The 144,179-nt window shown below is 42.4% G+C and overlaps 1 protein-coding gene across 1 annotated transcript; it reads right to left on the reverse strand.

Moving 5' to 3' along the window:
- Positions 1-494: 494 nt before the first annotated feature.
- On the reverse strand, positions 495-66,242 carry LOC126095641 (CD82 antigen). The gene is made up of 5 exons (XM_049910403.1): positions 66,219-66,242; positions 65,424-65,681; positions 52,643-52,825; positions 24,055-24,267; positions 495-4,147 (listed from the first exon to the last, which is right to left on the reverse strand). Exons 1-5 carry the CDS (start codon positions 66,240-66,242, stop codon positions 3,986-3,988), a joined length of 840 nt encoding a protein of 279 aa, XP_049766360.1. The 3' UTR covers positions 495-3,985.
- Between the last annotated feature and the right edge of the window lie 77,937 nt (positions 66,243-144,179).

Consider the following 144,179-nt stretch of genomic DNA (forward strand, 5'->3'; position numbering starts at 1 on the left):
AGGAGTGCACTAGGGTGGTGTGATAGGATCACTCTTGTTCTCTACATACATAAACAATTACATAAATAATTTGATGGATAGGGTAAGCAGCAATCTGTGACTGTTTGTGGTACGCTGTATGTATAGGAAAGTGCCATCATTGAGTGACTTTAGGAAGATACAGAATGACTTAGAAATCATTTTTTTTGTGTGTGTGAGATGAATGGCAGCTTGTTCTAAACGTAGAAAAATGTAAGCTAATACACATGATTAGGGGAATCAATCTTGTAATGTTCAAATGCAGTATTAGAGGCATGCTGCTTGACACAGTCCCATTATGTATAGAGGAATTGCATGACCCGTTCTCGAATTCTGCTTCAGTATTTTGAATCCCCACCAGGCCAGATTAAAGGTAGACAGCAAAGCAGTTCAGAGGCATGCTGCTAGATTTGTTACTGGTAGGTTCAACCAACATGCGAATATTACAGAAATGCTCCATGTACTCGAATGGGAATTGCTGGAGGTAAGACGACAGTCTTTTCATGAAACATTATTGAGAAAAATTAAAGAACTGATATTTGCAACTGATTACAGAACTATTCTAGTGCCACCAATGTACATCTCTGTAAGGACTGTAAAAACAAGATAAGAGAAATTATAGCTCATATGGAAACATATAGACAGTTGTTTTTCCCTCTCTCCATTTGTGAGATGGATGTGAAAGGCAATGACTAGCAGTGGAACAAGATACCCTCTGCTGTTCATCCTGTGGTGGCTTGGAATGTACACTGATCAGCCAGAACACTATGACAACCTACCTAATAGCTGGTATGTCCATTTTTGGAACTTGCTCAATCAGGTTCAGATCTGGTGATTTGGGGGCTCAGTGTATCAATTGGAACTCACCACTGTGTTCCTCAGACCACTCCATCACACTCCTGGTGCGTTATGTTGTTGAAAAATGCCACTGCCATAGGGAAAAATGATCGTTATGAAGGGGTGTATGTTGTCTGCAGCCAGTGTATAATACTCCTTGGGGATGGTAGTGCCTTGTTCGAGGTCCACTGGACCCATGGATGCCCAGTGAATGATTCCCAGAGCATAATGGAGCTACCAACAGCTTATCTCTGTCCTGCAGTACATGTGTCAAGGAACTATTGCCCTGGAAGATGAAAGATTCGTGCCCTCCCATCAGCATGGCGAAGAACGTATCAGGATTCATCAAATCAAGCAACACTCTGCCACTGTGCCAACATCCAGTACTGGCTGTTAAGTGCCCATTTAAGTCATAGTTGCCAATGTTGTGGTGTTAACATTGACACTAGCATGGGTCACAGGCTGCGGAGGCCCATCATTAGGAGTGTTCAGTGCTCTATGTGTTCACACATACTTGTACTCTGCCTAGCATTAAAGTCTGGTGTTAGTTCCATCACAATTTGCCACCTGTTCTGTTTTACTAGTTTTCCAGCCTATGATATCTGACATCTTTAATGAGGGGTGGCCACCCAGCCCCATGGTATCTGGACGTGCTTTCACCTCGGTTTCACCATGTATTGAAGACACTCACCACAGAACTCCTCGAACACCTGACAAGTCGTGCTGTTTCTGAAATCCTGGTACCGAGCTGTGGGCTGTCACAATCTGTCCCTGGTCAAACTTAAATAGATCACACACCTTCCCCATTCTACACATGGACAGCACACTCACTGATGCTACATGCACTGTGTTTGTGTCTGACTAGCAGTTATTCCTCACTAGGTGATGCTACTGTCACCTGAATGGGTAAAATAAATGTAAATATCATGTGACTAGGGCCTCCCGTTGGGTAGACCGTTCGCCGGGTGCAAGTCTTTCGATCTGATGCCACTTGGGTGACTTGGATGTCGATGGGGATGAAATGATGATGATTAGGACAGCACAACACCCAGTTCCTGAGTGGAGAGCTGAATGGGTATATGTCGATAATAGGTCTGTGGTTATAATGTTCTAGCTGATCAGTGTATGCAGATGCAGCTGTAGATGTACCCACTGAACCACATACTTTCAGGGCATGATATTAATATAGTCACCTCACAAAAGCAGGTACTGAACTCTAATGCTGAACATTAATTGGCAGGCTGATCTCATCTTTGTAATTTTTTTAATTTACGTTTTGGCATAGTTAAAAGGGAACAACCACATCTTAACACGTACACATGAAAATTAAAATTTTTGACACTGTCAAAAATACTAGATGTTGGACTATACATTATATTGCACAGATTGTGAGAACTTCTGCCTCAATGTTTCTGATATTAATAGCAAACTTCAGGTAGTTCAGCCAAATAAGAATCACAATAAATCAAGTAAATAACTCATAATACTGAAACACAAACATGAAAACTATTTATGATGTGATTATTTTATCAGTTTCTTATATATTACGTGGTCTTCCTTTTGATATGAAACATCTTTCTGCTTGTAGATAAAATGACAACAATAAAAACTGTTTTCAGTTTCAGTTCAAATGAAACTCAGATACATGTAAATCACTGTTAATGACATGTTACATGCATTTATGAATATTTTTTTAATAAAAGTATTCATGTGAAAATACCTTACAAGTAAAGGAGACCAATCACCAGAATGCAAAAACATTGAATTGTCAACATGCTTACACAAAAGAAGAAAGAAAAAAAAATTGCAAGCTTTTTGAATGAATCCTTTCTTTCTTAGGCTAAACTACAAACACAAATACAAATACACCTGCCCCGCCCCTACATGGTGCTGGCTGGACATACAATGTTTTTCAGTGAGGGGTCTCCTTTATTCCCACAATATTTACATTCTACCAGATCTTTCCCACTATAATTATTCATGTTTAAAATTACATACTTTGAAAGATACTGAATATATACAATAGTGTGTGTTTCCAAGTTAATGGTATACCACCATCTCAGAAATTAAAATTTGTCTCACTCCACTAAAAAATTATAAGAAACAGTAACTATTTTATATAAACATTTCAATGTATTACTCAAACTATCATCTCATTAATGATTGACTACTATAATCCAGGTTTAGCAATACCATTTAGAAAATAATGTTTTATGGAGACTGTGTTAACTTTGAAAAAATATGTTATATCCATTAAATAGATAACTTTTGCCGTAATTTCCATCTACTACATAAATAGATATTCGACATGAAATGCATTCTACATTAAAATTTATTTATTATAATAAAACAAAAGAAAATGTTACCAAAACCAAAACAATGGCTATGGATATTTGTATTTCACAGGATTGCAAATAATAAATTTGAAGACATCAGACAAAAATAAAGCACCAGAATCTGCAGTAGTGGGTAATCAGATTTGTTTTTAATTAAAATATGCCACTACCTTACAATATTTACATAACATTACATTGACTCTTACATCAGAGGAACATAAACCACAGAGATGACACAGGGCTAACAGCTACAGCAGTCTATATTAAATGGTGTTTTAATTAAATTATACAAGTATCTACAATATTTACATAACATTATATTGCTTTGAAAGTCTTCATTCATCATGTGCTCTTGTTAAACACAAGAACTGCAATATTGGTGTGGCATTTATTTCAAAAACATGTGTTTTGAACTAGTTATTCTACTTTCACTGTGTACCACAAGTAGCTTTTAACCAGTGTATATTATTTTATTGGTATAAGTTAATTCTGGAAATGAGTTACCAAATCATACTGCCAGTTTCTGTTACATCAGTTACATTTAGCCTACTTTGTGGATTCAAGAATCTCAGACTAGCAGTATATGAGGAAATGTCACTCTCATAAATGCACCACCTTCTTCTGTCAGTACCTGCAACACTGGGAGGGTTCTGCTTTGCAGTTACGCGAGCTATTATTTCAGCACTGGGAGCATAGCAGAACGTCCCACATCTTCCTCTACTCCAGTGACGATCCTCCCAAGGATATGCTGTTTCTGCATTTGTAAAGTCACATCCTGGGAGGTCTAGCCGCCTTCACGCAGGTCGATCCAGATGAGATGGATCGCGCGGCAGTTTCACACATACAAGCAGAGTGCTCAGGACCACAGACAACTCTACCAGTACTAGTGTCAAACTCCCAGCTAGAAACATAGCACTGTGCTGCTTTAGCCAAGCCTCTAGCCTCTTTGAACACCCCTGCAACAAACAATGCAACTTAGTATTGTTACTAAGGGACATATGATTGACGGAATTAAAAGTCTTCCATTGAAAGGGTTATTGAAAGGATGAAATAATTTGAAAATTTATAGACAAATAACACAACAAAATACAGGGCATATCAAAAAGAAGCATCCAATTTGGTATGTCTATATTTCAAAAATTAATAAGCATATACAATGAATTTTGTTTTTTGCAGAATGGAGAACTTAAAAAATATTTTTTTTCTTGTCTTTTCATAGGTGTTCAATATGTCCCCCTCGAGACACATGGCATATGTCAATGCAGTATTCAAATTGTTCCCACACTGCAGCTTCCACAGCTGCCATTATGTGATGTCTCAGTTCATTCATTGTTGTTGGTAATGGAGGCACATAAACAGAGACTTTTATAAACCCCTGCAAGAAATAGTCACATACAGCCAGATCCGGTGACCTTGGGTAATGTAAGGCCGAATCATTTGGTCCAGTGCAACTGATCCATCATTCAGTAATCCTTTGATTTAAAAATCCCCGCACTTCCAGATGCCAGTGTGGTGGTGCCCTGCCCTGTTGGTAAATAAAGTCATCTGTCTGGGGGAATAGAAAGTTCTCAAACATTTTGAGATATGTGTTTCCTGTAATAGTGTTCTTGGCAAAGAAAAATGGACAATACACCTTTTCCTATGAAACTGCACAAAACACATTACATTTTGGAGAGTCCCTCTCATGGTGTACAAGTTCATGTGGTTGTTCCATGCCCCATATTCTCACATTATGATGGTTCACTGTTCCATTTAAATGGAATATTGCCTCATCATTAAATACTAAGCATCGAAGACAACTGGATCTTCCATCTTGCTAAGAACAAAATTACAGAACTCCACATGTGTTCGTTTGTCATCTTCATGAAGAGCTTGCAGTAGCTGGATTTTGTATGGTTTCATGTGTAAACGTCAATGCAACACACATCAGACAGGCATTGGGGGCATGTTGAGCTGTTGAGCTGCACAGTGAATGGATTTCTATGGACTGCTTGTGAAACTATGGCTGATGCGTTCTACGTCTGTATCAGACGCTCGGGGACAGCCCGGCAATTTGCCTTTACACAGACAACCTCTTTCTCAGAATTGTTCATGCTATCATCTAATGCTCCGTGCTGTAGTAGGAGTACAAAAGTCATGATGAACAGTTATTACTGACCCGCACTGTGCAAAACATAGAACAAAAATTGCTTTCTGTTGTCCCAACACCATTTTTACTAGAACTGAACTGGGCGCACACTGCTGCTACCTAGTGCGAGTCATGTAAAACTAGAGAGTTTGCTCTTTCCAACAGTATGTTGTTCAAGCATATATCTCAAAGAACATAACAGTTATGATTTTTTAAATTTTAAGATTGTTTTTGATGCATCCTGTATATTTCAAGGGAGAAAAGTATGATTCTGTCCTCATGAAAATGAGTTAACATGACAGTTATGTGAAAATCCATGCACTTTTAAAAATTTTAGACATTCATACAGAAATTACTTTCTTCTCTTTTATAAACTAGCAACAATTATTTCTTTGTTATCTTACATTAGAGGCTTACTAAAATGCTTCAGGACTGCAGTGAATATTCAGCATGTTGAGGATATAGCTTCAGTTGATGCTAGGTGATAGGAGACTAATCATATTCATTTGCCACTTGTAAAATGACTAGCATTTGTAATCAGTATAGAAAACAAGTTTGAAACATAACTGTCCTGAGTAATTGGGTGCAATATGTTAACCACATTTCCAGCTGCTTAAAGGAAACCTCATTGAAGGCTTTTGCAATGCCAACTTACCACAGCCTTTCATTTGTTATTCAAATGCATGGTGTCTGTTCCTTCAAAAGAATAGACACATGCAGATCCTGCAGCTGTGAAACACTATATGTATACTGAACAGAGATGACTGCTATCAGCTGCAGTGGGACACTAAGTGACAGGGATTTGGATTGGATTGTTTTGGGGGAGAAGACCAGACAGCGAGGTCATCGGTCTCATCGAATTAGGAAAGGACGGGGAAGGAAGCCGGCAGTGCCCTTTCAAAGGAACCATCCCGGCATTTGCCTGGAGCGATTTAGGGAAATCATGGAAAACCTAAATCAGGACGGCCGGACGTGGGATTGAACTGTCATCCTCCCGAATGCGAGTCCATTGTGCTAACCACTAAGTTACAGGGACTGTGGATATGTGGCGCTCAGTGGGAGTGTGGATCAGCCATGAGGTGTACTGAGATAGTCCGTACAGTTGCAATAATACTGTGTCCTGGATGGTGCAGTGGTTACCACACCTGCCTAGTAAACAGAAGATCCCGGGTTTGAATACTGGTCCAGTACACATTTTCGCTCATCGCTGCTAATTCCACTTAATGTCCTGCTGCAGCTGATACCAGTCATCCCCCTTCAATATACGTATAGTTTTTCATTTGCATCTCACACTTCATTAAATGATTCTAGTTTGCTTGGTTAACATTAGACTGAAACCTTTAGGAAATAAAGCTCGGGAAGACATTTGCCAATAAGTTGTCTTGAGGGAGTCTTTACTCTGATGTAAAATTTTAAAGAAACCTACACATATTAGGCAAGAAACTATAGGCTGCAGGAACTTAAGAACTTGACAAGTACTGGCTATGAATTACCTAAATTTTAATAGTGGAGACACTGTTAGTGCTTTACGGAGTAATGTTTCTAGTAAAACAAAAATCATTAATATTAGTCAAAGTAGCTGTGTGTGTGTGTGTGTGTGTGTGTGTGTGTGTGTGTGTGTGTGTGGAGGGGGGAGGGGGAAGGGGGGCACAGCTGCACATTACAGGCATTTTAAGCACGAAAAATGTGAAACAATTATGTAGTAAGAGTGGTACTAGTAGGTGCATATACAAAATAATATGCATTGATACTAGTAGACAATTCCATACTTTATTAGCAAAGTAGACAATACACTGTGACACTCAAGTCAGAGACACAGAGCAAACTGAAATCAGAGTCCAGGACATTACTATTGCCTGTTGCTAAGGGCAGCAGTATCAGTGTTTACAGTTAGAGATGATAAACAGTCCCTATGTCACCACAAATTGAAGGAATGATATTATATTGGTGGACCTGCCATTAACACTGTATGTTATTTAAGTGTAGCATGCAGGTTATACTAATGTACTCCTTGAATTATTTTGGACAGCAGTAGGTTTGTCGGGTGGGGGCTCTACGGATTTCAAACAGTTTAAAAGTGCCCCTACATGGTGCTGGCTGGACATACAATGCTTTCCAGTGAGCGGTCTCCTTTATTCCCACAATATTTACATTCTATCAGATCTTTCCCACTATAATTATTCATGTTTAAAATTACATACTTTGAAAGATACTGAATATATACAATAGTGTGTGTTTCCAAGTTAATGGTATACCACCATCTCAGAAATTAAAGTTTGTCTCACTCCACTAAAAAATTATAAGAAACAGTTTAAAAGTGCAATAATTGTTAAATATTTTTTTAGAATAACTTTTTATCAAATCATCTACGAAAACTCTGGTATTGGGCCACGCAGAAGTTGAATGCCCACCAGAACAAATGGATCTCAATGGCTGATAGATGGCAGTGCTGCACTTGCCTAGTGAGCATTCCACCACCTCGTCATGTGAATAGACTGGCCAATAGTGTCACTTGCAGCTGGAATAAATACTGCTGCACCTCGGCCCCTTGGTCAATTGTGTACTTCAGCTGGTAAGGTTCATTAGTCTCCACTGTACTACTGTCCACTGGTCAACGACTTCACTTTGGCACTGGTTCTCCTCTTTGGTCTCAATTGAGATTGTGGCTCTACTTGACCTGTCGGCAGCACTGTGTCGAAGGTTTCATGCTCTTCATTGTTGCATAAGTTGCTATTGACTTGCTCTTGTTGTGACGGGTCCACTGTTCAGTCAGCCCGGTTGCTCGACTTGGGTGTGAGTTTTGAGTCCCATCTGTAGGTTGTCTTCCTACCTTGCATCACCACAGTTTCTCTATGTTTTCTGATGTGTGCACCAGTATCCAGCCGCTTATGGACCCAACGATTGGCAATGAGGAAAAAGGAAGTTGTTCTGTAGCAAGGAAGCTAAATTGGTTAGCCTGCTCAAGCAACAGTAGCTGCTGATGCACCAGCAGCAGATACAGATGGACTTGTTACAAAAGTTGCTTCAGCTCTTGGTGGACACACTTTGTGTGCAAGAGGCCACTGCGCCCCGGGGACTAGTGCCCCCTGCACTCGACACCACATTCTGTCCTCTGTCGCTTCCTCCTTTCACTGACACTACAGAGGACTGGGGCACATATTTTAATCAACTGAAGCAGCATTTCATGGCATTTCAAGTCATGGATGATTCATTGCAGTAATTGTTCTTTCTGTCTTGGGTGTCACCAGACAAGTTTTATCTCCTCCAAGAATTGGTGTGTGTGTCTGACCCCGTTGCCCTCCTCTACCAGGAGATATGCACTCTGTTGACTAATTATTATTCCCAGCGGTACCATGTGCATGCCTCCAGGCTAGAATTTCATCAATACCATAAACAATTGGGACAGTCATATCACTCACAGGTCACAGATTTACAAGGACTCAGCCGAAAATGTGATTTTATTTGTCCCAATCAAGGCTGTAAGGCTTCCTATGCTGACGACCCCTTGATTTGTGATGTGATAATTCAGTGCAGCTGACCCAGAGGTTCACAAGGAGGCATTGAAACTGGATAACCTCTCATTGGAAGACATCTTACACATCACTCATTCATTTGAAGTTGCACAGGTGGCTAACGAATATTTCATGGTAGGGCTTCATGTGGCTGTATTTCACATGCTACCACATGCCCCACCTCATCATCATAAACAAAGGATGACATCAGGTTGAGCAATGTCATGGTTATCCAATGTCTCTGTGACTTCTGAGCCTCCAGTTGCCGCTCAATGACAGCTATGGGGGCCGCACCCTTTGTGCTCGCAGTGTTTTTCCTCTCACTCCCGAGCACATTGTCCAGATTGCTGGTGTTACTGTACATGCTGTGGCAAGGAGTGGCACTTCTGCTCAGTATGTTGCAATCACATGACCTGGCCCCACCCAGCACCATGACCACACCAGGACAAGGTACAGGTGCTGCACACAGTGGTGCCCCAGGGCAACCTCTTCACACAAAAATTGTTTCTCATGCTTTGTATGTCTCGCCAGGACATCCTGTTTCATGTAGACCATCACTTTGATCAATCAGGTGACTTATGTCTGATGGGGTTCACCTGACTTGTCTCCACCCTTGTGCAATTTGTTGGCCTATGGAGACAATGTGATTCCTCTTTGTGGGCGGTTTTTGATTGCAGCAGTGTAAAAATATATTAACCAGCTTTTGACATTCTTTGTCATTGACCATCTGTCAGCTAACAACATTTTTTATATTAATGCCTTCATGGCATTTGGATATTCTATCTCAGATTAAGTCAAGGTGTTTTTCAGGAAAGGGACTTTCCATCTCCGTTCAACAAGAATTGGGTTGTGCTTCATACTTACAGGCACACATAACCCTTTGGTCGGGTGCCACACCTCCTTTTTACCATGCCACACTAATTCTGGTGGCTGCTGTGAAGCAGAAATTCAATTGTCTCCAGGCAGCTGGGGTTGTCGAACCTGTCAAATTTAGTTGCATGAGTCAAACGTTCGGTCATCATCTGGAAGCTGAATGGGTCTCTTTGCTTGTGTGGGGATTACCACAGTTAATAAAATATTCCAGGCTATTATGAGAAACCTAATCTATTCCCAGCAAGAAGATCTTCTCACCCCTTTGATGCGTACCTCCAGCTGCCTTTATCTGAAGCGTCTCAGAACACTGTGCCGGGCCCCTACCCAGCGACAGGTCCTTCACTATGTAATCCATGGCTTGCCCCATTATCTCTCTCATCAATTGACAACAGTGTTCCATCCTTGGACACAGTTTTCTCACTGCCTCTCAGTTGTTGATGGTATCATCCTTTTAGATATTAATATGTATGCACTTCAAGTGGTTATTCTGGTGCAACTGAATCTTCAGGTGTCGAGTTTGCTCCAACGGAGTCATTGGGGCATGTCCTGCACGAAGATGCTGGCAGGCCATGATGTGTACTGGCCTGGGAACAATGGCGATATTGGAAAAGTGGTCTGTAGTTGTGCAGCATACACCTAGTACTAGGCAGTGCCCCCTCACTCTTTTGCCCCCTGGCCTGATCCTCACCTCTCTTGGAACCGTATCTATCTCAATTTCGCAGGCCTATTCTTGGGTTCTTTGTGGTTGTTCATTTTGGATGCTTATTCAAAGTACCCCTAAGTCATATGCATGGCATCCACCACACCCAGGGCACGCTTACAGTCTTAGACCAAATTTAGGCCATCGAAGGGTTGCCTAGCACATAGGTATTTGACAATGGCCCACAATTCATGGCCTCTGCCTTCGAGGACTTCTTTGCCAACAATAGCATAAAACACATCTGTAGCCCCCCAGTCCAGCCTTCCTCCAATGGTGAAGCTGAATGTCTGGTCTGGACTTTTAAGCAGTTGATGAAGATGGCTATTGAATCATCCTCCTCTACGGCGGCACTTACTTTGGTTTAGAGCACTTATCACACCATACTGATTAACAATCATAGCCTGCAGAGCACCACCATGGTCACCATCATCGGCCCTTGCTTCATCTGCTGACACCGTTGATGCTGGAACCTCGCTCATGTCCGTCTGGGTATTAACCCCTTGGCACTGTGGTGTAGGCATGCTCCTGCGGGAGTACAGAGGCTTGGACACCAGCAATGGTAATGTCCATCCGTGGGTGACAAGTTACATTGGTCCAAAGACAGAAGGGGCTTGAGCACCATTCTCACATCCAGATTTGAACTCAGACACAAGCATCCCCTCCACAGTCCCTCTTCCACCGCTTTCTGGCACCAATGTGCCACAATGGCCAGAACCCCGAGTGGCTGCAAATGTCCCGTTTTCACCCAGGCTCTCCCTGTGGACCAGTGATTTTACATGGCATGCCCATCTCCAGCAATGTTCCAACAGACACTGGCAACCACATTTGGCAACCACATTTCCTCCTCACAGCCTACAGTTGATGATACTGCACCTTTGCCCATACCTTTGTTTCACTTTTCATGGCACCATCTGGGGCACTTCCGCCCATATGCACCAGTTTTGGGGCGGGAGGGATCTGGTATCAGGTTGTGTAGAAGTTGAATTCCCACTGGAACAAATGGATTTTGATGGCTGATACAGGGCAGCGTCCCTGCAGTGCACCATCTGAATACACTGGCTAATAGTGTCCCTCATAGCTGGCCGGCATAAATACCACCTCATCTCCACCTGTCAGTCAGTTGTGGACTTTGGCTGATAGCATTCATTCGGTTTCTACCATACTACTGCCTACTCATCAACAACTTCGCTTTGGTATTGGTTCTCCTCTTTGGTCTCGATTTGGATTTTGGCACTACTTGACCTGTTGAAAGAATTGTGTTGAAAGTTCGTTACACTGCGTTGTTGCATAGGTTGCTATTGACATGCTCTTGTTGTGTCAGGTCAGCCATTCAATCATCCAGGTTGCTGAAATAATGCTATAGAAGCTCCATTTTTTACATGAACAGAAAAGAAAATGTTAAAAAATGAGCTGGAAATAGTTGCCTTTAAACATTATTTGTTTAAAGGGTGAGTATTTCTTTGTTTAAATTTAATTAAGTATTTTAATTTAAAATATTATTTTGTAGCATCAGTTATCAAGTTTACTGACATTAATTTTGTAAATCTACAATAAATCTTCTTACATAGTAAATTATAATGTGGAAGTGAGACTATGATTTACATACTACAGTCAGATCACTTACTGTTGCTCTATGTCACCATGGGTAATATTGTGATTCTCAGGTACATGGTTTCACGGTAGTGTTACAAGAATTTCATCTCTGTTTCCAAGCCAACACTGAATGCCACACACTTTTAAATATATGTCAACAATGAAAGATGCAGATTAAGTGATTCAAACATGTCATATTTCTGCTCACGGCCTTCTGTTCGCAGCTCATTATCTTAATGTAATGCCTACTAACTGCCGAGGACCTAGCAGGTCATAGAAAAATCCAACACATCAACTACAAAACTCTGGCAAATGGGTATTCACACATCCAATGACAGGTCATAGGTAGTGAGGTAGCATGAGATAGTAAGCTGCTTGCCATCAAAAACCTATCATAAACAAATCATAGTACAAATGAGGCCATATAGTGTATACTAATACAACGTCCTTAAATTCTCTATATGTGGGAGTTTAACCATTAGGTACCATAATAATTATCACCCCCATAAGGCCATATGCCCCCCATGAACTATGGACCTTGCCGTTGGTGGGGGAGGCTTGCGTGCCTCAGCGATATAGATAGCGGCACCGTAGGTGCAACCACAACGGAAGGGTATCTGTTGAGAGACCAGACAAACGCGTGGTTCCTGAACAGGGGCAGTAGACTTTTCAGTAGTTGCAGGGGCAACAGTCTGGATCATTGACTGATCTGGCCTTGTAACACTAACTAAAATGGCCTTCCTGTGCTGGTACTGCAAATGGCTGAAAGCAAGGGGAAACTACAGCCGAAATTTTTCCCGAGGACATGCAGCTTTACTGTATGGTTAAATGATGATGGCGTCCTCTTGGGTAAAGTATTCAAGAGGTAAAATGGTCCCCATTCAGATCTCCGGGCGGGGACTACTAAGGAGGACATTGTTATCAGGAGAAAGAAAACTGGCGTTCTATGGATCGGAGCGTGGAATGTCAGATCCTTTAATTGGGCAGGTAGGTTAGAAAATTTAAAAAGGGAAATGGATAGGTTAAAGTTAGATATAGTGGGAATTAGTGAAGTTCAGTGGCAGGAGGAACAATACTTCTGGTCAGGTGAATACAGGGTTATAAATACAAAATCAAAGAGGGGTAATGCAGGAGTAGGCTTAATAATGAATTTAAAAAATTTGAAATTCGGGTAAGCTACTACAAACAGCATAGTGAACGCATTATTGTGGCCAAGATAGATACGAAGCCCACACCTACCACAGTAGTACAAGTTTATATGCCAACTAGCTCCGCAGATGACGAAGAGATTGATGAAATGTATGATGAGATAAAAGAAATTATTCAGATAGTGAAGGGAGATGAAAATTTAATAGTCATGGGTGACTGGAACTCAACAGTAGGAAAATGAAGAGAAGGAAACATAGTAGGTGAATATGGAATGGGAGTAAGAAATGAAAGAGGAAGCCGCCTGGTAGAATTTTGCACAGAGCATAACTTAATCACAGCTAACACTTGGTTCAAGGATCATGAAAGAAGGTTGTATACATGGAAGAAGCCTGGAGATACTGACAGGTTTCAGATAGATTATATAATGGTCAGACAGAGATTTAGCAATCAGGTTTTTAATTGTAAGACATTTCCAGGGGCAGGTGTAGACTCTGACCACAATCTATTGGTTATGAACTGTAGATTAAAATGGAAAGAACTGCAAAAAGGTGGGAATTTGAGAAGATTGGATCTGGATAGACTGAAAGAACCAGAGGTTGTAGAGAGTTTCAGGGAGAGCATGAGGAAACAATTGACAAGAATGGGGGAAAGAAATACAGTAGAAGACAAATGAGTAGCTTTGAGAGATGAAATTGTGAAGGCAGCAGAGGATCAAGTAGGTAAAAAGATGAGGGCTAATAGAAGTCCTTGGGTAACGGAAGAGATACTGAATTTAATTGATGAAAGGAGAAAATATAAAAATGCAGTAAATGAAGCAGCAAAAAGAAATACAAACATCTCAAAAATGAGATCGACAGGAAGTGCAAAATGGATAAGCAGGAATAACTAGAGGACAAATGTAAGGATGTAGAGGTGCATATCACTAGGGGTAAGATATATAGTGCCTACAGGAAAATTAAAGAGACCTTTGGAGAAAAGAGAACCACTTGTATGCATATCAAGAGCTCAGATGGAAACCCAGTTCTAAACAAAGAAGGGAAAGCAGAAAGGTGGGAGGAGTATATAGAGGATCTACACGAGGGCTATGTTCTTAAGGACAATATTAGGAAATGGAAGAGAATGTAGATGAAGATGAAATGGGAGATATGATATTGCCTGAAGAGTTTGACAGAACACTGAAAGACCTAAGTCGAAACAAGGCCCCATGAGTAAACAACATTCCATTAGAACTACTGACGGCCTTGGGAGAGCCAGGTCTAACAAAACTCTACCATCTAGTGAGCAAGATGTATGAGACAGGCGACCTCGGGGAAGATCTGTTTGGATTCCGTAGAAGTGTTCGAACACGTGAGGCAATACTGACCCTACGACTTATCTTAGAAAATAGATTAAGGAAAGGCAAACCTACGTTTCTAGCATTTGTAGACTTAGAGAAAGCTTTTGACAATGTTGACTGGAATACTCTCTTCCAAATTCTGAGGGTGGCAGGGGTAAAATACAGGGAACCAAAGGCTATTTACAATTTGTACAGAAACCAGATGGCAGTTACCAGAGTCAAGGGGCATGAAAGGGAAGCAGCGGTTGGGAAGGGAGTGAGACAGGGTTGTAGCCTATCCCCGATGTTATTCAATCTTTATATTGAGCAAGCAGTAAACGAAACAAAAGAAAAATTCGAAGTAGGAATTAAAATCCATGGAGTAGAAATAAAAACTTTGAGGTTCGCTGATGACATTGTGTTTCTGTCAGAGACAGCAAATGACCTAGAAGAGCAGCTGAACAGAATGGACAGTGCCTTGAAAGGAGGATATAAGATGAACATCAACAAAAGCAAAATGAGGATAATGGAATGTAGTCGAATTACGTCAGGTGATGCTGAGGGAATTAGATCAGGAAATGAGACACTTAAAGTAGTAAATGAGTTTGGCTATTGGGGGAGCAAAATAACTAATGAGGGTCAAAGTAGAGAGGATATAAAATGTAGATTGGCAATGGCAAGGAAAGCGTTTCTGAGGAAGAGAAATTTGTTAACATCGAGTATAGATTTAAGTGTCAGGAAGTCGTTTCTGAAAGTATTTGTATGGCACGTAGCCATGTATGAAAGTGAAACATTGACGATGAATAGTTTAGACAAGAAGAGAATAGAAGCTTTTGAAATGTGGTGCTACAGAAGAATGCTGAAGATTAGATGGGTAGATCACATAACTAATGATGAGGTTTTGAATAGAATTGGAGATAAGAGAAATTTGTGCCACAGCTTGACTAGAAGAAGGGATCAGTTGGTAGGGTGAGGCATCAAGGGATCACCAATTTAGTATTGGAGGGCAGTTTGGAGGGTAAAAATTGGAGAGGGAGACCAAGAGATGAATACACCAAACAGATTCAGAAGGGTGTAGGTTGCAGTAGGTACTGGAAGATGAAGAAGCTTGCACAGGATAGAGTAGCATGGAGAGTTGCATCAAACTAGTCTCTGGACCAAAGACCACAACAACAGCAAGACCATAATAACAACATGCTTGCATTATGATACATGTGAGGACAAGGCTGATTAGAAGAATGATACCACAACCGTTTTGTGTGTATTATTTAAGGCTTTGGTTAAATATTTAATTTAGTAGATGACCATCTTCAGCCATTGTATAATCTATTGTTAGACCCTCTTAAAATATCTGTAGATTCTTTTGGAAGTTTTACTTCAGTTTGTAAAGCACACTGCCTCATCTGAAACCTAATGAAAATCTATTAAAATTCTATGAAGCCACAATAATAAATTACATGTGCACTGAAGATGGGCTTGTAACCCTTTGTCAATCAAGCCATAATGCAAATAAACAATAAAAACAAGGTGTCTTGTCTATGTACACACAAATAATGCAATTCATCAACTTTGTACAGGCTGCAGGACACTACAAATACAAAACCAAATCAATCATCATGAATGTGATTGCATAGTGTGATATGGAAGAAAAATACATGGAACTGCAAGACATACAGCTTATTTGAAGGATGATTCTTCCAGCCATACAGATTTCTAGTTGATTCCTTTAGTGGTTAGGGTTACATACCAGACAAAGGCAGCATAGTGTGAGTGCTGGAGTTGAAATGCAATGATAAAAGTGCAGACTCTTTGGTTTTGTGTGTTTCAGATGTGTTTAGAAATATCCAGTCTTAAAAAGAAAAACGTTGCCAATTTTGGCTCACAACACAAATACTAATTCTGGAAAGAACAGGAAATGTAAAAACATTGTTATAAGTTGGACCAAACAGTGGAAATAACATAATAGATGTAGGGTTCCTTCTCACAATCTGTAAATCATAATGGTGTCCAAACTCACTTAGACTGCTTACTCACTGATGTACAGCTACTAGTTGGTAACATTTTCCAACATTTCAGTATTTACACTCCACATGTTGAAAAACTGAAATCATTCTGTAAGTTCAATTTTAGGTCCTAATAAAATGACTTTATCAGCTACTGAAGGAGTCATTTATGTTTCTCCTTCCTGCCCCTTGACAAGCGCCCCCTCACCGTAAACATTTTTTTAAAGTCTGCTCTCCTTCATCTCCCTTCAGACTAGTTAACTATTTTCTCACGAGTAAGTATTCTGTGCGTTGAAAAAGAAAGTGCAACTATAACTGAAGTTCCAAACAAAATAAATAACTTGCACAATCCAGAAGATCCTGAAGGTTTTTGACATCTGCTGTAAATCAATGAACCGTTATTGGAATCTCTTAAGTCAATGAAGTGGATCATCCTAGATAAAACCGCCATCCCATCTGGACTGATGATCAAGAAGACAAAAAGGAAACTGCATCTGTCAGTTAGAAACATGCCTTATGTTAATGCTACAGCTCATTTCAAAACCTGCAACAGAATACTGGATTTTGTAATACAGGCAACAGAGTAAAAGATAGGCACATTAGGTAACAAAATAAAGACATTATGGACTGTAGTGAATGAGGAGACAGTGAGAACCAGAGATGAAAACTAGCAGGTAGTATTAAGACTAAATGATACATTGATAACATATGAGCATAGTGTTGCAAAGCTTTGCAACAACTATTTCATAACTGTTTTTAAGGGGTTCTCACCCCCCCTCCCGAGTACATGTCTAAAATATGATGACAAACATACAGAAAAAACTGACAGTGTAAAATTCTTAGAATTACAACTCAATAACAAATTCAGCTGGAAGTAGCACACCACAGCACAGAACTGCCAAAACATTCAAAGAAATTATTATTTGTACTACAGATGCAATCAGACATAGGTGATATAAGAATAAAAACACCAGCACAGTTTGTTCATTTTTGTTCCATAATGTCATACACAGTCATGTTTCTGGGGTAACTCATCAAGCCAAGGTGAAGTTTTATGAGTACAAAAGCCTACGATATGAATTATTTAGTTATAGTTATTAATATATTAGAGGATTAAGTAACTCACTGCTCAAAATTTTCAATGAAAAATAGGAGTTGCATGTTAAATCATAATCCTTTAAGTATAAACAGATTTAAGTTTTGTGTTAATTTGGAAGGAGGTCTTTATTTATCATCAGTTTTGAGAAAATGGCTCATATCTGGCATTATCACTTTTGCCTATGAGAAAACTATACAGCAAGAGTGATCCACTCATAATATCCATAGCATCTCATAAACAGTTCAAGGCACAGGAAAAGATTTTTAGCAAACAACAGCACACAAAGAGGGGAGTATTTTGCCATACGGTTAATATGTAAAACTCTCCTGTCTACCATGATTTACCTGTAACATGAGAATGGGAATAGGTTTGAAGCCAGAAAAGCGAATAAAACACAAGTTTATTCTTATAGGGACAATGAAGACAATAGCTAAAATAGTACCTAAGCGATATTAAAACTTTTGTGTATAAAATGTTCGTGTAATATTATATTATTTGACTTGATTTGTCCTATATTAATAGTAAACTACTTGCACAACATGTAATCTGCAGGACCAAATAAAAAATCAAAGTTTTTTTCATAAGCTTTTGACATGTCTTTTCCCCAGGTGCTTCTTTAACAAAACATTGTGTCAGGGTGCTTTCACAACAGCAAATGCATTAACATGTTAGTTAGGCAAAACTTTGTAAACTCCATGTCCATTTTGGTAAAAGAAGTTCATTTCTAAAATGACAGCAAGAGAAGTGAAAGTGTTACTCAAAACTTGCCACTGATAATGGGTCTCTGAAGAATAATAAAACAGTAACATGTCAGGCAAAAATAAATTATTCTTTCTGTTGCAATTTTGTTGGAATCCCTCAGCAAGGAAATGGAATCCTAAATCAGTGTATTATTAAAAAGCAACAGAGGTTGAGACAGGTCAATAACTTGTTAGTATAAAAATAAACTAGTAATTTCTTCACATATGCTGTTGCAAACCCACACCAATTCTCACCTCACCAGCTATTGATAACAAAAATTACATTAAACTATAGTATTACATTAAAGAAAATTCAGTAATTACTAGTATATCATAGCAGATAAGATGGTTTCACATGTCTAGCAAATTTCAAAATGCTCTCATCTCTGCTGGCTATTAAACTTGTTTTGATATATTTTGCCATTTATGAAATACCATAGGTGTTAAAAATAGTTCACTCTCATTGTATTGTCTAGGGGTGCATGCAGAAGTTTTGTTTTCTTGAGTCTGGAGATAGGTGCAATGAACTGTTTCAGTGTCTTATCTAAATTGCATATGTAGCAAATGCATGACCTAACATGCACCAAACATAAAACATAATGACTCCAATTTTTTATTGCAAACAATTCAAATTTTGTGCAGTGGGTTACTTAACTTTGGAATATCACAATAACTAAGAAATTATAAAAATACAGGCAGTTCATCATAAAGGAGACAAAAGAGGTCATAAGATGTAATCTTTTTTTTTTTTGTTTTCTTTTATTTACCAAATATTTTCCTCAAAATCATATGAGAAATAATGGAGAGCAGCCAGCTTATGCATGACACTCTACTCGTACTGCCACTGCTGCACCTTGAAGGTAGTGTTTGAGTCCCTTTCTTCAATCAGTCATTCATTAATTTATATTTATATTTATATTATGTTATCTATATTTATTTCTCCATTATCCGGTATCAGGCTGGGTTGCTTCTCCATTTTCCTGTTTTTCCGCAATTCTTCTTCTACACCTGTTTTTTCCAGTCCAGTCAATCTATTTTGCTCTGGGTCAACCTCTTGCCCTCAGATTTGCTTTCTCTCATTTGTTTTTGTATTCTTCTACCTTCCATTTTCTTTATATGTCCAAACTGTTTTAACCTACTCCTCTCAATTCCATCACTGAACTTTGAACTTTTCTACTCTAATTTCATTCTCAGAAACTTCATTTCTCACTTTGTCTCCTCATTTTTCCTAAAATACTTCCTGGGAATTTCATTTCATTGTCTTGACTTCTACTCTCATCTCTTCTTCTCATTGTCAAAGCCTCCAATACAAATGTCAATATAGGCATAAAGTACATCTTGTACAGCAGTTCCTTACACTTCATTGGCACCTCCCTTCCACAGACTAAAATCTTTTCACAATGATAAAATGTGTTATTGTACCCTCTCTCAGTTTTCTACCTCCATCCTTGCATTTAGGATTACCTCACTTTTCAGATATTGAAAGTTGTCAGTCATTTCAATTTGCTGTCCACTGACATTAATTAGTCCTTTCCCTTCTCTGTCACTTCTGGTTACCATCATCGTCTTACTTTTCTTCACACTGCATCCCACACTGTATTTCTCAATTTTTTCGTTTAGTTGTTTGTCTAGTTTTTCTGGTACATCCTTACTGTTGGTTCTCCACAACATATCATCAGCAAATAGCAATAATTTTATTTCCTTTCCTCTATGATCTTCTTTTGTCTTTTTCACAGCTTCATCCTTCAGTACTGTAAATAATGGTGCTGACATCATATTTCCTAGCCTCAACTCCATAACATTCCTAAACCAATGAGTTATTCCAACTTGGGTCTGGACACAACTGAAGCTTTTTTCATGCACTGCTTGAGCAATTTCAGTTGTTTGTTCACCATCTCCTTTTCTCTCCAAGGTTTCTCAGACCTTTTCTCTGGGGACACCATTATATGCAATAATTAAGTCCAGAAATATCATCACCAGATCTTTTCTATACTTCCAATGCTTTTCTATGACCTGTTTTGTACTAAAGATTTGCTCCACTGTTGATCTACCATGCCAAAAGCCACACTACTCCTCTACTAACTGATCCACTTTTTCCCTCAATCTTCTGTTCAGTATCCTCTCCATTATTTTTGCTACTTTTGATATGATTGTGATCCCTCAATAGCTATTTACTTTTCTGTCTTTCTCCTTGGACACTGAAATTGTTCTCCCCTTTCCCCATTCTTCAGGAACACATTTCTGAGTCCATAAGCATCTTAACCATCTATATAATCACTGTAATCCAGTAGGTCCAGCTGCCTTCACCTCTCCACACTTATTTTGTCTATCCTAGCTGTCTTTCCTGTTTTCATTCTTTTAACTGCAAGTTCCACTCCTAACATAGTAATATGTTTCTCTTCTTCCAGATCCAAGTCTCCCCAATTTACTAGTATTTCCATTTTCATTGGTTTTTTTCACAGACTTAGTAGTTTGTCAAAGTACTTTTTCCTTATTATCTATCCACTTCACCATTTCACCAGCATTGTGTAAGTGCTTTCCTTCCCCTTACTTCTCCTAATTCCATATGGCATCCTCTTATTCCTCCACCCCCACTTAGCATCATTTCCCAGTAGTCGTGTGAATTCATTTCAACTCTTTCTCTTTTCTTCCAATAGCACTTTCTTCTACTTATGTCTGCTTTCCTGGTATTTCCTTTTACTTTCTTTATCTTTGTCTCTGTTCCACTCTTACTATGCTTACTTCTTTTCTTTTGCTGCTTCCTACACTTGCTCATTTCACCATGGCGTCTGCTTATCTTTTGCGCTTCCAACCATTCTGCCAGAGGTGTTGCCTGCAGAACTTACAAATGCTTCATTGAAGCACATTCCTCTTCCACATTTCCACCTCCAATACTAAAGATTTTAGTTTTATATAACTCCATGAACTTTTCTTGGACTTGTCTATCTTTAGTTTACACACTTTAATTTTTTTCTCCCTTTCTGCTTTTATTCTCTTCATTTTATCCATCCTTACCTTTGCCGCCCCTACTCAATGATTTCCATCATCTGGGAGTGAAGTTACTTTTATTAGTTGCAGATGATATTGCTTTTCCACCAGAAATTAGTCAATGAACATCTTCATCCTTCTCTCTCCCCAACCATATCTTGTTATTCTCAGCTGTTTATCTTCCCGAACCATGAGTTGCCCACAATTAAAATATTTCTTTCACAAAAATCAGCCAGCTTCTCTCCTTCCTCATTCTCCTTCCTATCCATGCAGACCAATTATCTTTTCCTTCCTTAGTCTTTCATTTCTCACCTATCCATTTAAGTCACCCACCACTATTGCTTCCACATCCATAATTTCATTCTTTAGTTTCTGTAGGAATTCTTTGATGTTCTCCTCTTTACTTTCTGTTTATGATGCATATACTTGGGTGAAGCCCTTCACTCCTTTATTTATTATCGGCTGAACATTCATGTACTGTCACTTGTATATTCCACTTCTTCCTCAAATTCTTGTAGGGCTGGCTTTATTATTATAACCACCCCATTTTTGGCCTTTCACCCATCACTTCAGTAAAGTGTATACCCTTTTCTTATTTTTCTCCTTCCTTTTCCCTTCCACCTGATATCACTTAGGCTTGACATTCCTACATTCCACTCCTCCATGAAGTCAACCAACTGTCTTTCTGGTCGGGGTCATCACATTAAAGATACCCATCCTTGATGCATTGGTGACTAACAGCCCACTTCTCACAGTTCCCCCCAGCAGTCCAAAAATGGTTTGTAACCTAAATGGAACACCATAACATTTTCTGAGACAGGATTTGAAATGCCATCTAATAATTCCTAAAATGCTACACGCACCAGAGTAACCGAGAGTGCTAATATGCTGCTTCCTGGACTAGGGTAAGTGTGCCAGCCCGATCGAATCCGCCCTGCAGATTAATGATAAGGGCCAGCACGCTGCACAGCCTGGATGTGATTATTAGGCAGTTTTCCACATCCCACTAGGTGAATACCAGGTTGGTCACCACGTTGTGCCTCAGTTACACAACTCACAGACATTTGAAAATGTTCACACTGTTTCATGGCTTACACTAAACGCAGACAACTGGGGTTCATTAATTCCATCCCATGGGGTTCAGGGTGGCGGCAGGAAGGGCATCCAGCCACCCTCTGCAACTAACACTGCAAAATCTGTTGTAACACAGCTGACCCCACATTGAAGTGGAAGAAAGTCCGACAGGAAAGAAAGGGAATTCCTAAAATGCTACATTTTTGCTTATTTAGGCCAAATATAACCTAGTAAAATGGTGTTAAAGAATGCAATGAATAAATGAATGAATGAATGAGTATGTCATGAAAGGGATAGATTGCTTCTCATCATATTGAAGAGACACTGAGTCACACACAGGCACAACAAAAGGACCATTATTCATTTAAGCTTTCAGCAAAATTTCCCTTTTTCAAAGTAGAAAATATACACAAATTCACACATGCACAACACACACATACACATGACCACTGTCTCTGGCTGCTGAGAGCAAACTGCATACACCAACTGCATCTGATGGTAGAAGCAATCTGTAGGTGGTAGGGGTAAGGAGAATGTGGTATGGGGATTAGGTGGGATAGCAAGGTAGGGTTGGGGGAATGTGTAGTGTAGCTTTCAGGAGCATGCAGGGACATGGTAGGGACAGACTAGGGCTGATAGGTGCAGACACATGATTAGAGGTGAAGGGGAGTGGAGGAAGGATGCAGAGAAGGAGAGAAGTAGACGAGGGGAAGAAAAGACTGGTTTGAGGCCAGGGAGTTACAGAAATGTAGGATAAACTGCAGGGAGAGTTCCTACCCACTCCCACTCCAGCACTACATAGCCTTCTGTTCCACCAATGCACCCACTGGCCTTTCCTCCCTCCTCTACTTCTATCTTTTCATCATTTCCACTTCCCTTCTCATCCCCCCCCCCCCCCCCACCAAACCTCCCGACTTCACCTATTGGACCCACCCTGTCCCCACCATATCCCTATGTGCTCCCACAAGCAACACTGCACTTTCCCCCACTCCTAGCCTGCTATCCCTCCCCCTTCTCACCCTAGTCCCCATCTGAAGATTGTTTCTCCCATCAGGTGCAGTTGTTGTATAAGTCCGGCCCCAACACCCAGAAACAGTAGTCATGTGTGTGTGAGTTTCATTTGTGTGATCGTGTGTATGTTTTCTACTTTAGAAGAGGGCCTTTTGGCCAAATGTTCAAATAATGTATATCTTCTTGTTGTGCCTGTCTGCAACTCAGCATCTGTGGTGGGTAGCAATATATCCTCTTCATAACATTGTCGTTATTCCACTCAGTATCACACAGTATTCGTTTTTACACCATTCTGATCTTTTAAATATTATCACACACACACATACACACATACACACACACACACACACACACACACACACACACACACACACACACACACCATTTTGAACTTTTAAATATTATCACACACACACACACACACACACACACAGACACACCATTTTGATCTTTTAAATATTATCACACACACACACACACACACACACACACACACACACAACGCGCGCGCATTCACACGCACACACCTGTACAGCTACTACATTGTGCAGCTGCCAAAATAATCTATTTTGTTTTAGTAAGAAGAAAATATACTGACACAGACAGCATAAAACATATGTATGCTCCTAAATCTGAGTGGTATTGAGTGCACTTAAAAATTGATAATATTTGTCTCACCTCAGTATGTCGTGCTTTATTGTTGATGGTCTCATCTACTGACTGGCAGAGCGAGTTGTTCTGTGGTATAGGATCAAGAAATGCCCCAGGATCATCTTTGTTTTTCAGAATACAACAAGACAGGGGAACTATAAGCTCGTTCTGACCAATATCTCTCAGTTTCCACCATGACATTTCATAATCCGATGGTTGTGTCATTCCACAGCATTTGAGCTAAAGAGGTAACAATCACAAATTCGTTTGAATGTAAGGAAAAAAATGCAAATAGTCCTTAATAGTATAACAATGTAGCTGTATCACAGGAAAAATCATTTCCAACAAAACAGAAACAAAATAATTAGCATGGAGAATACTTTTACATTATCTCTGATACATGGTTACTACAGAATTAAATCACATATTATTATTATTATTACTAATATTTTACACCATTAACATATGTCTGTAAGCTACATAGTCATGATGAGATGCCATATGGCTGAATAACTGCACACGTCCGCCGCTCGTGGTCTCGCGGTAGCGTTCTCGCTTCCCGAGCACGGGGTCCCGGGTTCGATTCCCGGCGGGGTCAGGGATTTTCACCTGCCTCGAGATGACTGGGTGTTTGTGTTGTCCTTATCATTTCATCATCATCCAGGAAAGTGGCGAAATTGGACTGAGCAAAGGTTGGGAAATTGTACGGGCGCTGATAACCACGCAGTTGAGCGCCCCACAAACCAAACATCATCATCTCATCAATAACTGCATGTAAAAAAACAACCAATGGCTATCCTGAATTAAAAACACAATTTATCTAAGTTGAAAAAAAGACAGAAGACTGTAGCATTTGTAAGTTGTTGGTGTGTTGCTACAGTGAAATTCTAACATGAGACTTATACAAGTAACCAATAACAAAATGCTGAAACAATTTATCCCACTGATAATTGGGGGAAGATTGCATTAGATTTCAATGCTACATGAATGTTAACCAATTATGTCCTACAGTTCATTGAACTAGGTTTCCATTTTAAATGTGTCAAAATTACAGTTCAAGAAACTATGCTACATATGAGGCTCTGGATGAAATGGAAAGTCAATGCAAATATCCCAACAAAGACACAAAAACTGAAAAAGTTTCTCTTTTGCAAATAGACTAACTGATTGCTGTGTTGTTTATTACACCAAAAGCTCTTGCTTTCTGTCATATTGGCTGAGATATGTTAGTTTGTCAAACGGAAAGACCAGGGAACAAATACAGTTACCAGCAACAGAACAAGGGAAACCACTGATGACAGCAATAGAGACCTGCCAATTTCATGTACTTATTCTCTGGAAATGCTCATTCATATAAAGGGCTTTCTATGAATCCAGTGATCAAAAATAATTACAGACTATAAACTCCTGCACAGGTCAACATCCTTCCCCTACAGAAATTCAGATATGTCAGTAAAGTAATTGTAAATCTCACACTCTAACATATAGCCAGGAGTGATTGTAAGAGTCTAATCAAGATTGAAATAATTCCCACACATTAACAAGAATGGTAATTGAGGCATGGTGGTTCAGTTTGCTGGTCTAACTACCTCTGGCATCAGTATCGATAGTCGATAGTCACCTACCTTGTGACTTATCTTTGGTTTTCCTGGTTGAGGTGGAGGCTTGGCGTGGCGGCAGTTTGTTGTGAACGGCACATGATGGAAGGAGGAGGACTGAAGCAGTAGTGCCTGGTGGTAGGTTTTGGTTTGGCTGATTTGGGTTTGAAACGCATGTACCCAGCTGGATCGTCGAGTGACTTGTCAAATGTTGGGCAGCCACTAAAGAAGGTGATGAAGGTCATGCTCTGGAGCTCTGATAATGGGGGCCTCCTTCTGTTATTTGAAGAAGAGTTAAAAGGATAATTCATGGTGGGGAGATGGCACCATACCATACTGCCTATGGACATTCTGGCCTTGTGCTTTTATTGTTTAAAGGAAAATTGGCATAATATTATTGTGTCGTGTTCAATGAATAATATGTATTTGTTTGTTCTGCTGTGTGCCTTGACTTGACAATGGCCAATGGCTGTTAGTGCATCTTCTTTGAAGCCACCTGATTCTGTTAATTGGTAAACTGCTTGTGTGCACTCAATTGGTGTGCGATGTTATGAATTGAAGTGGTAATGCCGATGAGTGACGCTGTACCCAGTGGCAATGTCATGGTACCGTATCAGGTGCTGTGTATGAATTGAAATCTGATTGGAATTTAGTAAAGAGTATTCACTCTAACCTATGATGATGTATTTTAGTCATAATTGAATTACGTAGGGCTAGTACTGAGTGTAATTTTCTGCCTTGCTTAAGGGTTTCACTGCAACTGCTCTGTTTGTACCTGCACCTTTTGTCAGTTACAAGTACTCGTTTATCATCTTACCTAGACAGAGGCATATGTATTTAGTGTATACGACCAAATTCATTCTAATTATCCCTGTCAATCTTAGTGAGTTTCCCCTGATGTGATTAAAAGCCTTGTGAAGCCATATCTGTGTGTGTGTGTGTGTGTGTGTGTGTGTGTGTGTGTGTGTGTGTGTGTGTGTGTGGATACGAGTTGTATTTATCTCGCTAATGCGAGTCTCATCATTTGTGACTGTATATTCTGTTATAGTTTGAGGATACTGCCTCAAATGTGATTTATGTTCACAGTTGACTGCAAAACATGGGTGTCTACCTGGATTAGAGATTAGATTAGATTAGTACTTGTTCCATAGATCATGAATATGACACTTCATAATGATATGGAACATGTCAGGTTAATAAAAGGTGTCTATACAAGATATTACATTAAACAATTTTTTTTTTTGGGGGGGGGGGGGGGGCAGGGGGTCAGGGAACAGTTGGGAAATTACCCACTTACTACATCCAAAAATTCATCTAATGAGTAGAAGGAGTTGCTATTAAGAAATTCTTTTAATTTCCTTTTAAATAAGTGACCAAAGACTTTTGTGGCAGCATAATATACCCCCTTCTGAGCCAAAGTTAGATTTAACCTTGAGTAATGAAGATCATCCTTTCTCCTAGAGTTGTAGCCATGTACACTGCTATTACTTTTGAATTCGTTCGGTTAATAACAAATTTCATAAGTGAATGTATATATATTGTGAGGCTACAGTGAAGATTTCTGGCTCTTTAAATAAGTGTCTGCAGGATGATCTTGGATGAGCTCCAGCAATTATTCTGATTACACGCTTTTGTGCAATGAACACTCTTTTACTCGATGATGAGTTACCCCAGAATATGATGCCATACAAAAGCAGAGAATGAAGATAGGCATGGTGAGCTAATTTACTCAGAAGTATATCGCCAAAATTTGCAATGACCATAATAGCATAAGTAGCTGAACTCAAATGTTTCAGCAGATCCTCAGTGTGTTTTTTCCAGTTCAACCCCTCATCAATGCATACACCTAGAAATTTTGAATATTCTACCTTAGCTACAGATTTCTGATCGAAGTCTGTATTTATTAATGGGGTCATTCCATTTACTGTGTGGAACTGTATATACTGTGTTTTGTCAAAGTTTAATGAGAGCTCATTTACAGAGAACCACTTAATGATTTTCTGAAAAACATCGTTTACAATTTCACCAGTTAATTCTTGTTTGTCGGGTGTGATAGCTATACTTGTATCATCAGCAAAAAGTACCAGCTTTGTATCTTCATGAATATAGAATGGCAAGCCATTAATATATATTAAGAACAGCAGAGGACCCAAGACCGAACCTTGCGGCACCCCATTCTTGATTGTTCACCAGTTTGAGAAATCAGCAGTTTTTTGCATATTATGTGAACTGTTTATTTCAACTTTCTGCACTCTTCCAGCTAGGTGTGATTTAAACCATTTGAGCACTGTCCCATTCATACCACAGTACTTGAGCTTATCTAGAAGTATTCTATGATTTACACAATCAAAAGCCTTTGATAGATAACAAAAAATCCCAACGGGTGACTTCCGGTTATTCAGAGCATTTAATATTTCATTAGTGAAAGTATATATAGCATTTTCTGTTGAGAAACCCTTCTGGAAACCAAACTGACATTTTGTTAAAACTTTATTTTTACAAAGGTGTGAAGCTACTCTACAATACATTACTTTTTCAAGAATTTTGAATAAGACAGTAAGAGGAGAGACTGAGCGGTAATTGTTGACATCAGACGTATCCCCTTTTTTATGGAGTGGTTTATCAATGGTATACTTCAGTCTATCTGGGAAAATACTGTGCTTCAGAGAGCTATCACATATGTGGCTAAGAATCCCACTTATTTCTTGGGAACAAGCTTTTATTATCCTGCTGGAAATGCCATCAATTCCAAGTGAGCTTTTATTCTTGAGAGAGTTTATTATCTTCTTAATTTCAGAAGGAGAGGTGGGTGGAATTTCAATTGTATCAAATGGTGTGGGTAAGGCCTCTTCCATTAACTGCCTTGCTTCTTCTAATGAACATTTAGATCCTATTTTCTCTACAACATTTAAAAAATGATTATTCAAAATAATTGCTTGTTGTTTATCAAGTTTCCATTCGCTTTGATGGTGATGCCATCATCCTATACTCTTGGTTGTCCTGTCTCCCTTGTAATAATATTCCAAATAGTTCTGATTTTGTTATCAGAGGTATTAATCTCAGACATGATGCACATGCTTCTGAACTTTTTAATGACCTTTCTTAATGTAGCACAGTAGTTTTTATAATATTTGGCTGTTTCTGGGTCATTACTCTTTCTTGTTGTGAGATACAGTTCCCTTTTGTGGTTACAAGATATTTTTATTCCTTTAGTAAGCCAAGGTTTTTTGCATGGTTTCCTATAATTAGATTTAACTACTTTCTTGGGGAAACAGTTTTCAAATTCTCTTACAAGTGTATCATGAAATAAGTTATATTTTAAATTAGCATCAGGTTCCTTGTACACCTCATCCCAGTCTAACTGCTGAAGATTTTCTCTGAAATTTCTAATTGTTGAGTCATTAATTGAACGCACAACTTTGGAGGGTAGCTTTGAATTACTGAATGGAGCTATGTCACATATTGTAACTAGCTGAGCATCATGATCAGAAAGACCATTCTCAACAGGACAAGAATTTATGTTTTTAAACCTATCTTGGTCTATAAAAGTGTTATCTATCAATGTGCTGCTGTCCTTTAGGAAAATTAATGACAGATGTCAAATTGAAAGAACCGAGCAATACTTCCATGCCATTCTTTCTATTACACTCTTTCAGTGAATCAACATTGAAGTCCCCACAAATAATAATTTGCTTTCCCCTATCTGACAGATAGCACAACAAGGCATCCAAGTTTTCCAGGAATAAATTAAAGTTTTCTGAAGGGGACCTATATACTGTTACAATTATAAAAGAGCCCTCCTTCAGTTTAAGTTGACAGGCACATACTTCTATATGTTGCTCTAGACAAAACTTTTTTGTATCTAAGCTTTCTACACAGTGATAACTTTTGACATATATGGCAACTCCTCCTCCCACCTTATTCTCTCTACTCATATGTGCAGCTAGTTTATAACCACTGATATTTACCTTTTTCATATCAGACACAATGTGATGCCCCGACAGGCATAGTATGTTGTTGTTGTGGTCTTCAGTCCTGAGACTGGTTTGATGCAGCTCTCCATGCTACTCTATCCTGTGCAAGCTCCTTCATCTCCCAGTACCTACTGCAACCTACATCCTTCTGAATCTGTTTAGTGTATTCATCTCTTGGTCTCCCCCTCCGATTTTTACCCTCCACGCTGCCCTCCAATACTAAATTGGTGATCCCTTGATGCCTCAGAACATGTCCTACCAACCAATCCCTTCTTCTCGTCAAGTTGTGCCACAAACTTCTCTTCTCCCCAATCCTATTCAATACTTCCTCATTAGTTATGTGATCTACCCACCTAATCTTCAGCATTCTTCTGTAGCACCACATTTCAAAAGCTTCTGTCCTCTTCTTGTCCAAACTATTTACCGTCCATGTTTCACTTCCATACATGGCTACACTCCATACAAATACTTTCAGAAATGACTTCCTGACACTTAATTCTATACTCAATGTTAACAAATTTCTCTTCTTCAGAAATGCTTTCCTTGCCATTGCCAGTCTACATTTTATATCCTCTCTACTTCGACCATCATCAGTTATTTTGCTCCCCAAATAGCAAAACTCCTTTACTACTTTGAGTGTCTCATTTCCTAATCTAATACCCTCAACATCACCCGACTTAATTCGACTACATTCCATTATCCTCGTTTTGCTTTTGTTGATGTTCATCTTATATCCTCCCTTCAAGACACCATCCATTCCGTTCAACTGCTCTTCCAAGTCCTTTGCTGTCTCTGACAGAATTACAATGTCATCGGCGAACCTCAAAGTTTTTATTTCTTCTCCATGGATTTTAATACCTACTCCGAATTTTTCTTTTGTTTCCTTTACTGCTTGCTCAATATACAGATTGAATAACATCAGGGACAGGCTACAACCCTGTCTCACTCCCTTCCCAACCGCTGCTTCCCTTTCATGTCCCTCGACTCTTATAACTGCAATCTGGTTTCTGTACAAATTGTAAATAGCCTTTCGCTCCCTGTATTTTACCCCTGCCATCTTCAGAATTTGAAAGAGAATATTCCAGTCAACATTGTCAAAAGCTTTCTCTAAGTCTACAAATGCTAGAAACGTAGGTTTGCCTTTCCTTAATCTTTCTTCTAAGATAAGTCGTAAGGTCAGTTTTGCCTCACGTGTTCCAGTGTTTCTACGGAATCCAAACTGATCTTCCCCGAGGTCGGCTTCTATCAGTTTTTCCATTCGTCTGTAAAGAATTCGTGTTAGTATTTTGCAGCTGTGGCTTATTAAACTGATTGTTCGGTAATTTTCACATCTGTCAACACCTGCTTTCTTTGGGATTGGAATTATTATATTCTTCTTGAAGTCTGAGGGTATTTCACCTGTTTCATACATCTTGCTCACAAGATGGTAGAGTTTTGTCAGGACTGGCTCTCCCAAGGCCGTCAGTAGTTCCAATGGAATGTTGTCTACTCCGGGGGCCTTGTTTCGACTCAGGTCTTTCAGTGCTCTGTCAAACTCTTCACGCAGTATCGTATCTCCCATATCATCTTCATCTACATCCTCTTCCATTTCCATAATATTGTCCTCAAGTACATCGCCCTTGTATAGACCCTCTATATACTCCTTCCACCTTTCTGCTTTCCCTTCTTTGCTTAGAACTGGGTTTCCATCTGAGCTCTTGATGTTCATACAAGTGGTTCTCTTATCTCCAAAGGTCTCTTTAATTTTCCTGTAGGCAGTATCTATCTTACCCCTAGTGAGATAAGCCTCTACATCCTTACATTTGTCTTCTAGCCAACCCTGCTTAGCCATTTTGCACTTCCTGTCAATCTCATTTTTGAGACGTTTGTATTCCTTTTTGCCTGCTTCATTTACTGCATTTTTATATTTTCTCCTTTCATCAATTAAATTCAATATTTCTTCTGTTACCCAAGGATTTCTTCTAGCCCTCGTCTTTTTACCTACTTCATCCTCTGCTGCCTTCACTACTTCATCCCTCAAAGCTACCCATTCCTCTTCTACTATATTTCTTTCCCCCATTCCTGTCAATTGTTCCACTATGCTCTTCCTGAAACTCTGTACAACCACTGGTTCTTTCAGTTTATCCAGGTCCCATCTCCTTAAATTCCCACTTTTTTGCAGTTTCTTCAGTTTTAATCTACAGGTCATAACCAATAGATTGTGGTCAGAGTCCACATCTGCCCCTGGAAATGTCTTACAATTTAAAACCTGGTTCCTAAATCTCTGTCTTACCATTATATAATCTATCTGATACCTTTTAGTATCTCCAGGGTTCTTCCATGTATACAACCTTCTATCATGATTCTTAAACCAAGTGTTAGCTATGATTAAGTTGTGCTCTGTGCAAAATTCTACCAGGCGGCTTCCTCTTTCATTTCTTAGCCCCAATCCATATTCACCTACTACGTTTCCTTCTCTCCCTTTTCCTACACTCAAATTCCAGTCACCCATGACTATTAAATTTTCGTCTCCCTTCACTATCTGAATAATTTCTTTTATTTCATCATACATTTCTTCAATTTCTTCATCATCTGCAGAGCTAGTTGGCATATAAACTTGTACTACTGTAGTAGGTGTGGGCTTCGTATCTATCTTGGCCACAATAATGCGTTCACTATGCTGTCTGTAGTAGCTTACCCGCATTCCTATTTTCCTATTCATTATTAAACCTACTCCTGAATTACCGCTATTTGACTTTGTGTTTATAACCCTGTAGTCACCTGACCAGAAGTCTTGTTCCTCCTGCCACCAAACTTCACTAATTCCCACTATATCTAACTTTAACCTATCCATTTCCCTTTTTAAATTTTCTAACCTACCTGCCCGATTAAGGGATCTGACATTCCACACTGCGATCCATAGAACGCCAGTTTTCTTTCTTCTGATAACGACATCCTCTTGAGTAGTCCCCGCCCGGAGATCCGAATGGAGGACTTTTATACCTCCGGAATATTTTACCCAAGAGGACACCATCATCATTTAACCATACAATAAAGCTGCATGCCCTCGGGAAAAATTACGGCCGTAGTTTCCCCTAGGCATAGTATATCTATTACATTATCTGACTCAATGTCATCTAAACAAACCAGGAGCTCATCTACTTTATTCTTCAATTCTGGAATATTTTGGTAAAAAATGGTAACATTATTTTTTACTTTACTTTTGTGAGAATCTACTTTTTTCTTTAATCCACCAATATTTTCATTAAATATGGTAACATTATTATTTACTTTCCTGTTGTGAGAATTTTGTGAGTTTTGGACCTCTTTAGCACCTGCCTGCCTGAACTTCTCGTTGGACACTGATATTAGTCTAAAAAAGAGGTACATCCATGAATACTAGTGTCCCCCCTTATGGATTTCGCTCACAACCTTGCCAGTTTACCCTTCCCTTTGCTATTGAGATGTAGGCTGCAGTAGCCACCAGAAAGATCGTGGGAGGCGCACATCAGCACGGCGCGTCACGGACGGTAGTTGCCGCAAATAGAGTCCTGTCCACCAGAGGGCACGCGAGAATTCGGCCGCGACCTCTGCCAGTGGAACAACAACAACTCAGGCAGCATGGGCCATGCCCAGTCAGTTCACATCGGGCATGCCTATGAGACAGTTCCCGGTCTACTCTGAAGTGCGACGGAAAACGTGAACCGTGTTACTACCTTATAAAATCCCTCCTATCAATAGTTCAACAGGGACCAATCCAACGTCTGACAGAGTGGCTGCCCTACACAACTGATCCAACTCCATATTTACCCTCCTGACAGAGCGGTTCAACTGGGGCTGATCATGCTGCACGAAAGCAGGCTCCAGCCCAACATTGGTATGGGTCGTTGCCGAGGCTATTTTCACCAGGTCATACTCAACGCTGTAGCCCTGATCCCTATCAATACTGTTTCCCACTCCACCTACTATCATCACAGGATCCTGCTTTGTGAATTCCTTGCACAAGGAACCTATATCCTCTACCACCTGGCTAAGACTTGCACTTGGCTTAAAAAAGTTTGGGACCTGGTACCTGTCACCTAATTTTTCCTGCAAAATCTGGCCCACACCTCTTCCATGGCTGCTACCTAGCAACAGAACTTTCCTCTTACGTTCTACTTTTTTGAAACAGCTGGTTTCCTAGTGAGATTCTGTTGTATCTTAACTACATCTACTTCTACTGGAGCCTCTTTCTTACTTAACTGTGGTAGCAAGGCAAATCTATTGGTTGTGCCAATTGGGAAACTGTCAGACACTGTCCTCTTTCTGTGGCCCCCGTTCCCAGCTACCACTTCCCACCGCTGTTTGCCCTCCTCCCCCCCTAACCTCTTCAGTTCCTCTCTCGCTCTGTCCAAATCAGGCTGAAGGGCTCTAATTTTCTCCTCCTGTTCAGCTATGATCCTATCTCTTGAGCAAACCCTGCAAGAGATTGGAAGAGTCTCGTTTGATTCCCCAATTCCCACACCGCTACAATTTCCCCAAAGAAACCACCTGTCACAACAGCTGCACAAAACCCCTGAACTAACTTTCCTACTGCAGCTCACACACTTAGTATCCATGGTAGTTTGGAAATTAGTTATGAGATTTACTAAGTGATAGCGATAATATATTAAATATAGATGCAAAAGGACACTAAATATGTTTTGGAAACTAATATGTAAGTAAACTATTACCAAATGCACAAAAATTTGTGGTATAATGCTAAATATGCATGATGAAAAATTAGACCTAAGCAGCTGAATGTAACCAAAACGAACTTTTGGCGATAAGCGGAAGAATACGTAAATAAAAGAAAAATCTTTAATGGCAAGCTTGAAGAGCACACTAATGAATGTATTTAATTAGTTAATCTATACCAAATGCACTTAAAATTGCGGTATAACGCTAAGTATGCACACTCGGAAAGTAAGGCAAAGCCGTGAAATATAAACAAAATGAACTTTTCGCGATTACTGGAACAATATGCAAGTAAAAGAAAAACCTGTAATGGTGAGCTTGAAAGGCACCCTAATGAACGTATTTAATCAGTTAAACTACAGAAAATGCACTTCTAATTGCATAATAATGCTAAATATACACACTCGAAAAATTAGGCCTAAGCAGCAGTAAGTAAACGGCTGGTTGCAGCCATGGCTTCTGGGCTGCCCAAAGCCCGTGGTCTAAATTATTGGCACAGGAGCACTTTGCCGCGTCATTTGCTATACCTAGCACAAGGTGAGTAGTTGCCTTGTTCCTTGGAGCTATACCTGGACTGAGTGACTGCTGCCACGGTTGTAGGCTGTGTAGTTTGGTTGGATTAACTCATGAACTTATGTAATTTTAGATTCAAATTTTATTCTTTCTGTTATAAACTCATATGCTTTGTGTTTATTGAATACTGTTTTCTTTTGCTTATATTGGTAAATTTCAGTAGTATGTCACTTCATATGTTGCTACGATTCTGATGGTTTTCATGTTGTTATTAATCTGGAATTTAATTGATCAGTATGTTTTTCTAAAATAAATGTTAATTTGGTGCAAACCACATGTTGATGTTTGATCCTTTCGTACACTGAACCTGTTGCCTGGGTTTCAATTGGTAGCACAACGATCTGCTAGCTTAGAGGAGGGGGTGGGGAGATTTTTGTATTTTCACTCCTAGCTCGATTGTTGTTTTCACCTTATGTAGTTCAACTTAGGAAGTTGTCAGAATATGGTATTGTACCAGTGCACTGATTTTTATTTGTTTTAAGGGGGTTCACCTCCACCATGAGCTCCAGAGCTTGTCCAGGGATTTCCCACCTTAAATGCGAACACCTTCTCTCTGAACTGCATATTTGTGGGCTTCCCGTAGATGGAAGCATACCCAAGTTAGCGACCCAGCTGTGTGTAGCGGTTGGTTGCCCCCTTTCACCCACCGCAGACACCTTTGGCAAGTTAGGTGACTTTCTCTCCAATATTTCCACTGCGTTGGAGGAATTGTGCCGTAATATTTGATTTCTTGAGGCGAGTCTGCCCACCTCAAAACAAATGTGTCAGCTGCAGGCACATTTCGCACACCTGGGGAACTGTCTAACCGATCTTGGATTTATAGATCTTAAAGATTCCAATAGACAGCTTCAGCAGGAGTTAGCTGATAGACTCAGTGAGTTGCAATTCAGGGTAGTGTCCTTGAGCTTAGAGGGTGGCGGTTCAGGTCTTGAGCAGGAACTTTCACTGAATGGTCAGTCGGTCACTGATAGAGATTCTGAAGCTTGGGGAAGCAGTAGTTTCTTGTGTCATTTTGGTAAACAACCAAAACCCATCATGAGTCTTCTTAGTGGGATTTTGGAATTGGCAGTCAACAGCTTACTTTATGTCCAGCAAGTCCTTTTGTTGTTGGTACATTTTCAGGTTCATGCTGATGCATTGCAGCAACAGGGAACCTTACAGCAATTAAGGATGCAGATTCTAAATAGTAAATTATCTGCATATACATGCATCGAGCTGGAGCGTGAGTTTTTTTGGAAGGTGCAAGGGACTCCAGAAGCATTAAGCCAGTACTTTTAACATATGTGTACGGCAGTGTCACCTCTCGACATATGTATGACTGAGGTGGAGAGTGTTTCTAATATGTTAGACAGGATGTGACCTCAGGACAGCTCTTGCTTGAAATTTTCCCACAGGGCTAGTACTTTTGATCAGTTTTGAGAGCTGATTAATTCTATAGAGCCCTTCATTTTTAGATGAACAACGCGAGAGGGAGGGTGGAATGCAGATGTTGCCCTTGAATACTGAACCCCCAGTGCATGAGTGGTAAATCGGGTTTCTGATTACAGACAGTGTTATTGTTGTAGAGTGCCAGATCATTTAGTGTACGAGTATCCTGTTAAGAGAAATATCCTAAATCTACCAGATGGTGCTATAAGAGGTTGGTTCACAGGCACCCAGGTTCCTGGCCTTGGTATTGTAAGGCTGTTAGTATGCCGAGTATCTGACTCTCCCGCATGTATGTGACTGACTCAGTCAAGAACCTCTGTGTGCCCTCCTTAATTTGGGCAGTTTGGTGTCATTGTCAGACTAGCATTGGTATTTGGAATTCCACCATTTATGTAAATTCTCCTCCCCGTGTCCTGACACTCAGAGATGTTGTGTAGCTGATGGGCAGGAGTTACCTCTAGTGGGCAAGGTGCGGGGCAGCTTGTCTGTTGGGAATTTTTCTTGGCCGGTTGATCTGGTTTTGGTAAAGGATCTTAAATTACCTTTTTTTCTCTTTGTTCTTGCCATCACCCTTTGTGGGTTAATGAAGTTAGTAGCGAGGGCATTGGGTTTGAGTTGAGTCAACTACTGCTTGATCAGGCAAGGCAGGCAGTTGAGCTGTTAGGACAATATTCTGATGTGTTGTCCGATAAATCTAGCTGAATACACAATCTATTTAGTCAACAATGTACTGGTCCATCAGTCTCCACACAGACTGTTGCCGCCAAAGATGAAGGTCCTGAGGGAAAAGGTTGAAGGCATTTTACAGGGTGGGGTGATCAGGCCGTCTACTTCTCCCAACACTTCTCCCCTATTTCTCTTTCCCAAGGATAAGGGGCAGGATTTTTGAACCATAATTGACTATTACATTCTCAATAAGAAGGATTTTATGGAATCAGTCCCATTCCCAGATCTATATAATTGTTTCACTTGGTTTTCGTTTGCAATGTATTTTACAATTCTGGATCTCAATCAGGCCTACTACCAGGTTCCACTGGTAGGACAATCCAAGCCCATGACAGCCGTTCACACTGAGTGGAATCTCTTTGAGTATAGCTAAGTTCCCTTTGGTCTAGCTACTGGCACTGCTGTTTTATCCAATTTACTAGATGCGGTTTTGGGAGATTTGAAGTTTGTGTGTGTGTGTATAATTATTTGGATGATGTTGTAGTTTATAGTTGTTCATTTTCTGAGCACAAGTTTTATCTAAATTTTGGGCAGCAGATTTGACGGTTAAGCCTTCCGAAGTAACCTTGTGCATGCCACAAATATCCTTCTTGGGACACTTAGTTTCTCTCGATGGAATAAGGATTGACCAGGAGAGAACTAAAGATTTAAAGGCTTTCCCTCCATCCAAGAATAAGAGGGAAATCACTAGGTTTGTCAGAATGGCAAATTATTTCCAGAAGTTTGTCCCCAACTTTGCACAGCTGGCCACCCCCCCCCCCCCCCTCCCTTTACCCTTTAATACCTTGCATAAGAAGCAACGAGTTGAATATACCTGGGGAGAGATTCAGCAGGGGGCATTTGAAGCAATTAAGACCATGATTACCAACCCTCTGGTTTTGACTGTTCCAGATTTTGCCAAAACCTTTGTTGTGCAAACTGATGCTTCCCATGTGGGGATTCCTGAGCTCCTGTTCCAAGAACATAATGGGGAAAGATATCCATCAGTTTTTGCCTCAAGGAAGCTGTCAGGTCCAGAACTCAACTACTCTGTCTATGAATGTGAGGCATTAGTGGTGTTGTTCACCCTGGAAAAGTTCAGCTTTTACCTGGAACATAAGCAATTTGTTTTGAAAATGGATAATCAAGCCCTTATCTGTGTATTGGCCAGGCCATGTAAGACTGGTATAATTATGTGCTGCGCTGTTCAGATATCGGCTTTCCGCTTCCAAGTAAAACACATTCAGGGATTGGAAAACCAGATAGCTGATGCCCTTAGCTGCATGTTTAGTTGAGAAGATAGTGAACTAGGAGCCCAACACCAGGAGCCCCAGAATGTCATCAATACTGTATTGGCGGAGGTAAACCAGCTATTCTTCAATTTGATAGATAAGCAAGATGCTGATTCAATTTGGGGTCCTATCAGAAGGAAGTTGGTAGGGGGGGAATCTCTGCCCAAGTACTTCCTGAGGGAGGGCATTTTTTCAAGGAAGTAGGAGAACTCCCGGAACCCAAGATATGCCTACCGGTTGAATTAGTTCCCTCGTTATTTTGCTACTTCCATGAATCTTTGATGGGAGGTAACCTTGGACTATATAAAACCCTTGCCAAGGTGCAGGCTAACTTTACCTGGCTATCCTTGTATTGAGACATATGGCGATTGGTTAACCAAAGCGAGATGTGCAAGAGGGGCAAACTGAATTCCAGTTCACCTCGTGGTTTCTTGCAATCTGAACAGGAACAGCATCCACTGGACAAAATTTTCATGGATTTTATAGGCCTTCTACCTCAGTCTAAGAGAGGTAAGAGGTACATACTAGTCATTGTGGATGCCTTTTCCCAGTTCATTTGGCTCCTCCCTACCTGCGGTGTTACCGCATCCATTACAATTCAGCAATTGGTTAATGTTATATCTTGGTTCAGTCCTCTGAGAGTCTTGGTGAGTGTCAATGACCCAGCCTTCACTTCTAAGCAATTTAAAGGTTTTTGCTTTAATCAGGCAATCAAGCATGTCACCACTACCCCATATTATCCGCAGTTGTCCTTCGCTGAAAGGGTAAATAGAAATCTCTAGGCAGCCTTGATTATTTACCATGCTAGGACTCCTAGTAAATGGGGTGCTACCCTCCCTTGGCTCAAACTAGCATTTAATTCTGTCAAGCTAGAGGCCACCAGAGCAGTCCCTGCCAACCTTATGTTTGCCTACCCCCTTAACTTGCCTCTTTCTAATTTATGGCATATCAACAATCTGTTGCCAACCTGATTACTCCTGGTGTACTTATGAAGAACTGGGAGCATGCCACGAGGAACATCAAATTGGCTCACCAGTGGCAAGACTGCCAATATAATCAGGGTAGAAGACCTTTCCAGGGCAAGGTTGGTGATGAAGTTTCCATTAAGAATTATGTAGGCTGGGCAGGGAAGGATGAGAGTCTCCCGCATTTCAGGGCCCGTGTGTCATGGTTAAACTCTTGAGCCTGGTCAATCTTAGGGTCGTGGTGTTGGCTACTGGTAAGACCTTCAGGGTCTAGTTGAGTCAGGTGAAACTTGCAAATTAAGTACTGCCCTAGAACCTCCCTCAGAGAGAACAGAAAAAAGGAGTGGGGGAGGGGGGGGGACATCTTTAGGTTTGGGAGGCAGAGGTTGAGCTGTGGTGACTCGGTTTGCTGGCCTAACTACTTCTGGCACTGATATCGATAGTCATCTCTCTTGTGACTTACCTTTGGTTTTCCTGCTTGAGGTGGAGGCTTGGCACGGCAATGGCGAGTTGTGAATGGCATGTGATGGAAGGAGGAGAGTTGGAGCAGCAGTGCCTGGTGGCAGGGTTTGGTTGGGCCAATTTGGGTTTGACAACGCTTGTACCCAGCCGGATTGCCGAGCGACTTGTTGATTGTTGGGCAGCCACTAAAGAAGGTGACAAAGGTCGTGTTGATGTTTGATCCTTTCCTACCCTTCCTGTTGCCTGGGTTTCAGTAGTGAGTGGAATCACTTTGCTTTTCATGTTCCCCACCACACACAGATTGTCAGACTACATGTCAGATAAACTGTTACACTTATCAAATTCCTGCTTTCTTTCTGACACTTATTACTGTTGACTCCCAGTACCAGGGCCCCAGCATAAATGTGTACTGAAGTGCTCTTTGTACTTTAGTGCATATGGAAACATACAAGATAGTGGTTCTGAAAATGTACAAGACTCTAAAACTGAAATGTTTTAAATTTCATTAATCGTTTAGAGAGGATACTAATAAGACTCAGCAGAAACAACTGGGAAATCACTGTTTGTGGAGACTTCAGTGCTCATTTCAGTTACTGATGTCAAGCTTTGGTTTGTTCCCCTCAGTAATATTCCCTGTGAGTGTTTGATATGGCATAATAATGGTTGGCAATTTCTAAATCTAATTGCATTTCATTACATATATGTGGGCCATGTAACAAATGGTTTACCTGACAATGATGGTGAAATGGCAGCAACTAATTGTCTCTATCAATCATGTTTTGCTAAGGAAGAAAAAGTATAGTTTCACACAAATCAAAACTGTAGTTAAACTGTTGAGAGGGAATATACTGAATGAACAGTGGGAATAAATTAACCATGACCCATACTAACTGAATGATTTTATTCTTTCTTACAAATATTCGTACGACACTGTGATAGTAATTCCCCTTTACAACAGGTAGAGGACAGTTATAATGGAAACTGGGAGAAATGACCGATAACATACAGTATCATAGTATTTTGTGCAAGGATGAGAGAACTTTATTTAATGCAGAGGACTAGCTCTAAACAAGTTATGAAGCTACATTGCAAGTAGTATTGCAAATCTCTTGATCAAAATGGCAAAACCATGCAGTATACCCAAAACATCCCAAATTCCCAGAACAAAGTAAAGGCAATTTGAAGCTATAATAAGCATTAAATGAAGTAAAGTAAATAAGTAAAATGATATTCAATTCCCTGATGACAGCTTAGCAATGAGACAATTGAAGTTAAATTCAAATTATTGTTCACTAAATTCAGTTTACTCAGACTAACAATAGTTGAGAACATGGGGACAAAACATTTTACATTCAAAAGCAGGGCCATTAGACTTACTTAGACAGATATTGCATACTTTACAGCTAGATGCCAGTTTTGACAAATCAGCTGTTAAAGACAACTCAAAAAATTATTTGATCACTGAAAGGAGTAATTCTTATATCTCAGTCAAAACACTAAAATCTTTTGCTGTCCTGGTAGCACTCCACATGAGGTATCTTTGTAACCAGTTGATTAGTCAAGATGTCTTTCCTGAAAGACCGAGTTATATGCTAGTAAAACCCATTTATGAAAGTGGGGATAAGCAACCGATTTCTAATAATATATCTGTCTTCCTCATTCCTGTATTCTTAAACATTTTGGGGTGATAAGCATGTAACAGAATACTAAGTAACCTTTCTTATTATAAACTTTCAACAACTCATTTTGCTTGCCATAAAGCCTTCTCTACAGAGAAATTTATATATGATCTAAGAACCTCAGTTTTTGTAGAACTAAACAAAAAAAATGACCTTGATGGCATTTTCTGCAACCTTCATAAAGCCTTTGGTTGTGTAGATTAAAAAATTCTGCTGAAGAACCTAAAATGGCATAGTGTTAAAGGCCCCCTCTCACACTGATGAAGACATACCTTAACAACAGAAAACACAGGGTCACAATAACAAATGACACCACTAGCATAACGCTAAATTTATAGGGGAGAAATATTAAATGTGATATCCAGCAAGATTCAGTGCATAGGTCAATTCTCTTCTTGACCAGTGCATGGCTCATTTCTCTTCTTGACCTACATAAATGATCAGTCTGACATTGGAGGGCCATTCAGAAACTGTGATGTTTACTGATGACAAGTGTGCTGACAAACGAGTCCAAACCTAGTGTAAGCCTTAACTTTTAAGCCCCTCAATTACACAATTCCAAAAATAAAAATGTGATGAAAAGCTTTTTGGTTTCTAGCTGGGTGACAATATCAAGATGTCATGACATTTCAACAAGAGTCATATTCATAATCTTCTTGCAAAGTGTCAAGATTTGTGGATGTCATAATATTTATACTATAAGTGCACCTCTCCACCTGGCTGCGTGAGGCTAGTCATGTTAGGATGGTGAGTGTGGAGGGCAGTGAAGGTGCAGTTGTATGGGTGAGGGGTGGGTCAAAGCCCATGCTAGAATCTCTGCATGGGCATTCCAGATGTATGTTGTGTATTGGGTGGTGCTGGGAACATTTATCATGCTACCACTAACATGGGATTCCATGCTGAACTAAGTTGATAACCTTCATTCCTGTGGATCAGGCACTTGTGCATTCATGTCTCTATGTATTCCTTAACATTCCTGTCCTGAAGCTGGTTCCTTGGCATAGCAACTTGGTGTTCTCAAAGTCAGGAGTGTGATTTTTGTTTCATTAAGCTCTGCTGCTGCTGATTTCTCTGTCTCTCCCAGTTGTACATTTTGAGATACAGCACTGCATTTGCCCTATGTATTCATGACCAGATTCACATGAAATGCTATATATGCCTGGTATTCTCATATTTGGTGGGTCTCTTGCAGAACCAAGGAGCTCTGTAATCTTAGGCAGTGGCTGGATAGTTTTGATGTTGTATTTTCTAAGCAGTCTCACAATTTTTGCTGAGAGCAGTCCCAAGTAAAAAGGAATGATTCTCTTGTTTCCTTTGTCTCTTCTGAGTTTGCAGCACATTGTTTTTTGTTGATCACCCTTCTAATCTATGCTCCACTATACCCATTTTTACAGAACACTTCCATCAGATGTTGTAGCTCTGCTGGGAGGTTTTCTTTGTTATAGATGATGTGTGCCTTAGGTAGTAGCATGGTTGGCACTGCAGGCACATGTCATGTGGGTCTTCTCCCTTGACACTGCATGGCTAGTGTACCATCTGCCTTCTTCTTTGTTTGTTGTTGCTGTTGTCTTCAGTCCTGAGACTGGTTTGATGCAGCTCTCCATGCTACTCTATCCTGTGCAAGCTTCTTCATCTCCCCGTACTTCCTGCAACCTACATCCTTCTGAATCTGCTTAGTGTATTCATCTCTTGGTCTCCCTCTATGATTTTTACGCTCAATGCTGCCCTCCAATACTAAATTTGTGATCCCTTGATGCCTCAGAACATGTCCTACCAACCGGTCCCTTCTTCTTGTCAAGTTGTGCCACAAACTCCTCTTCTCCCCAATTCTATTCAATACCTCCTCATTAGTTATGTGATCTACCCATCTAATCTTCAGCATTTTTCTGTAGCATCACATTTCGAAAGCTTCTATTCTCTTCTTGTCCAAACTATTTATCATCCATGTTTCACTTCCATACATGGCTACACTCCATACAAATACTTTCGGAAACGACTTCCTGATGCTTAAATCTATACTTGATGTTAACAAATTTCTCTTCTTCAGAAACGCTTTCCTTGACATTGCCAGTCTACATTTTATATCCTCTCTACTTCAACCATCATCAGTTACTTTGCTCCCCAAATAGCAAAACTCCCTTACTACTTTGAGTGTCTCATTTCCTAATCTAATTCCCTCAGCATCACCCGACTTAATTCGACTACATTCCATTATCCTCGTTTCGCTTTAGTTGATGTTCATCTTATATCCTCCTTTCAAGACACTGTCCATTCCGTTCAACAGCTCTTCCAAATCCTTTGCTGTCTCTGACAGAATTACAATGTCATCGGCAAACCTCAACGTTTTTATTTCTTCTCCGTGGACTTTAATACCTACTCCGAATTTTTCTTTTGTTTCCTTTACTGCTTGCTCAATATACAGATTGAATAACATCAGGGACAGGCTACAACCCTGTCTCACTCCCTTTCCAACCGCTGCTTCCCTTTCATGCCCCTCGACTCTTATAACTGCCATCTGGTTTCTGTACAAATTGTAAATAGCCTTTCGCTCCCTGTATTTTACCCCTGCCACCTTTAGAATTTGAAAGAGAGTATTCCAGTCAACACTGTCAAAAGCTTTCTCCTTTTTAAGTGTATCCAAAAAAGGAATACATCCTTTCTCCTTAACTTCCATAGTAGATGCAACATTTGGGTGAATGCTATTAATATGCTCACAAAACTCATCAAATATTTGTCTGCCATGTTCCCACAGCTTAAAGATTTCATCAACATAGTGGAATAAGTGCTCAGGTTTATTTACAAGCAGTCTGAAGTACCATCTCCTCAAAGTGTTCCTTGTGGTGTTTTGTAAACCCATCAATTTGTCCCAAAAACTCCCCATTCCACTTGAAGTAGGAGGTAGTCAGAAATTCTCAGAAAGTTTAGCCATTTGAGGCTCAAAGTGTTGATCCAAAAGCATCAAGGAGTCTTGAAGAGGTACTTTCATGAAGAGTGATGTAACATCAAATTTCATAAGCAGGCCAACCAAATGGTTCAAATGTCTCTGAGCACTATGGGACTTAACTTCTGAGGTCAGCAGTCCCCTAGAACCTAGAACTACTTAAACCTAACTAACCTAAGGACATCACACACACCCATGCCCGAGGCAGGATTCGAACCTGCGACCGTAGTGGTCGCGCGGTTCCAGACTGTAGCGCCTAGAACCGCTTGGCCACGCCGGCCGGCACAGGCCAACCCTCTGGAATGGTGTGCCCTCAGTGAATGCTGTGTCCCACAAGAGGTTTTAGAAATTTAGCTATATATTTGGCTGGTCCATGGCTACGTACATTAATGGTGTCAAGTATTGGCTGAAGAGGTGCCCCTTCCTTGTGGATTTTCAGAAGTCCATACACTTGTGGTATGGCTGGTGGTCTGGGATACAGTTGCTTCTTCACTTCATGTAGTAAACCTGAGCTCCTTAACACAAAAATGATTTTCCTAACTACTGTGATGGTTGGATACTTCTTGTAGACCAATTCCTGTATCAGAGAGCTCATTTTGTGCTTGTAATCATTAGTATGAATTAGCACCTGACATGCTGCATGTTTAATCCAACCATTAACATGCTATAGACATCCCTCACTATCTCTTTATGATAAGTATGGAAGCATAACTGCACCATAAATGCTTAGATAATTGTCAACGTTTTCAATGGTTTCATATTCTTATTATTATAGATATAATTTATTCAGTCCTGAATGTTTTAATTGTAACTTAAAGTTATTTAAAGATACCAGGATTTGATGATATCATAAACTCATTATGATGGAAAATCAAACAGTGGAAACTTCAGGATGGAATATCAACAATATTCTGAAAAGGACAGATTTCTACTCACTATGTAGAGGACACATTGAGTTTCAGACAGGCACAATGATAAGACTGCTATACATTTTCAAAAATGGTTTAAATGGCTCTAAGCACTATGGGACTTAACATCTGAGGTCATCAGTCCCCTAGACTTAGAACTACTTAAACCTAACTAACCTAAGGACATCACACACATCCTTGCCTGAGGAAGGATTCGAACCTGCGACTGCAGCAGCAGCACAGTTCTGGGCTGAAGTGTTATACATTTTAGCTTTCAGCCAAAGGTCTTCTTCTGAAGTAGAAAACACACATACATTCAAAGAAGCACAATTCACTCACATGTAACCGTTATTTTTGACTGTTGGGTACAGACTTAGTTGTAACTGATCCTGATGGGAGCAGTAAGACAGTGGAGGGGAGGGGGTGGGGGAGGGGGGGGGGGGGGCAAGGAGGAGGTGGAGACGGGTTGAAAATAGCAGGGTGGGCTCAGAGAAGGTATATTGCTGCTTGTAGGACCTGCAGGGACTTGGTTGGGATGAGGTAGGGCTGCAGGTACAGTTGGAGGGTGTGGGTGGGGAAGGGGGGAGGGGGGTGGGAAGGAGAGAAGTGGAAAAGTGGAAAAGGACTAGTGGGTGTGTTGGTGGAATGAAACACTGTGTTGTGCTAGAGTGGGAGCAGGGAAGGGGATTGGTAAATGGAGGACAGCTACTAGTGAAGGTTGAGGGCAGGGGGGTTATGAGAATATAGGATATACTGTAGGGAGAGTTCCAGCCTGCACAGTTCTGAAAAGCTGCTGTTGGTACAAAGGTTCCAGGCTGCACAGGCTGTGAAGCAGTCATTGAAGTGAAGCACATTGTATTGTGTAGCATGTTCAGCAATTGAATGGTCCAACAGTCTCTTGGCCACAATTTGTCACTGACCATTCATGCAGACAGACAGCTTGTTAGTCGTCATGCCCCTGTAGAAAGCAGCACACTGGTTGCAGCTTAGTCTTTTGCTGACATGACTGCTTTCTTACATAGCCCTGCCTTCGATGGGATAGGAGGTGGACTGCAGTAGGTGGTGATGAGAGGCTGTGTGGGGCATGTCTTGCAACTAGGTCTATTGAAGGATTGTGTATGTGTGTGTGTTTTCTACTTCAGAAGAAGGTCTTTCAGCCAAAAGCTAAAATGTTTAGCAGTCTTTTTATTGTATCCTTTTTATGGTGAGTTGCAATCTATTCTTCCCATGATCTTGTCACTACTACGGGAAAATACATGTGTAGCTTAAGACCCAACAACCTAGTCAGTTTTGTAGACCCATTGTTCCTGATTTATAGGAAGTAATTAATCTATCTTAATATTTTATAATTCAAAAGTTATTAATTAACTAGCTGAATACTTGACTTTGCCCTGGTATGTATGTACTCCAGTTCTATTGGTCTACTTCCTCCTTACCCCACTTTCTGTCTGCATCCTCCAACCCCTTTCTCTGTTCATCTCCTCCTACTTCTCTCTTGGTCCATCTGCTTATCTCCACTCTCTCCACTCTCTATGTCCACTTCCCCTTCCCCCAATTAAGTCAATTTCCTCCTGCCCCTTTGTCTCCTCCTCAAGCCCTCTATCTCCTCCCATCCCCCCCCTCTCTCTCTCTCTCTCTGCCCGTTCCCTCCTCCCCATATGTGTGCACCTCCATATTGCCCCTCTCTGTCCCTCCACCTCTTCCGTCCTCCATTCTCTTTCCATGTTGTCTTCGCATTCCAAAAAAACATCCCTGGTTTTTACCCACACAGCACATATTTCCAGATAGTAAGTAATATGCATATCAAGTTAGGTCGAAATCAATCCAGAGGTTTCGGAAGAGTTTTTTACCCATGACTTTGCAAACATACACACACATCACATATATTTAACATATTTTACACTTACACCTAGATCTCTAGTAAATTTTGTCCCACAGTTTTGTTTTCATGCAGCTCAGGTGTTTATCACATCGTACCTTTGGAACTATGTGTCATACAATAATATAATTTTGCAGGTGCATCCATTTGTATATGTGGATACTGCCTACAAAATGTGTTATGAATAGAGTTCTTAGTGAAGAAGTCATCATCATTATTTTGAACAGTTTCCAGCCCCCTGCTGAGTCTGTTTGGAACACAAGCCTCTCCATCTAGTCCTGTTCTCCCAGCAGCTTTCTGTGTTCACTCTAGTCTAGTCCCAGCCTTTCTTTTTTTTCTTTTTCCAGTACACTCCTCTACACCTTTCCCCAATTATCTTTTGGTCTTCCTCTTCGTTGTTTCCTTTGCATCTCCATTTAGTGAATCCTCTTGTTTTCCATTCTCTTTAAGTGCCTGTAGCATCTTAGCCTTGACATCCCCATCCTGTTCTGCAAGGGTTCCTATTTCACTATTTCCCTTACCTTCTCATTCCGCATACTATCTCTCCTTGTTGCTTCTATACTACTTCTGAGGAACTTCATTACACAGGCCTGTGACATGGTAGGTTGTTCTTACCACCACAGTGATTCTTTTCTGAGAGTAAGTGACATGTATATCAAGTTTGGTTGAAAATGGCCCAGTAGTTTAGGCAGAGATGTGGAATGTATATACATACATAACACACTTTTATATGTGCAGATTTAGATCCAATTTCAAGACACCTCCATCATATTTTCAAATTCTGTTTTGATAACATTGTAACACAAAATTTCCTGAACACAGTGACATTCTTGGGTATTCCATATTTCAGATTTTGAGGGAAATATTCAAAATTTAAAGTTTTTTTGAATGGATTATAAATGGCAGCTGTACTGGAAGCTGGAGAAAATTTATTGCAAACAAAAATTACAATATAAAAAATTAGGGCCTTGTGTATTTCCAGTACACAAGCTCACAAATCATTTAGTACATGAAATAAATAGTCACAAAAACTCATTGTGGCTAACTCAGTAAGATTCTGTCTTTACTATTATTACTCCATTTATCATTTTCTAGTAACTGATGAGAAACCATGAAATTGCAAGATGCTTCCAAAAAGAAAAACTTTAAATGAGATAGCTGGGCAGTATATTCATCAGAGCAAGATCTATGTTATTTTGCAGTGGTGAAAGCTTATTTCAATATTGTCAAGGGTGTCATGTAGGGACACTACAGAAGTAATCAAGGATTGTGTTAATGTAAAGACAATGGTGAGCAAGCACCAAGCACTGAACTATTATCATTGTATGTGTGTGTAACTGAGTACTGAACACTCACCATTGTATGTTTATTAAAAGCAGTTATTCATGAATCTTATCTGGGATCATCACTATTATATTTCTTTTGTGGGAATAAACTTCCCATAATTAGTAAGGTGTGTGTCTGTGTTTTCTGCTAACGTTAATATAATTCAGTACTCTGAAGAACTCATACTGTCACCATTGAATTAGCTTTGTCTGCAGGTAGGACTTGTACCTGCATGCACTGAACTGCCATCATGCAGAACAGAGGCAGACAGTGCTAACCACCCTGGTTCATAGTACACACATCCTCTGCAACAAAAAAAGCCTCCCAGCTGAGCTACAACATCAGAGGAAAATGTTCCACAAAAATGGGTCCAGCAAAACCCAAATTAAAGAAGTTTCTCAAAAAGTTGTAGTAAACGAGGAAGAGGGGTAAGGAAACCAGAGATGCACTTTCCTCCTTTATGCACTCAGCCAAAATTGTGAGGTTGCTAGGAAAATGCAGCATCAAATCATATTCTGAGCACTGCTTAAGATGAAAGAATTTCTTGGTTCTGCTAAAGAATCACCAAAACTGATCTCCCAGAGTTATATAGCATCCCATGTGAATGTGGCAAACTGGACACACATAGCACTGTATCTCAAAACACTGTGAGAAACACATCAAGTGTTTCCAGCTGAGACATACAGAAAAATTAGCAGATGTAGAGCATAGCATAAACAAAGATCACACTTTTGACTCTGAGAACATGAAGGTGCTATGCCAAACAACTGGCTATTTGGGCAGTGCTGTTAAGGAATCCAAAAATTCAGAAAAATTGGATCAAAAGGGATTAAGGTTATCAACTTAGTTTGGCATGGAATCCCAAGTTAGCACCAATACAATAAGTGTTTGCTCAGCACTGTCCAGCACACAAGATACAACCAGAATGCCCATGCAGAGATTTTGATCACAGCCTCCAACTTGTCCACCATCCTCAACTTGTGCAAGATGGGTCCCAAAACAACTCACACAGTTGCATAAAGAAACACACTTGGACATCTGCAAAAAATGTTTGGATTGCTATGGTAACAAAGGGGACAACTTCTTAGACAGGATCATTACTGGTGACAAAACATGGATGCATCATTATGAGCTGGATAGTAAACGGCAGATTATGGAATGGAAACATACAAATTCGCCATGCAAGAAAAAGTTCAAGACCCAACCGTCCACAGGAAAACTGATGCTTATGGTTTTTTGGGACACACAAGGTCCAGTACTGGAACATTATGGGGAAAAGGGCACAACAATAAACAGTGCACATTACAGTGATATGCTTACTGCCACGCTAAAGCCTGCAATTTGAAGCAAATGCCAAGGATTGCTGTCAAATGGTGTTGTGTTGTTGCACGACAATGCCTGTCCACATACTGCTGCCCACACTGCTGAAATGCTCCAGAAATTCACATTTGAAGTACTGGATCATCCTCCATATAGTCTCGATCTTGTCCCTTCTGACTATCACTTATTTGGTTCACTCAAACAGGTATTAAGGGGACGTCGACTTGCCTCAGACGAAGCAGTGAAAGAAGTGGTGCATTACTGGCTCGTAGCTCAACTGAGAACCTTCTTTTATGAGGGCATCAGGAAGCTTGTACAACGATGGACAAAGTGTGTTGAAACGCAAGGAGACTATGTCGAAAAATGATATTCTTGTTAGTTTCCTATTAGAAATAAAATTTTATAACTACTTTGCAGATAATAACTGACTTACCCTCATATATTGACAGTATTACACATTTTATCTTCTGGACAACAATTTTGGCTCTAGATTTATAAGTTTTATTGACTGAATTAATTTTGTGTTCTATATTATACTTTTTATATGCAACAAAAGAATTTCATTCTTCCACACCAAAAGCTAGAATGTTAATTGTAATGCAATATGTCTGATATTAGCACATCTGATAATAAAATTAAAACAATTTGGAATATTGTGAAAAGGGAAGCAGGGCAATCGAAAGCACAGAAAGACTGTATTTCTATCAAACACAATGAAAAGTATGTTTACAAGAAGTCAGAAGAAGAAAACATTTTTAATAATCATTTTTTAAGTGTTGCAGAGATAATAGGATCCATCTATTCATTAGAAAATGCAAGCCACTATATGGAAGAGGCAGTACCTATGCAATTTGATAAAATTTAAATTCAACCAACTTCTCCTACTGAAATTACGAAAATAATAAATTCACTCAAAAGTAAAAGCTCACATCGAATTGACGGCATTTCCACCAGAGTACTAAAAGATTGTTCCCAACAAATAAGTAGGATTCTCAGTCACATATATAGTAGCTCACTGAAACAGGGAATTTTTCTAGATAGACTGAAATACGCTATTGTTAAACCACTGCATAAAAAAGGAGATAGATCTGACGTTAACAACTAATGCCCAATCTCACTTCTGACACCTTTATCCAAAATTCTTGAATAAGTAATGTATTGAAGAATAGCACCACATATTTGTAAAAATGAAGTACTAACAAAATGTCAATTTGGTTTTCAGAAACACTTTTCAACAGAAAATGCTACATATGCTTTCACTGATCAAATATTAAATGCATTAAATAACCAAACATCACCCATTGGGATATTTTGTGATCTCTCAAAGGCTTTTGATTGTGTGAATCATGAAATTGTACTAGATAAGCTTAAGTATGGTGGTATGAGGGGGACAGTGCACAAATGGTTTAATTAATACTTAACTGTTAGAATGCAGAAGGTTGAAATTAATAGCACAGATAGCCTGCAAAAAACCAGCAGAGTCCTCTAACTGTGGAGATATCCAGAATGGTGTCCCACAGGGTTCAGTCTTGGTTCTGTTATTGTTCCTAATATATATTAATGACTTACCACTCCATATTCGTGAAGATGCAAAGCTAGTTCTTTTTGCTGATGATACAAGTATAGTAATCATACCCAAGAAACAAGAATCAGCTGAGGAAATTGCAAATAACATCTTTTGGAAAATTATTAAGTGGTTCTCTGCAAATGGACTCTCACTAAGTGTTGAGTGCGCCCCTGGTAGCTGAGTGTTGTCAGCATGACGGAAAGTCAATCCTAAGGGCCCGGGTTCAATTCCCGGCTGGGTCGGAGATTTTCTCCGCTCAGGGACTTGGTGTTGTGTTGTCCTAATCATCATCATTTCATCCCCATCGACACGCAAGTTGCCGAAATGGCGTCAAATCGACACACTTGCACCAGGCGAACGGTCTACCCAACGGGACGCCCTTGTCACACAACATTATTTATTACTAAATGTTGAGAAAACACAGTTTATACAATTCTGTACAGTAAATGGCATAACACCATTGATAAATATAGACTATGAATGTAAGTCTGTTGCTAAGGCAGAATACTCAAATTTTCTGGTTGTGTGCATTGATGAGAAATTAAATTGGAAGAAACACACTGATGATCTGCTGAAATGGTTAGGTTCAGAAATTTATGCTATTAGGGTTATTGCAAATTTTGGTGACAGACATATCAGTGAATAATTTTCATTCACTGCTTTCATATGGCATCATATTTTGGGGCAATTCATCATTAAGACAGGAAGTATTCATTGCACAAAAGCGTGTAATCAGAATAATAGCTGGAGTCCACTCAAGATCACCTTGCAGACATTTATTTAAGGAATTCAGGATATTCACAGTACCTTCACAATACATTTATTCACTTACGAAATTTGTCATTAATAACCCATCCCAATTCAAAAATAACAGCAAAGTACATAGCTACGACACTAGAAGAAAGGATGATATTCACTATTCTGGATTAAATCTCTCTTTGGCACAGAAAGGGGTGAATTATGCTGCCACAAAAATCTTTAGTAATTTGCTAAATAGTATTAAAAGTCTGACAGATAGGCACACAACATTTGAAAGCAAATTAAAAGAATTTCTGAATGACAATTCCTTCTACTCAATAGATGAATTCTTAGATATGAAGTAGTAATTAATTAATTTTCTATGTAAAGAAAACTTACGTTAAAGTAGCACGTTCTACATCATTATGAAATGTTATATTCATGATCTATAGAACAAGGATTAATGAATGAACAAATGAATGTAAGGAGACAGGGTTGGTTGACCCTTGCACAGTTACTGTGACTGAATAAAACGCAGGAGCACAACAGTTGGAGTTACAAATACCTGCGCCTGTGCCAGATCAACGGCTGCTGTAAACTGGTCTGCTCCTGGAGTGGCATAATAGCGTTGTAGGTTGTCCATAAGATCCTCAGCAGACAGTCCAACCCCCAGGTATCGGGGGCACACTGTTACCAACACTCCGACAGAGCATTCTGCAATCAGTAACAGCACCAGCACAAACAGATACTGAAACAAAAAAGAGATGACAAAACCAATAAATAAACGACTTTGAATTGTAGAAAAAGGATACTGCTTCAAAGCTAGTTGTTAAATTAACGTAGACATGGTGGGCAAGCTAGCATATTCCATTTGGAGAACTCGAAAACCATGGCTTCTGGCGAAATGTTTCGTCACTACATTAATTTCCTACAAAAAAGTTCATATCCATTTTTTTTCTCCAGGACTGATAATCTCCATGTTGCATATTGTTTAAATGGTATAAAATTACTGTTTACTGTTGTATGAAGTGGATAAGAACAAATATTAAATGTGTGTGCCATATCTAAGTGCAGTAGAGCTGTATTAAGAGAGAAATAGTGTTCTGTGGTGTAACAGGGTAAAGCGGTGGGAATGGAGGGAGGAAGGACAAGGGAATGTAGATAGCCTGTTTGTGGTCATGCACTTCCCTCCTTCATAGGTCTGCAAACTGGAGAGCGAGCTTTTGATTCCTCACTCTGTCTATCTCATACATCACAAGAAGCAACACAGGATGTTGCACAAAGTTATGCCAATCCTCTACAGCATGCTGTATGAACCACTGGCTGCGCAATGGGCAGAGACGCTCTGGGGCTTGTTTATTTTCCACGAAGTGTGTTAATACTAAATGTTACACAAATAGAAGTTCAGATTGGATAATACTAATGCATACGGACAGATTTATGTAAATCTTTGCTCACTGTTCTACACTGCTAGAGGAGAAATAGGAGAAATTAATTCTTAGTTTTCTTGTACAACACTGTAACATTCTGCCAAGAAAGTCAGCTTCCCTCACCATGAATGCTGCTTGCTTTTAAGTTTACAGACAGACTATACTTTACTAGCATTTTCTATCTAGTTTTTTTTATATGAGTAGAAAGGAGCTTTCATTTAGATAAGGGAGTTATATCCAGTTTATTAAATAAGTACTTGTTTTGATTTTTTAAGTGAGCTTTTATGTATAACGTGTTTCTATAAAGAATGGCTAAGAAGAGTATAATTTGTAAGTGTGATGTTGTCAGTGATGTAATATTAGTAATTTTCGCCTGACAAACATTAATATACCCTCAATAGTAAACGCCTGATGGCCTAAAGTTATCTAACAACTGTAAAGTAAAAGAAATGAACCATCGCATAGCAGCGACAGAATCTATTATTCTTTATCTTTGCAGTTCTTGGGGGGTGCCTGTAAATCTCTATGTACATGTATAATGATATAAAAAAGAATTCTGTTGTTTCAAGACAAATGAGGCATTTGGCGCCTCACCGTGTACCGTTTGTATGCCATGAACGCAAAGGTATTTTATATTTCATGTGAAAATACTGAGTGAATATGCTAATTGTTATTTTTCCAATCAGAAAACATGTAGTTTCTTGTAACTGATTACGAACAGACAGCATCAAGAGGACATTTTGACTGTTATGTATAAAGTATTTAACCACAACTGTCAACTATTGTAATTTAATATGAAAAGGTACGTAGCATTAAAAAAGGTGTGTTAAAGATAAGTGTGCTTATTTTATTAAATTAACCTTGATGATTTCCATCTCTTCATTTACTTAATTGATAATTATTTTGTGTTAGTTCATCACCAGAAATTACGATCACGCTGATGGGCCAAACGCAGCATGAGGCAGAAGGAACATTATCGTTTTCCTATTATTTCTGAACCAACTTTTTTTTAATTGTGTAGTGTTGCATTTCTTTTAAAGTCTATAAATCTTCTGGTCCCTTAGTGTTGTTCCTGGTATGACTACATCGCGAATATAAAAATGCACAGAAATGATAATATTTCTCTTATTCAGGTATTTAATGCTCAACGTATGTTATTATAATAGTGTAATCAATCCCTGATTCTGTTGCCTAGTGGCCCACCAAAATATTCACTTTTTCGACATTCTTTCAAAAAAAAAAAAAAATATATATATATATATATAAAATAACAATTCTTTTTCTTTTTGCCCCCCCCCCCCCCCCCCCCCCCCCAAGAGCAACGCTACAGTGACCTTTTTAGTGTTGGTGGGAAAGGGACTCTATTGGTGATTGTGGCACCTTGCTGCTATTTGTGATTCAGAGCAAGAGCATATCCTAAATTTCACAGTTGTGTCGTAGTCGCTCTGTGCTGAATTATGAACGGCCGGGAAGTTACTACACTCGTATCACCATTAATATTGTCAGACCTTCCAAACTGGGGCAAAAACTTGATAGTGCGCTCCCCAAGCAAGACAATACACATTTCTTCACTCCTTAGGTCTCAGCATTTTTTTTCTCTCTAATCTTGCTACAGCTTTACACGAATTCTGCGCCCGAATCTCTTACCACATCAAAAGTTCGTCAAACGTGTTGCTACATACAAAATCGAAATGTCGTAGTTTAAGACTGAAAAAGCTGTTAATACGAATAATACACAAGACTGGTGTGGTTTCTCGATTTGATTACGTCTATTTTGTCACTGTTACATAAAACGAAATAGGGCTTTCAAATATTGCCGCAGTTATAACACGCCAAATAAGTGAGACTGTTTTGACACAAATGGTCATTTTTATGTACTTTATTTACATAAGTAACAAGGGGCAGAACATAATTCACGAAGTACCAATATCAAATGCCCATTAGGCCTATTACAAGCAAAAAAGTTCTATGTTAGGAAATAGTTCGACATTTCTTTCATATGCTCCACTTTATGAAGCTTGAGATAAAAATGTGGTAGTACGAAATGTTTATATAAATTTGGAATCATCATATTCTTCCACACAATATGTGTGATGTCTCCTTTTCTTCTCCTTCCTTGTTCTAACAATCAATCTTGTCACCACTGATCCTGTAACTTCTGGCAAAAATTTTCTGTCAAAATTTCATTTTCTCGGATACACCGAGAAGATAATGTGTGATCTTTCTTTCCTGTTATTCCTGTTAGTCATTTATTTCCACTCTAGTAGTTTGAATCTACGGATTTCGCTAATAATTATAACAACGCTTATCACACATCTAACCAAACATACAACCAAAACAGCGACTGGCATTCACCCGTTCGGGTTTATTCGGCTCAGCTCTACATCCTCGTCAAGTTTTGTGTACGGGCAAGTTTTTTATTTCTAGTTGCGAGCGGGATTCCCCTGGCATAGACATCCCGTACCCTATGCAAGCATTCAAAAACTTAATTACAGTTCGTCCAGAAATCAGCTAAGAATGAATTCCAAAAATGTTCAAGAACCAACTGGGATCTGTTTCAAAATCACGTGAATAATCGACAGTAATCTGCTGTAATGAATTGCTTGACTTATGCTGAAATGTCACCTAAATGACCTACTTCGGTTCCAGAGGGAGACAATTTAAGCTTCGTAGATTCTTCAGATGTTGGGAGAGCTGAGGCTGGGATGATGCATTTCGTATTCATTATGGTGTGAAAAATATTCCAACCAGTGGTAATGGGAACAACGAAAACAACACTGACAAATACGTATTGACAGCATGTTAACTTGGGACAGTGTAGCAGACAGTTGACAGCTCCAGATGTTGAACTTTTTTGTATAAAATCTCACTTAACGATTCCAAATAAGCACTCATTTAATAAACTGAAAAGAGCTCTGCTGTAAAAACACAAGCTGACTGAAGTTAGTCTGCTCACATGAGAGAACTGGACAGAAGATTGTGGGGAGGTATGTTCTGTCTGCAAGTTGAAAAGCAAGTTGCTTCTTGTAACATGGTGGGGTAGGCAGAGTGGGGAACCATGTACTCACTCCTCAGTTTGCAGACCTATGAAGGAGGGAAGCGCATTACCACAATCCTGCAATGTACCTTCCTCTTCTCCCTTCCACCTCTACCCTCTCTACACCTTTACACTCCCAGAATGCTGTTTACCCTTTAATACGATTCTACTGCACTGAGACATGGTATACACATTTAATATTAGTTCTTAATCCACTTAATTTAACAGCAACCCGTAATTTTATACACACTGGACTCGCATTCGGGAGGACGACGGTTCAATCCCGCGTCCGGCCATCCTGATTTAGGTTTTCCGTGATTTCCCTAAATCGCTCCAGGCAAATGCCGGGATGGTTCCTTTCAAAGGGCACGGCCGACCTCCTTCCGCGTCCTTCCCTATTCCGATGAGACCGATGACCTCGCTGTCTGGTCTCTTTCCCCAAAACAACCAACCGTAATTTTATACCATCAAAACATTATTTTTAATAATCTGCGATCGTTCTCTCCATTGCAATGTGGAAACAGTTAGAGAAAAAATTAATCGGACCTTTTTTTGTACGAAATTTAATATAGTTTTATTTTGTGCTGGTAAACATTTTCGAATTCTTCTTTACAGAAGAATTGAACTGGTAGAAGCCGACCTCGGGGAAGATCGGTTTGGATTCCACAGAAATGTTGGAACACGGGAGGCAATACTGACCCTACGACTAGCATAGAAGATAGCTTAAGGAAAACCAAACCTACGTTTCTAGCATCTGCAGACTTACAGAAAGCTTTTGACAATGTTGACTGGAATACTCTAGTCAAAATTCTGAAGGAGACAGGGGTAAAATACAGGGAGCGAAAGGCTATTTACAATTTGTACAGAAATCACATAGCAGTTACAAGAGTCGAGGGGCATGAAAGGGAAGTAGTGGTTGAGAAGGGAGTTAGACAGGGTTGTAGCCTGTCTCCGATTTTATTCAATTTGTATATTGAGCAAGCAGTAAAGGAAACAAAAGAAAAAAATTGGAGTAGGAATTAAAATCCATGGAGAAGAAATAAAGCAAAACGAGGATAATGGAATGTTGTCGAACTAAATCAGGTGATACTAAGGGCATTAGACTAGGGAATGAGACATTTAAAGTAATAAATGAGTTTTACTATTTGGGATCAAAATAATTGATGATGTTCGAGGTAGAGAGGGTGTAAAATGTAGACTGGCTATGGCAAGGAAAGCGTTTCTGAGGAAGAGAAATTTGTTAACGCTGAGTCTAGATTTAAGTGTCAGGAAGTCTTTCCTGAAAGTATTTGTATGGAGTATAGCCATGTGTGGAAGTGAATCATGGACGATACACATTTTAGACAAGAAGAGAATAGAAGCTTTCGAAATGTGGTGCTACAGAAGAATGCTGAAGATTAGATGGGTAGATCACGTAACTAATGAGGAGGTACTGAACAGAATTGGGGAGAAGAGAAAAATGTGGCACAACTTGACTAGAAGGAGGGATCGGTTGGTAGGACACGTTCTGAGGCATCAAGGGATACCAATTTAGTACTGGAGGGAAGCGTGGAGGATAGGATTGTAGAGTAAGACCAGGAGATGAATATGCTAAGCAGATTCAGAAGGATGTAGATTGCAGTAGTTATTCAGGTATGAAGAGGCTTGCACAGGATAGAGAAGCATGGAGAGCTGCATCAAACGAGCCTCTGGACTGAAGACCACAACAACAAACATTTTCGGTAGATACCACAGTTTTCGAGTTACTCAATAAAAACATAAAAAAGTGACCTTTAAACGCCACCTCCCATCCCCATTCTCAGATTTTTAGTAAACCTACGTTGTTCATGAAACTCCCCTCTATCACTGTGCAAAAACTCGCAATTCCACGATTTTTTTTTTCATTTTAGACCTTTTACGGTCTTCGGTGACTGGGCTACTAGTGGTGATGGTGGTTATCGCTGAAAAAATAAGTTTTGCGTTATGTAGTGTTTTTTTTTTCTCCGCACAGCATTTTAACCTGACTTAAAACCGCTCAAAATAGCCGATTCCTATTATTTCCTATAATAAACGTGAAAGTCGAATAAAGATTGACAAATTTTGACTCTCTCAGTTTCAAGATATATTGAAATAAAATTAAATACGCAAATAATAGGAAACTGAGTCTATCAACGTTCGCTGCTTTTCTCCAGAAGTGATAAGTGGTTGAATACTACAAAAATCTCCAGTGTTCTCTTATTGATTCTATTTTCTTTAATTGCTCAAAAATCATATTTTGATTGGGGATCATACCACTATTTGGGGATCAGAATAGTCAATGCTAAATGGTGCAAAAAATTGTTCTAATGGCTCTGAGCACTAGGGGACTTAACATCTGAGGTCATCAGTCCCCTAGAACTTAGAACTGCTTAAACCTAACTTACCTAAGGACATCACATACATCCATACCCGAGGCAGGATTCGAACTTACGACCGTAGCGGTCGCGCGGTTCCAGACTGAAGCGCCTAGAACCGCTCTGCCACATCGGCCGGCTCTAAAGGGTGCAAACTGCGGTAGAAGAACACTCTTTCGTGTTACTCTGTTTGTTTTCAGTGGCTACAAACAGATAAAGGTTTATTGCGTAGACATAGCCAGTGGATCAGCTACTTCTTATTTTTATTGTATAATATGAATGAATTGTCGTTAACTTTTTACTTACTACTATTACCATAATTTCCTTCCTGTTTTATTTTCCCACAGAAGTGGCAGACCAATTTTAAAACCAGCTTTTAAAACAAATGAAGCATTGTATTTCATTGCTAAATTACTTTGTAAAAATATTTCCAGATTGCAGACGATGCCATTCTACAACACAAAGGATGTCTGGCGACGACAGCAACGGGGACATTATTGTCTCTGCAATGCTGTACCAATTCTTATGTCACGTGTTATTAAAATACCATTTTTTAAGAATAAAAATTACTTCACTTTTTAAAAAAGTTTATTAAAAAACGAAGAATTTTAGCGCTGCTGCTACGGCTAATCGATATTTCGTTTTTTAGTCTGTTATTGGTAAAACACAAAAACATCAGTTATAACCAAGAGAAAACATATACCGAAAATACCGGCTATTCATACCATATTTTACGGACTATAAGATGCTGCGGACTATTTTTAAAAAAATAGCATTCTGCCATTTTTATTATTAGGATGCCAAACCAGCTAAAAAATTCTTAGTTTGTAAAATCGAACTGGCCTTTAAAACTCCTGATAATCGTCATCTGAACTTGCTTCTTCTTCTTCTTCCTCTTCGTCGTCGTAATTTGTCCTTTTCAGATATAAGATGGTCTTCACTGGCATCGAGGGCATTACTTATGCCACACTTCTTGAGAGCTTTTACAATAATGTTTTCTCTCACTCTAGATCACGACTGATTATCCAGTGACGCACTTGTTTGATTGTAGGTCGTTTTAAAACTCCTTTCGGCGTGAATTCGTGGTGGGTTTCATCCATCATCTATTTGTTCCATTCCTCTCTCCTATACCCTTTAATTGGTTTATTTATCGAGACATCAAGAGGTCGCAAATGTGAATTAAGTCCTCTCTGAATAAGAGAAAGCTCTGAATTTCCTTGTCTCAATTTCTCATTCACAGAGTTTTTCAAACGACTGCTAAATTGATCTAGCATAAGAAGGGAACTATTCTTCAATAAAGCATCTTCCCTTCTTTCCCACACTCTATTAATCCATAATTTCATACCAGCCTCGTCCATCTAACTTGTCATGTACGTGAATAATAACACCTGGCAGTATTTTAGAAGGTTCTGGCATTGTTTTGCGCTGGAAAATGATGATTGGATTAAGTTTAGTACCGTCAGCACAACATGAAAGGACCGCAGTATAGTGCATTTTTCATGTCCATTTGTTTTTATAGTTTTAACACCTTTCATGCCAGCAGTTCTGTTGCTCGGCACACCGAATATCAGAGGAGTTTCATCAATATTCGCTCTTTGGCTTAGTTCCTCACTGATGCGATGGAAAGATGGTATTTTCTTTTCATACTCTCGTGATACCTTCTGAGATATTTTGGTTTTGGTTTGCATGCTAAGACTATGACGCTTCATAAACGTGTGGCGCCAACCAACTTCAACCTTTCCAAAGTAGTGCTACCTCACGAACGTGTATTTGAACCATTTTTGTGTTAATTCCAGTACCATTTTGACAGTGCACTTGAATCCATATCAGAACGTCACCTTCTACGTTCGGCCATTTTACATTTAGTCCTCTATTTACTCATTTAGTCTTCCTTATTTTTTCACTTCTTCTTTATTAGCCAGCCAGTCGCGTATGATTTTTTTCTGTCGATGGAGGGCCGAAATTCCGCTCAACTGCTTTGTTTCTATGTTCTTCTGCATATGCAATTTCTTTGAATTTATAACCCACATCATGTCAGTATCTTTTATTTTTTACCATTACGAAACTAGCTACTGACAAAAATATTGTACTGTTACCGAGAACATATATCACTTTCAGTTCAAATTCACTCGCACCGAAGACTGCAATGACGCATCATAGGCTAGATAGTGTTTCTGGGTTTGTGTTTGCGGGTTGGGATGGAGACAGTGTTAGCAAACTTGTGAATCCCCGCAATTAATGTTCTTTGCATCGGTGTAGTGCTTCTGGCAGTTGAATCCAACGCTACCAGATGGCAGCGGATTTATTGATTATTTTTCCTTGAATGCTGTAAACTTAACATAGATACTGGATTCTGAAAGATACGGTTACTGCCCCTCTAGACTCATGAAACTAGGCAACAGGGGCGGGCTCACATCTTCAGCTGTGCAAGGTTTAAGGAGCTTTTGCGCATGCACAATTCGCGTGACGTAATTGGCTTCCGGGCCAAAAACATACGGATTTCACAACGACGTGCACAGCTAGGCCCTTGCCATGCAATCATAAATTTACGTCAGAGCCACACGCGGTAGCACATTGCAGCAGATTTTTATTCCCATTCACTCGGCATAAACACTGCTGGATGATAGCACACGCCTCAGATATCCTAATTCACTCACATATACTGTAGTGAAATTAGATCAGATGTCAGTATACGGCCTTAAAGTTGTACTGACAGTAAACCTGTTTTGTTGGTTTCTGAATGAGTCACAGTATATTAATTTATGAATTTTATCATACAGTAATCCATTTGACGCGCTGAGAATCATAAGGGCCTAAAGTACATCACTGTCGATTATGAGATTGTACCATTTATTCATGCTTCTGAAATTGTGATCTTACGGTGCGTCAGGTTTATCTGTGCTGCAGGCCCACATTTCGTATATGAAAATTCACTGTTTTGTCTGATACTCACTTAAAAGTGGAATCAACGGCGGTGTGCTTTAGGTCCTTATGGATCTCAGCGCCTCATTTGTATTCTAATCAAGTGACCCTGTTGGTAGACATTACTACTTGATTTTAATCATTTCCACACACGGCACTTTGTGTTTGGAATTGGTTGTTTACTGTGCCGGAATCGGCTTTCGTGTGCAGTGTAAACATTTTAAATGCCAGCAGCTAGCAGAAAAGTAAAGCTTTGAGGAGGGGTCGTGAGTCGTGCTTGTGTGGCTCAGTCCATAGTGCACTTGCCGGCGAAAAGGCCCGAAGTCCGAATCTCGGTACGACACACAGCTTAAGTCCGCCAGCACTTCGGATCAGCGCCCGCTCCACTGCAGAGTGAAAATTTCATTCTGGGAACAGAAAAGAAATATTACCAGGAAAAGTTAACCGCAAAGGAACTAGGGCCTCCTAGAACAGATCCTTTGATTGAGAGAGTGACGGAAACAAATGAGCGTGACTACATGCGAACGTTTAACAGAGAAGTGTTGTGTGAGTGCAGCGCAATAGTATCTGATTTTCAGCCCGGAAGTAAATTCGTGAACTAACACGTCTGTTAGGGATCTTGTACATTTGTTCGAAAAAATGGAAGAGACCGAAAACTCCCTCTTACACAAAAATGCGTAGTGGAGAGCTCGAAAGCTTACGCGTTATTTCGTTAAACTTAATTATATGATGATGATGACGACGTCCCATACTCCGAGGAGCGTGGGGGACGATGCGGGAGGCCCGCACCGCCTATTAGGCAAGGTCCTAGCGGAGGTGGTTTGCTGAGCGATACTGGAGGGGAGGAAGAGGGTTGGGTTGTTTGGGGGAAGAGACCAAACAGCGAGGTCACCGGTCTCATCGGATTAGGGAAGGACGGGAAAGGAAGTCGGCCGTGCCCTTTCAAAGGAACCATCCCGGCATTTGCCTGGAGCGATTTAGGGAAATCACGGAAAACGTACATCAGAATGGCCGGACGCGGGATTGAACCGCCGTCCTCCCGAATGCGAGTCCAGTCTGCTAACCACTGCGCCACCTCGCTCGATGGAGGTGGTTTGCCATTGCCATTGCCTTCCTCCGACCGTAATGGGGATGAATGATGATGATGATGATGAAGACGACACAAGAACACTCAGTCATTTCGAAGCAGGGAAAATCCGTGACCCCCAAAACAATAAAATGCCGCAATGACAATTCTTTCTTTTGTCTGATAAGTTATGCATTTTATTATTATTATTATTATTATTATTATTATCACTGTTATTATATTGGCTGTGGCTGTAGTTGTATAAACTTGTTGATAAGAAAAAGTGTTATACAGCAAATGCTATTAATTTCACACACTCAAATTTATCTGAATGTAAAAATTTGTGAACACCCAGAACGTATACTCACGAGCCGCCACTGCCAGATAGACATAGGTTTCCCGCGACATCGAATATACGGTCATTTTTAAGACCGGTGGAAATTTTAAATCAAATACTGGACATTTTTATATTAATTTCGGGTATGAGATGCATCTTAATTTTGGAGGGCAATATTTCGAAGAAAAAGTGTGTCTTATAGTTCGTAAAATACGGTAACTAAAATTGCGGTATCAGTTTTGGCAGAGAGATTTTTCCCATCTCTAGCTACTAGAAAGAAACAAAGCCAAACAGATAATTGCAGCATCCAAGAAGAAATCCTGGGAAGACTTTGGAAACAGGTTGGAGACTATGGGTCAAGCTGCTGGAAAACCATTCTGGAGTGTAATTAGCAGTCTTCGAAAGGGAGGTAAGAAGGAAATGACAAGTATTTTGGACAGGTCAGGAAAACGGCTGGTGAATCCTGTGGATGCCTTGGGCAGATGGAGGGAATATTTTGAAGAGTTGCTCAATGGAGGTGAAAATGCGATCAGTAATGTTTCAGATTTCGAGGTAGAATGGGATAGGAATGATGATGGAAATAGGATCACATTTGAGGAAGTGGAAAAAATGGTCAATAGATTGCAGTGCAATAAAGCAGCTGGGGTGGATGAAATTAAGTCGGAACTCATCAAATACAGTGGAATGTGAGGTCTTAAATGGCTACACAGGATAACTGAAATGGCCTGGGAGTCGGGATAGGTTCCATCAGAGTGGACAAAAGCAGCAATCACACCAACCTTTAAACATGGAAACAGAAAAGATTGTAACAACTACAGAGGTATCTCTTTAATCAGCGTTGTGGGTAAAATCTTCTCAGGTATTGTTGAAAGGAAAGTGCGAGTATTAGTTGAGGACCAATTGGATGAAAATCATTGTGGGTTTAGGCCTCTTAGAGGTTGTCAGGACCAGATCTTTAGCTTACGGCAAATAATGGAGTGTTGTGAGTGGAACAGGGAATTGTATCTATGCTTTATAGATCTAGAAAAGGCATATGACCGGGTTCCTAGGAGGAAGTTATTGTCTGTTCTACAAGATTATGGAATAGGAGGCAAACTTTTGCAAGCAATTAAAGATCTTTACATGGATAGTCAGGCAGCAGTTAGAGTTGACGGTAAATTGAGTCCATGGTTCAGAGTAGTTTCAGGGATAAGACAAGGCTGAAACCTGTCTCCACTGTTGTTCATATTATTTATGGATCATATGTTGAAAACAATAGACTGGCTGGGTGAGATTAAGATATGTGGACACAAAATAAGCAGTCTCGCATATGCGGATGACTTAGTTGTGATGGCAGATTCGATTGAAAGTTTGCAAAGTAATATTTCAGAGCTAGATCAGAAATGTAATGAGTATGGTACGAAGATTAGCATCTCCAAAACGAAAGTAATGTCAGTGGGAAAGAAATATAAACGGATTGAGTGCCAAATAGGAGGAACAAAGTTAGAACAGGTGGACGGTTTCAAGTACTTAGAATGCATATTCTCACAGGATGGCAACATAGTGAAAGAACTGGAAGCGAGGTGTAGCAAAGCTAATGCAGTGTGGGCTCAGCTACGATCTTCTCTCTTCTGCAAGAAGGAAGTCAGTACCAAGACTGAGTTATCTGTGCACCGCTCAATCTTTCGACCAACTTTGTTGTATGGGAGTGAAAGCTGGGTGGATTCAGGTTACCTTATCAACAAGGTTGAGGTTACGGATATGAAAGTAGCTAGGATGATTGCAGGTACTAGTAGATGGGAACAATGGCAGGAGGGTGTCCACAATGAGGAAATCAAAGAAAAACTGGGAATGAACTCTATAGATGTAGCAGTCAGGGCGAACAGGCTTAGATGGTGGGGTCATGTTACACGCATGGGAGAAGCAAGGTTACTCATGGATTCAGCAGTAGAGGGTAGGGGGAGTCGGGGCAGACCGAGGAGAAGGCACCTGGATTCGGTTACGAATGATTTTGAAGTAATAGGTTTAACATCAGAAGAGGCACCAATGTTAACACTGAATAGGGGATCATGGAGGAGCTGTATAAGGGGGGCTATGCTCCAGACTGAACGCTGAAAGGCATAATCAGTCTTAAATGATGATGATGATGATGATGATAGCTACTATTGTAGGCGCCGCCACGCTGCGCGCGTGCCGCACCCACCACGGCGAGGAAGCAGCGGCTGTGCAGGCTGGCGGCCCAGCAGCCCAGCACCCCGCCGGCGGCCACGACGACGCCTGCGCAGACGGCGGCCAGACCCACGTAGTAGAAGAGCGGCTGGCGCGGCGCGTCGTGCGACGTCAGCAGGCGCGACAGCAGCACGCGGCCCGAGTCGGTCAGCAGCGCGCCGCCCGCCGCCACCACGCTCAGGCCCACCACCTGCAGCAGGCGGCGCTCGTCAGTCGCGCACGCCCTGGCCACCTAGCAGGCACACTATGCACTCACAAGGGAAGCTCCCCACCCCCCTCAGATTTAGTGGTGAGATGGCCCAGTGGATAGTCCGTCAAAAACTGAACACAGATCAAGCATGGAAATAGGAAGAAGGTGTACTGAACTGTGACAATAAAGTAAAATAGAAACAGTGAAACATCCAGTGTCCGGAAGTGCAATAAAGAGCAGACTGAAACAGCAACGGCGTCTTGGGTAAATAATCATGCTGTTGGACTACCAACTACCACACCATCAGCAATACTTCTATAATTTCTAAGGAAGCTCCTTTAATGATCCGCTTCGCAGCTTGAACGTCCAATCCATGAGAAGCTGAAAACTGATCTGAACCTACCCGAACCAAACGGAACCGATAACGGGATCTACGCCCATTCAACGAAAAGACACGCTTGGACGTGTTGGCCAACGCACAACCGCTACTCAAGGCGTTCATTTACGAAAAAAATAAATAAATAGCACGAAAAAAACTAATTATGTTTAATTTTAGTGACTCCCATGTGGTTTACTTACCTTTACCCTTTCTTGCCCCCTCATGGTTCAAATGGCTCTGAGCACTATAGGACTTAACAGCCCCCTCATAGATGTAGGTTAGTCGTACTGGGAGCAGTATTAGAAATGGTTCAAATGGCTCTGAGCACTATGGGACTTAACATCTAAGGTCATCAGTCCCCTAGAACTTAGAACTACTTAAACCTAACCAACCTAAGGACATCACACACATCCATGCCCGAGGCAGTATTCGAACCTGCGACCATAGCGGTCGCGCGGCTCCACACTGAAGCCCCTAGAACCGCTCGGCCGCACTCGCCAGCAGCAGGATTAGGTAGGGGCCAATGCCTGAACTGGTTTCTTTTTTCTCTGGAGGGGGGGGGGGCTTAAGTGGCGGTGGCAATTTTCCTTCGTTATTTTTTAATCCCTTTTAGATTCCCCAGAGAAAAAAAAAACTGAGCAAGCCGTGTTCGGGACTCCCTTGTGCGATTTATTTTTATTTTTTTCCCACAACATTTAGAACTATCTGTCCGGTCATCGACATGTTTGCTCTCTTTCTATAGTCTTGGCAGTTGTCATATTATGCAGTGGTCATAGAATATGAGTCATGTGATAAAAATACGTTACCGTCTCAAGTAAATATGATGAATAGTGAGACCAGGCGAAATATCACATAGACATCTCACACACGTGAAAACAACAAATAAACAGGTGTAAAGTATTCAGAATGAGCTTTTCGCTCTGCAGCGGAGTGTGCGCTGATATGAAACTTCCTGGCAGATTAAAACTGTGCACCCGACCGAGACTCGAACTCGGGACCTTTGTCTTTCGCGGGCAAGTGCTTTACCATCTGAGCTACTGAAGCACTTCGCTTCGGTAGCTCAGATGGTAGAGCACTTGCCCGCGAAAGGCAAAGGACCCGAGTTCGAGTCTCGGTCGGGCGCACAGTTTTAATCTGCCAGGAAGTTTCAGGTGTAAAGTATGTTACAACAAAGAAATTCAAGAGTCAAGACTTCCAAAATGGAAAGCTTATATGACACCTTATGTGACAAACTATTATGTTTTCATCATTTCCTTGGCAGTGATCACATTCACATTCATACGAACACCTGTATCAGGTTAGGAGGCCTATCTCACTCACTTACCAGTCATATAAATTAGGTGCATCGATAAGCGAACCCTATTATATGACACACGTACTGTCACTAATGCCATGTATGGCACATCAGATATGTTTTCCAGTGGAGGATACGGTTGACTTGTCGCGTTGTCACCAACGTTTGCGGTTTCCGTTCGAAAGCCACTCCCTTTCGTCTGCTAACAGAGTATTGTGCAGAATCAACTGTCATTATAGATCCTTACCTTACACCTCGTTGTTGCAAACGGACGGCGCTGCTGCTACGGTCGCAGGTTCGGATCCTGCCTCGGGCAAGGATGTGTGTGATCTATCTCGCTCTTTTTTCACGGTCCAGTACATCTTCTTCCAGTTTTCATGCTTGATCTGTGTCCATTTTTGATGGACTGTCCAGTGGGCTCTCTTACCACTAAATCTGAGAGGGGTGCAATTAGGGGTGTTCCCTTGTGAGATGGTAAAAGTCGTGGGATAGCGATATGCACACATACAGATGGCGTTAGTATCGCGTACACAAGATACAAAAGGACAGTGCTTTGCTGGAGCTGTCGCCCCATCCAAGTTCTATAAGTCCCTCCAGATTCTCAAACGCCATCTTTCCACTTAGCTTTCCGCATCTGCTTATCTTCCGCCACACGGATCGTATACCAACTCATCAAATAGAACACATCTGTATAATCTACACCTTCTGCAAACTCAACTCCAACAATCCTATTGTGTCCTCTCTCCTCTCTAGTCGTAGAGTGCTGCTGCACCACTACCTACACATCCCACCATCGCTCCACCTGCACTCTCAGAGAAATTTCAAAAAATCCTCTCCCAGATCATGAACTCTGCCCCAAAGTATACCCCTCCTACCAACTCAGAATCCACCACCCTCCCCCACGCCACACACCTCCTCCCAGGGGATCCATCTCCTTCCTCTCCCCTCCCACACCTCCTCCTTTTCCCCTCCCAGCAGGTCCTATTTCCCTTTTCCCTTTCAAATTCACAGATACCAATGCCAGATAGCTCTCTCGCCCCAGCAGCCATCCCTATCTCACTGTCATTTCCAACTCTTACTAGCCCTCAGTTCCCTCCCTCTCCCCCTTTCGTCTACTATTCCAAGTTAGGTCGTTTCGAGTTTTGATGAAAGTGTGCTGTGCTCCGTTTTTAATGGCCAGTGTCTCTTCTGTGTTGTTTAGTGTTGTTCCAATGTTTTTCCGAGTGTTTTTAGCGTTCTTCGTGTGTTTTTTTAAACTGTACTGTCTGGAAATATTTTTATTGCTGCTTTTAAACTGTCCGTTCAGCCATCCTTATAACATTAGTCTTACATAATCTCATATTTCATCACTATTTTAAAATCATTGTCGTTGTGTCTTCATGTTTATATGTTAGTGCCATAATGTGACTGAAGAGTGGGTTGAGTGTAGCGCTGCCAGCCTCCCCCCTCCCCCTCCACATGGAGCGAGGGGGAATGAAATCACAATAAAGGGAAAAAAAGTGGAGCTGTCACTTGTACTCAGATGCTACACATGAGAAGGTTTCCGACATTATGGGTGCACGACGCGAATTAACAGACTTTGAACGCGGAACGGTAATTGGAGCTAGATGCATGGCACTTTCATTTTCGGGAATCGTTAGGTAATTCAGTATTTCGAGATCCACAGTGTCAAGAGTGTGCCGAGAACACCAAATTACAGACGTTAATCTCTCACCACAGATAACTCAGTGGCCGAAGGCCTTCTCGTAACGATCGAGAGCAGTGGCGTTTGCGTAGAGTTGTCAGTGCTAACAGAAAAGCAACACTGTGTGAAATACCTGCTGAAATCAATGTGGGATGTATGACGATCGTATCCGTTAGGACAAAGCCGCAAAATCTGGCGTTAACGGTCTATGGCAGCAGACGACCGATGCGATTGCCTTTGCTAATAGCACGATATCGCCTGCAGCTCCACTGCTGGGCTCGTGACCGTATCGGTTGGACCATAGACGGCTGGAAAACCGTGGCCTCGTCAGACGAGTCACGATTTCAGTTGTTAAGAGCTGATGGTAGAGTTCGAGTGTGACGCAGACCTCAAGAAGCCTTTGACCCAAGTTGTCCAGCAAGGCACTGTGCAAGCTGATGGTGGCTCCATAATGGTGTGAGTTGTGTTTATATTGAATGGAACGGATCCTCTGGTCCAACTGAACGGACTGGAAACAGTTACATTCCGATACTTCCGAGACCATCTGCGGCCATTCATGGACTTCATAATCCCAAATAACGATCGAATTTTTATGGATGAGAATGTGCAATGTCATCGGGCGACATTTGTTCGCGACTGGTTTGAAGGACATTCTCGACAATTCGAGCGAATAATCTGGCCATCCAGGTCACCCGAGCTGAATCCCATCGAAAATTTATGGGACATAATCGAGTTTATACACAAAAACCTGAGAGATTGCGGAGCACTCTCACTTCTGATTGGTGTTACGCCACTTCATGTTCTTAGGGAATATGATCTTTATTGCGATTTGACTTCGTACATCGTGGAGAAATGGTGGGCAGTAGTTAATGCTCTTGCTTGCATGCTCTAGGGAAGCTATAACGGTAAGCTTTATCTGCATTCAAAGGAATAGGGTGCCAATTTAATGACTGCAGTAAAAAGAGCATGGCGACGGTGGGCCGAGGGAAGCGCGTTTTTACTGTGGAACCTGGGTGGAAACATTTCCAGACGGCCGAGTTCCATGGTCTCATTGTGCAGGCATGTCGGTTGGCGCCAGTTAGGAGGCAGCTGTGTCCAGATAGACTAACTAGCGCCGAGAAGTCGCCGCTGCAATGGCCAGCACATTGTAGACCGGCAATAAAGCAGAAGATGGGCCCTTGTTAGGTAGGAAGCCGACAAAACAACTGTGAGCGTTCTGCGAATTTCCGTGGGACAGGGCCACTGGCGCCCAGACGTCCAGACTCTGTTACAAAATATATTTGTGAAAGCACGAGGCTTTTAGCGAGTTCTTTGGAAACTTTGAAATGGACACAACAGAGGAGATGACAAGCTTTTTATGGAGGGGTGTGGTTCCATTCTGGTCATGTTGTTAGACATGGCGTAAACGCGTCGGAAAGAGGTCGCGAAGCTGAATCTTTTTTCCTTTTCTCCCAATTAACTTCAAAGTATCTGATTGGTCACATCGGTGTATGCAGAGCAAGGGGCGCTCTCCGAACTTCGAATGCCATGCTCCAGCTCGTGGTTGGCTTGCGCTAAAGTGGGGGAAGTCTAAGATGTAAAATGGGCTTTTGCTACCGAGCTGAGGAGGAAGCGGATAGAAGGAGAAGAGATCACTCTGGTACTGGCGCTTCGCTAGTAAAGAAACGGTGAGACTTGTGTCCTTTGCTAGTGTGTCACTCAGAGTCTGTGCCAGTCACCTCCTGAACCGTCAGAGGTACTGCTTGTAGCATCACGCACACAACGAGTGATGCGTGGGTGTACTTATTTGTCTTGAGTCTGTCGTTCAAATGGTTCAAATGGCTCTGAGCACTATGGGACTCAACATCTTAGGTCATAAGTCCCCTAGAACTTAGAACTACTTAAACCTAACTAACCTAAGGACATCACACACACCCATGCCCGAGGCAGGATTCGAACCTGCGACCGTAGCAGTCCCGCGGTTCCGGACTGCAGCGCCAGAGTCGGTCGTCTAAACATTTGACATATTCACTCCTGCATACTCGTGGCGCAGAGTCGAATTGGTTTGGCAGACCAGCAAACGGGTCCACCTGGACACTGGAATCCACCAGGGTTTCAGAGGCTCAGAGGAAAGTACCTGCGTTCCGAATTAACCGAACGCGAGACCGCGTACTTGCATTTTTCGGGCACGTGCCATTAATAACAGATAGCGGCCGTCCATGACTTCAGTCGCCAAACGCATCGAGGTGTGCCGCCATGACCAGCAGGAGGGTAAAGTATTCGCTGCTACGGCGTAGGGCTCCAATATATGTTTCTCAGCACCCTGTTCTTTCGAACCACATTTTTCTTTTTGGAATGGTAGAGTATAGATGCTTGATTGGGGGGTAGTTGGGCCATACCCCGGATTCACGTGCATGAAATCAGATAAAGCGATTAGTGTTCCGGTTAGTGTCGTGTGGCGATCCCCAGCTGATCACTCTGTCCACCATAGACCCCATGTTAGTGAAAGCGCTTCTCAAGTAAAATGTTTGTGTGACGTTTCTTTAGTCATTTTTGTTGTCTTGTGATGTTAAGGATGAATAAATCTATTGTCATTTGGATCACACCTTCTCCCTGTGTTCTGATTAACATTACCTTTCCATTTTTATTAAAGTCGAGATTCAAAAAGAGATTAGCAAGCTTGCAAACCTGCAGCGGGAATACTTTCGCAATTATGGACGGCTATAGAGGCAGCATGGCTCAATATTTCTGCAGGGGACTTCAAGCGGCTTGTTGAGTCCGTGTCACGCCGAGCTGCTGCACTACACCGAGGAAAAGTAGGTGGATATCCCATGATTTTTGTCACCTCGGCATATACACAGCATTCAGCATCTGCGTCAAGAGTGACTCCAAAAGGTATCCGTCCGAGCATAGCGCATAGAACATGGCAAGCAAGATTACAAACATATTGCAAAGAAACAAACAATAAGCATTTGTGACGGGACAGGGCGAAAATTTGCTGTGGGCGAGATAAATTTTGTGAGGCCTTCTGATGGCGCAAGAGGGTGGATTTTGTATGGAGAAATCTACTGAGGTGTGTATGTAGCAGATAAAATTACATTCGCTGCTAATACATGCTTCCACAGGAAAATGAAAGCAATGCAAATACACTCCTGGAAATGGAAAAAAGAACACATTGACACCGGTGTGTCAGACCCACCATACTTGCTCCGGACACTGCGAGAGGGCTGTACAAGCAATGATCACACGCACGGCACAGCGGACACACCAGGAACCGCGGTGTTGGCCGTCGAATGGCGCTAGCTGCGCAGCATTTGTGCACCGCCGCCGTCAGTGTCAGCCAGTTTGCCGTGGCATACGGAGCTCCATCGCAGTCTTTAACACTGGTAGCATGCCGCGACAGCGTGGACGTGAACCGTATGTGCAGTTGACGGACTTTGAGCGAGGGCGTATAGTGGGCATGCGGGAGGTCGGGTGGACGTACCACCGAATTGCTCAACACGTGGGGCGTGAGGTCTCCACAGTACATCGATGTTGTCGCCAGTGGTCGGCGGAAGGTGCACGTGCCCGTCGACCTGGGACCGGACCGCAGCGACGCGCGGATGCACGCCAAGACCGTAGGATCCTACGCAGTGCCGTAGGGGACCGCACCGCCACTTCCCAGCAAATTAGGGACACTGTTGCTCCTGGGGTATCGGCGAGGACCATTCGCAACCGTCTGCATGAAGTTGGGCTACGGTCCCGCACACCGTTAGGCCGTCTTCCGCTCACGCCCCAACATCGTGCAGCCCGCCTCCAGTGGTGTCGCGACAGGCGTGAATGGAGGGACGAATGGAGACGTGTCGTCTTCAGCGATGAGAGTCGCTTCTGCCTTGGTGCCAATGATGGTCGTATGCGTGTTTGGCGCCGTGCAGGTGAGCGCCACAATCAGGACTGCATACGACCGAGGCACACAGGGCCAACACCCGGCATCATGGTGTGGGGAGCGATCTCCTACACTGGCCGTACACCACTGGTGATCGTCGAGGGGACACTGAATAGTGCACGGTACATCCAAACCGTCATCGAACCCATCGTTCTACCATTCCTAGACCGGCAAGGGAACTTGCTGTTCCAACAGGACAATGCACGTCCGCATGTATCCGTGCCACCCAACGTGCTCTAGAAGGTGTAAGTCAACTACCCTGGCCAGCAAGATCACCGGATCTGTCCCCCATTGAGCATGTTTAGGACTGGATGAAGCGTCGTCTCACGCGGTCTGCACGTCCAGCACGAACGCTGGTCCAACTGAGGCGCCAGGTGGAAATGGCATGGCAAGCCGTTCCACAGGACTACATCCAGCATCTCTACGATCGTCTCCATGGGAGAATAGCAGCCTGTATTGCTGCGAAAGATGGATATACACTGTACTAGTGCCGACATTGTGCACGCTCTTTTGCCTGTGTCTATGTGCCTGTGGTTCTGTCAGTGTGATCATGTGATGTATCTGACCGCAGGAATGTGTCAATAAAGTTTCCCCTTCCTGGGACAATGAATTCACGGTGTTCTTATTTCAATTTCCAGCAGTGTAGAACAATAAAACTGAGCACGCAATGCAAGCATGTTCTCCCGCTACACTGGTGGCGTTCTTTTATTTTTACATTTTTAAAAACGAAATCCTATTTACCTTAAAATTTTCCAGTAAGTTTCTCATTTCCCTCTGAAGTTAATCTCTGGATCTTCACTGATATTGGTTACATTACGAACTATTTTTACACTACTTCCTACTGATGCTACTGTTCTCTCCAAAGTTCTCACTAACGGCGTTAGCAAACATTTTCGTTTTGCTTCTTTACAGAATCGACCTAAGTTATTTGTTAAAGATTACCATCTGATAATATTCTCCCATCACCTATGTTTGCACGTTGGCCATCCATTTCAGCAGAAGCTGAGTGTATGCAGTAGTAATAACGTACTACAAATATTAACATCACTGTACGGCGCCGAAAAGCTTGCATCATTCACGTTTCGTCGGACGCCTTCAGTCCCGTCCGTATGTAAACATAGTTCCGCGTTCTGCCGTTGGCGAATGGCTGGTTCAGATGGCTCTGAGCACTGTGGGACTTAACTTCAGAGGTCATCAGTCCCCTAGAACTTAGAACTACTTAAACCTAACCAACCTAAGGACATCACACACATCCATGCCCGAAGCAGGATTCGAACCTGTGACCGTGGCGGTCACGCGGTTCCAGACTGAAGCGCTTAGAACCGCACGGCCACACCGGCCGGCCGTTGGCGAATGCATAATGGACAGGTGTAGTACGATTACGGAAAGAAGGCGCCTAAGGCACAAGAGGGAAGAGGGCAGACAATGACTAAGACTCCATTGTCGGCCAGGGCTGGCAACCCATCGATGCGTGTGCCTCATACCGATCGGTAGCTATGGTATAAATTACCCACGGAAGTAACTAGAATTTGCGTAAGCGATTATAGAGGCGGCCAGTGTCACATTCGGGACAGTACTTCGCCATTGTCTTTCTCCAGACCACAGCATTCTACGACTTATCATTTTCTAGCCTCACCTCGTATGACACTTCCACAGTAGCATCTAACTTTTCTGGGTGTCCTAGGGGAGACTTCGATGGACTATCAATTACTTCGTCACTCACTATTTATTCTGTATATTGCCAATGAGAAGCAACAAAGAATAACAACACAGCGCTGCTGCTAATACGCCGCTACTTTTACACCGCTGAAGTTGGCAGCAGCTGTAATCAAAAGACAGTCGACACGAAAAGCTCCTGATTTACACTAAGAATACTATGGGCCCAGGCAGCCTCCATTTTCCCGTGATCGTACTATAGATTATATTTTTAAAAAGCGAATGTAGCAGGTTAATATTACAGATTAATCGTCTAATGGTGAGTAAAATCTTTACTCACGCACTGCTTACAATGATCCTAGCTGATTAGTTTTCATGAACTGAAGAAAGCTGCATAAACCTTGAAGGCGCGAGGACCCTCGGAACGCGAGGCCGAGGACGGTGGTCCACTTGGTCCACGCCAAAACGCCGATTCTGTCGGTTAATATCTACATTTAGAAATGAAACACTGTTTGGGTTCATATGTTGCTTAATTTGTGAACAAATCCATGTGATGTCAAACAAGTATTCACTTAGTAAACACGACTCCAGGTATGGAGCCGTACTGGCGCAAACCCCTCTCCCTTTCCTCGTGCAGTTGTGTTGCATCTACTGTAGTGGATAGTTCTCTCTCTATTATCAAAGCCGTTGAGTGATTTTTAAGTAATATGGGTCGAGAACGTCGCGAAACTACTAAAGTAGGGAGAGAAATCTGCATCAGGTTGTTTCTAAAAGCAAAATCTTTTCAAGAAATCGGAGAAACCAATGGAAGACCTGCCAGTACATTGAAGACTATTATACACAGATTTAATTAGGAAAAATGTATGAAGACCAATCCTGCAGTTATATCCGAGATGGAAAAACGACAGCTACTTGGAAAAGTCAAGAAAAATCCAAAACTAAGTGCTCCAGAACGTGCTACTGCAGTTCAATTGCATACAAGAAACTCTGTTTAGCACACAGTAAGAAATGTGCTTTATGAAGTTTTCTATGGAGGCCGAACAGCTCGTAGAAAACCATACATCCTTTAAATCAACAGAAGGAAATGAATGTTATTTGTAAAAGAACATGAATCCGATGAGTTTGATTTCTGGTAGAAGGTTGTTTTTAACAAGAATCAGTTTGAGCCGTTTAAGTCAAGAGGGCGAGTAACAGTGTGGAGAAAAAAGAATTATGCGCTTTAAGAGAGAAATATGAGAGCCTCATTTAAACGTGAAGGAATTTCAGTACTTGTCTGGGGCTGTACGAATGCAAATCGTGTGGGGGATTTGTGTTTTATTGACGGAATTAGGGACCACGAAGTTTACCTAAACATCCCAAAATACAGTACATCTATCCGGAAATGTGATAGTACGGTTCTTTCTAGCAGTTATATTTTCACCAAGATAATAATGCTACAAAACACAGATGCAAGTATGTGAAGGAATTTCAGTACTTGTCTGGGGCTGTACAAATGCGAATCGTGTGGGAGATTTGTGTTTTATTGACGGAATTAGGGACCACGAAGTTTACCTAAACATCCCAAAATACAGTACATCTATCCGGAAGTATGATAGTACGGTTCCTTCTAGCAGTTATATTTTCACCAAGATAATAATGATACAAAACACAGATGCAAGTATGTGGCTGTTGAATGACACTCCACTACGGATGCCGAGACCACAGCAAATTCTGAAGAACGAATAGAGAATTCGTGGAATGTACTCCACAAAAATATGAGGAATCATCAGATATCCAATAGAAGTGATCTAAAGAACGTTCTACCAGAGGAATCGCGTAAAATTTTAGCGCAAACAACAGAAACTCTGCTTAAATCCGTGCCATGCAGAATTCATGAGATTATAAAGAGGAAAGTAAGGCCTACGAAGTACTATAATCCTAATATAGTATGTTCAGAGTGTCATTTTCAGTTTTATAGACGAATACTTATTTTGCATCCAAAAATGCCTGTCTTTGCTTGTGAATGATTAGCTATGCTTTCGTAAATAGAATCTATGTTTGTTTATTGTATTCTCCTTTTCACTGATTAGCCAATAAACAAATCCTTGTCCCTGCTGTACTTCGTTCTAACAAGTTTCCACTATCGACCTTCAGACATAAGCTCATGCATGACACGAATACCGTAGTTTTTTGAGTAGGCTAACTGTATAAGGGGTGATCAAAAAGTTTACATTTGAGGACATTGCTGCAGCGCGACTGCGATGCGGGTGTATAATCACCGACATGTGGCCTTCGAACGAAAACATTTTTATTGTCGAAATCTCATTCTGGAAACATCCCCCAGGCTGTGGCTAAGCCATGTCTCCGCAATATCCTTTCTTTCAGGAGTGCTAGTTCTGCAGGGTTCGCAGGAGAGCTTCTGTAAAGTTTGGAAGGTAGGAGACGAGGTACTGGCAGAAGTAAAGCTGTGAGTACCGGGCGTGAGTCGTGCTTCGGTAGCTCAGATGGTAGAGCGCTTGCCCGCGAAAGGCAAAGGTCCCGAGTTCGAGTCTCGGTCGGGCACACAGTTTTAATCTGCCAGGAAGTTTCATATCAGCGCACACTCCGCTGCAGAGTGAAAATCTCATTCTGGATTTTTATTGTCCCTTGCACGTTGCAAGCCAAAAAAAGTGCAACACCGGGAAGGTGACATGCAACGTGCATCAAATTAGTGTGAAACCTTTCTTTAATATGGAAATTTGTTGTAGCATATCAGCGTAATCACAGAACTTCGGTAGCAGTAACGTCATCTACGTTCTGCACATGAGAAAAAATTATACAGAGAGTTTCCCAGTAAGAAATTGCATTAGAATGTTGTCTGTTTGTAAGATAATTCTATGCTTCATCTAAGGTATATCAGTCATCACGCAGAGTTGTACAGTGGTTATCCTGCTCCCCTGACAGCACTGTCGAATCTGTGCCTCTGTCCCTCCCCCCTCCCCTCCCCCTAGACCATTCTCCAGTAAAACTACAGAACTACCTACCTACAATTTTTTCTATGCATTTATATAAAATTTTATAACTGTTTTAAGTTGTTGTTGTTGTTGTTGTGGTCTTTAGTCCGAAGATTGGTTTCATGCAGCCTCCACGCTGTTTTATCAAGCGCAAGCCTCTTCCTCTCTGAATAACTACTGCAACCTACATCTTTTTGTACTAGCTTATTGGACTCATATCGTGGTTTCTCTCTACAGTTTTTACCCCTCAGACTTCCCTCAAATACTAAATTTGCGATCCTTTGATGTCTCAGAATGTGTCCTTTTCAGTCAAATTATGCCATAAATTTCTTTTTGCGTATTTCAATTCAGTACCTCCTGATGTGTTACATGAACTATCGATTTAATCTCTAGCATTCTTCTCTAGCACCGTATTTCAAAAGCTTCTGTTCTCTTCTCGCCCACGTTTCATTTCCATACAAGCCTACGCTCCAGGCAAATACACTCCTGGAAATTGAAATAAGAACACCGTGAATTCATTGTCCCAGGAAGGGGAAACTTTATTGACACATTCCTGGGGTCAGATACATCACATGATCACACTGACAGAACCACAGGCACATAGACACAGGCAACAGAGCATGCACAATGTCGGCACTAGTACAGTGTATATCCACCTTTCGCAGCAATGTAGGCTGCTATTCTCGCATGGAGACGATCGTAGAGATGCTGGATGTAGTCCTGTGGAACGGCTTGCCATGCCATTTCCACCTGGCGCCTCAGTTGGACCAGCGTTCGTGCTGGACGTGCAGACCGCGTGAGACGACGCTTCATCCAGTCCCAAACATGCTCAACGGGTGACAGATCCGGAGATCTTGCTGGCCAGGGTAGTTGACTTACACCTTCTAGAGCACGTTGGGTGGCACGGGATACATGCGGACGTGCATTGTCCTGTTGGAACAGCAAGTTCCCTTGCCGGTCTAGGAATGGTAGAACGATGGGTTCGATGACGGTTTGGATGTACCGTGCACTATTCAGTGCCCCCTCGACGATCACCAGTGGTGTACGGCCAGTGTAGGAGATCGCTCCCCACACCATGATGCCGAGTGTTGGCCCTGTGTGCCTCGGTCGTATGCAGTCCTGATTGTGGCGCTCACGTGCACGGCGCCAAACACGCATACGACCATCATTGGCACCAAGGCAGAAGCGACTCTCATCGCTGAAGACGACACGTCTCCATTCGTCCCTCCATTCACGCCTGTCGCGACACCACTGGAGGCGGGCTGCACGATGTTGGGGCGTGAGCGGGCGACGGCCTAACGGTGTGCGGGACCGTAGCCCAGCTTCATGGAGACGGTTGCGAATGGTCCTCGCCGATACCCCAGGAGCAACAGTGTCCCTAATTTGCTGGGAAGTGGCGGTGCGGTCCCCTACGGCACTGCGTAGGATCCTACGGTCTTGGCGTGCATCCGTGCGTCGCTGCGGTCCGGTCCCAGGTCGACGGGCACGTGCACCTTCCGCCGACCACTGGCGACAACATCGATGTACTGTGGAGACCTCACGCCCCACGTGTTGAGCAATTCGGCGGTACGTCCACCCGGCCTCCCGCATGCCCACTATACGCCCTCGCTCAAAGTCCGTCAACTGCACATACGGTTCACGTCCACGCTGTCGCGGCATGCTACCAGTGTTAAAGACTGCGATGGAGCTCCGTATGCCACGGCAAACTGGCTGACACTGACGGCGGCGGTGCACAAATGCTGCGCAGCTAGCGCCATTCGACGGCCAACACCGCGGTTCCTGGTGTGTCCGCTGTGCCGTGCGTGTGATCATTGCCTGTACAGCCCTCTCGCAGTGTCCGGAGCAAGTATGGTGGGTCTGACACACCGGTGTCAATGTGTTCTTTTTTCCATTTCCAGGAGTGTACCTTCAGAAAACTCTTCCTGACGCTTAAATCTATATCCGTTGTAAACAAATTTCTCTTTTTCAGGAACGCTTTTCTTGTCATTGCCAGTCAACATTTTATATCCTCTGTACTTCGGCCATAATCAGTCAGTAGCTTTCATAAAAATGAAGCTTTATTGATTAAAATTAGTTGAATGAACCATGCTGTTGAAAACAAACAAATTAAATTTATCATTACTGTAAAAAAATGAAAAATTGGACCAACATTCTAAAAAACGTGACAGTAAAATCGAAATGCTTGTATTATTGTTTACTGTGCGATGGTTTTAGTATGATGTATAATAAATATTACATTTACTTTATCTCTCATAAATGATTAATAATGCATAAAATATTAATTATAAATAAAACAAAAGGGCAATCTTTTCAGTAATCATGATTTTGCTACAATTTTACTTTGGATTTCCTTGCTCTGAGCGAAGCTCATTGATTATGGAGATGAAGCCAAGTGTAGCAGCTATGTCCTAAGTTTGACAGTCTGCTTTTCCTTATACTCGACCTTACGTTCTTCTTTGTCGGTTTGAAGTTTTGGTAACTGCTTTCACACGATGCGTCAGTCACTGGCACTTTCATAAACATCCGCAAAGCTATTTCGAAGTTTAGATAACCATTTCTTAATCGATTCGTTGAAAATTGGCGCTTAATAGCTTCAGCCTAAGTTCGCCGATCTTTGAGATCCTACAAAACCATAGTAAAGTATCACCGAGAACCCCATTGTTCAACACGATGTGGTGTCTCCACGGACATGTAATTTTTTTGGATAATCCTGCACAGTAGACGACACAATAATTTACTAATATTCTAACCCTATCGATGTTTGAGAGTCAATGCCATGATAAAATTACTGATATCTGATAAAAATAGTCACTTCTAGCTATTGAGCAGATTTAAAAAGAGTTTTAGTTCAGTTTTCAAGTTTCATTATCTTCGGAAACAAAGCTGGCCAGAGAGATCACAAGAACGCGAGAATCGACAACCAAATGAGACAAGTGAACTGGGCCTACACAGCGTCGCGTAAATGTGCCAGTTAATATTATTGAATACTTTCAATTAATAAAGTCACTGCCTACAAATGTCCACAAAACTGTTTCAAATTAATTATTTATCCTTTTTAACTAAAACACTTCCATTAAGACTTAAAAATGTTAATTATCTGTTCATTTATATTCACAGGATTCCGCAGATTCAAGCTTTGTCAAATAAAATTCAATATTTTCTCTTTTTTCAGTACATTTCCACAGATCAGAACTTTTACATAACAATAACAGACAGCAGTGCCCCCAACCTTTAATCAAGCACACAAGGAATAAGATCAAGGAAAGAGACAAACAAAAGGTTACATCTCTGTTCGAATATTAATATGTTAAATATTTCTTAAAACACATGAACTAATTATTTTTATTATTAAATATCATAAATTACGACTTAGAGCTGCAGAAGAGTGATTGCAATGACAGATATGTGAACAATGGCGCATTGTTGATACGTAAACCATGTTAGTGCAGTGTTGCCATAAGTAAGCTTGTATGCGGACGTCCCCATTTTCGTCGCTTAATGTAGCGTTCGCATACACATTTGCGGTTTTTGCTACTGTCCGCATTTTCTTTGGGGAGGTTAAGATATTTTGATTTTTGTTTTCATCTTGTATTGTCAACAATTTATATACTTATTAATTCGGTTATTAAAATTTATCATTTGTCATTTGCTTACAATATATCTGCCATGCTAGTAAAGCAGAAAACATATGTATTCCATTATGAGATCTGAGTTGTCCCGGCGTATACAATGCTCAAATAACTTACGGGATTGCACCCGGGTGACGTCATCGACAGCTCCACTATCGATAACTTCTGGCATCGGTTATGTATGTGTGTGTGTGTGTGTGTGTGTGTGTGTGTGTGTGTGTTGTCTTTCTGGAATTGCTCTGCAAACTGACGTTTTAAATTCGCTTGCAACAGTTTTACCTTGAAAAGGAATGGGTCGAAATATCGGCGGTTGTCGACGACGCCACCCGGTTGCAACCCCCCAAGTTATTTGAACATTTATGTATATAAATTAAAATCGATGTTTCGATCTTTTCAGCTTAGGGATAGGTATGTCTGCGTTACTTGGCAGTGATAGTCCCCCTCGCTCTGATCTTCGCTTATCTGCTTATTTTTGTGCGATACAAGTATTTTTAGCGAACTAGTGTATTCGTCCAGCTGCATGTTCTTCAAATTACATATTCCTCAGCCAGTGAAGAGCAATTTAGTGAATTAATAAGTACGGTGTAGATTTTCATTGCAGTGACAGCCTGTATCACATTTGTTGAGAAGTTGTTCTCCTTAATACAGACACAGTTTAATCTATAAAAGGGACTGAAAAGATAAAAATTAATTTTAGACATTTGAATTGCAAAAACTTTTTAAAGTATTTTTTGTCAACGAAAGGATTTTTAAATAATATTCAGTGATTTGAAAAATATACTTGGCACGTGTGCCCTAAAATTATACAGATATTTGTGATATGTGCAGGCAACATTTTTTATTTTGTTTGTTTCTTATGTAATATAGCGATTTGACATCATAGCATTAAACTAAGACCCCTATACATTTGAAATTTCGGTCAAAAGGCCTCCTTCTAAAGTACACATTGACGGAAGCATAACTCAACAAACCTGGCCACTGTATCTGGCCGCTGTGACTGGCCAGAGACAGTGGTCATGTGTGTGTGTTTCCTACTTTAGAAGAAGGCCTTCTGGCTGAAACCTCAAATGTATAGCAGTCTTTTCGCCTGTCTGCGACCCAACATTTCCTCTGTATGGTGAGAAGCAGTTTATTCTTTTCATAATACTGTCGTTATTTCATTTCGGATTTTCCATTGTTTAAAATTGCACTAGTAATGTTTCTTTTGGCAGTCCTAAAGAGGGTAGTCCATCTCTCAGTAGAATCATGACAGTCACTGTCTAATGGAAATCATAGTTACTTATTTAAAACCAGAACACATACCAACCAAGTACCGATTACCTGGGCTACATTAATGGTAAGGGGTACGACAGTCACATTCTGATATATAAAAAAAAATCTGCCACCGTTATACAGTATATGATATGAAATCGGCAATGTTTACGATATGACTATTCTGCTCTATTGTCGAGATCTAGACTAGAGCTGTCCTAAAAACATGTTGATCAGTCCCATCGAAGTGTCCTCACTTTGGAGTTTTAGAACGCGGTATCTTATGTTCGTGACAGGTGTTGTTTCGACGTAGTCGTCTGTTTTTGATGTTTCAGCTGAAATGGCGCTTTAGAAGTAACACTATGACTATAGTGTGCATCTACAGTCGTGGGTCTAGGGAAAGATGGAACAAGGGAGGGGCGACAGGGAGGGGGTGGAGGAGGGGGTGGATAGAAAAACTCACATACCTCCAGATTAATTCGAACCGTTTTTCTTTATTGTTATTTTTGGATAATTTTCGCTCCCCCTACGCTTGTATGCCCTAGGGAGGGGCCTCGCAACCCCGTCGGTATGGCACTGCCATCACACGTCAGAATTAGAAAGCAGCAAGACAATAGTCTATCGAGATGGTTGTTTACCATTTCAAGATATTGCAATTCGCGTTGATCGGGATACCATGACTCAGGTGTGAATATGGAATCAATGGGTTCAGGACAGCCATACTCAACTCCATATAGGGCCACAATGGCCCCACAGGCTCTTACAGTTGTGTCATGCACCTTGAGTGAAGAAATGAACTTGGTCGCAGCAAGATAACCCACACCGGCAGTGTGATGGTATCTGGAGCACCACAGATTGTCAACACGGAGATCATTGTCGTGGCTTCACTCGACAAGGTGTGCTGACAGCAGTGTGCCCAATGACACTAGACAGTAGACACCACAGTGGCACTACGCCATCATTTCAGTCGAGTTCTGGTTCTGCATACAGCATCATCGTGGATCTATCTTTGTGTGGAGTCTCTGAAGAGAATGAGCATTAGCAGACAGCATTCGTCATCATCTTATGGCCCAGCATGTAGTGTGATGTTAGGGGATGCCATTGGACACAGAACATGATCATCGCTGTTTTGCATAGCCAGTAATTTGAGCAGCAGCTGTAACTTTTCTAGTGTTTTAAGGCCCTATTTTAGAGGTCTCAACTCTGTCCAAACAGACCTCGGAAGGTCGAACGATACTGACCGACCTCTGTGGCATCTTCAGCCTATAGGCGTCATGGGATGCGATTGTGGAGGGGTATCTGGTCAGCACATTGCTGACCAAACATTGTTAGTTTTCGTGATCAGAGTCGCTATTTCTCATTGAAGTAGCTCCTCATTCGGCCTCTCAAGGGTTGAGTACATCCCCGCTTACCAATAGCACTTGGCAGACCCAGATGGTCTCTCATCCAAGTGCTAGCCGAGACTGACAGCTCTTAACATCAGTGATCTGATGGCAACCGGTTGAAATTAAACTCAAGTTTCCTTTGAACCTTTCAGCAATTGTATCATCTGAGTTGGGAGGTCGATAAAAGAATCCAATTGTATTATTTTATTTCAGTTGCCAAGGATGATCTCGGCCCGTACTGTCTCACAGGAACTGTCTGCTTCAGTTTCGCTACCAGATAATCTATTTCTAACAGCAACAAACACTGTGTTTAGCCTATTCTTTCGGAACACCGTTAGGTCCTTCGCGAAAATTTCGGTTGAACTTATCTCCAGCTTTAGCCAGCTTTCAGTGCCTATAATGATTTGCGCATTAGTGCTTTTTATTAGCGCTTGGAGCTTTGGTACTTTCCCAACACAGCTACGACAATTTATAACCGTTATACCGATGGTTCCTGTATCTGTTTCTTCCTATGTTCGACCTGCACCCTTTGTGACTGAAGACTTTTTTCTACTTCCCTGAGATCCTCTAACCCAAAAAAACCACCCACTCCACAGCCCCTGCTACCTGTATAGCCGCCTCCTGCGTGTAGTGGATTCCTGACTATTCAGCAAGGTGTACCATAATTACGCATACAGTTGAAAGTGCATGATACTTTGAGCAGAAAGGTCCACAGTTCGTGATCTAGTGGCTAGCGTCGCTGCCTCGGGTTCACGGGGTCCCGGGTTTGATTCCTGGCCGGGTTAGTGTTTTTCTCTGCCTGAGGACTGGTTGTTTGTGTTGTCCTCATCATTTCATCATCATCATCATTCGTCAAAGTGGCTAAAATTGAATTGTGTAAAGATTAGTACTTTGTACGGGCGCTGATGACTGGGCAGTTGCGCGCCCCACAAACCAACTACCGTGCACTCCTAAATGCATACCTTGAGAGCTATGAGCACTTGTTCAGTCGAAGAGATCTGTTTCACACTAACGAAGAAGAACAAGGTTCGAATCCTGCCTCGGGCATGGATGTGTGTGATGTCCTTAGGTTAGTTAGGCTTAAGTAGTTCTAAGTCTAGGGGACTGATGACCTCACATGTTAAGCCCCATAGTGCTCAGACCCATTTGAACCATTTTGAACAAGTGCTCAGTGCTCTTAGGCTATGCACTTCAGAACCCATGTTTACTGAATTTTTTCCATATTTTGGTCCATACTACCACCTCGCAAAATATGGAAGACAAAAGAGATTGCAATAGAAGATATTTCCTTCACAGTACCGAAGATGCTGAACTGTTCGTAGCTCTTAAGATATGTTTAAGAGATGTTTATTCGACTTTTATGCGTGTAATATCGTGTATTTCAAACTATATGTGTTTACGCCATTAATTACTTTCTGATTGGTATAGTAAATTCTTTCCTCACGCCTTAATATTTCGTGGTATGCTCCCAAGTCTTGGCAGGGTACTTGGTTATCTTGCTAATATTTGCATATTTGCAATGGTGGCGTGGAGCCACAGGCGTCATCAGCACTAAATACTGGAGGGAGGGTGGTGGGGGGAGCGAGGAGGACTCAGTCGGTAGGATACAGATCACAGTGAGATCCAAATGCGAAATCCACTTGAAAAAACTCGAAAAAATTAGGACCTAGAACAACTTTTGGAGCATTCTGGGTCCCTCACACCATATACCATATTTCATTGTCACTTAAAACTCCTACAGCGTTCTAATTTAACCTTGGATTGAAACATGTTTTCCAATTACTGAGTACAAAAAGTTATATAATATTAACATTTAAATTTATTGTCAGTATGCGTAGGATTATTATGTATTGTGACCTACAAAAGTGAGGAATTATCTGCTATCTTTCCTTACTAACTCGGTTCCAGTGCATTTAGGCAAAAATATACCATTAACGATTTTAAAGAGAATTTTAAATAGCGTTAAATTTCTTACTAGTTCCAGTGCATTTAGGCAAAAATATACCATTAGCGATTTTAAAGAGAATTTTAAATAGCGTTAAATTTCTTACTAGTTTCATAAATAACTTATTGGAAAATACGGAACAGCTACTGAGATACGAGGCTGTGAAAATCTGCAATAATATCAAGAAATCGCAGAAAGTGGTTTCATCTTCACAACTTTTTTTAGTGCACTTTTGTGAACAATGCATACTAATCAATGCAAAATGTTCGTAATTATTCCCTAGACACATCGAGAAATGATGCATTAACAATTTAAGTGAAAGTGGACTCGAAAATTAAAATACCATTCTCAGCCAAAAATAGTATTCCTGAATGTAATTTCATTTTGAAGCTACATGTAATTTCTGGGGAATATATTTTTTAAAAATAAAAATACAAATTTTCAACTATTTTACATATACTTATATTTCAACAGACTACAGTTTAAAAATATACCTTAAATTTTATTATAATGATATTGTAATGGTATTTGCAGCAGCTGTAGAAAAGCGAAGATATCACAATTCATCTATAGAAGTGTTCGAGATACTTCTATAAAGTGGCATAAGGAAGGAAAAGTAGCTGTGAAACCATTCATTCTTTTTCACAGGATGATCGTCTGTAAACAGTCAGATGATGACCTTGTAAATTACTTCGAGTACGAACTTTCTCCCGTTCCACTGTCACTTTTTTTCTGAGGATGGCATTCGGAAAGGGACATTTTACTCTGCCTTTGCGAAGTAACATAGAAGTGGGAAAGAGCAAAGCTGATTTAGTACTTGGTGGCTACCTCCTACACAGAGTTCACTGGAAGCGAAACGAATGTTTTTCTGCTTTGTTTAAAAGATTTATGACCTACGTAGAGCAACATCACGGTCAAATTACTCTGGTAGTCTTCGATAGGTAAGCCTCACAAGAAAATAACAGGAGCACAAAAAGCGCTGAAAGAGCTAGTTTCGTTCCACGCTAGAATTCTGTGCATAAGTTCTCTTTGAAGGTACCATGTTTCCGCAGATGCCAAAGGATAAATTGTTATCGAAGGACAAAAGTAAATCCCGCTTTCTGTCATTACTCGAAAAGGAATTTCGGCGGGCAGGCAATACATAAACATAGGCTCTTACCTTGAGATTATGAGACATTTTTTCATTTTCGCAACAGTGAACCCATCTCTTCTAGTGAACAGGTGCTCATAGTTCTTAAGATATGCATTTTACATGTTTCGTGGACTTCTTTTCTTGATTTGATCCATCTTAACTGCTTCCAAAATATGGAAAGCAAAGAGCTTTCAGTAGAAGAGATGTATCTCACAGTAGCGAAGATGAACAAGTGTTCATAGCTTTTAAGATACAAGTTGTCCACCTCTGTAGCTGACTGGTCAGTCTGCCTTTGGCTTCTCGAATGAACATGCACGTCCCAAAGCGCTTTAAGACGAACGATTTCTTCGAGATGATGTGAAGATCCCAAATACTGATCATAATGGAATCCACCTCTCAATTGAGAGCAGGGTGATTTATATTAAATTAGTACTTGATGCTCATGTGACTGTATTTTAGAGAAGACGAGGGACCGACTCTAGTTCCGAGATTTGGACGGCAACATCGATTCGATGACTATGGATTATGGGGGTCTCGGACTCAGGACGATCCGCATATTCGAAGTGCTGGTGGACAATGTGGTGGCTGGCTGCACTCAGGCCCTACGGAACAATTCAAAGACATATCTCTGAGAAGTAAGCACAGTTCACCAACTACCCTGTACTGAATGGAGAGTGACAGGTATGCCTTGAACTTAATAAGCATGTTCCATCCTGCGTCTACATCGGGAGGTGCAGAGCAATCATTAAGTATCATGGCCAGCTAAAGACCTACTTGGATTCCAGAAGAGAGTGTCTGGACCAATGGACTGCCCAGCTTTAGACTACAGATTTGATGCCTTTCACCTCCTCGGCATATGTACCTCTCACATATGTAGCGGCTCTGTGGACAGATCCCAGTCAGACGCACGAGACTGACCACCCACCAGATCTTTTGCAACCGGTGAACTCAAGACGGGATGAGGAGGGGCAGCCGATGCCTAAACCGGTCCCCTTCCTGCTCTACTAGCTCTTGAAGGTAATGAAGAGAAGCCACATGGCAGCATCGAAGTTAATGAGATAGTTGTGCCCATGGCGGCGTTTTTGCATGGACGTTGGGAGTCACTCCCATCATATACACAGAGGCACATTCTCGGAAACAGCAGTCCCTAAAGAGACGTAATAGGTTTGAGATGACCACAGCTGGTGTGCCCACAACACGAGCCGACACGATCTCTCACCACCATAATGAAATTTCAATGGACGCCTCCATGGCGGACTGTGACGCATATTCTTCCGCTGGACCTACCGCCGATTCGCTCTTGTTGGAGTGAAGCCATTGATTGGCCACCCACGTACAAACAAGTGTTCATAGCTTTTAAGATACAAGTTGTCCACCTCTGTAGCTGACTGGTCAGTCTGCCTTTGGCTTCTCGAATGAACATGCACGTCCCAAAGCGCTTTAAGACGAACGATTTCTTCGAGATGATGTGATGATCCCAAATACTGATCATAATGGAATCCACCTCTCAATTGAGAGCAGGGTGATTTATATTAAATTAGTACTTGATGCTCACGTGACTGTATTTTAGAGAAGACGAGGGACCGACTCTAGTTCCGACATTTGGACGGCAACATTGATTCAGTGACTATGGATTATGGGGGTCTCGGACTCAGGACGATCCGCATATTCGAAGTGCCCATAACCAGCACGTCACATTGGGGAGGCGTCAGAATACCTTACTACTCACCCAAAGGCATGGGCAGATTATATTATCCCCGAATCCTCAGCCGAGGATACACAGGCGACTGTTGCCTCGGCATCACAGGAACGATAGTATCTTTTGTGCAGTGAAGGGACAGCTCAGGGTAGTTGATCTGCTGTTCCGACTACATCTTCTCCCGCTATTGTTATGAACGTCCCACTACCCGCATACCAGCTGCAAGCCTACAAGATTGCTTCCATCAATGTCAGCATGATCAGCACATGTATCACACTTCGAGTGCTGCACTATATGCTCAGGAAGGCGGACGTGGATGTTGCTCTACTGCAGGAAGTTCGACTGTAGACCTTACCATGCTTCTACAGGTCTACTGCTTACCTCACCCCTGCTGCTATGGGTGGCAGTGAAATGCTGCCCTTGTGAGCGATGTAACAGAGGTAATCGGTATGATGGTCTTGCCATCGGCAGGGAAAGCCATACCCTCCATCACGACAGCCGGGAAAGAATGACTCACTTTATGAAATGCACGATCAAAGTCCATGAAGACTAGGGCACCGCACAACCTACGGGCCGACTCAAGGGCAATCACATCTCGATAGCCGGAAAAGACCATCTGAATATTAATGTACCCTTCCCCCCAAAAGACGTTTATTAATATGAAGAAGTTGGCGCAATTCTCGCTTAAGATGCATCTCCAAAATTCTGGTGAAGATCTCGAAATCACAGTTGCGGAGGGTGATAGGGTAATAATGTTCAATTCCTGTGGCTCCAGCTGGTTTGAGAGCTGTTAGCCAATATGCAAGAACTCGGGTTGTTAACGTCTACGCCCCTTCTGGGACAAATAGAAGGCGGGATTGATCACGGTTTTATGCAGAAGAAATTACGCCTCCCTTCTTGGGAACTATGACCAGATAATTTTTGGCGGAGACTTTCACAGTGTACTGCCTCAGAAAGATCGACAACCAAACTACACTCTGTGCCCCAAATTGCGTCTCTTGGCACAATACCTGCGTCTTGCTGATACTTGGGAGATGTTACATGGTGATCGCCCTGGCTTTACTTGCGTGACCAGTAATTCCACCAGCAGACCTGATCGCATCTGCGTCTCCTCTGACCTTGCGACGACACTTCTATAGTGGAGTGCTGGCCCTCGGCTTTCTCGGTCCATACAACTGTACAGTCAACCTCCGGAGGCAGGCAGTGTAGCGAAGTTGGGACTATGAAAATTGATTGCGGCACTCCTACGGGATCAGGAATGTAAGCAACTCACAGTGAGTACATAGGCCTCATGTGAACACCAGTTGCTGCAGTGTACGTCGTGACTTCAATGGTGGCTCAAATGAGTCAAACCAACTTTATGACGTGCGCTGATTGGTTACAATAGGGAAAGATCGCTCTCACACTGACAGACAACGTATTACTATTACACACTTCTCTGAGAACTCACAGTGCTCCCACCATACTCAGATGTCAGGCGGAGATCAATCATGCCAAATGAAGATTCCCACCTTTACCCATCATAATCCAGAAGGTTTCATGGTGCGAACAAGATGCTAAGACACGATAGTCGAAAATCTATCTCTATGCAGCACATTATCTCCGAACGACGACAAAGACGGTGAATATTCTTACGTGCTCTGGATCTCCTTGATGGTAGTAGGTCGACGTCCCAGGTAAACATCGCACGTGCATACATCGACCAGTACCACTGAATGTATCAGGAGGTGCGCCATGATAATGCGGCCTTGGCAGCATTTCTTGATGATATAGTGTCGGCATCTCTTTTGGAGGAGATTACGAGCGATGATGTTGTGGTCGCCCTTGCCAAGGCGGCAGTTAATAAATCACCAGGTCTAGATAGTTTTCCGTTGGAATTACACCAGATTTTCAACGATCTTATAGCCACGTACCAAGAATTGCTGTCAGTAGCTGTGCCCATTCTGCCGGCTCTCGAATCAGCTGGAACCACATGGATTGAACATTACCACCCAACACCCTCTTCAACTGTGATTTTGAGATCTTCACCAGAATTCTGGAGTTGCATCTTAAGCGCATATTGCGCCTTATTCATACGAAAAAACGTCTTTTGGGGAGGGGGGAAGGTACTTTAATATTCAGACAGCCCTTACAACAATCGAGATGTGATCGCCCCTGCACCGGCCCTACCTGTAGGTTACGCGGTGCCCTAGCCTCCATGGACTTTGATCGTGCATTTCATAAAGTGAGTCATTCTTTCCTGGCTGTGATGGATTGTATCGCTTTCCATGCCACCTTTACCTGCGTGATCATGGACATTCTCCATAGCGCCTCATCGCGGGTAATGATTGATGATGGAGTGGAAGGATAAACCCTAATCCTGTGTTTGGTCCGACAGGCCTGTCCCCTCTCAATGATCTTCTATGCAATAGCGACATAACCGATTCTATATGGGCTGAAACAACGTCTTTTAGTGATCTCGCTGTGACGACACAATATTCAATGCCATGCTTTACATATGAGCTAGTCTTTTTCGCCTGTCCTAAAGAGGAGATCCGGATGGCGCTGGAATGGATCGAGCAGTATGGGAATATAGCATTCAGTAGCATGAACATGGTCAAGTCACGTGCAATATAAATTGGCAGAGGGCTCCTATAGGGTGTGTAGCCCTGCTGCAGAAAATGAATACACTTCGGTGTTTGGGTTTCGTATTTATGACAGATGTCTGCCTTACTATGGCACTGATTTATGAATGCCTTTTACGAGGTGCATTCAAGTTCTAAGGCCTACTCACCCGAAATCGATGAAACTGGCGTTACTGCTCGACGTAATCGCCCTGCAGACGTACACATTTTTCACAACGCTGACGCCATGATTCCGTGGCAGCGGCGAAGGCTTCTTTAGGAGTCTGTTTTGACCACTGGAAAATCGCTGAGGCAATAGCAGCACGGCTGGTGAATGTGCGGCCGCGGAGAGTGTCTTTCATTGTTGGAAAAAGCCAAAAGTCACAAGGAGCCAGGTCAGGTGAGTAGGGAGCATGAGGAATCACTTCAAAGTTGTTATCACGAAGAAACTGTTGCGTAACGTTAGCTCGATGTGCGGGTGCGTTGTCTTGGTGAAACAGCACACGCGCAGCCCTTCCCAGACGTTTTTGTTGCAGTGCAGGAAGGAATTTGTTCTTCAAAACATTTTCGTAGGATGCACCTGTTACCGTAGTGCCCTTTGGAACGCAGTGGGTAAGGATTACGCCCTCGCTGTCCCAGAACATGGACACCATCATTTTTTCAGCACTGGCGGTTACCCGAAATTTTTTTGGTGGCGGTGAATCTGTGTGCTTCCATTGAGCTGACTGGCGCTTTCTTTCTGGATTGAAAAATGACATCCACGTCTCATCCATTGTCACAATCGACGAAAAGAAAGTCCCATTCATGCTGTCGTTGCGCATCAACATTGCTTGGCAACATGCCACACAGGCAGCCGTGTGGTCGTCCGTCAGCATTCGTGGCACCCACCTGGATGACACTTTTCGCATTTTCAGGTCGTCATGCAGGATTGTGTGCACAGAACCCACAGAAATGCCAACTATGGAGGCGATCTGTTCAACAGTCATTCGGCGATCCCCCAAAACAATTCTCTCCACTTTCTCGATCATGTCGTTAGACCGGCTTGTGCGAGCCCGAGGTTGTTTCAGTTTGTTGTCACACGATGTTCTGCCTTCATTAAACTGTCACACCCACGAACGCACTTTCGACACATCCATAACTCCATCAGCACATGTCTCCTTCAACTGTCAATGAATTTCAATTGGTTTCACACCACGCAAATTCAGAAAACGAATGATTGCACGCTGTTCAAGTAAGGAAAACGTCACCATTTTAAGTATTTAAAACAGTTCTCATTCTCGCCGCTGGTGGTAAAATTCCATCTGCCGTACGGTGCTGCCATCTCTGGGACGTATTGACAATGAATGCGGCCTCATTTTAAAACAATGCGCATGTTTCTATCTCTTTCCAGCCCGGAGAAAAAAAATCGGAGGCCTTAGAACTTGAATGCACCTCGTATAAGCTCTCTGCACAGGCATCTGAGGCCACCTCCTCAGGCTTTAGTTATGGTCCAAAGGGTTGCCTTCATTAACACACACATGGCGTCCTGGATACCTCATTTGGCACAGATCATACCTATGACTCCAGTGATGATACAGCGGATCCAAGAGGCCTTTGGTTACTTCATTAATAATGGACTTCTCTTAAAGATACTATTTAATCCCCTCACCCTCCTCCCCCGCAGCAGAGGGCTGAGACTTATCAACGTTCGAGCACATGTAGCGGCCCTTTACATCCAACACCTTGCTCAAAATGTGGACCCATCCTCGACAAAGTTTCACTGGTCTCCTCGTTGATGAACCAGCGCCTCTGTCCTGTCTGCCCCCTGTTGCATCCGCTCGCGTCGCGCCTGGTCTCTCCCACATCAAAAAATGGCTCTGAGCACTATGCGACTTAACTTCTGAGGTCATTAGTCGCCTAGAACTTAGAACTAGTTAAACCTAACTAACCTAAGGACATCACACACATTCATGCCCGAGGCAGGATTCGAACCTGCGACCAGAGCTGTCGCTCGGCTCCGGACTGTAGCGCCTAGAACCGCACGGCCACTCCGGCCGGCTCTCCCACATCAAAATATGCTTCCTCGATTATAGACGTGTACACGAATTTCCCTTACCCCGGCGCGTGATGTGTAGGTCTTTTGGAGACGAATCAACCTAGGAATGTGGTTGAAAGACGCCAGCCATGAGTGGCGTGGCCTGCGGTGTGGCGAGGGACTCACCAGAAATTTTTCACGACGGAGATCCACGCCACCTGGTACCTCCTGATCAATGAAAAGCTTTCAATGAGATATAGACTTCACGACATTGCTCTAGCTGACTCGCCAACGTGCATATGGTATCGTGTGACCGATATGGACGAACATCACATGGAATGTGGACCTTCCGCGGAAATGTGACTTTTAATTCAGAAGATTCTTGTCTTCTATCTCCAAGTGCCACCCAGAATGCTCCTTCCTGCAGTTGAGATCTACTTTCCCCAATCACAGGCAGGTGCGATGAAGTTGATTAAAAGACTTTCAGTGTACTACCTTCTTGGGGACGGATTCAAAGATGTGCTTGACTTTTGGAATTTGTTATAGGAACGACACGGTTTGCAGTAATATTCCAAATATTGTCAGACTTTTGTCAAGTACTTAAACAGTGTATTCAAGGATGCCCCCCGCAGCTTGGCAGCACCGGGTAAGTGAAGTTGATTCTGACGGAAACTGATTTGAATATCGCGAGAGACCACTGAACAAAACTGTATCGAGAGAAGACGTACCTGGGTCGCCACTGTGGAGAGCTGGGACCAGACAGCATTTCTTTTCTAATGTTTTCGAGTGGTCGTCGTTCTTACGTTGTACTATCGGAACGGTATCCTCAGATTGGTTGTATTCTATTTTATTTGTTTTACTAATAAACTACAATGTTGCCACTCAGGTAAAAGAAAAGTGGTTAGCGTGGCTGACTGCCATCAGGGGGACCGGTTTCGATATCCGGCCGGGTCGGAGGTTTTAACCGCTCGAGGACTTGGTGTTATGTCGCCCTCATCATCATTTCATCATCATCGATGTGCAAGTTGCCAAAGTCGCGTCAAATAAAAAGCAGCCGAACAACTCCTGGCCAATGATGCCATGCGAACATTTCATTTCAAGGTACGCATTTTTGAACCCATTTTTACTAGACTGTTTTACTAGAGTTCTGGTTCACCGTGTAAAATCCTCGCAGCAAGACGGGACGACGGAGACGTTACAGAATGGCAAAAAGGAGTACTGTGTTTGGATGTTGCCAAAACCAAACCGTGAACGAAGTTGCCCGACTTGTTGGTGTTGGCGCTACGTCTATTGAATTTGGCACATTTTTGCTTCCAAATCACCAGCAAATTTCATCATTAATACTTCCTACGATACTGTAAACGGGTAATAAGTTGCCGGCCGAAGTGGCCGTGCGGTTCTAGGTGCTGCAGTCTGGAACCGCGAGACCGCAACGGTCGCAGGTTCGAATCCTGCCTCGGGTATGGATGTGTGTGATGTTCTTAGGTTAGTTAGGTTTAAGTAGTTCTAAGTTCTAGGGGACTAATGACCTCAGACGTTGAGTCCCGTAGTGCTCAGAGCCATTTGAACCATTTGGCAATAAGTCAATTCGATATTTGCCAACCTTTCTGGTGCTACAATTCTAATGGCCAGCAAAATATTTCATAGAACACTGGTTTTGCGTTAAGTGACATATGGTGCAGATCTAACCTGTCTTTTCCTATTTCTCTTACTGGGCTATAGTCGTTCTTTACTGCCTATTGTAATTATAGATCTGTCTTGGTTCAGTTCACCTAGATGCTATAAGGGGCAGTCACATGAAAACGAGACAAATGGAAAAAAAGTAAGTAAAGAGTTTACTATTTCAAAAGTAATCGCTATAACTGTTAATACGCTTTTTCCACTGTGAGACAAGACGGTCAATGCCTTCACGGAAAAATATTGGCGATTGCTTAGGGAAGCATGGTTGTAATCGGGTGTGCACCTCTTCGTTCGAAGCAAACCGGCGGCCACGAATGTCTTTCTTCAGGGCTCCATAAATATGGAAAACGCATGGGGAGACATCGGCACAGTTCGGAAGATATGTAAGGAATTCCCAGTGAAACTTGTGCAGCGTACTCGAAACAACCTTGGTAAGATGTGTGCGGGCACTTTATTGGCATTCCGTTTCGACCACATTGCAGAAGCTACGCTATGAACCCTTTACACATCCTCCGTACAATTCCGATCTCTCCCCGTAAGATTTTCATAGTTTTGGTGCTGTGGAGAAAGACATTCGTGATTGTCGATTTACTTCTGATGAAGACGTGGACGCCGGAGTAAAATCTTAGTTTCACAGGCAACCGCAAACATTTTTCTATGAAGTCTTTGTCTCACATAGGGATAAATGTATTGATATTTATTGCGATTACTTTTGCAATAATAAACAATTTACTAACTTTTTTCGACATGTCTCAATTTCATCTGACTGCCCTTTATTTTAAGTTTTCGCTATATTCACATTTATGTGGTCTCCAATCAACTAATCTCTTGTTACCGCAGTGTCCAATTTTAACGTCTGTAGATGGTTCAAATGGCTCTGAGCACTGTGGGACTTAACATCTGAGGCATCAGTCCCCTAGACTTAGAACTACTTAAACCTAATAAACCTAAGGACATCACACACATCCATGCCCGAGTCAGGATTCGAACCTGCGACCGTAGCAGCCGCGTGGTTCCCGACTGAAGCGCCTAGAACCGCTCGACCACAGCCGCCGGCTTAACGTCTGTAGAGAAATGCGCTCCACGCTAATCATTTTGCAAAGCATTTCCGTATCTACACTCCTGGAAATGGAAAAAAGAACACATTGACACCGGTGTGTCAGACCCACCATACTTGCTCCGGACACTGCGAGAGGGCTGTACAAGCAATGATCACACGCACGGCACAGCGGACACACCAGGAACCGCGGTGTTGGCCGTCGAATGGCGCTAGCTGCGCAGCATTTGTGCACCGCCGCCGTCAGTGTCAGCCAGTTTGCCGTGGCATACGGAGCTCCATCGCAGTCTTTAACACTGGTAGCATGCCGCGACAGCGTGGACGTGAACCGTATGTGCAGTTGACGGACTTTGAGCGAGGGCGTATAGTGGGCATGCGGGAGGCCGGGTGGACGTACCGCCGAATTGCTCAACACGTGGGGCGTGAGGTCTTCACAGTACATCGATGTTGTCGCCAGTGGTCGGCGGAAGGTGCACGTGCCCGTCGACCTGGGACCGGACCGCAGCGACGCACGGATGCACGCCAAGACCGTAGGATCCTACGCAGTGCCGTAGGGGACCGCACCGCCACTTCCCAGCAAATTAGGGACACTGTTGCTCCTGGGGTATCGGCGAGGACCATTCGCAACCGTCTCCATGAAGCTGGGCTACGGTCCCGCACACCGTTAGGCCGTCTTCCGCTCACGCCCCAACATCGTGCAGCCCGCCTCCAGTGGTGTCGCGACAGGCGTGAATGGAGGGACGAATGGAGACGTGTCGTCTTCAGCGATGAGAGTCGCTTCTGCCTTGGTGCCAATGATGGTCGTATGCGTGTTTGGCGCCGTGCAGGTGAGCGCCACAATCAGGACTGCATACGACCGAGGCACACAGGGCCAACACCCGGCATCATGGTGTGGGGAGCGATCTCCTACACTGGCCGTACACCACTGGTGATCGTCGAGGGGACACTGAATAGTGCACGGTACATCCAAACCGTCATCGAACCCATCGTTCTACCATTCCTAGACCGGCAAGGGAACTTGCTGTTCCAACAGGACAATGCACGTCCGCATGTATCCCGTGCCACCCAACGTGCTCTAGAAGGTGTAAGTCAACTACCCTGGCCAGCAAGATCTCCGGATCTGTCCCCCATTGAGCATGTTTGGGACTGGATGAAGCGTCGTCTCACGCGGTCTGCACGTCCAGCACGAACGCTGGTCCAACTGAGGCACCAGGTGGAAATGGCATGGCAAGCCGTTCCACAGGACTACATCCAGCATCTCTACGATCGTCTCCATGGGAGAATAGCAGCCTGCATTGCTGCGAAAGGTGGATATACACTGTACTAGTGCCGACATTGTGCATGCTCTGTTGCCTGTGTCTATGTGCCTGTGGTTCTGTCAGTGTGATCATGTGGTGTATCTGACCCCAGGAATGTGTCAATAAAGTTTCCCCTTCCTGAGACAATGAATTCACGGTGTTCTTATTTCAATTTCCAGGAGTGTATAATTTGTTGAGCTTAGTTGTAACTTGGTCATAATTTTCTTCTCGTGAGAGTCTTCCCTTCATTTTCATTAACACCAATTATAATTATACTGTCGAAATTCCAAAACTGTTAGTACCATTAGTCTTAAGCTGCATGTTGGCCTCTCTAACATTTCTGCTAACTGATTTAGTGGCTCATTCTTAGAAAACTGGGACGTGAATGCACAATACTGCCTACATAAAGCAGCAGAGGCATTTGAAACAACCCATTCCAGATCTAAACCCAAAAGTTGATAGTCTCATCACAACTGTGCTCCACTATATCAATAAAAAATTTGTACTGAGTATCTATTCGTAGCTGCAGTAGGCTTCAAAAGCTCTCTACAGCTTTCAATGGTTCAAATGGCTCTGAGCACTATGGGACTTAACTTCTCAGGTCATCAGTCCCCTAGAACTTAGAACTACTTAAACCTAACTAACCTAAGGACATCACACACATCCATGCCCGAGGCAGGATTCGAACCCGCGACCGTAGCGGTCACGCGGTTCCAGACTGTAGCGCCTAGAACCGCTCGGCCACCGCGGCCGGCTCTCTACAGCTTTGACTGCGTAGGTGCTCTAAGTGGTTTTGTCTTCTTTCATACGTGGCTTCTAGGATGAAAGGATGGAATTTCTTAACACTAAAGTGTTTCTATTGATACACCACGGATGCTGCCAAATTAGGATGGAGAAAATGGTTTTATGGCTATCCTCAAGACTGAAGTGATTATCTGAGCGTAGTGGAACGTAGTTGGAAAAGAAATTAGAAGGGATTATTGGACTGCAGGCTTGTACCTTGCTGTCTTTCTTGCCCAGCTTAGCGGAGAAGGCTTCAGCAGTTGTTACCGCTACTACTCAGCGCCTCATTAACAATAGGTAACGAACTGCAAGGATGCCGTTGTTGGCGTACTGACATATTCACCACGCAACACATGCCGTGTACGAATGAGGCTAACCTTCTGAGAAGGATAGTCCTCACTACGCCGTACCAAGCGGGTGGTAAAAGAGCTTCTATCAAGAACGCAAGATGAGAAGGGACAAAATAAATAAATAAATAAGTAAAAAAAATTGGTCAGGTGCGAGTACGACTCGGTCACTATGGTTCTGCATCAACTTATTTATTGACGTATCTCGTCAGGCTGGTCAGCTTGTGGCACTTTCCTCTTATTATTCAGCCTGCGCGTATTTTATAAAGACGACTATGTCATACACCACGCAGGTAACCCAGGCTACGGTAAGGCTGATAATTTTTGGAACCGTTGCATATACTGTTCTCGCAGTAACATTGGGCCATTTTCCTTCATTATTACCGTAGAGGTTACGATCTACAACCTGGATTGTTCACGGTGATGTTTGTAAACTACGTACTGTCATTGTCTTGGTATTTACGAACGAATATCGCTGCATCGCTGCAGGTAATGATGCTTTACAGTGCATATTCACCGCTTTTTTCCGTTTTAAACGATCTGAAGATGGTTGTACAAAGCAACCGACACTGTTTATCGTACTTTAATTCCAACAGGAAAATTGTGATCTAGGCTTTAAATGTTTTTTACTTTAAAAATCATTTAATAAGTTACATTAAGACTGCTGTCTCCTCTCTCACAATTTCAGGCTTCCCTAAAACTTAATTATGCATATAGATAGTTCACCCATCCTGGGAATCCAGAATCTCGATGAGTTTGTCCTATTATCGACATTAATACTGTCAATATATCGGCCCCCGGGAAGTCCATGATTTTCGAGAATATTTTAATTTTAAGTTTGAAGTTATACAACAAATGACAAAAGGAATATCTTATCTGTGATGTAATTAGAAATTAACAGTTTTCTGATTTTTTTTCTTTTACTTATACTGTGGAGCCCTGCTTCTTGCCAAATTTCAAGATTCCAGGTCAACGGGAAGTATCCCAGAGGTTTCAGTGAGTGAGTTTTCTAATATTAAAATATGTGACATAAATGACCGTCTGTTTTGATTTCATTGACTTAGAAGTTTATATTTTTTTTCACCGCATGAGACAGTAGACATTAGTAAGTGCCATAAATTTCATGTTGATACGTCTACCCGCTGGTGAAACAGTCAGACAGAAAGACAGACGGGCAACGAAGTGATCCTGCAAGGGTTCCTTTTTTACCGACTGACGTACGAAACTCTAAAAAATGAAAAAAAGACAAAATTTTAAATGAAAAATTGAGGAAAGAACTAGAAATAAATTCTTTCGAAGGAAAAACTGTTAACTATAAAATGATGGGAGACAGCGTGTTGATAGAACGCCGAAGGAGAGCATCCCAAGAAGAGTGTTGTACTATAGGCCTAAGGGAAGATTCAAAATGGGTCAAATGGCTCTGAGCACTATGGGACTTAACATCTATGGTCATCAGTCCCCTAGAACTTAGAACTACTTAAACCTAACTAACCTAAGGACATCACACAACACCCAGTCATCACGAGGCGGAGAAAATCCCTGACCCCGCCGGGAATCGAACTCCTAAGGGAAGAAGTTGTAAACAATGATCAGGTATGTTTTGAAGCCGGAACAAGCAACATTGCCTTATTCAAAGTGTGCAGAAGGAGACGAAACAGAACGAAGATTTATTAATTAATTGGAAGAAGTATGTGATTTCTCATACCTCACCGAGCGAGGTGGCTCAGTGTTTAGACACTGGACTCGCCTTCGGGAGGACGACGGCTCAATCCCACGTCCGGCCATCCTGATTTAGGTTTTCAGTGATTTCCCTAAATCGCTCCAGGCAAATGCCGGGATGGTTCCTTTGAAAGGGCACGGCCGACTTCCTTCCCCGTCCTTCCCTAATCCAATGAGACCGATGACCTCGCTGTCTGGTCTCCTTCCCCACACAACCCAACTCTCATACCTCGGAAGTCCCTGTCTTCTGCCTATGAGATCCCCTTGGTCGGCAACTATAAACGTAAGCCGTTGTCACAGTCTCATTTATACTGTGTCTTTTCTTCCAATTATCACCGTAAAGAAACGACTGCTACCGAAAAGACATCTATCGCCAACACGATATACGTGCAACAGAGCTCTTGCTTCACGCAGTTGCTGTCACCTATACAGTTCGCTTATGTCCTGTAACGGAGTTCTTGCTGCTATCTCGTCGTGGTTCTAGACGCTTCAGTCTGGAACCGCGCGACCACTACGGTCGCAGGTTCGAATCCTGCCTCGGGCATGGATGTGTGTGATGTCCTTAGGTTAGTTAGGTTTAAGTAGTTCTAAGTTCTAGCGGACCGATGACCTCAGATGTTAAGTCCCATAGTGCTCAGAGCCTGCTATGTCGTCGCGGTGTTGCAGAAACTCAAGGGTCGACGAGCTGGTGCTGGAGCAAATACGCTAATTCAGGGATGCATTCAGATTTTTACCGATTTTTGTTGACTTAAGACTAGGACACGAGACGACAGTGGAAAATACAAGCAAAATGTTGAAGGTATAAGTAATTTATTTTCCCCTGCAGCAAGCACTTTCTGTTCACTCAAGTATCGGTTGATACCATCTGCTACGTAAGTAAAACAAAACTCAAGATTAATCCTTCTGTAGATGGTTAATAATATTACGGGAGCCGGTAGTCCTTGTGCCTGCAGACAGCTATAGGCAAGAGGTATACACAATCAAATGCTTATAACGGAAGAACTCAATATTTTATGTTTTTGGGTAAATACGCAATCGTTAGAGACACTCTCCAAGAGGTGCTCCTAATTTCGTGAACAGCGCTAAATCGTATGGCGCACACGCACAAATGTTTACAGTGCAGTAGGCAAACGTACTGCTGACAGGCAACATGTGGACGCCACAACGAACGGTACAGTGTGTGCTATGGTTAGCAGATTTAAAATCGATAACACGTGTTCAGCAGCGTGGAAGAAGAGAATGCAACATGGATCCTTTCCACGCGTAAATCCATTTACCAGTGCAACAAAACCCTTCGAGAAACGGAGAGTTTGTTCAAACGCTGGAAAATCCTACAAAGCATGCGACTGAAAAGACCGTGGAACTTCTGCGCGAAGCATGCGCTAGAAGCTCACCAAGTCCGTTAGAAAGACTAGTAGGAGACTAGCCGGGACGCTGCACGATATTGTGCACAAACGTCTGCGGTTGGGTGCTTACAAGCGCCAACTTTTGTACCGCATTAAGCCTGAGGATCACCTCAGACGATGTGGCGTTGCTGTTGAAATGTTGCATCGAGTAGACGAAAAGAACGACTACCTCAGTGCAGTGCCGTTCAGTGATGAATCTACCTTTCACGTATGTGGCAACGTTAAAAGACATAACCGTCGAATATGGGAAGTGAGACTCCAGGAGAAGTGATTGCGCACGAAAGGGACACACGAAAAGTTAATACGTGGTTTGGATTACATAAAGATGGTATAATTAGTCTATTTTTTGATGGTGTCTACAATGATAATGCATACCTACCTCGAACGATGCACTTCCACAGAAGCATTTACCAACAGTATTGTGCCCCACCCCACTAGTATGGGGATGTTGTCAAATTTCTACATGAGACGTTTCCTGAGCGTTGGATCAGAGGGGGGAACCCATTGACTGGCCCTTCGCCCTTCCGATATGACTGGGGGTTTATCAACGGTACTGTTTACAGAACAAGGTCTGAGATCTGGGAGATCCTAGACAACGGATCTACACCGCAGTAGAGGTCATAACACCTGTCATGCTTTTGAACATGTGGCGAGAAGCGGAGTGCTGTTTCGATATCTGTCGGGCTACAAACGGTGCCCGCACTAAACTGTACCAACATGTATAAAAATTTTTGAGCTCCTGTATACAGTGTTGGACAAATAAAGCTATAGATCTTAATAGGTACTAAAATATAAACAAATGTTTTTTTATACCTCTATCACCCCCCCCCCCCTGAACCATGTACCTTGCCGTTGGTGGGGTGGCTTGCGTGCCTCAACGATACAGATAGCCGTACCGTAGGTGCAACCACAACGGAGGGGTATCTGTTGAGAGGCCAGACAAACGTGTGGTTCCTGAAGAGGGGCAGCAGCCTTTTCAGTAGTTGCAGGGGCAACAGTCTGGATGATTGACTGATCTGGTCTTGTAACACTAACCAAAACGGCCTTGCTGTTCTGGTACTGCGAACGGCTGAAAGCAAGGGGAAACTACAGCCGTAATTTTTCCCAAGGGCATGCAACTTTACAGTATGGTTAAATGATGATGGCGTCCTCTTGGGTAAAATATTCCGGAGGAAAAATAGTCCCCCATTCGGATCTCCGGGCGGGGACTACTCAAGGGGACGTCGTTATCAGGAGAAAGAAAACTGGCGTTCTTCGGATCGGAGCGTGGAATGTCAGATCCCTTAATCGGGCAGGTAGGTTAGAAAATTTAAAAAGGGAAATGGATAGGTTAAAGTTAGATATAGTGGGAATTAGTGAAGTTCGGTGGCAGGAGGAACAAGACTTTTGGTCAGGTGAATACAGAGTTATAAATACAAAATCAAATAGGGGTAATGCAGAAATAGGTTTAATAATTAATTAAAAAAATAGGAGTGCGGGTTAGCTACTACAAACAGCATAGTGGACGCATTATTGTGGCCAAGATAGACAGGAAGCCCACGCCTACTACAGTAGTACAAGTTTATATGCCAACTAGCTCTGCAGATGACGAAGAAATTGATGAAATGTATGATGAGATATAAGAAACTATTCAGGTAGTGAAGGGAGACGAAAATTTAATAGTCATGGGTGACTGGAATTCAAGAGTAGGAAAAGGAAGAGAAGGAAACATAGTAGGTGAATATGGATTGGGGCTAAGAAATGAAAGAGGAAGCCGCCTGGTAGAATTTTGCGCAGAGCATAAGTTAATCATAGCTAACACTTGGTTTAAGAATCATGAAAGAAGGTTCTAGACATGGAAGAACCTTGGAGATATTAAAAGGTATCAGATAGATTATATAATGGTAGGACAGAGATTTAGGAACCGGGTTTTAAATTGTAAGACTTTTCCAGGGCAGATGTGGACTCTGACCACAATCTATTGGTTATGAACTGCAGATTAAAACTGAAGAAACTGCAAAAAGGTGGGTATTTAAGGAGATGGGACCTGGATAAACTGAAAGAACCAGAGGTTGTAGAGAGCTTCAGGGAGAGCATAAGGGAACAATTGACAGGAAGGGGGGGGGGGAAGAAATACAGTAGAGCAAGAATGGGTAGCTTTGAGGGATGAAATAGTGATGGCAGCAGAGGATCAAATAGGTAAAAAGACGAGGGCTAGTAGAAACCCTTGGGTAACAGAAGAAATATTGAATTTAATTGATGAAAGGAGAAAATATAAAAATGCAGTAAATGAAGCAGGAGAAAAGGAATACAAACGTCTCAAAAATGAGATCGACAGGAAGTGCAAAATGGCTAAGCAGGGATGGCTAGAGGACAAATGTAAGGATTTAGAGGCTTATTTCACTAGGGGTAAGATAGATACTGCCTACAGAAAAATTAAAGAGACCTTTGGAGAAAAGAGAACCACTTGTATGAATATCAAGAGCTTTGATGGAAACCCAGTTCTAAGCATAGAAGGGAAAGCAGAAAGGTGGAAGGAGTATATAGAGGGTCTATACAAGGGCGATGTACTTGAGGACAATATTATGGAAATGGAAGAGGATGTAGATGAAGATGAAATAAGAGATACGATACTGCGTGAATAGTTTGACAGAGAATTGAAAAACCTACGTCGAAACAAGGCCCCCGGAGTAGACAACATTCCATTAGAACTACTGACAGCCTTGGGAGAGCCAGTCATGACAAAACTCTACCATCTGGTGAGCACGATGTATGAGACAGGCGAAATTCCCTCAGACTTCAAGAAGAACATAATAATTCCAATCCCAAAGAAAGCAGGTGTTGACAGATGTGAAAATTACCGAACTATCAGATTAATAACTCACAGCTGCAAAATACTAACGCGAATTCTTTACAGACGAATGGAAAAACTGATAGAAGCCGACCTCGGGGAAGATCAGTTTGGATTCCGTAGAAATGTTGGAGCACGTGAGGCAATACTGACCCTACAACTTATCTTAGAAGCTAGATTAAGGAAAGGCAAACCTACGTTTCTAGCATTTGTAGACTTAGAGAAAGCTTTTGACAATGTTGATTGGAGTACTCTCAAATTCTGAAGGTGGCAGGGATAAAATGCAGGGAGCAAAAGGCTACTTACAATTTGTACAGAAACCAGATGGCAGTTATAAGAGTCGAGGGGTATGAAAGCGAAGCAGTGGTTGGGAAGGGAGTGAGACAGGGCTGTAGCCTATCCCCGATGTTATTCAATCTGTATATTGAGCAAGCAATAAAGGAAACAAAAGAAAAGTTCGGAGTAGGTATTAAAATCCATGGAGAAGAAATAAAAACTTTGAGGTTCGCCGATGACATTGTAATTCTGTCAGAGACAGCAAAGGACTCGCAAGAGCAGTTGAACGGAATGGACAATGTCTTGTAAAAGGGTACAAGATGAACATCAACAAAAGCAAAACGAGGATAATGGAATGTAGTCGAATTACGTCAGGTGATGCTGAAGGAATTAGATTAGGAAATGAGACACTTAAAGTAGTAAAGGAGTTTTGCTATTTGGGGAGCAAAATAACTGATGATTGTCGAAGTAGAGAGAATATAAAATGTAGACTGGCAATGGCAAGGAAAGCGTTTCTGAACAAGAGAAATTTGTTAACGTCGAGTATAGATTTAAATGTCAGGAAGTCGTTTCTGAAAGTGTATGGTGTGTAGCGATGTATGGAAGTGAAACGTGGACGATAAATAGTTTAGACAAGAAGAGAATAGAAGCTTTTGAAATGTGGTGCTACAGAAGAATGCTGAAGATTAGATCGGTAGATCACATAACTAATAAGGAGGTATTGAATAGGATTGGGGAGACGAGGAGCTTGTGGCTCAACTTGACTAGAAGAAGGGATCGGTTGGTAGGACATGTTCTGAGACATCGAGGGATCACCAATTTAGTATTGGAGGGAGACCAAGAGATGAATACACTAAGCAGATTCAGAAGGATGTAGGCTGCAGTAGGTACTGGGAGATGAAGAAGCTTGCACAGGATAGAGTAGCATGGAGAGCTGCATCAAACCAGTCTCAGGACTGAAGACCACAACAACAACAACAATCAGAGACACCTTATATACTCTGTTGATCTAAGCTGATCTCTCGTTTAAACAAACGGTATGATCTGCCACTGTTCATAGCTGCGTAGCTTAGGCATCTGGTGCCGTCAAACAGCTAGAAGTAGACCTTACTTATGCTTTAGATATTTTGTCGTTATTCCAGTTCGAATGAAATGCCGGTATGGTTCCGTTGAAGGGGCATGGCCGATTTCTTCTCCATTCTTCCCTAATCCGAGCTTGTGTTCCATCTCTAATGACCTTGTTGTCGACAGGACGTTAAACACTAATCTCCTCCTATTCCTTACCCCTCTTATATCTCGCGAAATCACAATAACGGAAAAATTAGAGTAATTCTAGCTAACTCGACAACTGTTCTTCCCACGTGTCATTCGTAACTGGAACAGGAAATGGCGTTAAACACAGTGGTGCCGGAAGTACTCACACCGTTGGCTTGTGGAGTACAGGTGTAGATTTTCATGTACACGTCTGGCTCATCGGCTGACAGAAAAGTGGCTACCAATTTCATATTCCTCGGTCAATTCACGAAATCCTTTTGTTGTCTGTCCATTTTCTCTCCAGTCATGATGTTCATAGTAATCTCGAGATTTTCTCAAGGACGGAAGTAAACTTAGGGTTCAACATCACGTCGGAGCATTATCAGGTAACATACACTGACGGAAAATAATCCCATCACGAAGAAATAATTAATGTAGAGTAATGAAATTTCGAGAATACATTTGCCTAGGTAACATACAGGTTAATGTAAGCCCAAGATAAGCCATTGCAAATGTGAAATGCTGATACATTAACAATCGGTGTAAGCCAGAATGTTAAATACAATGTGTCGGATGTCGGTTTGAGGAATGGAGTCCCATGCCTGTTGCAGTTGGTCAGGTTAATACTGGTTGTGGATGATGCAGGTATTGTCGTCCGATGATATCCCATACGATCTCTATTGCAGACATATCTGGTGATCGAGCAGGCCAAATTATATGTCGTCACTCTGCAGAGCACGTTGGGATACAACATCATGGGCGATCATTATCTTGTTGGAAAACACCCTGTGGAATGATGTTCATGAATGGCAGCACGACAGGTAGAATCACCAGGCTGACGTATAAATTTTCTATCAGGGTGCATGGGATAACCACGGGAGTGCTCTCGCTGTCATACGAAATCACACTTCAGACCATAACTCTAGGTATAGGTCTAGTATAAGTAGCACGCGGGCATCACTGGCACCGAGGCATAATCACCTTTCATCAGAAAAAACAATTGACTTCCACCCTTCCCCCCAATGAGCTCTCGCTTGACAGCACTGATATCGCAAGTGGCGATGGTTTGGGGTCAGTGGAATGCACGCTAAAGGGCGTCTGGCTCGGAGTTGTCGTTGAAGTAACCGATTTGTAACGGTTCATTGTGTCACTGTTCTGCCAACTGCTGCTCAAACTGCTGCTAGAGACGTAGTACGACGTGCTACACTAATACACCGCACACGACGGTCTTCCCTCTCGTTAGTGTCACATGGCTGTCCGGAGCCAATGCTTCTTGCGACCATACATTCCCGTGATCACCGCCACCAGCAATAATATACAGCGGCTACATTCCTGTAGTTTTGCTGAAGGAATATCCAGCTGCTCGTAGCCCTATTACAGGACCTCGTTCAACCTCAGTGAGCTGTTAATAATCGCGTCTTCGTCGTCTTAAAGGCATTCTTGACTAAAATCAGCTTACTACGTTGAATTTCAAAGATAACTAAGGCTTACGACCGTTACCGGGCGTATTTATGCCAAACCTGATTTGCAACATCATAGTGGCGCTACTAGCGCCACTCTTCACGACTGGTGCGAAATGTGAATAGACGTCATTTTCCAGGTGAACTATGCTTACCAACTTCCGTTACCTCACACTACTACTTCTCGGTGTTCGGATTCTCTTTCTATCAGCGTATTACCTCCTCCAATATACACTACTGGCCATTAAAATTGCTACACCAAGAAGAAATGCAGATGATACACGGGTATTCATTGGACAAATACATTATACTAGAACTGACATGTGATTACATTTTCACGCAATTTGGGTGCATAGATCCCGAGAAATCAGTACCCAGAACAACCACCTCTGGCCGTAATAACGGCCTTGATACGCCTGGGCATTGAGTCAATCAGAGCTTGGATGGCGTGTACAGGTACAGCTGCCCATGCAGCTTCAACACGATACCACAGTTCATCAAGAGTAGTGACTGGCGTACTGTGACGAGCCAGTTGCTCGGCCACCATTGACCAGACGTTTTCAGTTGGTGAGAGATATGGAGAATGTGCTGGTCAGGGCAGCAGTCGAACATTTTCTGTATCCAGAAAGGCCCGTACAGGACCTGCAACATGCGGTCGTGCATTATCCTGCTGAAATGTAGGGTTTCGCAGGGATCGAATGAATGGTAGAGCCACGGATCGTAACACACCTGAAATGTAACGTCCACTGTTCAAAGTGCCGTCAATGCGAACAAGAGGTGACCGAGACGTGTAACCAATGGCACCCCATACTATCACGCCGGGTGATACGCCATTATGGCGATGACGAATACACACTTCCAATGTGCGTTCACCGCGATGTCGCCAAACACGGATGAGACCATCATGATGATGTAAACAGAACCTGGATTCATTCGAAAAAATGACGTTTTGCCATTCGTGCACCCAGGTTCGTCGTTGAGTACGCCGTCGCAGGCGCTCCTGTCTGTGATGCAGCGTCAAGGGTAACCGGTCGTGGTCTCCGAGCTGATAGTCCATGCTGCTGCAAACGTCGTCGAACTGTTCGTGCAGATGGTTGTTGTCTTGCAAACGTCCCCATCTGTTGACTCAGGGATCGTGACGTGGCTGCACGATCCTTTACAGCCATGCGCATAAGATGTCTGCCATCTCGACTGCTAGTGATACGAGGCCGTTGGGATCCAGCACGGCGTTCCGTGTTACCCTCCTGAACCCACCGATTCCATATTCTGCTAACAGTCATTGGATCTCGACCAACGCGAGCAGTAATGTCTCGATACGATAAACCGCAATCGCGATAGGCAACAATCCGACCTTTATCAAAGTTGGAATCGTGATGGTACGCATTTCTCCTCCTTACACGAGGCATCACAAGAACGTTTCACCAGGCAACTGCTGTTTGTGTATGAGAAATCGGTTGGAAACTTTCCTCATGTCAGCACGTTGTAGGTGTCGCCACCGGCACCAACCTTGTGTGAATGCTCTGAAAAGGTAATCATTTGCATATCACAGCATCTTTTTCCTGTCGGCTAAATTTCGCGTCCGTAGCACGTCATCTTCGTGGTGTAGCAATTTTAATGGACAGTAGTGTTCATCTCGCTAACTGTCCATGACTGGATAATCGTAGAGATTCTTACTCATGCGGTGTCTTACCGATAGGCATTGTTCCCGTGCAGAGTTAAGGAATGGAGCAGCTTGGGGGAACTGATAGTAGTACGCGATGTACCCTCCGCCATTCACTGAAAGGAAACTTGTGAAATATAGTCTTCATTATTGACAGATGTTCAAGTGCGATAACTATGTAGGAAAACAACGGAGAAACATAGCCGCACCAGGATTTAACTTTTGTTGATCCTAAATATCAGTTCATTGGTACAGTTCATTACAGGACACTCAGTCGAGAGGCATTAGAAGATATTCATTGAAGCAGTGTAGGTGGAAAAGGTTGGAATATCTTTTAAAATGGATTTTTTGAGAACAAAACAGTACTGTAATAGACTGAATAATATCTTTTCTCCATACCAAATCTATTGCAATGAAATCATACTACGGATCGCAGGGCTTTCTTCGGTTGTTTTGAATTTATTTCATTTGAATTGTCACCGAAAATTATGGAAATACAGTCTCAGTCATCACAAATCAAGAAGAGTCAATATTTGCACGAACTTGCATCGTGTGATCAACCAACCGACTGCTGTGCATCAGTTTCCTCGACAGAAGAGGCTTTCTAAAACCCTACTCAGTTACGGTTCCTGACTAGACGGCAACGGTGAACACAGTACTTCAGCGGTATTCCTACATTTATTTATAATGACATTTCAGTTGTTTCGAAGACGGGAATCGCACGCTTCATGTGGAAACATAGGTAGCAGTTTCTGTGAGAGCTCCTTGTTTCGGTGTGAGGTAAATGAACCAGATGGATTCAGAAACTGTTAGCAAGTTTCACCACATGCAGCTTGGTACTATGCTCTCCGTGATTTGCAACTTTCAGATGGCTTTCTAATACTTCTTTTGACAAATGTATTGACGTTTCTTCCATTCCTACTCACTATACGCCAAGTTTGACGCTACAAGGGGAACCACTTACAGTCGATGGAACCCATCCTGAAATTCTGTAAAACCTTGCGGTACAGATCGTGTCATATTTAACTTTTTAACTTCTGCGTTATGTGAAGGCCTATGATTATTTCAGGAAACTTGAACATAGCGAAACATCTTCTTGGTCTTCTTCTTTATAGACAGTTTTCAACTGGAGACTCTCCATCATGTCGTCCTCAGAGCATTTTCCTTCATGTATTTGTATGTTGGTCGATTTCGAATGTCGTACATCATTTCAATTCCTACCGCTTCCTCTCATTCCTTCCACTTTTCGCTGTACATTTCTTTGTTCCACACGATTCCTATGCGTATATGTCCCAGCCAAAATGTGTTCGTTTCCTGATCACTTCCAGAATTCTTCTTTCTTCTCCTATTTTCCTCATTACTTCTCCATTCTTAAGTCTGTCAGTCCACCTCGCCTTAAGCATCCTTCTCCATAGCCACATTTCAAAACTTTCTATATATTTTTCTTCTTTATTTTTAACTGTCCATGGGTGACTGCTGTATAGCACTTCAGACCTATTAATAAGTGTATCACTTCCTCGGCTCCATTGGAATTATTCTAGTTGTTTTAGAAACTAAGTCATCTTTTCAAATACTCTCTTTCCCACAGATATCCTCCTCCTTATTTCTTCTGTACAACTTAATTTCAATACTATTGTTTAATAGTATTGAAATTAAGATACAGGAAGGATTTTACTTGTTTTATCTTTTTTCCGTTTAATAGCATGTTACCTGGTGCTTCCTTCTTGCTTATTCTCATCCCTTTTTTCTCTCCTAAATTAATCTTCATTTCATACTCTTCGTCCCTACTTGCAAAACATATTCTGCAGTTCGTCTTCCGATTCTGCCAGTACTGCTTGATCATCCTCGTATTTTATAATCTTTATCCAGTATCCTCCACATACACTAAGGAAAAAGATCGCAACACTAAGAAGAAATTGTGTCACACAGACGAAAGTTGGTAGGCGTGTTTCTACATCTGAAAGATGATGACTATTCATTTTCGCGCCAGTCACATAATAACGGCGATAGTAGCGCCACTATGAGGATGCAAGTCAGTTTTGCTTTAAATACACTCTGTAATGGTCGTGAGCGTTATTTACTTTTGAGAGTGGACGAGGTGAGTTGATATTAGTCAAGAATGCCTTTAAGGTGACAAAGACACTATTGTCAACACCTCACTGAGTTTGAACGAGGTCACGTAACAGGGCTATAGAAGCTGAATGTTACTTTTGCGCTACTGCAGAAATACTGGGCAGGAATGTAGCCACTGTATATGACTGCTGGCTGCGATGGTCACGGGAATGTACTGTCTCAAGAAGACCGGGCTCCGGACGATCACGTGACACTACCGAAAGGGAGGACCATCGTGTTCGGCGTATGGCTCTAGCACATCGTACTACATCTGAAACAGTAATTTGAACAGCAGTTGGCCCCAAAATAACGCAGCTAACTATTACAAATCGGTTACTTCAAGGATCCGAGCCACATGTCCAGTAGCACGCATTCCACTGGCCCCAAACCGTCGCCATTTGCGATTTTAGTGGTGTCATGCGAGAGCTCATTGGAGGACAGGGTGGAGGTCTATTGCCCCGATGCCAGAGATGGCAGTGTGTTGGTTACAGGGAGGCCAGGTGAGGGCTTAGAACCAACCTGTCTGTGGGCTACATACACTGGACCTACACTTGGAGTTACGGTCTGAAGTGCGATTTTGTATGACAGCAGACGCACTCTTTTGATTATCCCACCCGCCCTGACTGCATATTTATACCTATTCTACCTGTTGAGCCCCCATTCATGAACTTCATTCCACGGCGTGTTTTCCAACAAGATAACGATCGCCCACAATTGATGTTGTAACTCAAAATGCTCTTCAGAGTGTCGACATATTAATTTGGCCGCCTCAGTCACCAGATCTGTCTCCAATTGAGCATATACTGGACATTATTGAACGACAACTCCTGCATCATCCACAACCAGCATTAACCGTCCCTGTACTGACTGACTAAGCACAGTAGGCAAGGAACTCCATCTCATAAACTGACATCCGCCGCCGTCAACACAATGCATTAACGTACCTACATATCACATCTGCAATGGCTTACCTCACGCTTACATTAACCTGTGAGCTTCCAATGTTAATCACTTAAATATATTACCTAGACAAATGTATTCCCAAAATGTCATTACTCTACATTAATTATTTTTTGGTGTTGCTGTTTTTTTCCATCGGTGTAGAATGTCTCGTGCGTCCTCTATGGCCTTACCATCAGTACTCCTCCGTATATGTTAAATACACTACTGGCCATTAAAATTGCTACTCCACGATGATGACGTGTTACAGACGCGAAATTTAACCGACAGAAGGAAGATGCTGTGATATGCAAATGATTAACTTTTCAGAGCATTCACACAAGGTTGATGCCGGTGGCGACACCTACGAGGTGCTGACATTAGGAAAGTTTCCAATCGATTTCTCATACACAAAACAGCAGTTGACCGGTGTTGCCCGGTGAAACGTTGTTGTGATGCCTCGAGTAAGGAGGAGAAATACGTACCATCACGTTTCCGACTTTGATAAAGGTCGGATTGTAGCCTATCGTGATTGCGGTTCATCGTATCGCGACATTGGTGCTTGCGTTGGTCGAGATCCAATGACTGTTAGCAGAATGCGGAATCGGGGGGTTCAGGAGGGTAATACGGAACGCCGTGCTGGATCCCAACGGCCTCGTATCACTAGCAGTCGATATGACAGGCATCTTATCCGCATGGCTGTAACGGATCGTGCAGCCTCGTCTCGGTCCCTGAGTCAACAGATGGGGACGTTTGCAAAACAACAACCATCTGCACGAACAGTTCGACGTATCAAGGCTGGTTGTTCTGGGTACTGATTTCTCAGGATCTATGCACCCAAATTGCGTGAATATGTAATCACATGTCAGTTCTAGTATAATATATTTGTCCAATGAATACCCGTTTATCATCTGCATTTCTTCTTGGTGTAGCAATTTTAATGGCCAGTAGCGTAGCTTCTGCGACAGTGAGCATCCTTGCCTTATACCCCTTCCAATGCTAATCTCTTCCGTCTCCTTATTCTCTACTCTGTTACGTCCTGCTTGGTGTACATCTCCTTTATTAACCTTCGTCTCTCCAGGCTATACTGCCGTTTTATAAAATTCTCAGCGATATACTCCAGTTGACTCTATCGAATGTCTTCTCCCAGTCGGTAACACAAATATACTCCTCCTTGTTCATTACTATAACTCTTTCTCCTGTCATCATCACACAACCTCTGTAAATCCAAGCTTGTCTTCCCCAGTCTTCTCCTCCAATTTCTTTTCAATTCTTCTTAGTATTTCCTGTGGGTAGTCTTTGCATTATTTTGTATTGCAAACGCCGAAAGTATCCATCAACAAATCTGCTGATAAAGGGTCCACTTAATTATATCAGATAGGTCAATTTGCCTTGTACATGCCCCAGCTAAGGACGAGCAGAGACTGTCTTCAGGCGCACGAGGAGCTTTGGGGCTTTTACAATGCAAAGATAAAGAATAAAGGACGACGTAATGAAGTAAAAGGAAATTAATAAGTGTAAGTAGGCTGTTTAGGTTTTTATGTTGGTAACGCCACGTGGCGCTCTGTCTGAAAATCACTGACTGTGCTGTGTGTAGTCTGTGACTTGTTTGCATTGTTGGAATATTTGTTATTGTAGTGTTGGGCAGTTGGATGTGAACAGTGCGTAGCGTTGCGCAGTTGGAGGTGAGCCGCCAGCAGTGGTGGATGTGGGGAGAGAGATGGCGGAGTTTTGAGAGCGGATGATCTGGACGTGTGCCCATAAGAAAAAGTAAATTTGCAAGACTGGATGTCATGAACTGATACATATATTATGACTTTTGAACACTATTAAGGTAAATGTACTGTTTGTTCTCTATCAAAATCTTTCATTTGCTAAGTATGCCTATCAGTAGTTAGCGCCTTCAGTAGTTAGAACCTTTTATTTAGCTGGCAGTATTGGCGCTCGCTGTATTGCAGTAGTTCGAGTAACGAAGATTTTTGTGCGATAAGTGATTCATGAAAGGTATAGGTTATTGTTAGTCAGGGCCATTCTTTTGTAGGGATTATTGAAAGCCGGAGGGTGTGGCCGAGCGGTTCTAGGCGTTTCAGTCTGGAACCGCGTGACCGCTACGGTCGCAGGTTCGAATCCTGCCTCGGGCATGGATGTGTGTGATGTCTTTAGGTTAGTTAGGTTTAAGTAGTTCTAAGTTCTAGGGGACTGATGACCTCAGATGTTAAGTCCCATAGTGCTCAGAGCCATTTGAACGATTTGATTATTGAAAGTCAGATTGCGTTGTGCTAAAAATATTGTGTCAGTTTGGTGATGATCAGAATAAGTAAAGAGAGAAATATCTGAGCACGTTCAGTTTTGCTCAGCTGTTCGAAAATCAAATAATGTAAGAGGTTTATCAGCACAGTCATTTATAAATTTTTCTAAGGGGACGTTTCATAAGTAAGTTCAGAAATTTAGCAATAGGGACAGGTTGGTCGGGCATGTGTTACGGGACCCAGGAATAGGTAACCTGTCGATAGAACGATTTTCGATTGTATGCAGTGCTTGAACTTTAAAAATAACTCAAAAAACGCTCTATTGACACATAATACGCCAGAGCTTCAGAAAATATCGTTCTTATGAAGACACTACTGCCTCTTTATTCGCACGAAGTGATGTGTGCTGCTGATAAGTGACCTCAAGTAGATTCCATGTTTCTAGATTTCCAGAAGGTTTTTGACACAGATTCTCACAAGCTGCTTCTAATCAAATCGCGTGCCTATGGATTATATCTGAACTGTAAAACTGGATTCGTGATTTGCCGTCGGAATGGCCGCAGTTCGTAGTAATTGACAGGCAGTCATCGACTCAATCTGCAGTTTTATCTGGGGCTCCCCAAAGTAGCGTTATATTGTTCTTAAACAATATAAACGGTTTGGGAGACAATCTGAGCAGCCACCTTGGATTGTTTGTGAATGATGCTGTCGTTTACTGTCTACTAAGTCATCAGAAGATAAGAACGACTCCAGAAGGCAAGACATCTGCATGTTGTGAAAAGTGGCTGCTGCTTCGAGTAAATACATCGGCACTACAATTGCGAATAACATAAATTGGAGCCTCTAAACAGAAAAAGTTGTGGGAAATGTGGTACAGAGATTGCATTTTATTGGCACAACACTTAGGAGGTGCAGCGGATTTACTAGAGACTGCCTACGCTCCGTTTGTCTGTCCTCATCTGGACCGTTGCTCCACGGTGTGGGATTCTCATAAAAAAGATTAGTGAAGAACGTCGAAAAAGTTCAAAGGACAGCTCGTTTTGTTTTATCACTAACTTTCTTCTCCCAGTGCCAAAACAGTTTGTTGATTCCCATCTACATAGGAGGAAATCACCATCGCGATGCATTCAGAGAATCAGGGCTGGCACAAGAAGACTTTTAGGTGACTTTTACCATGTGCTATTCGAGAGTGAAACTATATAGAAATACTAGTATGCCAAAAGTAATTATATGCACCCGCTGCCAAATACTTAAATGTGAATTGCAGAGTAATCTTGTAGATGTACAAGGTGCATTCAAGTTCTAAGGCCTCCAATTTTTTTTCTCTGGACTGGAAAGAGATAGAAACATGCGCATTGTTTTAAAATGAGGCCGTGTTCAGTGTCAATACGTCCCAGAGATGGCAGCATCGTACGGCAGATGGAATTTTATCGCCAGCGGCGAGAATGAGAACTGTTTTAAATACTTAAAATGGCGACGTTTTCCTTACTTGAACAGCGTGCAATCATTCGTTTTCTGAATTTGCGTGGTGTGAAACCAATTGAAATTCATTGACAGTTGAAGGAGACATGTGGTGATGGAGTTATGGATGTGTCGAAAGTGCGTTCGTGGGTGCGACAGTTTAATGAAGGCAGAACATTGTGTGAAAACAAGCCGAAACAACCTCGGGCTCGCACAAGCCGGTCTGACGACATGATCGAGAAAGTGGAGACAATTGTTTTGGGGGATCGCCGAATGACTGTTGAACAGATCGCCTCCAGAGTTGGCATTTCTATGGGTTCTGTGCACACAATCCTGCATGACGACCTGAAAATGCGAGAAGTGTCATCCAGGTGGGTGCCACGAATGCTGACGGACGACCACACGGCTGCCCGTGTGGCATGTTGCCAAGCAATGTTGACGCGCAACGACAGCATGAATGGGACTTTCTTTTCGTCGGTTGTGACAATGGATGAGACGTGGATGCCATTTTTCAATCCAGAAACAAAGCGCCAGTCAGCTCAATGGAAGCACACAGATTCACCGCCACCAAAAAAATTTCGGGTAACCGCCAGTGCTGAAAAAATGATGGTGTCCATGTTCTGGGACAGCGTGGGCGTAATCCTTACCCATTGCGTTCCAAAGGGCACTACAGTAACAGGTGCATCCTACGTAAATGTTTTGAAGAACAAATTCCTTCCTGCACTGCAACAAAAGGGCTGCGCGTGTGCTGTTTCACCAAGACAACGCACCCGCACATCGAGCTAACGTTACGCAACAGTTTCTTCGTGATAACAACTTTGAAGTGATTCCTCATGCTCCCTACTCACCTGACCTGGCTCCTAGTGACTTTTGGCTTTTTCCAACAATGAAAGACAATCTTCGTGGCCGCGCATTCACCAGCTGTGCTGCTATTGCCTCAGCGATTTTCCAGTGGTCAAAACAGACTCCTAAAGAAGCCTTCGCCGCTACCGTGGAATCATGGCGTCAGCGTTGTGAAAAATGTGTACGTCTGCAGGGCGATTACGTCGAGAAGTAACGCCAGTTTCATCGATTTCGGGTGAGTAGTTAATTAGAAAAAAAAGTCGGAGGCCTTATAACTTGAATGCACCTCGTAGATGTAGAAAGAGCAATACTACGAAGTAAGTCTGCAAAAACATGTCAAATTGCCATGAAGTGTAGTAAATGAATATACAGTATGATTCTGTGATGATTTTATAAACTTTCATGGATGGTTGAGAAGGGCAAACGTATCAACTTGAGGTAAGCGACTATATGGAAGTTAGTTTATTATGATACCGTACACAATGGAAATCAGCAGCATTCACCAATGGACTGTCCGGCATGTTAATGTCGCAGTTAAGGTCCTTCGATAAGCGCAATAAAACGCTACTGGGAAGTCAACAGACAAACTTAACTTTCACCGTCTCGGTTTTGCCAAGAATAGCTACTATGGGTATCATGAAACATGCAGGTAGTTCAAAAAGTAAGTTACACATGTCGTCCAACGCGATGGCCATTGCACGACAAAGTGGCGCATAGTCAGAAGAAAGAACATGTTCCGGATTTACTGCAGACGCAGTTCTGTTGCGGTGTGGGTAGCAGGTGCTTCTCAGTGTGCGAGAGAAATGGTTCGGCAACAGGAAACGTACTACGAAGTGCGGAAAAACAGCTAAATTGAACACTTATTCGTCGTGAAATTCTGCTGGTGTACGGACCAAATGAAATGTCGCGTTCAACCGTAGTGAAATATTGGCAACAATTTGATAGAGGTGGGTGATACTGATCTGGAAGGAAGATAGTCGACATTAAACACAGGCGACAATGTCCAGACATTCGAGAAACCGATTCGCTGCGGTCGCGGAGTGTCTACCCAGGATATCGCTCAGCAGGTGCCCACTTAAATAGGCAGTGCTCATTCCCTCGTTCTACATCCTCTGCAGTATCGGAAATTGTGTTCGCGCTAGGTTCCGCAATTACCGTCACGTGCACGCAAAGGCGCAAGGTTATGGCTTCTCTGGACTTCCTTAAGGGTTACTCCATGGAAGCCAATGCTTTCCCAGGCCGCATGGGCGATAAGACATAGGTCCATCACTTCACACTTGCAACAAAGCGTCTATGGAACGGAGACACACCTTCTCGCCTCCGCGGGAGACACGCGAAGTTGTGCCGTGAGCAGGGAAGGTCACGACCACTACGTTCTTAAACAGCGAAGGAGTTGCGTACACAGGGGACAACCATTAATGCCGATTCGTACTGCGAAACACTGACATCACTGCGCAACGTCATAGAGAACAAGAGGCGTGGAAAATTAAGCAAAAGTATTGTTCTCCTGCACTGCAATGCAATAACCCACACGGCGCACACAACATAAGCATTGCTTCAACGTTTTCGACGGGAGGTTAGAGAATTATCTTCCATACAGTCCACATCTTGCACATGCCATTTTCCATCTTTTCGTCAAGCTGAAAGAGCCTCTGGAGGAAAGAGATTTTCCAACGATGAGGCTGTTTTTAAAAATTTGCGTCTAATCTGGACGGAGTGACTTTTTGTGCAGTACGGAGAAGCAGAAATATTAAACTGAGCGTGAAGTGTCTACCTTCGTTATTTAATTGAAGAGGAACAGCCATTGTGCTGACAAAACCAGCAACTGGAACGGCTGATTTGCAGTGGCTGTTTGTGTAAAACAACTGATGATCGGAAAACCGATATTTTACCGTTCTAGCAAAAGCGCTTCAGGTGAACACGACAGAAAAAAAAATTCCGAAACTCGGTTTTCGTCTTCCGGAAGTTGTGTCTCGTGTTGACAGAAATGCTGAAAAAACTGAAATGCCAGACGCTTGAAGAAAGACGCAAACTGCCCTGGGGAAATTTACTTACAAGGTTTCAAGAACCAGCTTTAAACGACGAATCTAGAAATATACTACAACCCCCTATGTATCGATGCCGTAGGATCGTGATTACAAGATTATACTACTTACATCATTGCACAGAGGCCTTTAAACAACCGACTTTCCCGTGTTCGAACGTGAATGGAGTGCAAAGAAGCCTTAATAACTGGTACAATTAGAAGTACCCTCTGTCATGAACTTTGTTTTGCAGGGTGTGGATGTAGATTTAGACGTTGAACTGTTTCACAAAGAAAGAAAAATCTGAAAAAAATGTGGTCAAATGTTTTGTGAAACGAAATAGGTTAGAGAAACATTCGATGCGCCTTTGAATGGTGCTTGAAATCGTGTACCGTAAATGAGGTACATCAAATATTTCTCAGGTTTGTTTCATTTTTTAGGCAAATCATTTCACAAAATATTTGACAGCATTTTTTCCCATTTTTTGATCATAATACCTATCGGTTTTGTATTATTATTAAGATTATATGAATAAATTGAGAAGTTTCAGTTTACGCTGCAATTTGATATTTGTTTTATATTTTTAACATGAAAGAAAGAATTGCACAACTTCTACATCAATGTAGCTTCTTACGCACAAAATACAAGAGGCGAACTTTTTGACATTTCATTTTTATAGCTAGCAGCAGCTGTTGGCGGAATGTTTCAGTTCCCCTCAGATCATTAATTATGTTTTTCTTAAGTACCCTGATTATTTTCAAACAATTATTATTTTTTTTTTTTAAACTTGTCCTCGCGCTGGTTGATTTGATATCCCACTTGTCCATTTCCAATTCTTCGTTCGGGTGTGAACTTTCGGACAAAAATTTTCCCTCAGATCAATTAAGTTTTTCTTAATTACGCTGATTACTATGAAGCAATTACATCTTTTTATTGCAAAACTAGACTTCACGATGGTTAATTTCATACCACATTTGCCCATGTGCCACTCTTCGTATGGCTATGAAAACTGGGACAAATTTCTAGGTAGTCGTTTTCACTGCGCTCAAAGATTTGACAAAAAAGGGAGATAGTAAAACACTAGGAAACTAAGTTATAAATCAACATTTCATCGGATGATGACTAAGTCGCAAATGGTAATGATTCGATTCGTTTAACGTGAGGTTTTAACATACAATAAAAAGCAAATTCGATTCCATATGGAACCGATGTACACAGCTACCGTACGTCAATTAAGAAACGACAGGAACACAGCAATCAGCAGCAATCACATTTTTTAAATTATTCTTGCGTATACGGCTTTCAGCTATAAACAGCCACCTTCAGTGCATCTGAGTGAGTTATTTTCCAACAAATTCGCAGCAGTAGATGCCACCATATGTCTTTGCTGGCGTATAGGCATAAGAAAACAAGGTAAGTCACTCAAATGCACTGAATATGGCTGTTTATAGTTGAAAGCTGGATATGTAAGGATAATAAAACATCAGTGGGATTGAAAATGACCTACCCTTTCTTTATGCAATAAAAAATATAAATTTTAGGTCTTATTTGTTTTGTGTGGCTTGGTGATAAAGCGCCAGACTACAAGTCCAAAGGTCTCGTGTTCGATCTCCGGTCAATCCTAGGATTTCCATCTCTCACTTTAACATTTCTTTCACTTCAAAAATATTCAAATGTGTGTGAAATCTTATGGGACTTAACTGCTAAGGTCATCAGTCCCTAAACTTACACACTACTTAACCTAAATTATCCTAAGGACAAACACACACACCCATGCCCGAGGGAGGACTCGATCCTCCGCCGGCTTTCACTTCTGGCAATGATTGTTGATGTGAAAAATGCCGAGCTGCACCGTGGTTCGGACTCCACGCCGAACTGTAGACCCCCCACCCCCATTAATGGCTGGTTTAAGGTTGGAGGAAGGTAATACCACCTGCAGCAGGACCATGACTAATAAAGCATTATGGTGCCCAAACTATCTTCTGATTTATGATTCAAATGGCTCTGAGCACAATGGCACTTAACATCTGTGGTCATCAGTCCCCTAGAACTTAGAACTACTTAAAGCTAACTAACCTAAGGACATCACACACATCCATGACCGAGGCAGGATTCGAACCTGCGACCGTAGCGGTCACGCGGTTCCAGACTGAAGCGCCTAGAACCGCACGGCCACACCGGCCGGCTCTGATTAATGATTTTGCTTATAAGCTGTAGTATTACTGATTATAACATGTGATACCGGTCCTTTCCATTAGGTCAGGTACCGCCTAATAACAAACTCCGCTCGAAACCAGTCTCAGAAAGATAAATCAAAGCATTGCATATCCTATGGAAAAAAGAGAGTTAGTTCTTTGGAAAGGAGTACGGTGTAAACAGCGTGTAGCACTTGCTAGTAGCTTACCACGAATACGCTGTTGGAGCAGAACAGCACTGCCTTCCCGATGCGGAGGTCGCTCGGCATCTCGGCGCGCGGACGCAGACTGCAAGCGCAGGGCTGCGCTGCGCCGGGTTAGCCGGCTGGGCGTGACTTCTGTACAGGACACACACTCCAGTGCACAGTGGCCGCTTCCGACGTGGCGTGGCGTGGCGTAGCCTAGCGTGCCAGCACCGCACCACACCACACCACAGCGCAGCGCAGCGCCTCTTTCCCCGTGACTATTGTCACGGATCTACATCTACATCCATACTCCGCAAGCCACCTGACGGTGTGTGGCGGAGGGTACCTTGAGTACCTCTATCGGTTCTCCCTTCTATTCCAGTCTCGTATTGTTCGTGGAAAGAAGGATTGTCGGTATGCCTCTGTGTGGGCTCTAATCTCTCTGATTTTATCCTCATGGTCTCTTCGCGAGATATACGTAGGAGGGAGCAATATACTGCTTGACTCTTCGGTGAAGGTATGTTCTCGAAACTTTGACAAAAGCCCGTACCGAGCTACTGAGCGTCTCTCCTGCAGAGTCTTCCACTGGAGTTTATCTATCATCTCCGTAACGCTTTCGCGATTACTAAATGATCCTGTAACGAAGCGCGCTGCTCTCCGTTGGATCTTCTCTATATCTTCTATCAACCCTATCTGGTACGGATCCCACACTGCTGAGCAGTATTCAAGCAGTGGGCGAACAAGCCGTCTGTAACCTACTTCCTTTGTTTCGGATTGCATTTCCTTAGGGTTGTTCCAATGAATCTCAGTCTGGCATCTGCTTTACCGACAATCAACATTATATGATCATTCCATTTTAAATCACTCCTAATGCGTACTCCCAGATAATTTATGGTATTAACTGCTTCCAGTTGCTGACCTGCTATTTTGTAGCTAAATGATAAAGGATCTATCTTTCTGTGTATTCGCAGCACATTACACTTGTCTACATTGAGATTCAGTTGCCATTCCCTGCACCATGCGTCAATTCGCTGCAGAGCCTCCTGCATTTCAGTACAATTTTCCATTGTTACAACCTCTCGATACACCACAGCATCATCTGCAAAAAGCCTCAGTGAACTTCCGATGTCATCCACCAGGTCATTTATGTACACTCCTGGAAATTGAAATAAGAACACCGTGAATTCATTGTCCCAGGAAGGGGAAACTTTATTGACACATTCCTGGGGTCAGATACATCACATGATCACACTGACAGAACCACAGGCACATAGACACAGGCAACAGAGCATGCACAATGTCGGCACTAGTACAGTGTATATCCACCTTTCGCAGCAATGCAGCTGCTATTCTCCCATGGAGACGATCGTAGAGATGCTGGATGTAGTCCTGTGGAACGGCTTGCCATGCCATTTCCACCTGGCGCCTCAGTTGGACCAGCGTTCGTGCTGGACGTGCAGACCGCGTGAGACGACACTTCATCCAGTCCCAAACATGCTCAATGGGGGACAGATCCGGAGATCTTGCTGGCCAGGGTAGTTGACTTACACCTTCTAGAGCACGTTGGGTGGCACGGGATACATGCGGACGTGCATTGTCCTGTTGGAACAGCAAGTTCCCTTGCCGGTCTAGGAATTGTAGAACGATGGGTTCGATGACGGTTTGGATGTACCGTGCACTATTCAGTGTCCCCTCGACGATCACCAGTGGTGTACGGCCAGTGTAGGAGATCGCTCCCCACACCATGATGCCGGGTGTTGGCCCTGTGTGCCTCGGTCGTATGCAGTCCTGATTGTGGCGCTCACCTGCACGGCGCCAAACACGCATACGACCATCATTGGCACCAAGGCAGAAGCGACTCTCATCGCTGAAGACGACACGTCTCCATTCGTCCCTCCATTCACGCCTGTCGCGACACCACTGGAGGCGGGCTGCACGATGTTGGGGCGTGAGCGGAAGACGGCCTAACGGTGTGCGGGACCGTAGCCCAGCTTCATGGAGACGGTTGCGAATGGTCCTCGCCGATACCCCAGGAGCAACAGTGTCCCTAATTTGCTGGGAAGTGGCGGTGCGGTCCCCTACGGCACTGCGTAGGATCCTACGGTCTTGGCGTGCATCCGTGCTTCGCTGCGGTCCGGTCCCAGGTCGACGGGCACGTGCACCTTCCGCCGACCACTGGCGACAACATCGATGTACTGTGGAGACCTCACGCCCCACGTGTTGAGCAATTCGGCGGTACGTCCACCCGGCCTCCCGCATGCCCACTATACGGCCTCGCTCAAAGTCCGTCAACTGCACATACGGTTCACGTCCACGCTGTCGCGGCATGCTACCAGTGTTAAAGACTGCGATGGAGCTCCATATGCCACGGCAAACTGGCTGACACTGACGGCGGCGGTGCACAAATGCTGCGCAGCTAGCGCCATTCGACGGCCAACACCGCGGTTCCTGGTGTGTCCGCTGTGCCGTGCGTGTGATCATTGCTTGTACAGCCCTCTCGCAGTGTCCGGAGCAAGTATGGTGGGTCTGACACACCGGTGTCAATGTGTTCTTTTTTCCATTTCCAGGAGTGTATATTGTGAATAGCAACTGTCCTATGACACTCCCCTGCGACACACCTGAAATCACTCCTACTTCGGAAGACTTCTCTCCATTTAGAATGACATGCTGCGTCCTGTTATCTAGGAACTCCTCAATCCAATCACACAATTGGTCTGATAGTCAAAAAACACGGCATCTACCTGTGAACCCGTGTCTATGGCCCTCTGAGTCTCGTGGACGAATAGCGCGAGCTGGGTTTCACATGACCGTCTTTTTCGAAACCCATGTTGATTCCTACAGAGTAGATTTCTAGTCTCCAGAAAAGTCATTATACTCGAACACAATACGTGTTCCAAAATTCTACAACTGATCGACGTTAGAGATATAGGTCTATAGTTCTGCACATCTGTTCGACGTCCCTTCTTGAAAACGGGGATGACCTGTGCCCTTTTCCAATCCTTTGACAGGCAACGGGCCGCACACCTCCTTCTGTGGAGTCGCGAACCTGTCAAAATAACATACTATGAGCTATGACGAGAAGTGGGGACTGGTTGGAGAGTTTTATGGCACTCCCTTCGGTTTTAAAAGTCCTAGATGTAACATGCAATGCCGAGAGCCAGCAGCGCCAGTGTGTGCGAAATGACGTCACCATCGGAAAACAACAGGCCGTGATCTGCTATACGCTGCCCTAGCATCATTATTCCCAATCCAAACTGTCATCTATGTACCATTTTGCACAACAGATACGCACAACACTCTGCATGTAGTAGGTTCACAACATCAGCAGGAAAAACGCCGAGATCGCCGCTGGATAACCGCCCGGAAAAGAATATTCGAAGCTCATGTTGACTAGACATTTATTGCTATAAACATTTCCCTTTTACAGTTAACGTTTGGGAATTACGAGAGAAGTGCTAATCACTAAAAAGCATAAATCAGCTACAATGATAATCACTGAACACAGTTAGAGAACCCCCAGCCGTCCCCTCCCCCCCCCCCCCGGCCCCACCGCTTTGGGATTGGAGAGTAATTGCCTCGCAGATCTGATATAGAAAGTATTAATACGATGTTGCTAAACTGCTGGAGTATCCAGGAAGAGACTCCAAAATTAGTATTGTAAGTAGGCTGTTTAGGGTTTTATGTTGGGCGCTCTGTATGAAAATCACTGACTGTGCTGTGTGCAGTCTGTGGCTGGTTGGAATTGTTGGGATATTCTCTACTGTAGTGTTGTGCAGTTGGAGGTGAGCCGCCAGCAGTGGTGCATGTGGGGAGAGAGATGGCAGAGTTTTGAGAGCGGACGATTTGGGCGTGTGTCCGCCAGGAAAAGGAAATTTGTAAGACTGGATGTCATGAACTTATATACTATGACTTTTGAACACTATTAAGGTAAATACATTGTTTGTTCTCCATCAAAACCTTTCATTTGCTGACTATGCCTATCAGTAGTTAGTCCCTTCAGCAGTTAGAATCTTTTATTTAGCTGGCAGTATTGGCGCTCCCTGTATTGCAGTAGTTTGAGTAACGAAGATTTTTGTGAGGTAAGTGATTCATGAAAGGTATAGGTTATTGTTAGTCAGGGCCATTTGTTTGTAGGGATTATTGAAAGTCAGATTGCGTTGCGCTAAAAAAAAAAATTGTGTGTCAGTTTAGTGTTGATCAGAATAAGTAAAGAGAGAAATGTCTGAGTACATTCAGTTTTGCTCAGCTGTTTGAAAATCAAATAACGTAGAGGTTTTCGAGCACTGTCATTTATAAAATTTTTCTAAGGGGACGTTTCAGTACCTATTATTCAAGATTGTAAGGCCATATAGTATTAGGAACAGCAACTTGGTTGAAACCAGAAGTCAACAGTAACTAAATCCTAAGCTCAGATTGGAAAATTTGTCGTAAGGATACGTTAGTCGCCCATAGGTGACGTATTTATTGCGATAAAGAATTCGATAATATCTAGCGATGTTATCGTGGACTCCGAATGTGAATTAATCTGGGTGAAGTTAAGCATCAAAATTCGGTCAAAAATAGTAAACGAATGCTTTTACACACCGCCTGGGTCAGGAGCTGTAGTGATAGAGCGCTTTAGAGAGAACTTTTAGAGTAGCGTTAGCAATTTTTCTGATCGTGACGTTGTAACCGGGGGTGACTGCAACTTGCCAGGTATAGATTGGGAGAAAAAATGGTTCAAATGGCTCTGAGCACCATGGGACTTAACTTCTGAGGTCATCAGTCCCCTAGAACTTAGAACTACTTAAATCTAACTAACCTAAGGACATCACACACATCCATGCCCGAGGCAGGATTCGAACCTGCGACCGTAGCGGTCGCACGGTTCCAGACTGTGGCGCCTGGAACCGCCTGGCCACCCCAGCCGGCTAGATTGAGAGAGCAATGCCATCAAAACAGGTCCCAGAGCCAGGCATTCGTGTGACATTATTCTGAATGTGTTGTCCGAAAAGTATTTCGAGCGGATTATTAAAGGACCAACTCGTGAAGGTAACATCTTAGATCTCCTAGCAACAAACAGATTTATCGAATCAGTTAAGGAAGAGGAAAGTATTAGTGATCATAATGCTGTGATAGCGACTATGACTACGTGCTTTATAAGGAATGTTAACGGTAGGAAAATATTTTTCATTACAAAGAGTGACAGGTTACAAAGCGCAAGGTAGCTGAGTAGTCAGCTTCAAATATTCAGTGCTGAGGACGAAGATGTGGAGCACAAATGGGAAAAATTCGAAAACATAGTTCAGTACACCTTAGACAAGAATGTTTCGAGCAAGGTCTTAATGGATGAGAAAGATACACTGTGGTTTAATAGCCGTATTAGAAAACTGCTACGTAAACAAAGAGAGCTTCATCACAGATTCAAGAGAGATCAAAATCTAGCTGACGAACAAAAACTAAAGGAAGCGGAAACGAGCGTGAGGAAGGGAATGAGTGAAGCGTTCAACGACTTAACTAAAGTTTTATCAATCTTTCTGAGTGAAAAACCTCAGACGTTTTGGTCTTACGTAAAATCAGTAGCGGTTCAAAATCGTCTATTCTTTCACACAGTGAGCATACTGGCATCGCAATGGAAGATAGAGAGAAGTCTGAAATACTGAATTCGGCCTTCCGAAATTGTTTCTCCGCGCAAGATCGTGACACGGTTCCTCCTTTCCATCATCTTACGAACGCCAAAATGGCAGATATTGAGATAACCGATCGCGGAATCGCAAAGCAACTACAATCGCTTATTACTGTATAGGCGTCAGAACCAGATGAGATACCTGTAACACTCTACAAAGATTATGCGAAAGAATTTGCTCCACTTCTAGCAGTAAATGTTGTACGCTCAAGAAATATGGAGAACGAAAATCTCCTGTATAAAAATCAACATGGATTTCGCAGACAGACATCTTGCGAAACTCAGGTCGCTCTATTCCTCCTTGAGATCCATAGCCCTGTGACAACGGCGCTCTAGTTTGTTCTTTGACTTCAGGAAGGTATTTGACACCGTCCCGAACTGCCGTTTACGAGTACAGCACCAGATTTGGGAGTGGATTCGAGACTTCTTTGCAAATAGAACGAGTACAGCACCAGATTTTGGAATGGATTCGAGACTTCTTTGCAAATAGAACTCAACACGTCGCTCTTAACGGAACAAAATCGACGGGTTAAATGTAATTTTCGGAGTACCCGAGGGAAATTTGATAGGACCGTTACTGTTTACAAAGTCTGTAAATGATCTAATAGAAAGTGCCTGAAATTCTTAGAGACTGCTTGCAGATAATGCTGTTGTCTATAAGAAAGCAGCAACGCCATTAAAGACAGTATCGATTTGCAGAATGATCTGCAGAGGATTGATGAATGGTGCAGGCTCTCGGAGTTTGAACGTAAATAATTGTAACATATTGCGCATCAACAGTAAAAGAAATCCACTACTGTACGACTGCATTATCGATGACAAATTGCTGCAAACTGTAGCTACCGTAAAATATCTGGGAATAACCATCCAGAGCGATCTCAAGTGGAATGACCACATGTTCAGCCGGCCGGTGTGGCCGAGCGGTTCTAGGCGCTACAGTCTGGAACCGCGCGACCGCTACGGTCGCAGGTTCGAATCCTGCCTCGGGCATGGATGTGTTTCATGTCCTTAGGTTAGTTAGGTTTAAGTAGTTCTAAGTTCTAGGGGACTTATGACCACAGCAGTTGAGTCCCATAGTGCTCAGAGCCATTTGAACCATTTGAACCACATATTCGTAAAGCAAACTGTACAAAAAGCAGACGCCAGGCTGAGATTCGTAGGAAGAATCTTAAGGTAATGTAACTCATCCATGAAATAAGTGGCACATAAGGCGCTTGTTGGACCAATTCTCAAGTACTATTCATGTATCTGGGATCCTTACCAGATAGGACGCATAGAAGAGATGGAGAAGATCCAACGAAGAGCGGCGCGGTTCGTCTCGGGATCGTTTAGTCGGTGCGAGAGCGTTACAGAGATTCTCAACAAACTCCAGTGGCACACGCTACAAGAGAGGCGATGTGCATCACGGGGAGGTTTACCATTGAGATTTCGAGAGAGCGCTTTCCGGTACAAGTGGGACAATACATTTCCTCCTACATACTGTATATCTAGCGAAGTGACCACGACGAGAAAATTCGAGAAATTATAGCCAGTACAGAGGCTTAACAACAATCATTTTTCTCAAGCGCCGTGCGCGACTAGAACAGGGAAGGGGGGGATCAGTTAGTAACACCAGAAGTGTCGTCCGCCACACACCGTTAGTTGGCTTGCAGAGGATGTTGTAGATATAGGTACACCACTGAATGGCTTTCAAGAAGCCCACCGTCTATTCTAGGCTAATCATTTCCTTTAAAATTTAACTGTATCACTAATGGATGGTTGAGGGGAAGACGCCAACTCCGAACGGGCAAAGGGTCGGATGTGCCACACCTCGCCGGTGAAGCACATCACTCAAAGCTGGCGTCATCTCTCTGCACATCTGATCATCTCGAGGTCCCAGTAACTAGAAGTTTTCTAACACTCATCTGCCGCCAGGTTGGTTGGTTGGTTGGTTGGTTGGTTGGTTGGTTGGTTGGGGAAGGAGACCAGACAGCGTGGTCATCGGTCTCATCGGATGAGGGAAGGATCGGGAAGGAAGTCGGCCGTGCCCTTTCAGAGGAACCATCCCGGCATTTGCCTGGAGTGATTTAGGGAAATTACGGAAAACCTAAATCAGGATGGCCGGACGCGGGATTGAACCGTCGTCCTCCCCAGTGTCTAACCACTGCGCCACCTCGCTCGCTCTCTGCCGCCAGGCTCACCCAGCCAGTGATTGCGTTTGTAACGCCGGAAATGCATATCCTCCTATTTCCATCTATTGTACTATTTTTTGTCCTTGCTTTGTTACCTCAAGATATGACATTTCTGTCTCTTTGTATATTGTAATTGTTTTACTATTTGTATATTTATGCATTTATGTCGATGTATAATTGGTTTGTTTCGTAAATATTATTTGTATTTTTACGCTGGGTCTTGCCTAGGGAAAACTGCTATCGAACGATTACGTCGATAGGTCGTGTGAAGAATCAAAGTGTGTAGGATCTTTGGTAGTGTTAACTCTGCCGCGTGGAGCGCGGGCTGAGAGAAGGAGTGTGGCGGGAGTAGCGAGTGGAGCAGGTGTGTTGTGTGACACTCCCGCGAGTTGCCGCGCTTTCGGGGTTTGGCAGCATGTAATCGCGCTCGACTTGCGATGATACTTTCTGACATGGTGTCGCGGACGGGAAACATTAACTAGCGCACATCAAGAGCCCGTTTCGTCTGGTGACCGTGTCGAGAAGAAGGCGCGCCAACATCCAGCTTCTGCAACAGCGACGGCCGACAATGAGTGACTGTCGCCACCTCCTCGATCGACGGCTTCAAACCTTCAATCAACCAACAAGGAAGACTGGAAGCAAGTAAAGTTTTAGAACTGTATGGCAGACCTCAGCTTTTCAAACTGTACCATTTTCGTAACTATAATTACAGCAACTTAGCATGAACGTTTGTTGCTCATTGTCCCAATTGCATTACCAAGCAGAGTCCCTTCCTTTTCCGGAATGAACCCGAGTGTCATTGAAATTCAAACGCCAGCATTAAAGTAATATTCTATTTCACTGCTTTAATTTCAAAGTTCAGTTAAAGTCTCAGAGCTGGCTACAATATTCAGATTACACAAGCACGAATTAAGAGTGCGAGTTTTGTTAGCATATTTAGCTTACCTGTGACTGCAGCTCAGCTTGGTACGTACTAAATTTTACTATTGTTAATTGTTCAGAATCATTTAATTCAAGTTCAAAGTTAAATCTCTTATTTCTAAATTGCGTAGATTCAAGTAGTTTTTGAAATGATTGTTGAGGTAGTCCAAGACTAACCGTGTTTTACTGAATTTCGATGTGCTTCAGAAAGAAAGCTCACTATTAACTTCAGTCACTAAATTAACTTTCGATTTTCCGGTTTTATTAATTCTTTTGCTAAATTAAGTCAGGGTGTAGCGAAATTTATTACTTCTGACAAACTTTCAGTTTTCACACTACGCGTGTCAACCTTCAGTTACCACGTTTCTAGTGCTAATTATATGTGTAATAACCTTTCTTTTTCAGTTACTATAGTAATTGTCCTTAGGACTGGCGACCGTGATTTCCCCCAAATCTCAAATACCTAATTACCGCTAGTTAATTGTTAACGTAACGGCTGCACATTTACTTTCTTTATTAACTTTACCCCTTTCCAAAATTAATTTCCACCAGTTTCATTAGCACATTTCCTTTCATTTAGATGTAACCCTTTCCTCCCTCCTTACCGACAGGTTAACTTCGGTGACGATCGCTTTTCCAAAACTCCCATTAGGTACACGCGGTTTCATTTTTCACTGTCATTAAGGTCGGTAAGTGAGGAGGAGGTTACACGTGGCGACCTGGTGACAGGACAATCTTCGGATTTGAGGTTGTTCTGGACACGAATTTTGCATTGTGCAAATCTCGTAACAAAGTACTGGTTACGTACAGGCCGTTACGTCAGCGAGAATAAGTAGTGGGAGTAATCCTAATTATATTTGAGGTTTGGCATTTATATTGAAAATTATTAAAATGAGTGAAGGCAGCAATTGCCAAAATTTGGTAGAATTGGATACGGAACAATCGGTCGAACAGTGGGAAACGCGCACCGCGGTACCCATTGTTCAGGGGCAGGCGGCTAGCATGAAAGACGCGACCGCTGAAACGCAACAAAGAGCAGAAATGGAATTCCACACTTTAGAAAATGTTTCGGAATCGGAAGTGAAAATCAGATGTGAATCCCTTGATGACGAATACGGGGGGACAATTAAAGAGGAAGCCGCTACGGAAGTAAAACCGGTAGTTTCCGGGAATTTAACTGATTTATTGAATGTTTTGATTAACGAAATCAAGAGTCAATCGGCAGAAATTAAAGCTCTGTCTGCCAAGCAAGAAGATCAGGCTGCCAAGCAAGAAGCTCAGGCTGCCAAGCAAGAAGCTCAGGCTGTCAAGCAAGAGGCTCGGGCTGCCAAGCAAGAAGCTCAGGCTGCCAAGCAAGATGCTCAGTCTGAAACAATTGAACGGATGCTAGACAATCAGAACAAAGCTATTAACGTTGTTAACAACAATCTTGGAGTTGTTAACACAAAAGTTGATAAAATCAAAGAAGATATTGTTGTAAGTAATACCGAAATCGGTAATCTTAAACAGGAAATGATAGGCGTTCAGGCGGAAATTGCGAGCATAAATACTCGTTTTTATTCCGAAATTAGCAGAATCGAGAAAAGTGTAGGAGAAGCAGTTGCTCCGATCATCGAGAATAAGGTGACGGAACAAATTCAATTAGTGAAAAAAGAGGATCAACAGAAGGTGGAAACTTTAAAGGCTTTAGTGTCCGAAGTAGACACTAAAGTGAGGGAGCAGGCTAATACCTGCGAAGAGAAAAAGAGGGAAGTGGAAACGCTTGCGACAGCCACTTGCCAAGTAATTACGAGAGTGTCGGAATTAGAAAAGAAACTTGACGAAAAACAGAGCTATGTGCCAATCTGTGCACATAGTTCGGAATTGTTGACGAAAGAGGAGCGGTTCGACCCCTTGAAAAAAGGCGGTATACACGCGACGGATTTCATTAAAAATTGTGAAAGAGTCTTACCCAGATCATGGACTAATGAGAGAAAAATTAATGCGGTTATTGATGTGCTGGCTGGTGATGCCAAGCGTTGGGGCTTAAACCTCAACATTACGAACCTGACTTTTGACGAGTTTAAAAATTTGTTTCTGGCTGAATACTGGTCAGAGCAAAAACAGCAAAGTGTCTGGCGCGAATTTGTCGTATCGAGGCCTTTCGATGCGAATTCGCGCGGCTCGATGAAGGAGTTTTGTGAGGGCTGGATCCGCAAGTTGGAATATTTGCGTGATCGCCGCACGGAATCCGAAATAGTCTGGGAACTCTACAAGAAGCTTCCAGATGATACAAAACGCTACGTAGGAAGCAATTATAGGACAGTGAATGATTTCCTGGAAAGAGTTGAGGACGAGGACAATTGGCGCAATAATCGCGACAGTGGTAGAGGCCGTGGTAACAACAACGAGTACCACAGCAACCACAACAATGATAACCATGGGAATAATGCATACCGCAGCAATAACAATAATGGTTCGGACCGTAATAACAATCGGTACAATGCAAATAATAACAGGAATGACAGAAACCAGTATCATACTAACGTGATACGGGCTTCACAGAATAGTAATAACGCCAGAGGGTGTGATCAGCCGCCTCAGCAGCATCCGGGGAGCGTATCTGCTGGGACGAGACAGGGAAACCATTAGCCGCGCCGGTGAGGGGCCGAGCGGGCGTGGAGAAATTTTGGCGGCCCAATAACAAGAGAAAACCCAGGTGTCGCCGTTATGAAAATTCCGTATGGAATAATCAACGGCGGGAGAGTGTGCCAGTGTTAAGAGAAAAGAGTGCGCCCACAAGTAGTAGATCAGCTGTATACACGGCAGTAGAAAATACATTCGCTGTCAGTGAGAACAATTTAAGTAGTGTTCCGGAAATCGATCATAAAGTGGCAGCTGTAATATCCACAGCGGAACTGGAGATTGAGTTTAATAATGATTCACAAGTGTTGAGAGAAGATCAGATGTCGGATAAAACGTCCGTCATCGAGCGAGGGGATGCAGAGAGGGATGAGGTCTGGTTAAGGCAGTTCGGTCGCTTATACGACGAACTAAGAGATTATAGGAGTCTGTATGGGAGAAGTGTTTATGGGGAGCGCGTGCAGGATTTGCCGCGTCTCGTCCCGCAGGAAGATAGTGTTTGTGAAATGATAGAAAGTTCTGGCCTTAATCGGCAGACTTTACTAGAAATAGTTGATGTTAAGGGGGAGCACGAGCAAGATTCGTCGTGTTTCGTCCCGCAGGAGTTAGATGTTGAAGTAGTAACGGAAAGTTCTGGCCCTAACCGGCAGACCTTACCGAAAGTTTCAGTGGTAGAAGTAACCGACCCATCCGACGCAAACCTCCAGTTTAAACATTGCGAGAGTATTAAGGAGGAAGATTGCGAAAATTTTAGTGATAGCCGGACACGATTGGTAGAAAAGCACATAGATTACAACGTGTATGAGGTTAGAGCTGACATTATACGGTCAGACGATAGCAGTGTGGGTTGCGCAGATCTAGCGGAAGTAATTGCAGAAACTACTGGACACATTCCTCCAGGTAGATTGGCGGATGAGATTAATCTGACCAAAGTGGAATCAACGAAGGTGACGATTAATGAATTGATAGCAAAGCAACACTCACTAGTTGACGAGTTACAGGAAAAGGTTTCGGTATTGGAGGCGAAGCTACAGGCTAAGCCTCAGGACAAACATGTTGAAATTAAAACTGTATGTGAACAGAGGCTGAAAAAGCCGCCAGATAAGCCGGATTTAGGGTCAAAGCCGGATGGTTTTTTCTGGAATGACCTGGATATAGACGAGGATTTACTGTGGGAAAATAAAGAAACAGCCGAGGACAAGTGTAGACAGATAGTAGTGTCTGTTAATATGCATGACCTACAACTAAACGTGTTGATTGACACCGGTGCAGAATTGAGTGCTGTATCTGGGAGAATATTTGAGTTACTGAAAGACAGACCTGGCATCGTAGTTATGCCAGTAGCAGGAGTGAAAATTATCGGTGCTACTGGGAAGGCCAGTAAACCGGTCACAAAACAGATTTTTGTCAACTTCGAGATATGTGGGGCACGATTTGAACAAGAGTTTGTCGTCGTGCCAGACTTGACTACGGAAGTAATTATCGGGTTAGATTGGCTATTAAAGTACCGTGCAGTGATTAATTGCGAAAGCAAAACTTTGACATGTACGTCACAAGATGAAACAATAGTAGTTAGTTTTGACGAGGCAGGAGACGGTGTGCATAGGCAATACCAGCCTATACACATTGTTAACTGGCCGGATGCTATTGACGTAGGTATGAATTTGAACTACTGTAATGTGAGGAATCTCGGCATTGACGATAGTGTAGAAAGTGAATTGGAAGAGATAATCAAATTCCCTCCACGGATTGACATTAGTATTGGTGTGAAAAAAGATCGTTTGCGAGAAGTAATGAAGCTAAAAGCCGATGCTTGCATACGTCGTCATGACGCTAAAGCGCGTTTTGCTAAGTTTGCAGTCGGAGACTTAGTACTTGTAAAAGCTCATGAGAAATCGAGCGAGATAGACAATGAAATCTCTAAATTTAAGTTTGTTTATAATGGACCATATAAAGTCATTGGTATACCTCACACAAATGCTTATTGCTTAGAGTATCCAAGCTCTGGAAAACGATTAGGTATACGGAATATTGTAGACTTGAAATTGTACCAACCTAGGATCCATTAATACCACAGAATGGGTAACTTGTACAGTATGTAAATATAGAGTGTAAGATTTAAGGATGTGCCATGTTACGACGCTTTTGCCTGACCTAGAGGTCATTAAAGAAGTTGTAATTAATAAGTAATTAATTTTGACTAAATGATTTAAGAGTAACTGATTAGTAATCATCTGAAAAATCCAAGCTGCTAGTTTAAGTTTTCAGCTGAGTCACAGTAGATTAAGGAATGTAAATATGATTTTGTAACTTTCTGTAATATTTCATGAATGTGTGTTTTTATTAGTCATTGCCGATGTACTTAGACGCTGTTTTAAGTTTCAGGCTAGTACATGCGTGTCATGATGGACAGTGTTGAGTTATCCGCTGTGATAGTGTTTATGGACTCCTTGAGATTACTCGGGAGTGAGTTTTTCCGAAAGAATTCAGTGAAATGGACGTTCTGGAAACGCCGTTACAAGGGCGAGTGAGATCAAGCGTGCCGCACAGGCGGGCGCAACAATACTTGCGAGGCGAAGCCGCTGTCGGCTCTGTGCCGCTGTCGGCATTCTTTGTACTTGCGGGTACGGAAGGCGGAACTGTTTCTCTTCCTGGACAGCTGAAAGAATTCTACTGTCAATATTTATGTTTTATTTTATCTGCTGTATCTTATTTTCTTGTTTAGCGTTAATTGGACATGACGAGAATATTAATTATGAAAAGGTTACATAAAATTGTGTATTCTATGTAATTAATTATTAGTTTTCGTATTTTGATATACCTGTTTTTATGACCATGTACTCTGATCAATTTTGCAAATAGTATTCCATTTCTTATAGTGTTACGAATTTTAATGATTTTGGAATAGCTAAACCATTTTCTATGTTTTCTATGAATTTTGATATGTTGTCAACCTGTTTTATTTTGTGCAAGATGACAGAGTGGAATAAGATTAGGAGTGTCTCCACTCAATTATTATTGTCTAAAAAATTGGGTTATGGTTAATTAGACGAATGCTAAATTTATTTGATGTTTTGAGCATATGCATTTCCGCTGTTTCTTTTTTGGGACATTTTCTGAGTCTGTTTACGTTACACGAACATCCCCAGACAATGTGGGACACGTGTAACGCCGGAAATGCATATCCTCCTATTTCCATCTATTGTACTATTTTTTGTCCTTGCTTTGTTACCTCAAGATATGACATTTCTGTCTCTTTGTATATTGTAATTGTTTTACTATTTGTATATTTATGCATTTATGTCGATGTATAATTGGTTTGTTTCGTAAATATTATTTGTATTTTTACGCTGGGTCTTGCCTAGGGAAAACTGCTATCGAACGATTACGTCGATAGGTCGTGTGAAGAATCAAAGTGTGTAGGATCTTTGGTAGTGTTAACTCTGCCGCGTGGAGCGCGGGCTGAGAGAAGGAGTGTGGCGGGAGTAGCGAGTGGAGCAGGTGTGTTGTGTGACACTCCCGCGAGTTGCCGCGCTTTCGGGGTTTGGCAGCATGTAATCGCGCTCGACTTGCGATGATACTTTCTGACATGGTGTCGCGGACGGGAAACATTAACTAGCGCACATCAAGAGCCCGTTTCGTCTGGTGACCGTGTCGAGAAGAAGGCGCGCCAACATCCAGCTTCTGCAACAGCGACGGCCGACAATGAGTGACTGTCGCCACCTCCTCGATCGACGGCTTCAAACCTTCAATCAACCAACAAGAAAGACTGGAAGCAAGTAAAGTTTTAGAACTGTATGGCAGCCCCAGCTTTTCAAACTGTACCATTTTCGTAACTATAATTACAGCAACTTAGCATGAACGTTTGTTGCTCATTGTCCCAATTGCATTACCAAGCAGAGTCCCTTCCTTTTCCGGAATGAACCCGAGTGTCATTGAAATTCAAACGCCAGCATTAAAGTAATATTCTATTTCACTGCTTTAATTTCAAAGTTCAGTTAAAGTCTCAGAGCTGGCTACAATATTCAGATTACACAAGCACGAATTAAGAGTGCGAGTTTTGTTAGCATATTTAGCTTACCTGTGACTGCAGCTCAGCTTGGTACGTACTAAATTTTACTATTGTTAATTGTTCAGAATCATTTAATTCAAGTTCAAAGTTAAATCTCTTATTTCTAAATTGTGTAGATTCAAGTAGTTTTTGAAATGATTGTTGAGGTAGTCCAAGACTAACCGTGTTTTACTGAATTTCGATGTGCTTCAGAAAGAAAGCTCACTATTAACTTCAGTCACTAAATTAACTTTCGATTTTCCGGTTTTATTAATTCTTTTGCTAAATTAAGTCAGGGTGTAGCGAAATTTATTACTTCTGACAAACTTTCAGTTTTCACACTACGCGTGTCAACCTTCAGTTACCACGTTTCTAGTGCTAATTATATGTGTAATAACCTTTCTTTTTCAGTTACTATAGTAATTGTCCTTAGGACTGGCGACCGTGATTTCCCCCAAATCTCAAATACCTAATTACCGCTAGTTAATTGTTAACGTAACGGCTGCACATTTACTTTCTTTATTAACTTTACCCCTTTTCAAAATTAATTTCCACCAGTTTCATTAGCACATTTCCTTTCATTTAGATGTAACCCTTTCCTCCCTCCTTACCGACAGGTTAACTTCGGTGACGATCGCTTTTCCAAAACTCCCATTAGGTACACGCGGTTTCATTTTTCACTGTCATTAAGGTCGGTATGTGAGGGGGAGGTTACACGTTAGCCAACGGACTGTGACATCCCCGACCTTTCTCAAGCCTTTACTATTAATGTTTATATCAGCTGGCAGTTGTACAATGAAAAAAATCTCCCCAGATGACAAGAACAAAGTCTCTCGTCATCTGTTTGCAATGAAGTTAGGTTCCCTTTTATGGCAAAGAGAACATGCATAATTCAAGTGCCGGCCTGTATCAGCGTAGTTTTAAAGGCAAGGGAGAGCATGCTCCTCGGCAGCCGTTGTGTCTGACTCAATGGGGTTTCAGCACCTGCCAGCGAAGGCATTTACGCCCCCATTGTCCCCTTCAGTGAGCGTTCAAACAGCAACACAAGCAGCAGTAGCGAATTTCTCCTCCCACAGTATGAATTGGATGTTTGTCTTCACCAAAAGGGCTCGTAACATTGCAAAGAATGCGTCAAACGAAAAACAGAATTTTTTAAATCATGATTCTTTGAACAAAGGTGGAAACAAGTTTCAACGTAGCCTCCATAACGCTCAACAGATTTCCTCCAGTGTACAGGGAGTGCACGGGTTCCTTCCGGAAAAAAAAATCTTGTTGTCGTGTGAACAATCACTCGTGCACTGCCTGGTGCACCTAACCATCGAAACGAAATTTTTCTTCCTATCGCCTCCGAATGGTGGAACCATGTGGTAACCGCTCGGTGAGGTCTGGTGTGTACGGCGGATGTCGAAGGCGGTTTATGTTAGTTGCAACTGCTGCAAGGCCAGTATGTGGCATGCTACAGAATGACGCCAGGAGACTGTAACACTACAACTCAGTATATACCTCGCGTATTTTTCACCTACTTAATTTCATGGGTTTAAAACCATTTTTTGGTTAACTAAAGGTATTTATGAATTTGTATAGCGTTTTTGAAAATGTAATAAATTGTGGAAAAATAAGTAAGAAATAATTATGTCAAATCGTTGTCGTAAACACGCTGGCAATGTCAGGGAAATTTATATTGTACGAAATGCAAAGACTGTCATGTAACAATAACGTCGTTGGCGCGAGAGCGTGCAGTCGCAGCAGAGAGTGCAGAGTTGAGCAGTGAAGCATCTGTGATGTGGTACAGACGTCTGGATTGGCGCGCAAATGCCGAACGAAGATTGTGCTGGCCCAAATTTATTCCAGTGGCTCGCCAATCAAGAAGAGACTATTGCTAATAATTAATTTCATAATAAGCATTACATCACACCACAAGCAGCTCATCGCAAAGTAAGAGCCATCCAGTTTTTTATAGCTTTCTAATAGGCACCCCAGCGTAATAATAACTTTTTTTGGAATATTAGAGTGTGTTTAGTCGGAGCATAAACTTTGCAAGTGAAACTTTATTGACCCAAGTAGTTAACCATCAGCAGAGTCCTATCTTCTTCACTATAATTTCCGAGAAAGTAGTGTGACTGAAACAGTTAAAAAAGATTCAGTTAAATTTACAGTTGATTTTCAATCAAGTAATTATTGTAATAAAGGGTCAACTCTAGTGTCCGATACCACCCGTCTTGACCAATGACGTAAGGTTATTGTTTATTTCTTGCATTTATGAAAGTAGTCAGCAAAATGTACAGGCCTCGTTTTGTTAGTTATGTGTTGGTGGGTCTGATACTTTTTGCTTGTTTTACGTTACGTTTTTTTATGTTACTGTATTGTGCGAGTGCTACTTTTTTGGTTTCTCTGGAGGGAGGTTTTTCTGTCGTTTTAATATTTTTTGGTTACAATGGTAGGCCGAGGGGTATTGCTGTGTCTTTGCCGAAGGGTTTATGTGATTGACTCATCGTTTTATTCTTTTTATTATTTTAAAATTTTGCGTCTGATTGAGGGCCGGAAGAACTGATTTGAGTGGCACCTCATTCGTGCCTGGACTTTGTGTTTCTTATTATTTTTCATCAGTTATTCTGGATTTTGCTTCTTTCGTTACAGTTTGACCTAACATTATTATTTCTTGTTATGTTCTTATTTCGTTCTTGTCAGCCTCGATCTTTGACCCATTTGGAAGTTCATATGCTGTAAGTTTCTTTTTATGTAGCCACTATTATGATGTTTTTGCTACACTTGTCTTATTTTTACTGTCACACCTGGTGTATCGATTTTACTGAGTGTTATTTGGAGCTACTGCAGCTGGTGTGACTTTCGTGTAGTATAGTTATCGGTTGCAAGGTTTGGTCTTTTTTGCATTTTATTTCTTTGCGTGTGCAGTAATGTGTGTAAAGATTTTCATTTTTTGAAAGTCTAGTCGTATTCTGTAGTTCACTAACAAGATCATTTTTTACGCACGTTTCTGGTATGTTATAAGATTTTTGCGCAACAAACAGTAATATTGGAATCGGTAACCAGAATTGACCTCCTACATAGGTTGCTTCTAGTTACCGATTCCAACTATTCGACGATTCATTATTTAGATCGGTTTTGCAGTACGTGTGGAAAATATAATAGAACAGGCTCTGCTAACGGTATACTGCGCCTTCCACATCGCTGGCAACAGGTTCTATACAACGCTGTTCTATTACATTACATAATATATGCACCCGTAATTGCTCTCGTGTTCTTATTTATTTCAGTCATCTTCAACTCGTTTAAATGAAATTAGCGCGTAAATAATAGTCGCATTAAATGTATTATTTTATGGCATACTACATTCATTTGTTTACGAGTATAATCCGTTCCATTCATAGATTGTTCATTGCAGCATCTTTGCCTTACGTATGACGTTATTGGTCAAAGCCGACGGGTGGTATCGGACACCAGAATTTATCCGTAATAAAAGGCAGTACTAACAATAGTTGTTCACACAGTGTTGTGTTACTACTGCGGACAATCAGCTGAACTTATGACGGGCGTTCAATAATTGATGCAACACGTTCTTTCTCGGCCAGTTTCGATTGGAAAAAAAATGCTGAATTTGTTGTGGGACATCGTGAAATATTCCCGCTTCAGCTCCTATAGTTTCATGAAGTTCTGATAGGTGGCGGCGCTATACGTAGTCTTAAAAATGGCGTCTGTAACGGAAGTTCTCTCCAAGCAGTGAGCTGTCATTGAGTTTCCTTAGGCGTAAAATCAGAGCGTTGCAGATATTCATAGGCGCGTGCAGGATGTCTACGGAGACCTGGCAGTGAAAAAAAAAGCACGGTGAGGCGTTGGGCGAGGTGTCTGTCATCATCGCAACAACGTCGGGCAAACCTATTCGATCTCCCGCGTGTAAGTCGGCCGCACACAGCTGTGACTCCTGCAATGTTGGAACGTGCGGATATTCTCATTCAAAGTACCTACAGATCACAATCCAGCACCTCGCGGCTCAACTGGACGTCTTGTTGTGCTGATACACTCGTCCACCATCTGGGGTACTCGAAGGTGTGTGCCTGCTGGGGTCGTCGCTACCTAACAAAGACCGTAAGGAGCAACAAAGATCATCGGTGCAGAATTGCTTGCGCATTACGAGACTGATTGTGGCAATTTTCTGTCCAACATCGTCACAGGTGATAAACCATGGGTTCATCACTTCGAACCAGAAACAAAACAGCAATTGTTGGAGAAGCGCCATGTCACATCTCCTCCGAAGAAAAAGTTCAAAGCCGAACCCTCAGCCGGTAAATTCATGACGACAGTCTTTTAACACTCTGGAGGTATTTTATTTTTGAAGTCTTCCCACATGAAATACGATCAACTCTGAAAAGTGTTGTGCTGTTCTCAGGAAGTTGAAGAAACGACTTCAGCATGTTTGTCGCCATCATAATGCAAACGAACTTCTCCTTCCCTTGACAACGCAAGGGCTCACACAGGTCTGCTGTACTGGTCTTTCTCATCCACCTACAGCCCGGATATCGCACCGCCTGACTTCCATCTGTTTGGCCCAATGAAGGATGCCCTCCACAAGAAGCCGTACGTGGATGATGGGGAAGTTACTGATGCAGCAAGACGTTGGCTCCGAGGTTGACCAGTAGAGTGGTACCAAGCGGGCATGCAGGCCCTCCACATGTAAGGTGGCGTAAGGCCGTCACGTCGAACGGAGATTATGTTCAAAAATAGGATTTTCTAGCCAAAAGAGTGGGGAATAATATGGTGTATTAGAATCCAGAATAAAACCAACCTGTATGATAACGATGAAGTTGTAACTATCTATATTCTGTCCTAACCATTGATCTTCGGATTCGATACCTTGTTCCACTATTGTCACAAAAACCTTTATATACACTGCAGACTATAGGTATGTTACGAGGGCTATTCGGAAAGTAAGGATCGATAGGTCGCGAAATGGAAACCACAGTGAAAATCAAAACTGTTTTATTTGAAACAGTTAATTACAACTTCCAGCTACTTACCTCTATAGTCGCCGATCCGTTTGTCGTAGCGTTGTACCAACTTTCCAATACCCTCGTTATAGAAGGCAGCTGCCAGCGCTTTCCGCCAATTCTCTACGCCCTCCTACAGCTCGTTATCTGTGCCAAGATGTTGTCTTCATAGCCAGCGGTTCATGTGAGCAGGGATGAAACCCAGAGGGAGGCAATTACGGGCTGTATTGTGGGTAATGAAACATTTCCAATTGAAAACGATGCAGGAGCATCTTCATTGCCCCTGCAGAATGCGGCTGAGAATTGTCTTGAAGAAGAAAACGCACGACAGTTATGTAATGTTGGCTGAAAATTTCTCACCAGGCCCTCGTACTTGGCGGGAGACACTATTGTTCTAGGTATCTTTATGTGCTCCCTGTGTGCTCAGAACTAAAAAGAACGACGTAATGCGATCGACGGGCATACTAGAGACACTGCCCAACACACCTGTCCTAAACTTCCTCGGATTTTTCACTGTGGTTTCCATTTCGCGACCAATCGTTCCTTACTTTCCGAATAACCCTCGTATAAGACGTCCATGTCGATTTGATCCGATTGCACGTTGGAGATGATTTTACAACAAACTGGGAAATGATTAACTGGGAGTGGAGTTTCCGCTAGGCGTGTGGTGTTCCAAAATAACGACTGGTTCAGCACAGAAGTGAGTCAGTATAACCTTCCCTGCAGATGGCTGCGCCCGCATCTTCTTGGATTTTGGTGATGAGGAATAGTGCCATTCCTTGCTTGCTCTCTTGGATTCGAGTTGGTGGTACTGGATCCAGGTTTCACCTCCTGAAATAGTCCTTGCAAGGAAACCATCATCTTCCCCTTCAAAACCACACCAAAAGTTTTTTACTAAAGCCAAGCCGCCAATCTTTCAATTCTGGCGTGAGATACCACTGCATCCACCTTGCAGACTGTTTGCAAAGCCTTAGTATGTCTTGAATTATGCTATGTGCTGAGCCATGATTAATTTTCAGACATACAGATATTTCATCCCTCTTCATGCAGCGACTGTTCTTCGCAGTGGCTTCAGCTGCAGCAGTACTCTGGTGCCAAAACGCTATATACCATGCCTTACCAGGCGGGAGAACTGCAGCCACAGAAGTCGCAACATTTCTTAACTTCCTACTCCACTCCTACACTTGCACAGTAATAAACACGCGTCACCATAATGGGCTCTCACTTGCCAAATGATCTCCAAGTGGTTTCGTACATTCACTAGTCACGAAATTCATGACATAACGCTGGTCTTCGTTGGTGTACGTCACAAGCAGAACAGCCATTACAAATTAGTACTGTGGCAGCGTTTCGTTTGCTTGCAGCATGCTGCCAGCTGTTGGGCGTTCTTTAAAGCACTGGTAACGGTAATGCCAACTTGCCGAACAATGGAGCGGAAAGTCAACGTTTAGTATGTTTTTAAAGTTTTCATTCGACTTCTCTTACTAACAATCTGTCGAAAGTCTTAGTCCTCACTGTCAATTGCTACGAAACGCAAGTTTTTATTGCTACCTTTCTTTATTGGTGTTACCACGTGTCCCATGCGGCAGCAGAGGGATGCACGCCAACCATGATGCGCGGAGCGATAACAGAGGATACAGGAGGGACAGCACATTGCCTTTTCAGACGTTCCCCGGTTCTGCACACTGCATCACGATGTACGTATCCGTGTGTAGGCTCTGAGGAGAACAAACTTGTCATCATTCGTCCTAATCAAGTCTGCCAATTGATAATCTAGTTGTTGCAAGGACTCCCAGACAACGTGGAAATTTTTAGGAGAATTTCACTTCTTTCGGTGTCCAAAGTTCTTCGGGTCGTTAAAGAGCCACTAATTCCTCTCCTTGAATCGTGTGAACGTCGAAATGGCAGATATTGAGATAATCGATGGCGGAATTGAAAAGCAGCTACAATCGCTTAGTAGTGGAAAGCCATCTGGACCAGATGAGATACCTATAAGGTTCTATAAATGATTATGAGAAAGAACTTGCTCCCCATCTAGCAATAATTTACCATAGATCGCTTGAGCAATTAAAGGTACCTAAGGATTGGAAAAAAAAGCACAGGTTATTCCCGTTTCTAAGAAAGGCCGTAAGACAGATGCACACAATTGTAGACCTATATCGTCGACGTCAATCTGATGTAGAATTGTATAACACGTTTTATGCTCAAGAATTATGATGTTTTGAAAAATGAACACCTCTATAAAAATAAACATGAATTCCGCAAACAGATATCCCGCGAAACTCAGCTCGCTCTGTTCTCCGCGAGATCCACAGCGCAGTGGACAATGGCGCTCAGGTTGGTGCCGTGTTCCTTGATTTCAGTAAGGCATTTGACGCCGTCCCGAATTGCCGTTTAATGAAAAAAATACGAGCTTAAGGAGTATCGGAGCAGACTTACGATTGGATTCAAGATTTTCTTGCAGATAGATCTGAACACGCCGATCTTAGCGAAACAAAATCGACACATGTATAGGTAATATCTGGAGTACCACAGGAAAGTGTGATAGGACCGTTGCTGTTTACAATGTACAGATATCAACAAAAGTTTTGCATCACCTCGGTTCCGAGAGTTCCGGACCTGAACAGAAAACTGGAATAGAGATTAACATAAACATCATTTCCGCCCTTTTTTATTGCTCATGGAAACACACATTGCATGTTGTCCGCCGCTCGTGGTCTCGCGGTAGCGTTCTCGCTTCCCGAGCACGGGGTCCCGGGTTCGATTCCCGGCGGGGTCGGGG

Source organism: Schistocerca cancellata, chromosome 8, assembly GCF_023864275.1.
Source record: "Schistocerca cancellata isolate TAMUIC-IGC-003103 chromosome 8, iqSchCanc2.1, whole genome shotgun sequence".
NCBI classification, from domain to species: domain Eukaryota; kingdom Metazoa; phylum Arthropoda; class Insecta; order Orthoptera; family Acrididae; genus Schistocerca; species Schistocerca cancellata.

Bases quoted from the DNA above. Each gene is read 5' to 3' on its own strand.
- LOC126095641 (XM_049910403.1), bottom strand. From the start codon at position 66,242: ATGAGGGGGCAAGAAAGGGTAAAG. The intron at 52,826-65,423 runs GTGGGTGCGGCA...TTTTTGTTTCAG, and splicing joins GCCGCTGCTTCCTCGCCGTG to TATCTGTTTGTGCTGGTGCT. The intron at 4,148-24,054 runs GTGAGACAAATA...TGTTTGTTGCAG, and splicing joins ATAAAGCACGACATACTGAG to GGGTGTTCAAAGAGGCTAGA.